The sequence below is a fragment of the Cetorhinus maximus genome, chromosome 28, assembly GCF_964194155.1.
Source record: "Cetorhinus maximus chromosome 28, sCetMax3.hap1.1, whole genome shotgun sequence".
Classification (NCBI taxonomy): domain Eukaryota; kingdom Metazoa; phylum Chordata; class Chondrichthyes; order Lamniformes; family Cetorhinidae; genus Cetorhinus; species Cetorhinus maximus.
In genome coordinates, this window is record NC_135906.1 from 19,770,674 (window position 1) to 19,905,542 (window position 134,869).

Here is a 134,869-nt window from a genome sequence, read left to right on the forward strand (position 1 = left end):
TGGCCCTGATTTTAGTTGTTCCACCATTGGCGGTTGTATCTTCAGATGCCCTAAATTCTGGAATTTCCTTCTTAAACCTCTCCACCTCTCTCCTTCCCTCTTTACAGTTGGTCGCACTCTCACCTCTCTGAGTCACAAGGTTCTGTGTTCAAGTCCCCTTCCAGGACTTGAACTCAAAAATCTAGGCTGACACCCCCATGCACAACTGAGGGAGTGCTGCACTGTCGGAGGGTCAGTACTGAGGGGGCGCTGCACTGTTGGAGGGTCAGTACTGAGGGAGCGCTGCACTGTTGGAGGGTCAGTACTGAGGGAGCGCTGCACTGTCGGAGGGTCAGTACTGAGGGAGCGCTGCACTGTTGGAGGGTCAGTACTGAGGGAGTGCTGCACTGTCAGATGTGTCGTCTTTTGGATGAACGATTAAACCGATGCTCCATTTGCCAGTTTGGGTGGATATAAAACATCACGTGGCACTTTCTCGAAGAAGATCAGGGGAGTTAACCTAGGTGCCCTGGCCAATATTCATTCCTCCATCAACATCACAAAAAGCAGATTTTCTGGCCTTAATCATACTGTTGTTTGTGGGATCTTGCTGTGCGCAATGCCCCATTTCCTAGTGACTGCACTTGAAAAAATACTTCATTGGCTGGAAACCAATTTGAGAAGTCTGGTGGTCATGAAAAGTGCTATATAAATGCAAATCTTTCTTTTTTTCTCTTTGCTTTAAGACACTCCTTAAAACTCTTTCATCTAGTTTTTCGGTCACCTGTCCTAATATTGCCTCGTGTGACTTGGTTTCAAATCTTGTTCAATTACTTGTTCCTCTGAAACGCTTTGGGACGTTTTGAGGTTCCATTTAAATTGCTGTGCGGAGATGATTGGGTGGGTTCAGGTGTGATGCCTATCATGGTGCAATAGCCTACCAATTCGGGTGAGGTACTATCTGTATTTCAGTGAGGCAGCGGAGATTGTCAGTTGTGGGAGGTAGGGTATCGTGTGCAGAAGGAATTATTAGGGAGTGGAAGAATAAAACAATGGCTCTGCCCACTTTGCATAGTGCTGGTCCTCACCCCCACCCCTCCACCCCGCCCCCATCTTCCCCCCTTTCCTTCTGCTCCAAGTCCAGTGGGTATAAGTGGTGAGGCCTTTCATTGTGATAATTGGGACAATTGCCATTGTCACTTGTCCCAGTCTTTATCTCACCTATTGTCTATTCAACCTTTGCCCCTGCTGTCTGTGGCGTACAAGTCCCATCCAGTATTCCCTTTACCCTTGTCCTTTCTTATCTCATCCTGAATCGCAGGCTCAATCTGCTCATCTTGAGTGGAAAACACCAGAAGCCATTAACATTTTAATGAATGTTTGTTGTCCTTGGGCTGACGGCAGTGTCTCTGGGAATGTAGTTTCCTCATAATTCCCCTCATTTGGAACAAAAAATATTTATGAGCTAAAGTCATATTTCTCATGAAAAATTCAGCATTGCACTTATAGATCTGAGCAACATTGCACAACTCTTAAACGTGCTATAGTTAAATTCTTGGTTGATTAATGCTTCTGGTTAGTGCCTGGGCCCTAAGTTCTGGAATTGCCTCTCTAAATGTCTCCACATCTCTCTCTCTCTGAAGAAGAGTCTTACAGACTCGAAACGTTAACTCTGTTTTCTACCTCCACAGATGCTGTTAGACCTGCTGAGTTTTTCCAGCATTTTCTGTTTTTGTTTCTGATATCTCCTCCGTTGCTCACTATCAAATTTTGTTTGACAGTCACTCCCACGAAGCACCTTGGGGTGTTTTACTACATTAAAGGTGCTATATAAATGCAAGTTGTTGTTTTTTGAGGTTGGTTAAAGTTCAGTTTGATAACAAGCATGTTATGGTCATAGCATTCTTTTCCAATCTTTTCCAGGCTTCAGTCCTTTTTACTTGTCCTTTAGCTACCCTGAGTATCGTCTGTGTCTCGGTGGGTAGCATTCTTGCTCCTGAGGCCAGAAGGTTGTGGGTTCAAGCCCCACTCCAGAGATTTGAGCACATAATCTAGGCTGAGAGTCCATTGCAGGGCTGAGGGAGTGTTGCACTGTCAGAGGTGGCGTCTTTCAGGAGAGACTTTAAACCCAGACCCCACCCACCCTCTGAGCTGGAGTGAACGATCGCATGGCGATGTTGCTTGAAGAAGAGCAGGGGAGTTCTCCCCAGTACCCTGGCCAATATTTATTCTTCAGCCAACCATTAAAAAATGGGTTATCTGGCTGTAGTGGGAACATGCTGTGAACAAATTGGCTGCCCCCCCTTTTCCTACTTTACTACAATTCAAGATGAAGTATTTCATCGGCTGTGAAGTGTTTCAGGATGCTCGGAGGTTATAAGAGGTGCTGTACAAACCTTTCTCAGTGTTCAGCTCTGTTCCCAGCTTCATCCTGATAGAGGCTGACTGAGTTGGTAATAAAGAATGAACTGCCTGAAGCAAAATAGCCCCCACCCCAAAACGTTCTGATGGGATTTCTACCTTGATTCCACCTGAAAATAGGATTTCATTTTAGGACAAGACAAAGAATGAGCCCGCAATCAAATCTCGGTGACCCCTATGCTCTTCGAATCGGGGAGTGGGTGGGGGTGGGATCAGTGATCTGTTATAAACGGCCACCCTCTCCTGATTTGAGATGGGTTAGCTTTGTTGGTGTAATCCAGCTCACAAGAATACAGGGATATCGGATTTATCCGGAGGGATAGCTGCCAACAACTGGAGATCGGAAGTACCTCAGGATCTGAGTGTCCAGCGAGAGTGCAAGAGGTCTCCTGAGAATTGTATAATCAGCTTCCTTTTTAAATGTTGACACGCGCATGTATATATTTTTTCTAATATGTAAATATTATATACAAGCATTAACACACTCAGCCCTCTCTCTGGAATAGTTAATACAAATCCAGGTGGTAAACAGCAATTTAAGATGTTTTGAAAGAAAAACATTTGCATTTATAAAAACCCTTCCATGATCACAGGGTGTCCTGAAGCGATTTACAGCCAATGCAGTGCTTTATAAAAGTGTTACTGCTATTGCAATGTAAGAAACATGGCAAGCTAATTTGTGCACAGCAAGCTCCCACAACAATACCATAATAATGACCAGATGATCTGTTTCTGTGATGAAGGTTGGGGGTAAGGTTAATGCGAGGGTAGATGGAAGGTGTGGGAAGTGTGAGATGGTTAATAGGGACTGTGAGATGTGCAGTATTAATGGAGGGGGAGGGAAGAGGTGAATGATGGCTGTACGTGGTGAATATTGTGGGACATGTAGGGGTTAATGGATACAGTGGTACACAGGTTGGTTATTGCGGAATCTGGCCTGTGTAGGGTTAACAGAGGCCTGAGAGTGAATGCTCGGGCTGGAGTGGAACTGAACCCTCAGCTGATATCAGGAACAAAGCTCAGATGCTTTGTGTCTGACTCTTGGACCACGAGATTGGATCAATGGCTTCGGGCAGCATGTAAATGAGCTGTGGAGATTTGAGCAGTTTTCACACTGTGCAGGACAAGTGCAGGTCCCACCGGCCCCTCTAGCGGGTGGGGGTGGGAGTGGGGGGTGGGGTAGCAGTGGGAAGGTTGTTGTGTTGCCAGCTGCTCAATAAGCTGGGCTCTCAGTAACACTGACCCTGGGCTCTGGTCTGGGACAAGGCAGCAGCCCCCCCTCACAGACACAGAGTTTGATTCGTGGCCCGAGCTCACTGAGTTAATCTCGCCTGGGGAAGTGATTGGGCTGCAACTCTCATCTCCTTCATCTGCCTGGGCCCTGAACTCTGGAGCTCCTTCTCTAAACCTGTCTCCCTGTGTCTCTCTCTCTCTCTCTCTCTCTCCTCATTTAAGATGGTCCCTAAAACCTACCTCTTTGACCAAAGCTTTTGGTCACTTTACCCTAATCTCTCCTTATATAGTAAATGTTTGGTTTGATAATGCTCCTGTGAAGCACCTGGGGATGTTTTATCCAGTGAAGGGTACTATATAAATCTAATAGGTTGGTATTATCACTCTAAGCAGTCGAGGCAGAGGAAATTATTAACAACAACTTCCATTTAGACCCTATAGTTATCTGCTCAGTGATACTCAGAAAATAATCATTTTGGAAACTATTGCATAGACAGCATCTTATTATCAGGGAACCTTCCCGTGTAAACAGTTCCTCTTGGGGAGAGAGCCAGCAAAACAAGAGGAGAAATCTCAGTGTGGGGGAATGGTTAACACATCATATGCTTCAGTCCTCTCTGAGGGACCCACGTGTCTTATCGGAAGGTTAGGGTTGCTGATAGGTTAAGATAGGTTATGTGTAGCAGGGGGAGAACCTCACTGACTCAATCTGCTTCATCCCAAAAGAATAAGACCAGGATGAGGCCATTCAGCCACTCGATTCTGTTCTCCCATTCAATGAGAACATGATTGACCTGCATGACCTGCATCTCAACTCCAATGACCTGCCCTGGTTTCATAACCCTAAATCCCCTGACCCAACAACAATATGTCAATCTCAGAATCACAGAATCACACAGTGCAGAAGAGGCCCTTCGGCCCATCGAGTCTGCACCGACATGTGAGAAACACCTGACCTGCCTACCTAATCCCATTTACCAGCACTTGGCCCATAGCCTTGAATGTTATGATGTGCCAAGTGCTCATCCAGGTACTTTTTAAAGGATGTGAGGCAACCCGCCTCCACCACCCTCCCAGGCAGCGCATTCCAGACCATCACCACCCTCTAGGTAAAAAAGTTTTTCCTCACATCCCCCCTAAACCTCCTGCCCCTCACCTTGAACTTGTGTCCCCTCGTGACTGACCCTTCAACTAAGGGGAACAGCTGCTCCCTATCCACCCTGTCCATGCCCCTCATAATCTTGTACACCTCGATCAGGTCGCCCCTCAGTCTTCTCTGCTCCAACGAAAACAACCCAAGTCTATCCAACCTCTCTTCATAACTTAAATGTTTCATCCCAGGCAACATCCTGGTGAAACAAAAATAAAAATACCTGGAAAAACTCAGCAGGTCTGGCAGCATCTGCGGAGAGGAACACAGTTAACGTTTCGAGTCCGTATGACTCTTCAACAGAACTAAGGAAAAATAGAAAAGAGGTGAAATATAAGCTGGTTTAAGGGGGGGTGGGACAGGTAGAGCTGGATAGAGGGTCAGTGATAGGTGGAGATAGCCAAAAGATGTCATAGACAAAAGGCCAAAGAGGTGTTGAAGGTGGTGATATTATTTAAGGAATGTGCTAATTAAGGGTAGAAAGCCGGTCAAGCAAGGTACAGATAGCCCTAGTGGGGGTGGGGTGGGGTGAAGGGAAGGGATCGAAATAGGCTAAAAGGTACAGATAAAACAATGGATGGAAATACATTAAAAAATAATGGAAATAGGTGGGAAAAGAAAAATCTATATAAATGCTTGCGGACATCCTGGTGAATGTCCTCTGCACCCCCTCCAGTGTAATCACATCCTTCCTATAATGTGGCGACCAGAACTGCACACAGTACTCCAGCTGTGGCCTCACCAAGGTTCTATACAACTCCAACATGACCTCCCTACTTTTGTAATCTATGCCTTGTTGATAAAGACAAGTGTCCCATATGCCTTTTTCACCACTCCACTAACATGCCCCTCCGCCTTCAGAGATCTATGGACACACACGCCAAGGTCCCTTTGTTCCTCAGAACTTCCTAGTGCCATGCCGTTCATTGAATACTTCCTTGTCAAATTACTCCTCCCAAAGTGTATCACCTCACACTTTTCAGGGTTAAATTCCATCTGCCACTTATCTGCCCATTTGACCATCCCGTCTATATCTTCCTGTAGCCCAAGACACTCAACCTCACTGTTAACCACCCGGCCAATCTTTGTGTCATCCGCAAACTTACTAATCCTACCCCCCCCACATAGTCATCTATGTTCTTTATATAAACGACATAGTTTAATATTTTCAATTGTCTCAAAAGCCTCAACAGCTTTTTGGGAGAGAGAGAGTTCCAGACTTCCGCTCCCCCTTGTGTGAAGAAATGCTTCCTCACATCACCCCCGAATGGCCTAGTTCTAATTTTAAGTTTCTGCCCCCTTGTTCTGAGCATCCCCACCCCCCCCCGCCAGGGGATGTAGTTTCCCCTCTATCTCCTCCTCCTCCAGGTACCATGCCCTAAGAGGGCGTTGGCGACCATGGACGTCCATTGGATTGGTCCATGATTCTGCTGGGTAAAGTACTGCAGTGGTTTGCCATTGCCTTCCACAGTCTGACTGACCAGGAAACTCTCCCACTCTTACTGCCTGCCATCAGGCGAATTGGAAAGATTTACAGGTGGATAATCAACCTGTTTGGCCGCGTTATGAATGCAACTTCCTTGGCCATCAAGTCCCGAAGTGGGACTTGAACCTGGAGCTTCTGGCCCAGAGATCAGGACGTTACCCACTGCGCCACAAGACCTTCCCCCTGTCCTCTGTTACCCTACTGAATTCTTTAATTATCTCAAACATAGAAACCTAAAAAATTCTGGTGTCCAGAAAAAGGGAAAAGGAAACCACAAAATGTTAACACGACCGCCAATGAGAAATCAGCATTCCGTTCCTCTCTGGAGGGAGAGTGCTCAACAACCAGGCAGCTACTAAACATGGTGGCTCGTGTCATCAAAGTGAAGTTCTCCACTGCAGCTTATGTTTAGCAATCTTCTCCTTTACAACAGTGACTACCCTTTCAAAATATTTCATTGGCTGGAAAGCGCTTTGGGACACACTGAGGTCATGAAAGGTGTTGTAGGAAAGCCAGTCTTTTCTTTACGCCTCGGGTAGGATATTGAAAACAGGTGTTGAAGCGATGGTTGAGAAACTAGTTCCGACTCACATACAAAACTGCACTGTCCTCAATAAAGGGACAGAGCTACACTGTGACTGAGAGTTAGTGAATGTGCTTGAAGCTAAATATGTTAAGAGTCCGGCCCTTTAACAGGTGGAAGCTCAGCTCAAAAGGCAAAGACTTGCATTCATAAAGTGTGTTTCTTGACCTCAGGACATCCCAAAGTGCTTTACAGCAACTTTTGGAGGTGCAGTTAGTCTCTGTTATAATGTAGGGAAGGCAGCAGCCAATTTCGGCACAGCAAGCTCCCACAAACAGCTGTCTGATAACAACCAGATAACCTGTTTGAGCGATGTTGGTTGAGGAATCTTGACGAGGGCACTGGGAAGAACTCCTCTGCTCAAAATTGTGCCATGGGGTCTTTCGTTATCCACTCAAACGTACAGGAGCCTCAATTCAATGTCACTTCAAAAAAAGCGACAGTCCAACACCCCCTCAGCAGGGCACCCAGGAGCACCAGTCCCGATTACAGCCTCAAAGACTCTTGGAAAGAGACTGGAACCCACAAACTCCTGACTCAGAGGTGAGAGTGCTAAACAGCCAAGCTCCGGGTGAGTCTGACTAGTTGGTCAGGGAAGAGCTTCTGCAGAGAGCTGGATGTGATGTGTAGAACAGCTGCTTTCAAATGACTGAGAAGGAATCGGTGGGAAACAGCAGATGGGGTGGTATGTGTGTGAGTGTCGGGGGAGGGGAAGATATTCCTGCCTGTTTGGATCCAATCCCATTGGCCAACTCTAATCCAGAGTATTGTCCACATCAAAAGGATTACCTCATTGGTTACGATTTGAGGCACAATCTGATTGGCCGTTGTGGCAGTAGGTTTTGTGAGGCTGCTGATTTGTTTAGTGCTGCTCGCATATTATAACCCTGTCTACCAGAAGCTGTGCTTGGTATTCTGGTGTGTGTGTGGTGTTTTTTTTTTATATGTTGTGTTCCCTCCCCTTTCTGTGCTGCTGTTTTTGAGCAGGCAGCCTTGCTTTTGTCACACAGGGGCAGAGGTAGGTAAGTTTGCTCCTGTTTGCCTTGGTGTGGTGTTAAAACTGCTTTTATCATTCCAGGGATTGATAATTTTGAAGGGGGGGGTGGTGGTGGGTAAGCAGCAGTAGTGAATGAGTAATCTTTGAGTGGGAGTGATTCTGACTAGGAGCCTCTGCAAAGTGTACAGGCACTGAATTGTAAAATAGGATTTCATTTCTAGTTTTTAAAGCCGTGCAGTTATGTATTTAAGTGCACCTTAGAAATTGGAGTGTTTTTTTTTCAGTGCAGTGAAAACATTCCAAGTGTTATATGTGTGTTTTTATAAAGGGCCTCATTAAACTGCAGTACCTTTTTTCTTTCTTTAGTGCATGACTTGGGGAGGTGCTAAAAGGTTTCTGTGCTCGCCTGTAGACAAACCCATTTTGTAACTGTTACTCAGCTTCTATCACTCCTTTTACCGAAAAGGTTTGTATGCACCCAATCTAGATATACCAGGATTGTGGGATTGGATGCTTGTTGTCTCCAGTTGTATTATAATGGAGGGCTTTTAATATTTGGAGTATTTTTTTTTTAATTTGGACGTTCTGGGGAATCTGCAATAGAACAGAAAATGCTGGAAAAACTCTAGGTTTGGAGTGAGAGAGAGAGGGAAACAACTAACCTGTATAACTCTTCAGAGGGAACCTGATTTGCCTTTTAAGCCTTTATGTAAAAATACTAGGAGTTTCAGTTAAGCAGTTGTAACTCTCTTTGTAATTTAAACAACTTCCCAACGGTGTTGGGGAAAGCTCTTAATTTCTTGTGACTTATAGAGAACTCCTTGCATTTCTCGCCGCACACCCCTGCCTCCCAAAAAACCCTGATCCACTTGTTAAATTGAACCTCCCTTTCAGTGAGAGGTAGGGAGCCCAGTGTAGGGTGAGAGCCTTTCAGTTCCATGATCTGGCACTGCAGTGAGTAGAATGTGTGGTTAAATAACCTGCTGTTGAATTTTTTCCTTGCTGCTTTGATTCAGTGACCAGTGAATACTTGGACCTCGAACAGTTAAACCTGGAGGTTGTCTCAGCTGGAATGACGGTGTCTGGTCTGTGGAATTAGATGTCTTTTTTTTTCTTATTGATTTCTAATCGGCGGTGAATAGAAGCTTTCTAAGAGGCTGTACCTTCAGTGTCTGGTTGCTGAGTTAACAATAGAAACTGTCTGGTGCTGAGAAGGGGGGCAGAGTTTAGGAGTTTGTGCTGAGTTCAGTATTGATACCATTAGGTGTGTTTCTAGTCTCTTTCCTCTGGTGGGAAATGTTTTGTGCAATCTTGCCAGACAAACAATGCTGATGTTTGAAGGCAAGGAGGTGAGGGTCACTAGGGGGGAAACTGGGGGAAAAGAATTGCTGCTGCTTGTCTTGAAACTGAGCTGATTCTCCAAATGAAGGTGTAGGATGTTTATAGGGTTCCCAGCTCTAGTTGGCTATGGTCCTGGAATTGCATCACCTGACTTTGCACAGCCTCCCCCAGTCAAACAGCCTTACCCTGCCCCGCCCTGAATCTTTTAGCTGATATTTAAGGAAATTGAACAGAGGAAAATGAGACTTTTTATTGCCCCTACGATTTTACTCTTGCAAATGCCCTGACTGATGCCTTTTCTTAACAACTGATCAGTAAATCTCTTCATGCTGATGAAGATCTTGTCTTCAAAGTGGAAGCAGTGATTTCTTTCCCCTGCCTCTGACTTCACTAATTATATTTCATCCTCTCCTCTCCTTGAACTGACTGAATCTATTAGCCCCTCCCCAGAGTACAATAGCTGCCTCCTGGGAACAGCCTTGTCTCAGTTCTGAGTTAATGTTATCAAGTGTGGACTTAATGGTTTTTCTCCCCCCCTCCCCCTCCAGGCCTGCAGAAGGAATTCTGCACAAATGGGAAGATGTGACCCTCTGCTGTAACCCCTCATCATACGGGGTTAAGTTCATGCTTAAAATGTTCAAAGGAAAGGGTTAATGATCGAACTGGGTCTACACCCTAGTTAAAAGAATTCCTGCTCTATTAGTCTGATCCAGGTGAGATCCCCTTGTGATGCTGAAACTAATATCAGCAATTTAATTGTCCTAGTTAAAGCCTGGGACTTTGTGCTCCTTTACTATTTTATTCTCGTTTTTGCTGGGGTTTATAAACTTCAATATAATGAAGATAACTGGAATGGAAAAAAGACTTCATCTTAACACCTTTGTCCCAAAGTGTTTTGCGGCCGGAGTACTTTTTTGAAGTGGGGGAGGTGGGGGAAGGGGTTGGGTGGAGAACAGAAATGCTGGAAATCCTCAAGCCTGGCAATATCGGCAGAGAAAGAGACGCTCTTGTTTCAGAAACAGAGCAAGGTGACAGAAAATACTCCACCAATCGGGCAGCATCTGTGGAGAAAATTAGCTTCAGATAAACAGCAACGTGATGACCGAATCTATTATTTTTTTTAAGTGATGTTGGTTGAGAGAGAAATTTTCCTCCCAGATGCTGAAGATAAAATGTCCTCATATTTTTAAAAACAAAATCCCACGGCATTATTTCAATCCACCTGGGAGGGAAAGAGGGAATGGGAAAGACAGAGGGAATAGTCAAATAGAATTGTGCGAGTCCCAAGCAAATCAGGAACAACATCCTTCAGATATAAAGCATTAACAAAGCAACAACCCATGTGTTTAAACTCCTGGTGTAGGTGCTAAAAATTTCCCATGCATTATTCCTTCATGTCCTCTCCTCCTGCCATCGGAGGGTTTTGGGATTTCAACTCTTGGATTGACGTTTACAGCTAAACAAATGACTCCACGCAAATCATTTTATTTTGGCTGAATTGAATTATTGGTTAAAAGCAAAAAACTGCGGATGCTGGAAATCCAAAACAAAAACACCTGGAAAAACTCAGCAGGTCTGGCAGCATCTGCGGAGAGGAACACAGTTAACGTTTCGAGTCCGTATGACTCTTCAACAGAACTAAGGAAAAATAGAAGAGAGGTGAAATATAAGCTGGTTTGAGGGGGGAGGCGGTGGGACAGGTAGAGCTGAATAGAGGGCCAGTTATTGGTTATTTTCTTCAGTTTTTAATCATGGTTTTGATATTCTACCAGCTGAGATCCTTTGTTGGGCAATGCAGCTTAGTTCCAATTTCCCCCCTCTAGCCTAATGAAAGGAGAAGCCTTGGTCATTGTCCTCTTTCCAAAATTGCCACTAACATCAGTTAATGGTCAGACAACACTTCACTAAAAATTCTCCTCATGGTTTCCAAATTCTCTGGCCTTTTACTTCCATCTTCATGGGATGTGGGCACCCCCGATCACTCTTGTACTGGGTGGCTGACTAAGACATTTCAGAGGGAAGTTCAGGGTCACAGAATCGTTACAGTGCGGAAGGAGGCCGTTCAGCCCATCGGATGTCCACCTGCTCTCAGAAAGAACGTTCTACCTAATCCTACTCCCCTGCCTTATCCCCGTAACCTTGCACGTTCTTTCTTTTTAGGTAGCAATCCAATTCCCTTTGGAATACGTCAATCAAACCTGCCCCCACCACCCTTTCAGAAAGCATATTCCAGAACCCAGCCACCCTCTGGGTGAAAATATTCTCGCGTCGCTTTGGCCCCTTTTGCCAATTATTTTGAACCTGTGCCCTCTAGTTCTTGATGTTCTGAGTGGGAACAGTTTGTCACTATTTATCCTGTCCATACCCCATCAGGATCTTGAATAACTGTCAAGTCTCCTCTCAGCTGCCTTTTCTCCAAGGAAAACCGACCCAACCTCTCCGATCTATCCTCATAGCTCCAGTTCTTTGTCCCTCAAATCATTCTTGTGAATATCTTCTGTACTGTCTCCAATGTTGCATCCTTCCTCAACTATGCTGCCCAGAACTGGACACGTACTCCAGATGAGGCCTAGCTAGTGTCTTATACAAGGTCAACATGACCTCCTCACTCCTGTACCCAATGCCCCTAATAATAAGGGCTGTTTTATTAACTGCTATCTCAATACGCCCTGCCATCTTCAATGACTTATGTACATATAATACAGAGGTCCCTCTGTTCCTGCACTTCCTTTAAAGTCTCTCCTTTATTTTATACTGTCTCGCCATATTCTTCCTGCCAAACTGAATCACCTTTCACTTCTCCACATTGAACTTCATCTGCCACTTGTCTGCCCAATCCACCACCATGTTTGTCCTTTTGAAGTTCAAGACTATCCTTGTCACAGTTGACAACATTTCCAGTCTTCGTATTATCTGCAAACTTTGAAATCATGCCCTGCAGTCTAGGCCATTATTATATATCAAGAAGAGCAAGGGTCCCAACACTGACCCCTGGCGACCTCCACTGCAAACCTTCCTCCAACCACATTGTTGTGGGTCTGGAGTCACATGCAGGCCAGACCAGACAATGATGGCAGATTTCCTTCCCTAAAGGACATTAGTGAACCAGATGGGTTTTTACAACAGTTGATAGTTTTGTGAACACCATACTGAGACTATTCCCAAATTTTTTCTTTTGACATTAAATCCCACCACAGCAGCTGGTTTGAACCCATGTCCCAAGAGCATTCGCCTGGCCCTCTGGATTACTAGTCCAGTGATATTACCATCTCCCCACAGGCCTTACCCTTTCTATTGCTGTATCCCTACAACCCTCCGAGGTGTCCCCATTCCAATTCCAGTCTCTTGTGCTTCTCTACTTTCACCAGCTCTACCATGGCCGTGCCTGCAGGTACCCAGGCCACAAGCTCTGCAGTTCCTCCTTTGCCTTTTTAAGTTACCCCTTTGAAATTTGATTCTTGACTGAGCTTTTGGTCACCTGTCCTGAATATTGCTGGCTTGGTGTCCAGTTTCATTAACATGTCCAAAGTGCCTTAAGACACTTGCTGTGTTAAATGGGCTGTGTAAATGAGCCCGAGGGGTTACCAGGGCCTCACTCGCACCCTAATTCATTGATCAGAATGGCCGCAGGCTGTATTCTGGCTGCCCCTTTTAGCTTTGGTTTGGGACTCCAGACCAGAAAATTGGTCAGAGCCAGGAGTTGACGGCCTTCACAGATCCAGTTCAGCAGAGGAGGCGGTGGCAGTGTTTGTGTGGGGCAGGAGAGAGGTTCTGCATCCATACTGAGTTTTGCTTTAGATGATGATAGGTCTGGGTGGGATACAACGGCTCCGCTGGGCTGTGTATCTAAAGTCGCTACGTCCCTTGTGCACAGCTTTAGATATAAAGAACTCGGCAACAGCTTCCTGTCTGGATCGTGGTGCATTGTGTGGTGTCAAACATGTTTGCAGCTGTATAGAGCCAGTCATTGATCCTAATAGCTATAGAATTCTGCAGCATTCAGTTATAGTGCTTTTTTTAGATGGGGGAGCTTTGGTCTCTAATTTGAATAAATTAATGAGTGTGATGGATGTTCTGAAGGAGCCCGAGTTGGCATTTAATCTCCATCTAGAGCCTGCTGTTTAATGGGGTCTCTGTTCATAATTGTCCATGCCTGGCCAACACTGACTAAATCAGATCCTGGATCCGGAAAGCACAAGGAGGTATATGTACACAGTTTTTTCCCTTGCCCCTGCCTAGTGAAGTGTTTTGGGGCTGGCTGTAGAGAAAGAGGCTGTTTTTCTGTATAAAGCTTGCAAGTTGGTGCCCCTCCTATTTGCATACTTTTTTTTCCCCTCTATTTGTGAATATCGCGTAACCAGCCCAAACCTGGGGTGGAGGGTTCCCTCCTCTCCCAAAAACAAACCCACCAAAGCTTACATTGTAAACACATGGGAATGTTTTTTTTTCCTCTGAGCTATGTAAGTCTTTAGCTAATGTAAATATTCAACTATCTTTCAAGCCTGAAGCAAGGACCAGTCTGTCCTGGCGCGCTGATGGTTTAATGACCTGGCAGAACAATCCTGGGAGTTAAAACACTTCGTTCCCATTTTGCACTGTAAATGCTCCTCGTTTTGTCTTTAAATGAATGAATAGTCTGTAGGACATGACATAATTTCATTTCTATGAATACATCTGAATAATAACATCATCCTGATTAATACCTTGTGTACAGTCTAATAACTGACCCCCAGGCTGAAGCTTCTGTTCTTTGATGCATTGAGGTTGTTTATTTTTTTTGCAGTGAGATTAAAGTTTAACTCTAATTTGACTAAAATGAATGACTCTCTATCCTGATTTTTGACTCCGTATCCTGATTTTTGGACCGTTTCCAAATTTGAGGGAGAAGGATGAAAGAGGAATGCCGGAATGTTCTTAACTTTTTTTTCTTTCCCCTGCACTTACTCCGTCAGCCGATGGTCCTGGTTGTGAAAGATCACAACTTCTCAACTGTACCCCCCACCCACCTAGGATTTGGAGTGAAAAGAGAGAATGTTGCAAATACTCAGCCGGTCAGGCAGCTCCTGTGGGCAGAGAAACGGTTTTGGGTGGATGACCTTTGGTTACCGAAAGCTGAAAGGTTAAAGTTCGTAAGCATTTTACTGCCTCTGAGGGCACCGAACAGGTGCTGGTTGATGTTTCCAGCATTTGCTTTAGTTATCGTAGCCTAAGCTCGACAGCTTCAAACCTTCAAGTATTGGCACTTCATTTAGAAACGGTTTTTCCCTCGATATGAGTGTTTCAAACTCTACTCAACCCCAAACAAAATGGAGAACACAGACCCAAGAGAGGTGACCAAATCAGATGTTCTTTGAAAGTTCAGACAGGACTTGGCTGTGATTCTGTCCTCCCAACACCTGTAGATTTCTTTTTCCTCTTTTCCCCCTCCTTCCTGCCCCTCCCTCTCTCTTACCTCCCGTTGGGCCTTTCCATGAGAATGAGACAACAATCATGGAATCATGAATTCCCTTTTTAGGGAGGGAAATCTGCCGTCCTTACCTGGCCTGGCCTACATGTGACTCCAGACCCACAGCAATGTAGTTGACTCTTAACTGCCCTCTGAACGGGCGTTGGGCAATAAATGCTGGCCTAGCCAGCAACGCCCACATCCCAGAAACAAATAATAAAAAAAAAAATCCAACCCCAGACAGGGTCAGCACCTTTGAATTAAAGAGAAATTCCTTGCAGCTTTACCAACCCTCCAGTGAATGAGATTTATTTCCAGGATATAGCTGGGATCAACCCAGAATTTAAAAAATGCATCATTTAATTTTTTGATGAATAGATATGGGATGAGGAGAGGCTGCTTGACAAACAAGGATCGTCCATCCCATCGGGTAAAATGGAGTCCATTTGCTTTCCAATTGGCCAAAAGGCCATGAGGTTGGTCACATTGAGCAACCAATGGTGAATGTGAACATGGGCAAGAGTCATGTGGTGATCCATCTAGGATTATGTCCAGCCAGAGTTGGCAACTGTTTCTTGAGTAATTGTCACTTGTGTGCAGTGCTGGTTTGACAATAATGAGAACCTGAAATTGTACAAAAAGTTGTCATTTCTTGACATTGTGTGCTTTGGATTGACGCCAGGTTGCTTCTCTGACCTAGAATGAGGGCTGGGAGCGGAGGCTGGAAGTGACTGTGCCCATTTTGGGTGGCAGGAGCTTAATTTGAGAGATTCAAACGAACAGCACACTGGGTCTTGAAAGAATGGGGAAATCAGTTAATGTTTAAATGTAGAAGTTTGTGGGTTTGCTACATACTTGAGTGTTAGTGCATGTGCTGTTGAGCTAGGAATATAAAGAGCAGATTAGAGTGGGGGGTGTGGCGGTGGTTGTGGTGCAGTGAGATTATACTAGTTGCTTTGAACCAGCTCTGGTACTGACCTGATTTTTAGAGAAATATAAAACTCTTTAATTAACTAACTGTTAATTGGAGCCTCAGCTCGATGTATATTAGATTCTTTGCAGCTTAACTCCATTCCAATTTCTGCAGCCGTGTTCCATGTCTTGAGGTTGGAGTTCTCAAATTAGTAATCATTTCAATTAGTGGTTGTCCCAAATAATTCTGGCCTTTCAAAACCTTCCCAGGCCTGTGGTTTGTCATAAAATCAATGAATGCTGACATTAACTGTCTGACACTGAAGTCTAGTTATACTTCCAAATATCATTGAATGCCAGGAAAATTCTGCCATATGGCCAATGTGGGGGAAAGATGGTGTATTGGTATTGTCACTGAATTATTAGTCCAGTGGCCTGGGTTAACGCCTTGGGTACGGGTTCAAATCCCATCACGTAAGTTCAATTAATTTTTAAAAGATCATAACTGAATTGAAAGCTCTTCTCAGTAATGGTGTCATCGTCATAAAAATCCATCTGGTTCACTAATGCCCTTTTTTAAGGGAAGGAAATCTGCCATCCTTACCCGGTCTGGCCTACACATGACTCCAGACCCACAGCAACGTGGCTGACTCTTAGCTGCTCTCAAGGCCAATTAGGGATGGGCAACAACTGTTGATGTTTCCATTGCCCACTTTCCAGGAAAAGAAGAAAATCATCTTGCACTGATTTGTGAACTGGCATCGAATTACCTGCGAGTTCAAGAAATTGCCTCTTGTTTGTTTTTACCACCGATACTGCCCCAGTTTTCATTGGTGCCTGTGCCTTTTAACTGTCTTGGCCTGAAAAATGGAATTCTCTCCCTTGCTATGCACAACCCCTTGGTCAAGGTGGCATGACATGGGTAATATCACCAGGACTAGTAATCGGGCTAATGCTCTGGGGACATGGGTTCGAACCACGGCAGCTGGTGGAATTTAAATTGTTAACTCAAGGGTGGAATTCAAAGCTAGCCTCAGTAACGATATCATGAAACTATTATTAATCTGTCATGGAAAACCCATTTGGTTCACTTTTTTTGTTTTGAAGAGGACAATTTCACCCCTGCACCCCCCCATCACCCCCTGCCAAGCCTGGCCTAGCCTACATGTGACTGCCCTCTGGAAATGGTCTAGCAAACCACTTGGTTCAAGAGTAATTAAGATGGGCGAGGCCTTGCCAGTGACACCCACATCCGATGGAAGAACAAATTCCTCGTGGCTCGGCGCTCCGTTTTGCTAACACTCCTGAAAGCAGTATGAGCCTCACACACAGGAATTGGGAGCTGATTATAATCCCACAATTTGCTCTTGGTTTTTTTTTTAAAAAAAAGTGTTAAGTATGGCAGCAGAATTTAGTTTTGACACATCAGTAATGTACAAGATCATATTTCCGTTTGTCAAAATATAACTGGCTCCAATTCGATATGGGTTTGGTGAGCCATATTTTGAAATCCCTCCCGCTGAGATCAATCTTGCAATGATGAATATTTAAAATGGCTTGGGACTGAAATTAATCTGCTCTCTTTTGTATTACATTATATAGAACTTTAAAACACAACAGCTATTCAGTCCAACTGGTTGGAACCTTCCTACCTTGCTTCATCTAAGCCCATCAACATCCAAACCTTTCTCCCTCCCTACTTGGCTAGCTTCCCCTTAAGTACATCTGTGCTATTTTACTCTTGTGCTAGTAAGTTCCGCTTTCCTGGATAGAGGTTTTTCCTGCATTCGGGAAAATCCTTCTCTCCGTAGAGTCCTAGCATGTTGAATCATTCCTGATGATAAACAACTTGTAGCTCTACCTAAGGTCTGTTGTCTTCCTGGTTTTGTTTCTTGCCCTCTGCTTCTCCCCCACCCTCTTAAATAAATGTTGCTGCTAATTTTTGTAAGGAGTGACCCACTCTTAAGGTGGATCAAGTAAAAAGTCCCACAGCCAGAACTTGTCCAGCATCTTTCAAATAATGAAACCTCCCAAGGTGCTTTACAAGAGCATTATAAAACAAGGTATGAGAGGGCTACATAAGGAGGGATTAGGGCAGGTGACCCAAAAGCTCGGTCAAGAGGTAGGTTTTAAGATATGACTTGGGAGGAAAGTGAGGTGGAGAAGTGTAGGTAGGGAATTCCAGTGCCTGGGGCCTTGGCAACTTGAGACACACTACTAATGGTAGTGATCAGGAATGCTCAGTGTAGAATTGGGAGCGAAGACAAGGTTTGTGGTGCCGGGGGTGATTGGAGACTGGGAAGGGTGAGGCCATGAAGGGACTTAGCGACCAGGATGAGAATTTTGAAATCTGTGTCCTGCTTGACTAGGAGCCAATTGGCCAGTGAGCCTGGGGGATGGGCTTGCTGCCTCTGTCTTAACTTGCTGCAGAGTTTTGGATAACCTAAAGATAGGATATGGGAGACCAGTCAGGAGTGAATTGTAGTCAATGGAGTCTGGAAGTAATGAAGGCATGGATGAGGAACGAATGACCATGGCTGAAGAGTTCTCTCCAATGTCCTGGTCAATGTTTATGCCCCAGTCAGCATCGCACAAAGATAATCCAGTTAGAATCTCACTGGGATCCTATTGGCTACGATGTTTCTCAAACAGTGATTGCATTTCACAAAGTACTTCATTGGCTGTGAAGTGCTTTGAGACAGAGGTTTTGAAAGCTATTGTGCAAGTGCTACATCTGTCAGTCCTGCTCATGGTAATGGGGCTTGAATTAAGAGCAGGATTCCGCAGACTCCTGTGGTCTGGGTGTTGGCTGGCTTTGATGGAAGACTTTGGGTGTGCTGCCTCACTCCTTTTACAGGAATACTTGCAAGCAAGCACTTGAGCATCCTACATATCTGTCCATAACGTTTTCTCTTGTATCTGTCCAGATCCCTTGAGTTGATTGCGTTGTTCAAAATCTCCTTCCTGGAACAGAGAAGAGCAGCCCCAGCTTCTCCAGTCTATCCTTGTAACTGGGGTCCTCCATGAAGGTATTCTTATAAAACTGTTCTGCACCCTCACACTTTCATCTTTTCTACAGTGAGGGGGGTGGGTGTCTAGAATTGGACAGTCTCTCTTCCAATCAGTTTTTGAGGCTCTTCATGACTTGTTCTGGTCCTCTGCCTCTTTTATGATCATTATTACAAATCAGACTAAGGCAGCTGATGGAATTTGAATTTCATTAATAAATCTGGAATTGACAACTAGTTGGTGACCACAACTGTTTGTCAATTGTTATGAAAATCCTTACCTGGTTCGGCCTAAATGTGACTCTGGACCCCACAGCAATTGTCTGTCGTCTGCTTGTTTGTTTCATAGGCTGATTTATCAGGTTATTTTTTAACCACATCATGAATGCTCTGTGACCGACAGTCCTAGAGTGGGACTTGCCTCCAAAACGGAAGCTTGGGTTTAAGGGTGCTCTCTGCTGGGCCACGGGTTCTCCCTGGTCTGTCCTCTTGCAGTCGTATCACTATCTTCCTCCCAGTGTGCACCCAAGCTTAGGCTGTTAATCTAGATCGAGAAAAGCCATGGTCCTCGTACTGGCCCCTGGGGAACCCCATGTATACCTTCCTCCAGTCAACTGCTGCTCCCTGTCACAGTCAACTTCATATCCCTACACTTTCTTATTCCATGGGCTTCAACTTTGCTGATGAGTCTGAGTGACACTTGTATTGAACTTCCCAAAAAGCCATTCATGACATCAACCACGTTACTCTCCCTGTTTCACAGTATCGTTACAGTGCAGAAGGAGGCCATTCGGCCTATCAAGTCTGCAGTGGCTCTCTGAAAGAGCATTCCACCTAGTCCCACTCCCCTTGCCTTATCCCCTTGCACATTGTCTTTTCAGGTAACAATCCAATTCCCTTCTGAATACCTTGATTGAACCTGCCTCCACCACCCTTTCAGGAAGTTTGTTCCAGACTCCAACCACCCTCTGGGTGAAAATTTTTCCCCCTCATCACATTTACTCCTTTGGCCAATTATTTTGAATCCGTGCCCTCTAATCCTTGACGTTCTCCTGAGTGGGAACAGTTTCACACTATTTACCCTGCCCTTACCCCTTACTTTGTTACTTCGTACGTGACTGATTTTAGTTTTTGACTCTTGCCCTTGGGCTGCCTTACCCTTTAGAACTTGGATCATTTTCTAAGAGCTTTCCCACCACTGAGGTTAGACTGTAGTTGCTGGGCTTATCCTTGCGCCTCTCCATCCTCTGGCACCAGTCCTGTATCTGAGGAGGATTGGCAGATTACAGCCAGTGCATCTGCAATTTCCACCCTTGCTTCCCCTTATCCTTGGATATGTCTCATCTGGTCCTGGATGAGTACAGCCAGCCTTTCTCGTGCCTCCTTTATCATGGCCTTTGTCATAAAGGACTCTAGCCAACCTTTATTTTGGGTGATTGCTTTGAACACCTCGTCTACAAGCACAGCACTGCATTCCACTCAATTGACACTTTAACCTCCCCTGACCTCTGCCCCCTACATTGTCCTCCTGAAACTTGGAACAGCACCTCTTTCAGTCGGGCAGTTCACAACCTTCTAGGTTCAACAGACTTAAACAATTTCAGATCACAACCACTGTTCCCATTTTCCAGGCAGCGGGTGCTGCTAATGCATTTGGTTCATTTGATACTCCTGCCTATCTCGGGCCTTTCCTTCTTCTTTCCTCCCTGCCTCTGGATCTCCTTAACCATGCATCTCCCAATCTCCTCCAGTCCTGATGAAGTGTTGAGTTTCTCTCTGGATGCTGCCTGACCTGAGTGTGTATGATTCTAGAAATGATCAGAATCGTTACAGCACAGAAGGCGGCCATTCAGCCCATCCTGTCCATGCTGGCTCTCCTAGGGAGCAATTCACGTCCTGCCACTCCACTGCCATCTCCCCATATCCCTGCCTATCCCTCTTTTCAGGTATTTAGAACCTTCAGCAAATGTGGAAACACTTGCAACACAGAAGGAGGCCACTCTGCCCATGTCTGCGCTGGTCAAAAAATGAGCCACCCAGCCTATTCCAGCACTTGGTCTGGTCTGTAGTCCTGGAGGGCTTCAATCAGCCTGCCATATGGGACCTTGTCAAAAGCCTTGCTAAATCCACATAGGCCACATCTGCTAACCTCATCAATCATTATTGTTACCGCCACATGTTCAATCAAATTAGTCAGACACGATCTTCCCCTAAATCCATTCTGACTATCCTTGATTATTCTCTTTCTTTCTAAGTGACCAGTTTATTCTGTCTCTTGGAATTGATTCCAAAAATTTGCCCGTTACCGAGGTTCTAGCGCACTACTATTTCACTTTTGATGGCAGTGCAGGTTTGAGTGGATATTCCAGTTCGGCCATCTCTACCAGAGGACAACATTTGCTGGCTGTACTTGTTGCATCCAAGGGTATTGAGGGAAGGCAATTGACCATGAGATACACCATGATCTTCTAGTCATCCTACTTCAGGGAGGAACCCATTCATGTCTCTTGACTATGAAATGTTGCAAGTGATTTGTGGAATTGTTAATTCATTTGTGAAATGATGACTCCTACAAAAGTGCAGCTGGACTGAGTTGCACTGGTACAGTGGAGCTTTACTCTTGTCCTGTTTCTAACCAGATGGTAGCAATCTTGGATATGATTTAGGAAGTTGTGGGTTCAAACCCAACGTGAGCCCATCATCTGTGATTCCAAGCCACTTCTTCAGTCACCAGGTGAGATATCATTAGTCTATTGGGTTGAGATGGCCTATACATTTACCAGAACGGTTTGGGAATCCTGACCCTTGCAAGTACCATCAAAAACCGAGGGGGGATAAAGAAAGCAAATATGGATTACATAAACTAGGCTTTGTGGGGGTTGGGTGGATCAATTTGAAGTGCTTTTAAGATACTTTATCTCCTCCAATCCAGAACAAGGGGGTTTATCAAACCCTTATTCACACACAAGGGTAGTGGAAATAGCTCCAAATGAATAATTAAATTTGTGGTTCTGTGAATTATAACCAAAAATGAGATGACGGTAGAGTGAAGAGATGCCTTTTTAAGAGATCTAATTGAATGGCAGAACAGGCTTGAGGGGCTGAATGGCCTCCTGTTCCTAGACTCGTGATGGATTTGTAGTCTTCAAGTTTGGAAAAATAACATCCTGTTCAGAGTCCCAAAGGTTTTCTGCCTAAACACTCTTATCCATGAATCCTAAAGATTCGCTGATATATTTTGAAGATTAATGTTCTGACTAATATGACACAAATATTCACTCGGTTTGTGGGGCTTTGTTTTACCAAGTTATGTCACTGAATTTTACCCCATTCCAAAGTTGTTTTTTTTCCCCCCCTGAATTACTGTGTGATCGGGAATGTGTTTTGAGGTACTAAACTGATCTATCCGAGCACCTGATCAAGATGCACTCTGAGCATGCCATTCCAGGCTCCGCAGTTTAAAACATTAGCGGATAGAAACCAAAACGAAGGACTCTCTATTTGGATTTAAAACTGTTATGATGCCACTTATTTGGACTCCATCTGTGACCCATTTTGCTAGAGGCTTATCTGTCCTCAATAGGCTTGTTCTGAAGGGCAGATTGAGCTAAGAGTGGGATCTGGACCATTGCCACCTGGCGGAATGCCAGTTGAAGGTTTCTCTTCACCCCCTCGCCAACGCAGCACATTGTAGGATTTTACCGTTGTAATATGGGGGCGGGGAGGAATAAAGAGGAGGCTGGTGTACAATATCTCTTGCCCCTGCCCCCCCACGTGCTCTCTCCATTCCCTCGCGCCCTGTCTGTACCAGGTTTGACACGGAGTGCTGACCAGTGCTGTGCTGTATTTCATGAAATGACTTTGTCCATTTTTTTTTAAAATTGCTGCTCTTTACACAAGCCAGGAATTTGCCTGTTAGTGGAAATATCCAGTGGTCTCTTTCCAAATGCTATATTTCTGCAGTTAATGTGGTTACAGGGTAGTTACAATGTCATTAGAACATTTGAAACAATGTTTTTGGCGAATGAAATATCTGGTTTCCCCCCCCCACCGCCCCCTGCAAAAAAAAAAACCAGTTCTAACACCCAGTAGCTCAGTTAGTATTACACAGCTTCAAAGCTGTCTGGAAGGAAACTCTGGAGGCGAAATACTGGTGATTGCAGGTCTGATGCTGTAAGAATCTGACTGAATTATGTGCGTGTTGTGCTTTCGTTCAATTGTACGTAAGCACGGGGTTTGAGTGCCAGTGAATTTCTACTGTTGCAGCAAAAAAAAAAAGATTCTCAACGCTTACACTTCAGGAACGGGTTATTCCCAGGATCTCTCCGTCTGAACTTTTCTCCAGAGGTAACATCGTTCCCAATGTTTTAAATATTGCGTGTAGCAGGTGGCTGTTTTTTTTAAAAAAAATCTAAACCTTGCCTTGATCTTGATGGTCAGTAAGTGGGTAGAAACAGATGGATGATGGGGTGGTGTTAGCAGCAGGTTGTGCCAGTGTGGGGTAGGATTCCTCCTAATACTGTCTCAAACCACTTGCCCCATCCTCACACTTGGTCCTTGATGCTGGGTCTGAGCATTCTGCTCCTGCGCTGCAGTGTTCCACCTGTCTGCTCTTATGGTACCTGTTGTCTTGTCAGGCTCAAGAACCCTGTAGTCATTATGGTTTTATTTAGTGTGTAATGTACATTGAAGAATAATACTTGTTAGGGAAGATCTCATTATCTGTTGTAACCAATAGGAGAGTAGCACAGGCTACCTCAGTGGTCAGTGTAGAGATAGAGTTGGAGTTGGAAGCACACGTGTAATTGCTGCTGAGAATGTTGAGTAAACTTCGCTTCCACCCAAGGTGTCTGCAGATCAACTCTGATCGACGATAGTAGTAACTCGGTCACCCTTACTTCCTGAACAAATCTTTATTACAGCTTCCAATTATATGGCACCTTTTTAACACTGACTGACTGACCGGGTTCGAGGAGCATCTTTAAAGGAGTGACTGAGGGAGGTTTAGGGATAGAATTCAAAGCTGGTCAGTTGAAGGTACAGCCATCTCTGGAGTGATTTGAAAATCCAAAGGCTGAAGTGAGAATGAGAATTAGAGGAGGGAGATGGGGAGGTGTTGAAGCCATACAGGGATTTGAAAACTAGGCTGAGCGTTTTTTTTTTAAAAAGGTGTCATTGGCTGGCTCCTGGTTAAACAATGTAGGTCAGCAAGCACAAGAAGTGATTGGACTTGATGAGTTAGGACACGGGTGGCATTCTCAATGACACTGTAGGATTGTTTAGCTTCAGGTATTGAGGCGTTGTGTGGAAGATGAATCCACTTGGCTCTAACCTGGATTGAATTTAAAATGCTTTCCACCTCCAAACAACCTTCCAGTGTACAAACAATCTGTTCAAAAGCCTCGTTTGAGACATGGGGTTATTTTACGTGCGTTTTTAGGAAGTGGCTATCCATGGCACTGCATTGACACAGAATACATAGAATGTACAGCAACAGGCCATTCAGCCCAACTAATACTAGTGCTCCACCCATATCTCTAACTGCATCTTGGATCCAGTGAAATTGGAATGTTAGTTGCTGTTGCTGCAGAGCCCAGGAGTTTGACTTTGTCGAATGTAATTTCTTTTTAGAACTAGGATCTCCCCTAACCATCTCCAACTTTCCTTTTTTAAGGAGGAAGACATGGTAATAAAGCAATCCTGGAGATTCACTAGGAAGAGAGCAGATGCAATTTGTCTTGCTGATCACTCTGAGGTTAAACAAGACTCTGACTTCAGTGCTCTGTGGCCTTGAGCTGTGCTTGTGGCCTTACTGAGACCACTTACTTCCATCCCCCTAATCTCTGCCTCTACCCCCTGCTTTAGACCATCTGATTTCCATGCCTTTAGTACCTGCAGACTCTATTCCAATGCTCTTTTGGTTGGCATTGCATCTCCCACCCTCTACACATGAGCTCATCTGGTTATGCTCCCCTGACCCCCTCCCTCCCCAATGTGCAGGACACAGTGCAAAAGCGTTACTGCCTTGCTTCAATTAATAGGCTAAGCATTATGGCTGATGGGGCAATGAATGAATTCACAAGATCTCACAATTATAACAGCACAGAAGGAGACCATTCAGCCCATTGTGTCTGCACCAGCTCTCCAAATGAGCATTATGACCCAGTGCCATTGCCCTGCCTTTTCCCTGTCCCCCTGCACATTGTTTCTATTCAGATAATCATCTAATGTCCTCTTGAATGCCTCGATTGAACCCACCTCCACCACACTTTCAGGCAGTGCATTCCACTTTTATGTGAAAATGATTTTTCTTGTGTCACATTTGCTGCTTTTGCAAATCACTTTAAATCTGTGCCCCCTCGTTCTCGATCCTTTTACGAGTGGGAACAGCTTCTCCCTATCTACTCTGTCCAGCCCCCTCATCATTTTGAACATCTCTATCAAATCTCCTCTTGGCCTTCTCTCCAAGGAGAACAGTCCCAACCTCTCCAACCTACCCTCATAGCTGAAATTTCTCATCCCTGGAACCATTCTTGTAAACCTCTTCTGCACCCTCTCCAATGTGTTCACATCCTTCCTAGAGTGTGGCACTCAGAACTGTGTACACTACTCCAGCTGAGGTATAACTGTCTTATGTAAATTCAGCATAAACTCCCTGCTCTTGTATTCTATGTCCCTATTAATAAAGCCCAGGATATTATAAGCTGCTTTAACTGCTCTCTCCACCTGTCTTGCCACCTTCAATGATCTATGCACATATACACACAGGTCCCTCTGCTCCTGCACCCCCTTCACCCCTTATTTTATATTGTCTGTCCATATTCTTCCTACCAAAATGCTTCACCTCCCACATCTCCGCATTGAACTTCATCTGCCACCTATCTGCCCACTCCACCATATCCTCTTGAAGTTCCACACTGTCCTCCTCACAGTTCACAACACTCCAAGCTTTGTCTCATCTGCAAACTTTGAAATTGTCCCCTGCACATCAAGGTCTAGATCATCAATATATATATATCAGGAAAAGCAAGGGTCCCAATATGGACCCATGGGGAGCTCCACGGACTTGATGTCTGGGGGCAGCACTTTGAATGGTGACCACCAGGGGGAGGTAGTGGTAACCTGGTTATGAATGAAGGAGCAGACTGGCACGTGAAAATGTGTTTACACTGCAGAAGATGTTATCACGGAATTGATTTGGCATCAATTATGTAATTGTTTCAATCAAATTCCTTAATCGTGCACTGTGTGGTGGGGGCTGAATAAAAGAATGAACTTTGTTGTGATTTGAAATCCCTACAAGTTTTGTAGATTTCCACCTTTTTTTGTTGTGGGTACAATGGCTCCAGTATAATTGTAATTGAAGGTGTCAGTATCTTAGTGCCAGCTGCTGCGAGGGACCTCTGAACTGGGGCATTGCGGGTATGAACCTACCTGGGGTGTGGTATTGTATAACCCTCACTGGGCTTTTCGTCTCTGACCGTGAGTTTGGGACAGAGCAGAGTGCACAGTTCTGCAAGCTCCTTCATCGTTACACCCTCACCTGTATCACATGCCCTCCTGACTAATTCTTTTACCTGGGAACTTTTTTCACCCCACAAGCTTTTGGAAGTGTTTTCAGCTGCCTTTGTTTAATTATTGGAGATCCTTCTTCAGCTTTTCTTTAGCACCAGCTCCAGTTCATCTACTATCTACTAACTCTTGCACCATGATTTAACACACGCCCAAATTCTTCGTCTGGCCCTCCTTATTGTCCATCTGTTTAAATTGCTCTCTTTCTTTCTCCAAGATGTGGATGTTTCTGGCTAGACCTGCATTTGTTGCCCTTTCCTAATTTACCCTTGAAGGTTGAGTTGCTGCAGTCCATGTGGTGTAGGTACACCCACAGTGCTGTTAGGGAGGGAGTTCCAAGATTTTGACCCAGCGACAGTGAAGGAACGGCCAATATATTTCCAAGCCAGGATGGTGAGTGGCTTGGAGGGGAACTTACAGGTGGTGGTGTTCCCATCTATCTGCTGCCCTTGTCCTTCTAGATGGTAGTGGTCGTGGGTTTGGAAGGTGCTGTCTAAGGAGACTTGGTGAATTCCTGCAGTGCATCTTGTAGATGGTACACGCTACTGTGGTGGTGGAGGGAATAAACGGCACCCCATCCACAAACAATCAAGCAGGGGCTGCTTTGTCCTGGATGGTGTCAAACTTATGATGTGGGAGCTGCACACATCCAGGCAAGTGGGGAGTATTCCATCACATTCCTGATTTGTGCCTTGTAGATGGTGGACAGGCTTTGGGGAGTCAGGAGGTGGGTTACTCACCACAGGATTCCTACCCTCTTGACCTGCTCTTATACAGCTAGTTCAGTTTCTGGTCAATGGCAACCCCCAGGATGTTACTGGGGGGATTTAGCAATGGTAATGCCATTGAATGTCAAGGGGGTAATGGTTTGGTGTTCTCATTGAAGATGGTCATTGCCTGGCACATGTGTGGCACAAGCCACTTGCCATTTGTCAGCCCAAGCCTGTATATTGTCCAGGTCTTGCTGCATTTGGACATGGACTGCTTCAATATCTGAGTTGTGAATGGTGCTGAACATTGTGCAATCATCAGCGAACATCCCCACTTCTGCTCTTATGAAGGAAGGTCACTGATGAAGCAGCTGAAGATGGTTGGGCTGAGGACACTACCCTGAGGAACTCCTGCAGTGATGTCCTGGAGCTGAGATGACTGACCTTCAACAACTGTAACTATCTTCCTTTGTGCTCGATATGATACCAACCAGCAGAGACTCCAGTTTTGCTGGGGTTCCTTGATGCCACACTTGGTCAAATGCAGCCTTGATGTCAAGGGCAGTCACTCTCTCCTCACTTCTGGAGTTCATGGCTTAAAAAATCCCACAAGCCCTAATTCTTGCATCAAAATGCCAAGATCTAAAATGGCTTTTAGTCAGACTATTGAAAAGCCAGTATGATTTGTGAGCAAAGTGTTGCTGTCTCTATGCCCAAGGGCAAATGGAAGACTTTGTTTTTGAAAACTGGACCATAAGACTGCGCTAACTGGTGCCTGCATTGTGGGCAGTTCTCCTCTACAGTGCTTTTAATGTGCAAGTAGAATTTAGAGTTTAAGGCAGCGCCTGTCCTGGGAATTGGTGTGTGTCAGGTGCAGCATCGAGAATCAAGGCTGTTTTGATGTGTAGCAATAAGGAAATGGGAGCAGGTGTCTAGAGCAGAATCTGTACTTTCTGTTGGGAATGGGTGGATTGAACCTAACATCAGCTTTTTTTTTTGCAACTTTTAAATCCTCCCGATTTTACAGCCACTCTGAAATTGGATTTACAACTTGGATTTGACGCTTTCCCTCCCTTCACGGGAGAGTGTGTGAAAATTTTGATTGTTACTAGCCTTCAGCTTAATTTTCAACTCCTAGTGACTGTCTGGTTTGAACAAGGTAAAATCTGTACAGACTACCACTTCATTTCCTGGCTCTGAGCTGAACACCTACCTGGTGAGCAATATTACAACCTGTGCAGCTCCTGATCAGAACCAGGTAGACTGAACGGAAATAAAATCCGAAAATGCTTGAAATGCTCTGCAGGCCGGGTAGCGTCTGTGGAGGGAAATGGAGTCGGCCTATCCTGCTTAATTTAACATTTTGATACCTCCTGGGTATCACTATCTTGAAGGGCATTTTACAGGGTGGCTGGTATTGGGTGGAGTTGTGGTGTGAGGTCCTCTCTCGCTATTGGTTTTACAGGTTGAGTTGGTTCTCCTCCCTGACCAGGTGGTAGATCTAATCCTGAGGGTGATGTTGGGTGCAGATGTTCCTGAGAGATGGGGTTGGAGGATTTTAATGTACCATGTCATTTGCATTACTTTATCTCTTTTGGGATTATCTAGCAATAAGAAACTTTTCTCTTTCCGACCGGAAGAACATGTTTGTTGGTCATCAGGACTGAGAGGGTGACACTGACTGAGTGACCTGGACACTGCTGTGAGCGGCCTGGGAGAGGAAAAAACAATTTGTTTTTTACCTTAACTCCTGGTTTATAAGATTTATTGAAACTCTTTCGAGTTATCAACAGTCACAGATTGCAACTCTTTCGAGTACAATCACAGTTCTTGGTTTCCGGGAGTGGGACATGAACCCACAACCCTCTGATTCAAAGGCGAGGGTGCTATGAACTGAGCCACAGCTGACACCTCAATAAGATTTATTGAAGGAGAGCAGAAAATGATTTAAGGGATCATCCAATTGGGTAATTGAAGCCTTTCCCAATTAGCTTGAGAATTTAAGACACTGATGATTGCATCAGGTAACCAATGGCAGAGTTGGAGGCAGTCATGTGATAACCTCCAGGAATGTATCCAACCAGAGTTGGCAGCCCCTCGAGTGTAACCCAGGAAACCTGGCCTGTGAGATTTGGTGACAATGTAAACAGCCAATTCATCGCTTCATCTGACAAACGTAGAATTTGTTTATTCCTCTACTGCCTGGAAGGTTTCAACCAAGGAACTAGATTCGTTGCAAAGGTGTAGGAGTCCAAAGCTAAACTGAATTGATGTATAACTATTTCAGTAAATTATCAGAAAGAATTGCTTCTGATTTTTTAAAGTGGTCACACCAACCCTCTGATCAGAATTCAACCTCTAGTTCAGTGATTCCCAAGAGTTTTCCTGCGATCCCAGAGAGAGAGAGAATTTGGGAGGCACAAAAGAGTTGAGCAGGGGAGGCCTTCAACTGCTGAGTGGGGTAGGTAGGGGGAGTGAGGTGGTGTAGTGGGAAGTGTTTCACTTGCAGGAATTTAAAGCTTTGCAGCAAGAATCTGGTCTCCAAGATTTGTCTGTTAGGCCATGCCTGCCATTAGAGGATGAAAAGGGGCCTTGCTGCTCAATGGTAACCATTGCTGCCTCTGCTCACAAGCCCCAAAATCTGGCCTCGTGACCCACAGTTGGGCCCTGCTCTATATATAAAGGAAACTGTAATGGCTTTTGAATATCATTTTTTTTTTTTTTGCCCCTGAAGGCTGCCTTGCTGTTCAATTGTGGTGTTCTTTCTTAAACAGAATTGCTTTCCGGTCCTGAAGTCCATCTGATAGCAACGTTGCCCCTGCTCTCAACCTGCTGGACGCCATGGACACCGAAGGGTTGGGACTGCCAGCAGTCGCCAACAAGATGGCGAAGGAGGGTCCTGCAGCAGCTGTTAAAGGGTCAATGAGCAAACAAAAGAATGACGGGTCTGCCAAGGCCAAAGCGAGCCTGAAACCCACCACTGGAAATCAGGCTAAGGTGGGGATCATGGGTAGCAGGCAACCAATTTCCAATCGAGCAGCCCCTGCACTGCAAAGCAGAGTGGCCGCTGGTGGTAAAAAGAAAAATGAGCAAGAGCAAAAAGCCTCGACATCCAAAACTATACCAGGATCCGGTGTATCGTCTCACGCCAAGATAATGGAGAAGAAGATGGCTGCCAGGGATAAGGCTGCTAAGAAAAATGCGAGTGGGACACGTGGTGTAAGCGAAAATGGTAACTTGGTCACACCAGAGAAGAGTGGAGGACCAGGCAAAGTGCTGCCCACCAGCAAAACTGTTCCTAAAGGGAAAACTCCACCTCTGCTCAGGCCCAACTCCACAGGTATGTCTACTGCAACTTTTTGTTTGAACTTTGTGCTATTGAATGGGGTGCTAGTAAGCTCCTTGTGTCTCACTGATCATGTTTTCTCCAAGGTCCAGTATCTCCAGCTGGGGGATCTCTGAATATTGACCTGAAATATTATCGGTCTAAAGATGCAGTCTACATCTTTCTATTTATCTAGCTGAGGAGATTTTGGAGTTATACAACAAAATATTCTTTACACACCTTAACCCATTAACTCAATCCCCTCAAATTGAAATGGAATTAATCAATTTTCCAATGGACTGGAACGCAGCCTTGTTTTCACACTGGCATGTCTTCCAGAGGTCTCATCTTTGACGAGCGCAATGCAACCATATTCTAGTCGAACCTGGAGCAATGCCAATTTGAAAGAGTTTTGACCTTATTAGACTCTGTCTGTATTGTGATTTGTGTTGAGTATCTGTTTAGTCTCCTCTCTCCAGCTGAATTTGAAATGATGCCATGGTAAAAGACGAGGGCTATGTGCTTCTGTCACTTTTACCTGATTTAGTGCTGTTTCTTGAGCAGTCTGCTGAGGGAGTTTGCAAAACAGGAAAGGGTTAATTTGTAATCTCTTCCTTTTTTATTGGCTTGAATTGTGGAAATGTTTTTTTAGCTATTCAGGTCAGTGGGTTTCTTCACTTTTTTTTACCATTCTCACTCTTGAGAACAAATTAATTTGCTGAACATACTTGCCAGCCACTGATCATACCCCACCTTCCTATAATGTCTTGTATTCCTGCAGGAATATATTTATGCCTGTAAGTTTTATACAAGGTGTGACAGAGAAGCTTGGACAGATTCCACCTTGACAAGCTCATCACAGTTTGGAGTGGAGGAGGCACAGAACTTTGGGAGATGGACAGAGTTGTCTGTTTATCTTTGCTCTCCAACAGTTTTCTTCTATCACAATTTGTTGCACTTCTCCAGCTTTGCCAATTCATGAGTTCACGAATTCATGCCTTTTGCCTTGTATCCACTTCAACCTTAATATCTCAACACGCTTCAGTTAAATCAAACCCAGCTTCTTAAGACTCTTGGGTTAATTTTAACCATGCTCAGTGACTATAGGGAAGGTTTAAGATTGAGCCATTGTCCTCATCACTGGGTCTGACCCTTAGTGCGGCCCATAGATAATTTAACATGTGGCTTTGGGAGGAGTACAAGGTGACTTGTATGAGGGGTCCTTGTTTAATATATAACTTGCAAATGAACTGTTCAGTTGCCTTCTGTCTGAAATCCTGTTTCAGCCAGCCTGTTGTTACTGATGCTGCTCTGGGCAATTTGAATAATTCCAGGCATGAGTTAGACAGAATCGAGGGTTGTGTGGAAGCAGGCAGGTAAGCGGAGTTAGGGCCGTGATCAGATAAACCATGATCTTATTGAACGATGGAATGGGTACAAGGGTCAAGTGACTTGTACAAAGTGACTACCACTTCTATTTCTTGTTCTTGTGTGTTAAACTGGCCAGGGCCTCACTCCAACGCACTCAACGCTCATGCTCCTGAATAGCAGGATTCCAGGTAGAACCCTCCTTGTGTTTTTTTTTTGTAAAAATATACTTTATTCATAAAAAATCTTCAATCACATTCAAAACCATTTCAAAAACAACATTACAAGGGTACAATCCAGGTTAAACTTTTACAAAATGTATCAGCAGGTGCATCAGTACAAACAATATTACAATCATTTACAGCCTTTCATTTTGATCTGTACAGCCCGAGGGGCTCTAAACAGTTCCCAGTCTCTCGGTGCGCTGTGGTAGAAAGGTCTTAGACAGCGACCCTTCCCCATTGCGCCTTGGCGGCAGCTGCCCCAAGCTTTAGTGCGTCCCTCAGCACGTAGTCCTGGACTTTGGATTGTGCCAGTCCGCAACAATCGGTCGGGGACAACTCTTTGTGCTGGAAGACCAACAAGTTTCGGGCAGACCAAAGCGCGTCTTTCACCGAGTTGATGATCCTCCAGCTGCAGTCGATGTTTGTCTCGGTGTGTGTCCCTGGGAACAGCCCGTAGAGCACAGAGTCCTGTGTCACAGAACTGCTCGGGATGAACCTCGACAGCAACCACTGCATCTCTCTCCAGACTTTCTTTGCAAAGGCACAATCCACAAGGAGGTGAACAACGGTCTCTTCCCCACCACAGCCACCTCGAGGGCAACGTGCAGAGGGGGTGAGACTCCTGGCGTGTAGGAAGGATCTGACGGGGAGGGCCTTTCTCACCACCAGCCAAGCTACGTCTTGGTGCTTGTTGGAAAGTTCTGGCGATGAGGCATTCTGCCAAATGACTTTGACAGTCTGCTCGGGGAACCATCCCACAGGGTCCACCCTCTCCTTTTCCCTCAGGGCCTCTAGGACGTTACGTGCTGACCACTGCCTGATGGACTTGTGGTCAAAGGTGTTTTTCTGCATAAATTTTTCCACCAGGGACAGGTGGTACGGCACGGTCCAACTACTTGGAGCGTTCCGCGGCAGCGTGGCCAGACCCATCCTTCGCAACACCGGGGACAGGTAGAACCTCAGCACGTAGTGACACTTGGTGTTTGCGTACTGAGGGTCTACGCACCGCTTGATGCAGCCACACACAAAGGTGGCCATCAGTATGAGGGCGATGTTGGGCACGTTTTTTCCCCCTTTATCTAGAGGCTTGTACATCGCGTCCCTGCAGACACGATCCATTTTCGACCTCCAGATAAAGCGGAAGATGGCTCGAGTGATCGCCATCGCGCAGGAGTGTGGAATGGGCCAGACCTGCGCCACGTACAGCAACAGCGAGAGTACCTCACACCTGATGACCAGGTTCTTACCCGCAATGGAGAGGGAGCGTCGCTCCCACATGCCCAGTTTCCTTTTCACCATAGCCACTCGCTCCTTCCAGTTTCTAACGCATGCCCCGGTCCCTCCGAACCATATCCCCAGCACCTTCAGGCCGTCAGCCCTGACAGTGAAGGGGACAAAGGATCAGAACCCTCCTTGTGTTTTTTTTTTTGTAAAAATATACTTTATTCATAAAAAATCTTCAATCACATTCAAAACCATTTCAAAAACAACATTACAAGGGTACAATCCAGGTTAAACTTTTACAAAATGTATCACCAGGTGCATCAGTACAAACAATATTACAATCATTTACAGCCTTTCATTTTGATCTGTACAGCCCGAGGGGCTCTAAACAGTTCCCAGTCTCTCGGTGCGCTGTGGTAGAAAGGTCTTAGACAGCGACCCTTCCCCATTGCGCCTTTGCGGCAGCTGCCCCAAGCTTTAGTGCGTCCCTCAGCACGTAGTCCTGGACTTTGGATTGTGCCAGTCCGCAACAATCGGTCGGGGACAACTCTTTGTGCTGGAAGACCAACAAGTTTCGGGCAGACCAAAGCGCGTCTTTCACCGAGTTGATGATCCTCCAGCTGCAGTCGATGTTTGTCTCGGTGTGTGTCCCTGGGAACAGCCCGTAGAGCACAGAGTCCTGTGTCACAGAACTGCTCGGGATGAACCTCGACAGCAACCACTGCATCTCTCTCCAGACTTTCTTTGCAAAGGCACAATCCACAAGGAGGTGAACAACGGTCTCTTCCCCACCACAGCCACCTCGAGGGCATCGTGCAGAGGGGGTGAGACTCCTGGCGTGTAGGAAGGATCTGACGGGGAGGGCCTTTCTCACCACCAGCCAAGCTACGTCTTGGTGCTTGTTGGTAAGTTCTGGCGATGAGGCATTCTGCCAAATGACTTTGACAGTCTGCTCGGGGAACCATCCCACAGGGTCCACCCTCTCCTTATCCCTCAGGGCCTCTAGGACGTTACGTGCTGACCACTGCCTGATGGACTTGTGGTCAAAGGTGTTTTTCTGCATAAATTTTTCCACCAGGGACAAGTGGTACGGCACGGTCCAACTACTTGGAGCGTTCCGCGGCAGCGTGGCCAGACCCATCCTTCGCAACACCGGGGACAGGTAGAACCTCAGCACGTAGTGACACTTGGTGTTTGCAGGGTCTACGCACCGCTTGATGCAGCCACACACAAAGGTGGCCATCAGTAAGAACCCTCCTTGTGTTTTTTTTTTTGCAAAAATATACTTTATTCATAAAAAATCTTCAATCACATTCAAAACCATTTCAAAAACAACATTACAAGGGTACAATCCAGGTTAAACTTTTACAAAATGTATCACCAGGTGCATCAGTACAAACAATATTACAATCATTTACAGCCTTTCATTTTGATCTGTACAGCCCGAGGGGCTCTAAACAGTTCCCAGTCTCTCGGTGCGCTGTGGTAGAAAGGTCTTAGACAGCGACCCTTCCCCATTGCGCCTTTGCGGCAGCTGCCCCGAGCTTTAGTGCGTCCCTCAGCACGTAGTCCTGGACTTTGGATTGTGCCAGTCCGCAACAATCGGTCGGGGACAACTCTTTGTGCTGGAAGACCAACAAGTTTCGGGCAGACCAAAGCGCGTCTTTCACCGAGTTGATGATCCTCCAGCTGCAGTCGATGTTTGTCTCGGTGTGTGTCCCCTCCTTGTGTTGGTATTCTTTCGAGTTATCAACAGTCACAGATTGCAACTCTTTTGAGTACAATCACAGTTCTTGGTTTCCAGGAGTGGGACGTGAACCCACAACCCTCTGATTCAAAGGCGAGGGTGCTATGAACTGAGCCACAGCTGACACCACCCCCCAGAGAACATTGAGGAGCTCAAGAGGGATTACAAAGGTTGGAGAACCGTGAAACCCCTCTTTGAGTCCCTGACACACTGGTGGGAAGTGATCAAGGGAAGCATCAAGAGGTTTTTCATCCGCAAAGGCACCCAGAAAGCTAGAAAGGAACAGAGGGAAATGTCCCGACTCCAGGAAAAGATGCAGAATCTGCTCCGGCTGCAGTCGATGGGGGTCGATGTCAAGGAGGAGCTGTGTCCCCTCCTTGTGTTTTTTTTTGTAAAAATATACTTTATTCATAAAAATCTTCAATCACATTCAAAACCATTTCAAAAACAACATTACAAGGGTACAATCCAGGTTAAACTTTTACAAAATGTATCACCAGGTGCATCAGTACAAACAATATTACAGTCATTTACAGCCTTTCATTTTGATCTGTACAGCCCGAGGGGCTCTAAACAGTTCCCAGTCTCTCGGTGCGCTGTGGTAGAGAGGTCTTAGACAGCGACCCTTCCCCATTGCGCCTTTGCGGCAGCTGCCCCAAGCTTTAGTGCGTCCCTCAGCACGTAGTCCTGGACTTTGGATTGTGCCAGTCCGCAACAATCGGTCGGGGACAACTCTTTGTGCTGGAAGACCAACAAGTTTCGGGCAGACCAAAGCGCGTCTTTCACCGAGTTGATGATCCTCCAGCTGCAGTCGATGTTTGTCTCGGTGTGTGTCCCTGGGAACAGCCCGTAGAGCACAGAGTCCTGTGTCACAGAACTGCTCGGGATGAACCTCGACAGCAACCACTGCATCTCTCTCCAGACTTTCTTTGCAAAGGCACAATCCACAAGGAGGTGAACAACGGTCTCTTCCCCACCACAGCCACCTCGAGGGCATCGTGCAGAGGGGGTGAGACTCCTGGCGTGTAGGAAGGATCTGACGGGGAGGGCCTTTCTCACCACCAGCCAAGCTACGTCTTGGTGCTTGTTGGAAAGTTCTGGCGATGAGGCATTCTGCCAAATGACTTTGACAGTCTGCTCGGGGAACCATCCCACAGGGTCCACCCTCTCCTTATCCCTCAGGGCCTCTAGGACGTTACGTGCTGACCACTGCCTGATGGACTTGTGGTCAAAGGTGTTTTTCTGCATAAATTTTTCCACCAGGGACAGGTGGTACGGCGCGGTCCAACTACTTGGAGCGTTCCGCGGCAGCGTGGCCAGACCCATCCTTCGCAACACCGGGGACAGGTAGAACCTCAGCACGTAGTGACACTTGGTGTTTGCGTACTGAGGGTCTACGCACCGCTTGATGCAGCCGCACACAAAGGTGGCCATCAGTATGAGGGCGATGTTGGGCACGTTTTTTCCCCCTTTATCTAGAGGCTTGTACATCGCGTCCCTGCAGACACGATCCATTTTCGACCTCCAGATAAAGCGGAAGATGGCTCGAGTGATCGCCATCGCGCAGGAGTGTGGAATGGGCCAGACCTGCGCCACGTACAGCAACAGCGAGAGTACCTCACACCTGATGACCAGGTTCTTACCCGCAATGGAGAGGGAGCGTCGCTCCCACATGCCCAGTTTCCTTTTCACCATAGCCACTCGCTCCTTCCAGTTTCTAACGCATGCCCCGGTCCCTCCGAACCATATCCCCAGCACCTTCAGGCCGTCAGCCCTGACAGTGAAGGGGACAAAGGATCGGTCAGCCCAGTTCCCAAAGAACATGGCCTCGCTCTTCCCACGATTTACCTTGGCTCCCGAGGCCAGTTCGAACTGGTCGCAGACGTGCATCAGTCTGCGCACCGACAGCGGATCCGAGCAGAAGACGGCAACGTCGTCCATGTACAGGGAGGCTTTTACCTGAGTGCCTCCACTGCCTGGGATCGTCACTCCTCTTATGCCCGGATCCTTCCTGATGGACTCGGCAAAGGGTTCTATGCAGCACACGAAAAGGACAGGCGAGAGAGGGCAGCCCTGCCTGACTCCAGATTTAATCGGAAAGCTATCTGTTTCCCACCCATTGATTGAGACTGCGCTACTGATGTTAGTGTAGAGCAGTTGGATCCAATTTCGAATTCCCTCCCCAAAGCCCATTTTGGAGAGCACATCCCCCATGTAGGTGTGCGATATTCTGTCAAAGGCCTTCTCCTGATCCAAGCTGATGAGGCAGGTATCCACACCCCTGTCCTGTACATAGGCAATCGTATCCCTGAGCAGCGCCAGGCTGTCAGAGATCTTCCTGCCTGGCACAGAGCAGGTCTGGTCAGGGTGAATCACCAATTCCAGAGCGGATTTGACCCGGTTGGCGATGACCTTGGACAGAATCTTATAGTCCATATTCAACAGTGAAATGGGTCGCCAATTTCTAATTTCCTCCCTTTCCCCCTTCTGCTTGTAGATGAGGGTGATGATGCCTTTCCTCATGGATTCTGACATGCTGCCGGCCAGGAGCATACTCTCGTACACTTCTAGCAGGTCTGGGCCGATCAAGTCCCACAGAGCCGAATACAACTCCGCCGGCAGGCCGTCGCTTCCGGGGGTTTTACTCTTCTCGAAGGACTCGAGGGCCTTAGTCAGTTCGTCAGGAGTTAGCGGTTTGTCTAGGCTCTCCCGCGTACTGTGGTCTAGGACCTCCGTGATAGAGGACAGGAAGGACTGGGAGGCCGTGCTGTCCGTGGGCTTCACGTCATACAGTCCGGCATAAAAGGATTTGCTGATCCTCAGAATGTCGGACCGTGATGACTTTACTGAGCCGTCTTCTTCCTTCAGGCTGCTGATCACAGAGCGCTCTCTGTGTACCTTTTGGAAGAAGAAACGTGAGCACGTCTCATCCTGCTCCACGGAGCGGACTCTGGAACGGAAGATGATCTTGGAGGCCTCCGAGGCAAAGTGCGAGGCTTGCTGGCCCTTCACCTCTTGGAGCTCCTCCTTGACATCGACCCCCATCGACTGCAGCCGGAGCAGATTCTGCATCTTTTCCTGGAGTCGGGACATTTCCCTCTGTTCCTTTCTAGCTTTCTGGGTGCCTTTGAGGATGAAAAACCTCTTGATGCTTCCCTTGATCACTTCCCACCAGTGTGTCAGGGACTCAAAGAGGGGTTTCACGGTTCTCCAACCTTTGTAATCCCTCTTGAGCTCCTCAATGTTCTCTGGGGTCAGCAGTTGCACATTTAGCTTCCATGCCCCCCTGCCCACCCTCAGGTCTTCCTCCAAGTGGCAGTCCGCCAGTAGGAGGCAGTGGTCAGAGAAGAACACCGGCTTGACGTCGGTGGATCTGACTGTGAATGCACGGGACACAAACAGGAAGTCTATCCTGGAACGAATGGACCCGTCTGGCCGCGACCAGGTGTATCTACGCTGCGCTCCGTCTGCAGGGTTGCTGAAGACGTCGTGCAGCTTGGCATCCTTAACTGTTTCCATCAGGGATCTGGACGTAGCGTCCAATCTGCTTCCGGCCCTGCCGGATCGTCCAGCCGCATCGATGATGCAGTTGAAGTCCCCGCCCAGAATGACCGGCCTGGAGGTCGCCAGCAGCAGTGGGAGCTGCTGAAAAACCTCCAGCCGCTCAGCCCCTTGTGCCGGGCCGTACACGTTAATTAACCGGAGTGGAGCGTTCTTGTACATTACGTCTGCTACCAGGAGTCGCCCGCCCACCACCTCCTTGACCTCGGAGACGGTGAAGTTGCCTCCCCGCAGCAGAATACCCAGGCCGGAGGAACGAGAGTCGTTTCCGCCCGACCAGATCGATGGCCCGTGGGACCACCATCGTGACCATTGCCTGTAGGAGCTGAGGTGCGGTATCGCACACTCCTGCAGAAACAACAGGTCAGCTTTGACCTTGGCTAGGTAGTCCAAGGTCGCAACACATCGCGTAGTAGATTTAATGCTACGCACATTTATGGATACAATCTTTAAACCCATTTTAAAGCATTTATTCTCCTACCAAACCCACTGTCTCTGAGAGTCCCAGACCTTTAGTCTGCTCCTTCATACCCGTAGTGAGCTCAAATTCCTTCACTTTGGATGGGCTGAGGTAGATCTCCTTGGCCGTGTTCTGCTCCAGTGGCATCTGGAGGTTCACGTAGTGAGCGGATTTTGAGATGACCTTTGCTGGAGAAGCTTCTCCAAAACTCACCCCCTCTGGGGGGTTGCTGTTCCCGGCTTCCTGGAGCTGGGGTGCGATGATTGCCTCACTGCTCCCAGATTCCAGGGGCTGTGGTGCACTGGCCTCCTCAGGTTGCAGGCCAAGTTGGGGTGCGCTGGTCTCCTTGTTGTCTCCAATTTTCTGGAGCTCGGGTGTCTCGTCCTCCAACGCCCTGGAGCTTTGCCGCCTCTTCTGTCGGTGCCGCTCTGGCACTTCCTCATCCGAAGAGCTGCTGCCCTTGTCATCCGTGTCGGATGGGAGACGCCTCTTGCCGCTTCTCTGGGAAACGCCTTTGCTTCTTCTTCGCTCCCTCTTACTTTTCTTGTTCTTCACCGTCCGCCACTCCCCCTGCTGCTTTTCCACTGCTGCCTCCTCCTCCATTGATTTGCTGTCCTGAGGACTGGAAGGTTCAGGGGGTAGTGCTGTTGATTGGCTCTCTGTTGCCTCAATCTCTTTCTCCACCTTGTCTCTCTCTGTGTCCTCCTTTGTCCCGTTGAGCTCCCTGGGGGCCTTGGTGGTTGGAGTGACACGGAACATTTCTTCTGCTTCCCCGTGGTCGGCTTTGGCTGCCTGTGCGTAAGTACGGCAGCGTTTGGGGCAGGTCCTGTAGAGGTGACTTGCCTCGCCACACAGGTTGCAGCACTTGGCCTGTTTGCAGTCTTTTGTCTGGTGCCCTTCCTGTTTGCAGATCTTGCAGAGGGAGGCGCTGCAGTTGGCCGCCACATGACCAGCCTTGCCGCATGAGCGACAATGCTTGGGTTGCCCAGCGTAGACCAGGTAGCCACGGTTTCCCCTGATAGCGAAACTGGAAGGAGGGTGGAAAATGGCTCCCTTACCATCGGTCTTTAGCGTGACCTTAAACAGGCGTTTGCCTGTCCAGATCCCCAAGTCGTCTCGAATCTCAGTGCCGCTCCCCACCTTATCGAAGTACCTGGTGAGGAAGGTGACCACGTCGGCGACAGGGACGAAGGGGTTGTACACATGCACCATCACCTCACGTTCCCGTTGCAACGGCAGAGAAAAGTGCGGCTCCGCCGTCAGGATCTTCATCTCCGGCAGGTCTCTCTTCTCCTCGAACACCCTCAGGAGCCGGACGCAGTCTGCCACTTGCTTGAACGTCACGTCGAAATAACCACCTTTGCGGGAGTCATGCAGGGTGAAGATCTCCGTAGCTTGGAAGCCGCACGCCTTCAACAGGATCCTCCTGGTGAAGAAGCCCCGATCCATAGGTGATCCTCCTTCGTCGCTGTGGTTCACCGTGACTCGGACGGTGATAGGTAACCCACGGTATGAATTCGGATTGCGATTGGTTTTCGCCCTTCCATCCCGACCTTGCCATGGCAGGACCATGGTGTCGCTCCTGCAACACTTGATCTTAGCCAAGAGGCCGAGAAGTGTTTTTTTTTTTTTTTTTTGTAAAAATATACTTTATTCATAAAAATCTTCAATCACATTCAAAACCATTTCAAAAACAACATTACAAGGGTACAATCCAGGTTAAACTTTTACAAAATGTATCACCAGGTGCATCAGTACAAACAATATTACAATCATTTACAGCCTTTCATTTTGATCTGTACAGCCCGAGGGGCTCTAAACAGTTCCCAGTCTCTCGGTGCGCTGTGGTAGAAAGGTCTTAGACAGCGACCCTTCCCCATTGCGCCTTTGCGGCAGCTGCCCCAAGCTTTAGTGCGTCCCTCAGCACGTAGTCCTGGACTTTGGATTGTGCCAGTCCGCAACAATCGGTCGGGGACAACTCTTTGTGCTGGAAGACCAACAAGTTTCGGGCAGACCAAAGCGCCTCTTTCACCGAGTTGATGATCCTCCAGCTGCAGTTGATGTTTGTCTCGGTGTGTGTCCCTGGGAACAGCCCGTAGAGCACAGAGTCCTGTGTCACAGAACTGCTCGGGATGAACCTCGACAGCAACCACTGCATCTCTCTCCAGACTTTCTTTGCAAAGGCACAATCCACAAGGAGGTGAACAACGGTCTCTTCCCCACCACAGCCACCTCGAGGGCATCGTGCAGAGGGGGTGAGACTCCTGGCGTGTAGGAAGGATCTGACGGGGAGGGCCTTTCTCACCACCAGCCAAGCTACGTCTTGGTGCTTGTTGGAAAGTTCTGGCGATGAGGCATTCTGCCAAATGACTTTGACAGTCTGCTCGGGGAACCATCCCACAGGGTCCACCCTCTCCTTATCCCTCAGGGCCTCTAGGACGTTACGTGCTGACCACTGCCTGATGGACTTGTGGTCAAAGGTGTTTTTCTGCATAAATTTTTCCACCAGGGACAGGTGGTACGGCATGGTCCAACTACTTGGAGCGTTCCGCGGCAGCGTGGCCAGACCCATCCTTCGCAACACCGGGGACAGGAGAGGCCGAGAAGTGTTTTTTTTTATTGTAAAAATATACTTTATTCATAAAAAATCTTCAATCACATTCAAAACCATTTCAAAAACAACATTACAAGGGTACAATCCAGGTTAAACTTTTACAAAATGTATCACCAGGTGCATCAGTACAAACAATATTACAATCATTTACAGCCTTTCATTTTGATCTGTACAGCCCGAGGGGCTCTAAACAGTTCCCAGTCTCTCGGTGCGCTGTGGTAGAAAGGTCTTAGACAGCGACCCTTCCCCATTGCGCCTTTGCGGCAGCTGCCCCAAGCTTTAGTGCGTCCCTCAGCACGTAGTCCTGGACTTTGGATTGTGCCAGTCCGCAACAATCGGTCGGGGACAACTCTTTGTGCTGGAAGACCAACAAGTTTCGGGCAGACCAAAGCGCGTCTTTCACCGAGTTGATGATCCTCCAGCTGCAGTTGATGTTTGTCTCGGTGTGTGTCCCTGGGAACAGCCCGTAGAGCACAGAGTCCTGTGTCACAGAACTGCTCGGGATGAACCTCGACAGCAACCACTGCATCTCTCTCCAGACTTTCTTTGCAAAGGCACAATCCACAAGGAGGTGAACAACGGTCTCTTCCCCACCACAGCCACCTCGAGGGCATCGTGCAGAGGGGGTGAGACTCCTGGCGTGTAGGAAGGATCTGACGGGGAGGGCTTTTCTCACCACCAGCCAAGCTACGTCTTGGTGCTTGTTGGAAAGTTCTGGCGATGAGGCATTCTGCCAAATGACTTTGACAGTCTGCTCGGGGAACCATCCCACAGGGTCCACCCTCTCCTTATCCCTCAGGGCCTCTAGGACGTTACGTGCTGACCACTGCCTGATGGACTTGTGGTCAAAGGTGTTTTTCTGCATAAATTTTTCCACCAGGGACAGGTGGTACGGCACGGTCCAACTACTTGGAGCGTTCCGCGGCAGCGTGGCCAGACCCATCCTTCGCAACACCGGGGACAGGTAGAACCTCAGCACGTAGTGACACTTGGTGTTTGCGTACTGAGGGTCTACGCACCGCTTGATGCAGCCGCACACAAAGGTGGCCATCAGTATGAGGGCGATGTTGGGCACGTTTTTTCCCCCTTTATCTAGAGGCTTATACATCGCGTCCCTGCAGACACGATCCATTTTCGACCTCCAGATAAAGCGGAAGATGGCTCGAGTGATCGCCATCGCGCAGGAGTGTGGAATGGGCCAGACCTGCGCCACGTACAGCAACAGCGAGAGTACCTCACACCTGATGACCAGGTTCTTACCCGCAATGGAGAGGGAGCGTCGCTCCCACATGCCCAGTTTCCTTTTCACCATAGCCACTCGCTCCTTCCAGTTTCTAACGCATGCCCCGGTCCCTCCGAACCATATCCCCAGCACCTTCAGGCCATCAGCCCTGACAGTGAAGGGGACAAAGGATCGGTCAGCCCACTTCCCAAAGAACATGGCCTCGCTCTTCCCACGATTTACCTTGGCTCCCGAGGCCAGTTCGAACTGGTCGCAGACGTGCATCAGTCTGCGCACCGACAGCGGATCCGAGCAGAAGACGGCGACGTCGTCCATGTACAGGGAGGCTTTTACCTGAGTGCCTCCACTGCCTGGGATCGTCACTCCTCTTATGCCCGGATCCTTCCTGATGGACTCGGCAAAGGGTTCTATGCAGCACACAAAAAGGACAGGCGAGAGAGGGCAGCCCTGCCTGACTCCAGATTTAATTGGAAAGCTATCTGTTTCCCACCCATTGATTGAGACTGCGCTACTGATGTTAGTGTAGAGCAGTTGGATCCAATTTCGAAATCCCTCCCCAAAGCCCATTTTGGAGAGCACATCCCCCATGTAGGTGTGCGATATTCTGTCAAAGGCCTTCTCCTGATCCAAGCTGATGAGGCAGGTATCCACACCCCTGTCCTGTACATAGGCAATCGTATCCCTGAGCAGCGCCAGGCTGTCAGAGATCTTCCTGCCTGGCACAGAGCAGGTCTGGTCAGGGTGAATCACCAATTCCAGAGCGGATTTGACCCGGTTGGCGATGACCTTGGACAGAATCTTATAGTCCATATTCAACAGTGAAATGGGTCGCCAATTTCTAATTTCCTCCCTTTCCCCCTTCTGCTTGTAGATGAGGGTGATGATGCCTTTCCTCATGGATTCTGACATGCTGCCGGCCAGGAGCATACTCTCGTACACTTCTAGCAGGTCTGGGCCGATCAAGTCCCACAGAGCCGAATACAACTCCGCCGGCAGGCCGTCGCTTCCGGGGGTTTTACTCTTCTCGAAGGACTCGAGGGCCTTAGTCAGTTCGTCAGGAGTTAGCGGTTTGTCTAGGCTCTCCCGCGTACTGTGGTCTAGGACCTCCGTGATAGAGGACAGGAAGGACTGGGAGGCCGTGCTGTCCGTGGGCTTCACGTCATACAGTCCGGCATAAAAGGATTTGCTGATCCTCAGAATGTCGGACCGTGATGACTTTACTGAGCCGTCTTCTTCCTTCAGGCTGCTGATCACAGAGCGCTCTCTGTGTACCTTTTGGAAGAAGAAACGTGAGCACGTCTCATCCTGCTCCACGGAGCGGACTCTGGAACGGAAGATGATCTTGGAGGCCTCCGAGGCAAAGTGCGAGGCTTGCTGGCCCTTCACCTCTTGGAGCTCCTCCTTGACATCGACCCCCATCGACTGCAGCCGGAGCAGATTCTGCATCTTTTCCTGGAGTCGGGACATTTCCCTCTGTTCCTTTCTAGCTTTCTGGGTGCCTTTGAGGATGAAAAACCTCTTGATGCTTCCCTTGATCACTTCCCACCAGTGTGTCAGGGACTCGTTGGTGATACTGCACGCTTCATTTCAGATGGGACTTCTTAACCAGTGTTTTGGATTGGGACAATGTGTCTGTCAGTCCGCATCCCTCTCTTGTCCATGTGCCTAATTTGGTGAGTTTTTAAATTGGGATGAGCACATTTTCACACAAACATCCCTGAATCTTTTAACTGTCTAATTCCCCTTTCATCTGATTATGATACATAATTGTTCAGGTAAAGTTCCCATCTGAATGAGATTCTAAATGATCCAGTCCTCAAGCATCACGAATAAATTACTTTTTTTCTAACCCAAACCTTGGCGAACATTAGTTTTCTGAGATAAGCCTTTTGTGATGCTGGTTGATTTATGATCCCTTTTCAAAGGGGCATTTACCTTTTTAGCCGCTCTATGAAATGTTGGTTGAATTCTTTTTAAACAGAGATGCCACTTGTGATTTTGTGTCTAGAGGCTGCCTCGGAGCAGCTGATGACACAGCATGTGACGGGGTGGAGGTGACATATGGCTTCACATTGAGTTCGTCGGACTGACAGCTGCAACCAATGGAATTGCTAAAGTAATGCTAATACCGGGAGCAGTGCCTAAAATTAAACTGTTTGTCAGAAAAATGTCCTTTACAAAATGGTGGGAGTTGTACTGTTAACGGCTGACAAGTTTATAAGCATTGACTTAAAGAATTTGAACAACCAGAACTGCCTTAGCTTTCAATTTTTAAACAAAAACTGCATATCAAAGAATTAAAGTAAGCACCATCAACAACACCAGCTTAAGCTTTCTCCCCAAGAGTTTCCCTATCTTGTGAAACCATTCTCTCTTCCTGGGGCCAACACAAGAGGTATATCACCGCACTCCGGGATTCACTGATTTCAGTGTTCCAGCTATTTGCCATGGTACAAGATTTCTTGGGGGTCCTTCCTGGAATCTCCAATTTTGTTACCAACCTCATGGCTTTGGACTCCTCCACTCCAGCACAAGCCTCCCTGTGACTCTTGCTTAGTGACTTAAAACATCTGAGGACGCCCTCGGTTTCCAATGGCCTGCTGCAACTGAGCTGATCACTTCCAGAACTCCTTGTCTTCTATTGAGGATTAAGCTTCTTCCTTCAACCTTTCAATCATTTTTCCCCTTTCCAACTTGTCTTGTACTGAATACCAATCGCAGGCATGAGCAATGGATCTAGCATTTACCCCTGGTGTAGGTCTGGCTTTATCTCTTGACTTCCAAGGAGCTACCAGCTCCATAGACCCAAAGCTAACAGTCTCTTAGCTGCTTCTTTCAACCAGCTTGGCCTCTGGTTATGCCCGAGCTTACTTCAGAACCTCATAACGGAATCTCTGAGCTCTACCAATTTCCATGGCAACGGGGACATTGCTTGTTCTCGGGTAGAAATGCAAATTAGCTACCTTTTTATAATTCTAAAGTTACCTTAATTCTGGGAAACCACATGAATAACTGCAAACATCAAGTTATTCCAGCAAAGAACATCTCCAGTTAGCTAAACATGCCCACATGCTGTATATGATCTTGCCTTCCCAGCTTCCAATGTGGCTCCAGTGTTTTTAAGTGTAATAGACTCCAAGCTTGTTTGAATTGCGTTTACTTGTTGCTTTTAACCCGTTTTTAAACTACACACCTGCATTTTCTACAGTTAAACTTCAATTCCTAAAACTAAAAATTATATTCTAAAACATTGGAGGACGTTTTTATGTAACCTTGACCTAAAATTTGGTAAACATTGTCTGAGCAAGGTAGACATCAAGCAGTGCTGTTTTCAACATCCCCCGGGTATGTTTGTAGAACCAGCATTTCCAGTCCCTTTCACAATCTTGACATCCCAAAGCACTTTATGGAAAATGAGTATGGTAGCCACAGTGATTTAAGAGACAGTGGCCAATTTGCACACAGCAGACTCTCGGGGTGGGTTTGGGGGCTTCAGTTTAAACGGAAACTCTGACAATGCAGCACCACCCCCCCGCCTCAGTGCTGTTCTGGTATTGGTCAGATTTGGGCTCCAGCCTCAAGTCCCACTTGAACAAGCTTTTGGGGTGGGAGTGCTACGTATCTGAATCACAGCTGAAACCAGCAATCAACCACTTCCAATCCATGACTCAGCTCCCCTCAAATGTCAAATTACCTTATCTCTGAACTGTATTCTAACATAATTACCGGTTTTACACACTAGAGCATGGGACATTGGCTCAAACTTCAAGTGCTATTTAAATGTCCAGCACTAAACTATCCATACTTACCCTTTCATTATCCCCACTCCATTAAGTATAGATTGTATTCCCTTGTGTTCCTTTCTCTCATGCTAATATAGGGTGTTGATGGAGTATCAGGTTACAGGATATTAGCTTGATCTTAACATGTACAAATGGTGTAGAGGTAGATGATCAGCCATAATTGGTTTGAATGGTGGAGCAGGTGTAATGGGCTGAATGGCCTCCTGCTCCTATGTTCCTAAACCTAAGCAATGACTTTAGGATGGGCTAGAGTTTGAAGAATGCCCTTTTATTTTAAACCCAGGGCTCACTGATATTATCTACTGATGATGAAATAAGGGCTAAAACCTGGGGATGATCTCATGACTATTGCTACTTTCATCACTGGTGGTACGGACTTGCTGATTAACCTTGGGAATAGCTGATTGAATCCAGCAGCTTCAGATTTGAATGATACCCATTGATGTACTTCAACTTGCATCTCCATTTGAATGGTCTTCACCAACTTGGCTCGCTGATTTAGAGGAATATTTCCCAAGAAGGAATGGGGACAAATGTGTCAAATGGAGGTAGCTCGTGTTATGGCTGAAGTTCTTTTCTGGGAGATGGTGAAAGAAATTTCTTATTATTTCATGGGATGTGGGTGTCACTCACCAGGCCAACATTTTTATTGCCCTTGAAGGTGGTGGTGAGCTGCTGCCTTACCTCTACAGTCCGTGATGTAGGCACACCCACAGTGAGTAGTGATTTGATATAACTCGGGGCCTAGGGGAGGATAATTCTCAGGATTAAGCTCCCTGATGTACCTTCTGAATTTTGCTTCTATTTTATTTTTAAATTGCAAATGCTGGCAATTACAGAAAGGCAACTCTATTTTTAAAAGAATCTGCCACATAACTCTGTGATAACATCTATTTTCCATTCTCCACACTATCCAGCTGCTATTAGTGGAACTTGTAGCTACTCAGCTTCCTATGTGAGCTTTTCACATTCGATTCACTTCACTTCCACAGCATTGTGGATTGTTAGGCTTTTAACCATTCGTTCTCTGGATGTGGCCATCACTGACAGGGCCCTAGTAACTGGTCAAAGCACCATGTCAGAAAGTGGCTTTCCCTCGATGGATACGATGTGCACTGCAAATGCAGTGAGGGGGATCTCCAATAAGAGAACTAAGTGTGTTTAAAAGGATCTGGAGTGGAAAATTTCTACTGTTGTGTGGAAACCTGAAGTTGGATTTCGAATGGTTATGTCTGATCATTTGGAGTCCTTTCAGAATTCTGGAGGTATGTAGAATGGATGAGTGACGTTCTGATCTGATTTCGTTTACAAAACTACTCCTGTGGGGAAGGGGAGAGGGTTGCTGTTCAAGTAGTCCATAAGCCTTTGTGACTGGACAACAGCAGCAGAGACTGCAGCACAATTAGATTAGCAAGAGCTGACCATACCTGCTGTGAGTGTCAGGTAATGGATCAGCGGTTAGGTTTGTGTCATTTACTTTCTTGCATTGTGCAAGGTGGGCTTTCTAAAATATAATTGGTATTTTCCCGGTTTTCCTCCTGTACTTGAGAAGCTAGCTTCTAATGAGCAAAATACTGCAGATGCTGAAAATCTAAAATAAAAACAAATGCTAGATAAACTCTGGTCTGGCAGCGTCTGTAGAGCGAAAACCTAGTTTCGGGTCCATGTGACTCTTCGGAGCTAAAGAGAAGTAAAAAGTGATGGAATTTATACTGTGTAATTGGGCTGGAGCTGGTAAAGCAGGATAGAAGGTCAGTGATAGGTAGGGGCTAAGGAGAGATTGTCCATGACATCTTTATCAAAGTTAATGGTGATGGAGAGGGTTGAAGGTGCTGATAGTGGCATAAAGGTAAGAAAGCAGTGTGTGAATAGTAGAACGAGGGTCAGCACTCTGTGAAGGAACAAGTAGCAGATGGGGGGTGGGGTGGGGAACCAATGGTGGTTGGCAGGGGGAAAGGATAGAAAAATGGATTTAAAGGGGGATAAAACAATGAATAAAAATAAGTAAATGAAAAATAAAATTTTTAAAGGGGTGAAGATGGAGAGAGTTCATGGTCTGAAGTTGAACGCTATGGTAAAACCGGAAGGCTGTAAAGTGCCTCATCAGAAGATGAGGTGCTGTTCCTCCAGTTTGCGTTGAGCTTCACTGGAACAATGCAGCAAGCCAAGGACGGACATGTGGGCATGAGAGCAGGGTGGAGTGTTGAAATGGCAAGCGACAGGGAGGTCTGGGTCATGCTTGTGGTCAGACCGAAGGTGTTCCGCAAAGTGGTCACCCAGTCTGCGTTTGGTCTCTCCAATGTAGAGGAAACCGCATTGGGAGCAGTGAATGCAGTAGACTAAATTGAGGGAAGTGCAAGTGAAATGCTGCTTCACTTGAAAGGAGTGTTTGGGCCCTTGGACGGTGAGGAGGGGGGAAGTAAAGGGGCAGGTGTTGCACCTTCTGCGGTTGCATGGGAAGGTGCCATGGGAGGAGGTTGAGGTGTAGGGGGTGATGGAAGAGTGGACCAGGGTGTCCCAGAGGGAACGATCCCTGCGGAATGCCGCCAGGGGTGGGGGGGAAGGGAAGATGTGTTTGGTGGTGGCATCATGCTGGAGTTGGTGGAAATGGTGGAGGATGATCCTTTGAATACGGAGGCTGGTGGAGTGATAAGTGAGGACAAGGGGGACCCTATCCTGGTTCTGGGAGGGAGAAGAAAATGAGGGCAGAGGCATGGGAAATGGGCTGGACACAGTTGAGGACCCTGTCAACCAGGTTGGGTTGGGGGGGGGGGTGCGGGGGGGGGAGCCTCTCAAAGGAAGATGTCAGAAGTGTAGTTTTGGAAGGTGACATCATCGGAACAGATGTGATGGAGGCAGAAACTGGGAGAATGGGATGGAGTCCTTACAGGAAGCAGGGTATGAGGAGCTGTAGTCTAGGTAGCTGTGGGAGTTGGTGGGTTTGTAATGAATGTTGGTAGACAGTATCACCAGAAATGGAGACGGGTCAGGGAAGGGAAGTGTTGGAGATGGACCATGTGAAGGTGATGGAGGGGTGGAAATTGGAAGCAGAATTGATTGTTTTGGTGCCGCTTCATGCTCTCGTCTAGACCTGGAAAAATCAGTCATCGATGTACCGGAGAAAGTTGTGGGAGGGGGCTTGAGTAGGACTGGAACAAGGAATGTTCCACATGACCCCATAGAGGCAGGCATAACTGGGGCCCATGCAGGTACCCATAGCCACACCTTTTATTTGGAGGAAGCGAGACAAGTTTAAGGAGAAATTGTTCAGTGAGAGAACAAGTTCAGCCAGATGGAGGAGAGTGGTGATGGATGGGGATTGTTCAGATCCCTGTTCAAGGAAGAAGCGGAGAGCCCTCAGACCATCCTGATGGAGGAGTAGAAGGATTGGATGTCTGTGGTGAAGAAGTAGCAGTTAGGGCCAGGGAACTGGAAATTGTTGATAATTGATATGGCATAGGGTATCAGAGGATTCGTGGATGTAGGTGGGATAATATAAATTCCAGGGGATTAGTGGGACAGTATAAATTCCATCACTTTCTACTTCTCTTTAGTTCAGTGAAATGGACTCAACAGCTCTGTTTCTCTCTCTACAGATGAGATTTTCGAGCATTTTCCGTTTTTAAGCCAATGATTAAATCCTTGCTCCAGACAAACGGACTGTACCCCCCAGACACTAGCTCTGGATTAAGGGTTACCAATTCAAGTTGGACATGTTCCTGGAAACTCATCTCATGGCCTCCTGCCTCCAACCGCCCTGCCCCCACACCCCTCCTATTGGCAGTGACAATGTTTGTCAGTAAGCCAATCAAGTGAATACTTCCTAATTGAATAATTCTTGACTGGCCAAATAAGCCTTTCCATGTCCAATATTTTTATGACCTAGTGTCAAGAATTCATAACTTTGATTACCCTGTGATTTATTTTTCTCTCTCCAAGGTGTTGCTCATGGCAGTGACCCTGGTGGTGAATCTTCAATCCCCAGAGACTCCAGTGTAATCCGGGGATATACTTGTACAACTCTTAACGATCAAACTTTAATCAAACAAAACAGAAAATGCTGAAAAACTCAGCAGGTCTCCTCAGCATCTGTGGAGAGAGAGAGAGAGTTAACGTTTTGAGTCTGTACAACTCTTCAGGTTCTACTTTAATCTGGCTCAAAGGGATGCCATAGAGCAAGGTGGTGGGTTAAACACAATGCGTTGCTCATTTTCTTGAATATTGACCTAATGGAGGACTGGCGATACCTTGTGTTCTGTTCTGAGAGTTCGTTCTCGCGCGCACATCAATTGATTTAAGGATTCACTCCCAAGTTTGCCGCCATTCCTCTGTGGTGACGAGGTGAAAGTACTGTCGAGGCAATGTTGCCAAGAGCTGTGGGGGCCGGTGTGGAGAGTGACTCTAGAATCTGAGTTTATTCTGGAGCTACCAACATTAAAGCCACACTGCAGGGGTGGGATAGATGGTGGGCATTATTTTCTATTTGTATGGGTTTTAGAATCTCTAGGCTGCCCTCTATGTTTTATGGTTGTAAATTTGGGGTTCTAGAATCTGTTTTGGACACAACCTTTTAAGTTCTTAACCTGGGGAATCACTGGTGTCAGTTGGAAAGAAAGTTGACCATGAAGCTGTCTAAAGTTTCCCTCAAAAGGGGGCAGCCTACATTTTATGAAAGAGATTGGAGACACCAAAGGCTGATCCCTCAGTCTTTCCCCAAATGTGATTGCCCACAACACCCGAAAGTTCCATCAAACGTCTTGATTAAATTAACAATCCTGGTGTGGATTTTGGAACCAGGAAGGGGTATTTTATTCACAACAAAATACAATGCCCATTTTTTCACCTCAATAATTCACCTTTTAGCTTTATCTTTTTCTGTGGCATATGTTCAGTATTATATTTAAACCCCGGCAGTGCAGCTCAGCTCACTCATCAATACCTGGAACCTTTTGCTACTCTGTACTGTCCTTTATATTTTTAAAAAGTCAAATACAATCCACTGTTTTTCCCTTACACTCTGTAATGTAACAGCTTTGTTAACTGTAACCGCGGAAAAGTGGTTTTACTTTCCAACATTTTTAGCCAGACTGCGTTTGGCCAGACTCAGCAGCAAATGACGTCACTGCTTTTCTCTGCGTGGGTGTCGATCGCTGCCTTGCATTGGCAGGAGATGGTGTAATTTTCAAGAGGTCCTTCTTTGACCAGGCAAAGAAGTTAATAACATTGTGGTCCTTTTGAAGTCCCTTCCTGTTCCCTCAGAAGTAAAAGGGTTGTTTTTTTTTTAAAGAAGATTCAATGGACATTCCTGAGAAATCTTTGCATTTTTAATGACTCTTTGTAGCCACCTCTAGAGATACAATTCTGATGAGGTTTGAATAACCACAAAGGTGCCATGTTGAAAGAAGGCTTTTAAACCATATGACATAGGAGCAGAAATTAGGCCATTCGCCCCATCGTGTCTGCTCCGCCATTCAATCATGGCTGATAAGTTTCTCAACCCCATTCTCCCGCCTTTTTCCCCGTAACCTTTGATCCCCTTACCAATCAAGAACCTATTTATCTCGGTCTTAAATACACTCAATGACCTGGCCTCCACAGCCTGCTGTGGCAATGAATTCCGTAGATTCACCACTCTCTGGCTGAAGAAGTTTCTCCTCATCTCTGTTCTAAAAGGTCTTCCCTTTACTCTGAGGCTGTGCCCTCGGGTCCTAGTCTCTCCTACTAATGGAAACATCTTCCCCATGTCCACTCTATCCAGGCCTTTCAGTATTCTGTAAGTTTTTATGTTAAACCCTTATGTAAAGGTTTGAAAACAAATGTACCTTTTAAAACCGTTATCCTTGATCTGTAATATCTTAATTTTGTGACACCATAAGTGACCTTAGTAATTTAACAATTTAATCACACATACTTGGCACCAGACATGGCCGTAGACAAGTTCCAGTTTGTATGCATGTCCAAATTTTGTCTCGGCTTAACCACTTTATCCCTCAAGCTGCTGATTCCACCTTTGCCATTTTAGAACAATATAAATCAGTATGTCGGGGCTATCACTGGTACAAATGGCACCAACCTTCATATAATTCACATCACTTTTATTTCCAGGTCACCACCTGAATCTTGCAATAATGGAGTTTGTGGTGACTTTTCCTTCATACTTGGTGATTAGAGTTGAAATTTACTGCTAGTTAGTTGTTTGTTTGGTTAGTCCCCTTTCCAATTTGGTATTGAATACTGTCCGATTATCTAACAGTAAATGCTTTACAGAAACTGGAAACCAACAATGAGCTCATATTGAATCATTACTGACCCGTGCATAGCTAAGCTTCTCCACACCAATTATTTAATTATCCAAATGATATAACCATATCCTGGAATGAAGATTGAGGAATAATATGCTTCAGTGGGAAGATTTTTCATTCTACATGAACCTTCCTCTGATTTGAGATTGATATTGGTTTGTTAAAATCTGTGACCATTCCCACCTGAATGTTCTGTTTTAATTTGGTTGCTCAATACTTGCTATTGATTTAATGTATTTTCCATCTGATTTAACCTTGAAGGGAATAAGATTGTGAATATTGGTTTTTACTTTCGCGAACACAGATTTGGTTATGTTAGTTATCCCTTTTCGTAACTTGGCTTTCCCCCCTCCCAAAATTTATTTTATGCATCTAAATTGGGTAAATCCCTTTCTTTTGCATGTGTTTAGTTTTGTTGGAACATCCAATCCAAATGTTTCATTTCTAGTGTAAATTTACAAGGTAAGCAACACATTGACTTTGTAGTGAGTAAATCGTGGCTGACCGATTGAAAATTAGTGCAGATCTTAATTCTCGGCACCAGTAATTGTTTGTCTGGGGATGAATTTGTCGTCTACTGTTTTTTGAGAATCTATAGAGTGGTTATCTTTTTTTTTCTGTCTGACTAAATTTTGGAACAGCAGTAGCTCTAATAAAAGATAATCTTTCAATGAGTTGGTTAATGCACCATTTTAATTCTCTCTGCAGTTTCCAAGACGCCAGCTGCTGCAATGACTAAGTTGCCCCCTGCAAGACCAGAGAAGATCCTGCAGAGCAAATCGAGCAGGTAACGAATACTCTTAATGTGCCCTGGATATAACCACGAGCATTTGCCACTTCAAATAGGTGTCTTTTCTCTCTCTCTCTCTCTCTCTGTCTCTCTCCAGTCAACTCATCTTGCAATGTTGAGAATATAGGAATTGGAGCTTGTTCTGTACGTTTCTATGAAAGTAAATCTGTACCTTTTGGCTCTGTTCTACCTTCTCTGTCACTACCCAACTACAGCATTATCCTTTTTTTCCCCCCCTCTGACACTGCTCCCTCCTGGATAATGAACATTCAATCCTTGAGATACTGGGCAAATGTGCTTTTAAACAGTCCCGAACATGGAGTGAGTACCTGAGCCACAAATCTCTTTTCCCTCATCTCGCTAGGAGGGTATCTTGGTCTGTAGTTCCTCGGATACTGAAATTTCAATTTGTGATGCTCTGACCTGGGTACAACTTGAGACTTAATTTTAGCAGGCGTTGCCTTCAATTAAGGAGCTAATTGTTTAACGTTTGAGTAATAGTCAGGAAGAAGTTCAGTGGTGTGTTACAACCCACAAACTTTTCCCTTTGAACAGTGTGCATTGATGTGTTGCACCCCAGCTTCCAGTCACACTCCATTGCGAATGGGTGAATAATTGACTCTGGGGAACAGTCTGCGTTCAATCTGTTGATTTGGTAATAGGCAAAATCCACCAAAAATGGCACACTTGAGTTTGGCTATAGCCAGTGTTATTAATTGTGGTGTCCTGTAATATTGGACATTTGCAGACCTCCAGAACTCAACATTAACAGTGCCTTGGAGTAGGGTTGGCCAAATCTGGACACATTCTGGTGGTTGGGGGTGGATCAGTGACATCAACCAACCTGCTATTGGTCGTCTAAACAGCTGTTCTCTCAGCCAATTGGAAGGCGAGCTGCCCCTTTCGAGGCTTAGAAGAATGAGAGGTGATCTTATTGAAACATAAGATTCTGAGGGGGCTTGACGGGGTGGATGCTGTGAGGGGGGAGGGGGAGGGGAAATCTAGAACCAGGGTGCACAGTTTAAAAATGAGGTGTCTCCCACTTCAGATAGAGGTGTGAGGATTTTCTTTGAGGATTGTTAATCTTGGGAATTCCCTTCCTCAAAGAGCAGCGGAGGCTGGGTCATTGAATATATTCAAGGCTGAGTTAGATTTTTGATAGACGAGGGAGTTGAGGGGTCAGGGTGCAGGCAGATGATTGAGTCACCATCAGATCAACCACTATCTCATTGGTAGGGGAGGGGGCCTCTTTTTATGACGGTGAAGAAACAGGTTTTCTCCCCTTGCCCAATGTTTTTATAAATGAAACCCAAGTGTTGAAGAGAATTTAAAAAAAATTCTAGGTTTTTTTTTCCCTTTGGACTGCTCAGGATGAGTTTCCTCGAGGCATTATTCTACGAAGCAGAAAAAAATGCCTGTTTTACAAATGAACGTTTTTTTCCCTGGGGTCGGTACAGAAATTTTGAATAACCATTGGTTGCCAGCCTAGCATTCCAGTAATTGTGCTATCTGACAAGTTCAATAACTCAAATCTAATAACTGAGCGAGCCAAAGACAATGGGCGATGATCCATGGCCATCTATTGGATGTTGATGGTTGAGTGGCCCTTTTGTTTAGCGTTCTTATTTTTGTTGCAGGTCAAAAACGTAGCTAGAAATCGGAAAATGGACAGATTGGTCTCTTCCGAAAGAGAAGACCAGTTTAAATGTTTGGGTGGGACTCCCAACCGATTCTCCTTTACTGTTTTGGGTGCTTCAAGTTGAGGTAACGGGTGTAAGGAGGGATCGGCCCCTCATATTCTAAACCAGGCTCTTTAAACGTTCTTCAGTCTGTGACCTAATATACTGAGGAACAAAGGGCAGTGTGGGCTGCTGTTTGCTACATGCATGGCTTGTGTGAGACCTGCATACTTTAATTGAAGTAACAGTAAATGATTGTTCTTCTACCCCCACCCCGGGGATGTTGGACAGTCTGGTGACTGGAATCTGAGCACGTAACACTTGGAATTCTCCCATGTGTACTAAATAAATAACTAATCAGCTGTGTATGCACAGTGCTCACTCTGCTGTCCTCCTGGGCTGTCTTGTTCCTTCTCGCTGTCAATTGCTCTGACAACATTTTGAATCAACCCATCCTGTTGGCTGTGCAAATCCCCCAACAATTCATCCTGTCTGTAGATTGAGATTTCTTTTTTTCTAAGTTGATGTGATGTGCGTGGTAACCCAGCACTCCTGTTGACTGCACACTTCATTAAAGCAACAAGGCTAGCAGTCCGCCTACCTCCCCCTCCCCTGAGGTGTCAGCTGTGGCTCAGTTCATAGCACCCTCACCTTTGAATCAGAAGGTTGTGGGTTCATGTCCCACTTCCGGAAACCAAGAACTGTGAATGTACTCGAAAGAGTTACATAAGATCTGTTGATAACTCGAAAGAGTTACCTCCCCCTCCCCATGATGTTGGGAGGTGCAGCAAGGTGATGGCATAGTGGACCAGTAATCCAGAGACCCAGGATAATCCTCTGGGGACCCGGGTTCGAATCCCGCCACAGCAGATGGTAAAATTTGAATTCAATTTAAAAAAAAAAAAAAAATCTGGAATTAAAAGTCTAATGACCACAAAACCATTACCGATTTGTCATTAAAAACCCAACTGGTTCACTCTCGACCCTTTTTTTTTTTAGGGAAGGAAATCTGTCCTTACCTGGTCTGGCCTACATGTGACTCCAGACTCCCAGCAATGTGGCTGAGTCTTAACTGCCTGCTGAACGAGGGCAATTAGGGATGGGCAATAAATGCTGGCCTAGCCACTGATGCCCACATCCCATGAATGTAATTTTTTTAAAAAAAAAACTCCACACTCTCCTCTGCGCTGTCTCCATGTGCCACCTGTTCCCACGTCACAGCAGTGTTCTCACCATGGACCACGCCGGTCTACTGCAGTTGTGGGTATTCGCTCCCTGTGCCAACCATGGAGGGGAGGGAATGTTAACCCTTTAGAGTTGTGGGAAATGCCAAGACATTTCAAATGCCCTCTTGAATTGGGCATACTGGCTTTTTTTTTATATCCGGTTGGATCGGATACTTGGGATCCAAATGTAAATCTGCAGCTTGTTAATGTACAGGGACCCTCTGCACACGATTCTTGCTCCAGTGCTTATCGGGGTGGGGGGTGGTGGGGACAGCTGTTCTAGTTTCCTGTTAAATTTTAACACCAGCCGAATGCCTGGGCAGTGGTGCCAATGGCTTGGACTGGGCCTTTGACATTCTACTTGGGGATGAATTTCTTAAATTGAGTTAATGCATTGCCTGGAAGCATGGTGCAAGATGATTGTACCCTTTCCAAAACAATTGGATCTACTTCGGGGGGGGACAAATGGCAGACGTAGGTGATCAGCCATGTCTGATAGAATGATGGGAGTGGGCTGAATGGCCTCCTCCTACATTCTTTTAAGGAAGACACAATTGCCAGGCTGAGGAAAGAGGAGGAGTGGGGCTCTGGAAGAGCTATCCGATGGACTGAATAGCCTCATCGCATCGAATGCTCGGCACAGAAAGAAGCCTTGAGAAATGTGCCAGTGCATCATGGTGCCAGCGCTCCCATCCTGACGGTGTAACAGAGGTGAGTCATGTTGCTGGAGCACTTAAACACCCAGTCTTAGCTATCAGTATTGTGTTTTGGTGAGGGGAAGTGGGAATAGAGCTGCATCTTCAAGTCCAGCAGTTTTAACTGAAGGCCAGACACAGCCTTGGCTAACAAGACCTTCCATTGATGCAACTGCAGGGAGGAATATTTGGAATTGAAGTAAATGCCCCTCGAGGTTGAGTACTGAGTTGAGGTAGAGATGAGGAATTCCTCCTGAAGGCTGTGAACCTTTGGGATTCTCTTCCGCAAAGAACGGCAGAGGCTGGATCAGGACTGAAGACCAGATTTTTGGTCAAGAAGGGAGTGGAGGGTTATGGGGGGCAGACAGGAAAATGGAGTTGAGGTCACAGTCAGATCAGCTGTGATTTTATTGAATGGTGTAGCAGGTTTGAGGGGCTGAATGGCCTACTCTATGTTCTTACTGGGGCAGGTTTGTATTCTGTAGATTTCATCAGTCACCTGGCTCCAACAACCTCTCCAGTTAAACTGCCTTTTTAATAATTCCAATATTTTGTGATCAAAGAAAATACTTGAATCCTGAAGATTTTTTCCCTTGGTTTTACACCCAGAAGTGTCTTTAATTCCTGGAGTTGGTGATCCTCATTTGGAGGAGGTTGGCTGAAATGCTCCAGCTGTTTGGAACACTGGAACTATATTTTCATGTTGAGTGCAAGAGGTCAGGAACTTCAACTCCACAGGGCCTCTGAACTTTTTGTACTTGCAGAGACCGGGAGTGTGCTGCACATGCACAGATTGGCGTTTTTACTTTCTTTGGGTCCAGTGCACTGGTGCCTAAGAAAACCATGCAAAGGGAGGGGAGTGCCATGGTGAAGCAGTGTCTTAGGCTTAGGGGGGCAGGGAGAGGTCCCAAAAGAGGAGGGGGACTGGAAAGGGTCCCAGGTTGTTAGACAGGGGCAGAGAAACGGGCTCCAAATAAGAAAAGGGCTGCAGGGAGCAGACTTTGAGTGACGAGGGCTTGTGGGAGGCCCTGGTAATCGGAGGGGGGGTCAGAAGGTTCCCTGTAGATCCGAGAACGCAGCCAAAGGTTGGTGACTCACATGCTGGGCAAAGCTGCTACTCTGGGGCAGCAGCGTTCTGCCCCCCACAGCTGAAGAGCTGGTGGATCGGTGCCCGAGTGTCACTTGGGGGATGGAATCTCGGATGAGGTTGAAACCCTGCGAGGTGGGGGCCATCGTTGATGCCGTCTTGAGTTGGGGGCAACTTGGAGAATTCTCGAATTAGATGTTCGAAGGTGAAGAATGAAATCCTCGAGTTTGCGAGATCTGGCTGACCGATGTTTGGTCTGGGTGGGTTGCTGAGAAATCTTGAGGCTGTCTTGGTCACACCTGCCATTTATTGTGTAGCATGGTGGGTTTGACTAGTTAGCTTGTTAACTCGCACACCTCCTTAACCTGAATGTTAGGATATAAGACACAGATATTGTAAATTTTTGTCTTTCTGACCCTGTGTAGTAAACTTTTTTGTTCCAAACCCACGGAATCTTGTGGCTTTCTTCACCTGAGCAAGTGTCTTAATATTACCAACAACTTGAGGATCTGGCCAAGGATCATAATGACAGTTTTCTGCTCCAGGACAGATCAGCGTGAAAGTGTAGCCCCTCGATTCTGTATTATGGGTTTCTTAACTATATGATTGTAGGTGTGACTGTGAGCTGAGCGGGGAAATGGCACCATCTGCAGGCCTGATGTGAAATGACAGCAGGAAATCCTACTCTGGTTTAAAGCTGTGTACATGGGACATGAGGTGTAGTTGGCCAGCTCCCCTCTGGCTCTGTAAATGCTGTTGAGAATGAGACACTTGGGGAAAACGCAGGCTTTCTGATTTGGTTTCCCTGAGGGTGGGGGGGGGAAGGCGAAGGCAACTTGAGAAACTCCAGGAAGGTTTCAAACTCTTATTTAGGCTGAGTCTCTCTTCTAAAGAAAGGTGGGTTGTGATGCTGTGGACTGACAAATGACTGCGATGGGTGTTTTTTTTTGAGTTCACCAAAAGATTAGAGGAATTTGGCTGAGATTTCCACAAGTCATTCAATGAATCAGCATCCCAGGGTAGTTGGTGCATTAGAGTTGACCATTAGCCTGGGAAACCAATAATCAATAGTTAAGCCAGTTCGCATGTTACCCATAGTGTTACCTGCCAAGCAAGATTTACCTAATGACAGTTCAGTTGTACTAAGTACCACCTGAGACATCCTGCATTTGTTTAGCTCCCCATTTTATTCATAGTGAGTCATAGCAACACTTGCTCCTGGGATTTGAGTCTCAACTCTTGGTTTAGTCTTTAGTGGATCACAATGGACAACCAGGTTATGTTGGACGTTTAACCTTCCCTCAAGTGTCACCTTTGAACTGTTGATTAGGGGATAGGTTGCGTCATATGCTGTTTGATTCATTTGCATGTGGGCCAACAGTCTCCATTTCTTTCCTCTTGGCTGTCAGATTAACCTGTAATATCCACTGAAATTGGTAACTAGGTTAGCTATCGCTCTTGAATGGCCTTCGCGTTGCTAGAACTACAACAGGTACTAATGTTCACTTTAGTATTTTGCCGTTTGGTAGTACGGAACTTTGAATATTGCTGAAAGACGTTTTGGCAAAGCTTTGTCTTGCACGCATCAGGACAATCACAAGAATACCAATGTCGGCGGGGAGTTAACTGAAACAGGTGTGGTATGTGTACATGTTCGTTCTGTCTGCAAAGGACTGGGCCCTGTGTATTCATGTAGCTTCCAGTACACATGTTCCACCACTTGTTTTGTCCTGGTTAAATACTTTTTTGGAACCTGGCTTCCTCTGCAAAGTAAAACTATTGAAGGGTGCATGAGATTTCTAGCATTGTCTTTAGCAACTTCCCCACCCCCATGACTTATTTTTTAATATATCTTTTTCAGACCAGATACTGCTGCTTCTTCATCAAGCCAACTGACTCAGAGCACAGGAGCGGTGAGGAAATGGTCGGCACCTAGAGTTACTAATGAGCGACAAACTCCGGCTCAGCTTGGCACACTTCCAACAGGAGCCCGACCAGGGAAACAGTCTGCAGCCTCCACCAAGAAAGGTGGGGAAGGTGGTCTACTTTTTGTAGCATCACAGCTATGCTTTTTTGAAGGATTTTTGTTTGCATTGTGGGCTCTCGAGTTGAAGTCTTTATGCCTTTGTTCAACCTCTGGGCCAGTTCACACTCCATTGGTAGATATGTGGGAAAAGGTGGTTTTGACTTAGCCTTTTTGAAGTTTGGTCGGACTCCTACCTCCGACTCTCATAGCCATGATTAGATAGAGCCTTTCTTTCTGGGAGACAGGTCAGAAATTGAGAGTGGAGTTCCCCTACACCCCTGTCATCCCTTCAGCTATGTGACAGGAGCAGAAATGTTTTTTTAATCCACCTCGCCTATGGTGTTTTTATTTAAGATGTAAGTTTTTTTTTCCTGTCATACATGCACACCTGCATGTAACATTTTAGTGGTCAGAATATATTGGGAATATCCTGAGACTGGAACTGTTTCTACCAACCTTGTCGCTCTGGATGCAGCAACTGTTTGTGTACAGACTTGAGGAGGTGCAGTGCAGGTTCCCTGGAATGATACTGGGATTAAATGAGGATGGGATTCATAGACTAAGCTTTAATGTAGAAAAATTTTAAGGGATCGTATGTCCTTGTGAAAGTTCACCAGTTTGGTTGGCGATGGTTTAAACTAAAGTATCAGGGGGTGATGAGCGCCAGCACCAGAAGTAAAGAGGAATAAGATGCATAGTGAGATTAGGCAGGTGCTCAAAGGAAGTGGTTTCATATTGGAGCAGACCCAAGGTTTCAAAGTACAATGCATATATGTAAACAGTGTGATGAATAATGTTGAGCTAAAAGCACAAATAGCAGTGTGGGAATAACATGGTAGCAATAATGGAAATGTGGCTTAAAAGTCTCAAGGAATGGGCACTTAATATTCTGTTCAAGAATATAGTGTTCAGAAAAGACGGATGAGGGAGATAAAAGGGAGGTGGGGTGGCAGTATTGATTAGGAAAGACTTTGTAGTGTTGGATGTCCTTGAGGGAAGGTATTTAGAGTTGAGAAGGAAAAAGGTAAGATCACACTACTTTGGGTATTTTATAGGTCTCCAAGTCTGCGAGAATCACAGATGGGCAAGAACTGGAGGGGTGATACTGGGGAACTTCTATACCCAAAATCAATATTTGGGTATAATAATGTTAAAGGGCAAGGAAGGGGAGGGGGGGGAAGAAATTAAGTGTACAAGAGAACTACTTTAACCAGCCAACTAGAAAGGCTGGTGCTGGGAAATTGGGTGGGTCAAGGGTTTGTAGGGGAACATTTGGGGAAGGACGATAAGGTTTACATTAGATTGTTCCTTGCTCTTTTTCATTACTAATAAAAACTTCTAGATTGGAAGAGGACTAATTTCAATATAAGGGATCTAGCTAGGGTAAACTGGAACCAAGGATTGATGGGAAGGACTGTAAAGGTCATCTCTTTTTTCATTAAGGAAAAGGTGCTTCTGGTACACGCTATCTCATTTCAACAAGGGAGTGAAGGGAGTCCAAAAAATGGGGCTCTTTGGATGATGATGATGATGATGATGGGGATGAAACAAAAAATGGGTGTATGATGCAGGTCAGTGAATTGAAGTGAGAACCAGAACAAATACAATAGGCTGAGGGGTAGTGAAGAGGAGAATAAGACTGGTGAGTGGCAGTTAACATGAAAGGAACACAATCTTCTGACGTGTGAATAGTGAGTGGGTTGCAAGGTGGAATGGGTTCTATTGGGAACAAAGGGGGTGATATCTGCCATCCTTACCTGGGTCAGGCTGACAGGTGACTCCAGGTGTGGAGCAGATGTGGTTGACTCCAGCTGCCCTCTGAAGTGGTCTAGTAAGGCACTTGAGGGCAATTCAGGATGGGTAACAAATGCTGGCCTTGCCAGTGACACCCACATCCCATGAAATGCTTTTGAGGTGCAGGGCAAGGTTAGTGTCTACTGAGGAAGTGGAGATGGTGAAGGCAAAGAATGGCGTGAAAATTTTAAGAAGCAGAAGGTACTGGAAAGGCTGGCTATGCTGAAGGGAGATGTCAGCTGGTCCAGATGGCCTGCATCCCAGGTTGCTATGGGAAGGGATGTGGAAATAATGGAAGGGCTTGTCTCAAATCTCTCAATCCTCACTGGACTTGAAGTACCAGAGGATTGGAGAGTGGGGGGTGCGAGGACAGTCCTAGCAACTACAGGCCGGTCAGTTTGATATCAATGGTGGGTGAGGCTTTGGAATCCATAATTTGTGGGGGTTAGAAACCAACAGGTATGGAGAGGTTGTAATTTTAAGGGGAGCCAGCACCGATTTGTTAATGGCAGAACAAAAATACCTGGAAAAACTCAGCAGCTCTGACAGCATCGGTAGAGAAAAATCTGAGTTAATGTTTGAGTACATATGACTCTTCAGAGCTAAAGAGAAGTAAAAATGTGAAATGAATACTGTTTGGGGGGAGGGGGGTTGAACAGGTGAAGATGGATAGAAGGCCAGCGATAGGTGGGGGCAAAGGAAACCTTGTTCTTTTAGTTCATGACATCTTTGTCAAAGGGGGTGTTAATGGTAGTGGTAAGGACTAAAGGAGGTGCTGATGGTGGCATTAAGGTAAAGAATGTGGTAATAGGACAAGGGTAAGCACTCTGGAAAGAACAACATGAACAAGTGACAGATGGCCCTTGTGGGGGTGGGGGGAGGGGACAGTGGTGGGGGAGAAAAGATCAAAAATAGGATAAAAGGTGGGGATTAAATGAATAAATATGAAAATTTAAGGAGTGGATAAAACATTTAAAATGAATATTGAGAAAAGGGGTAAAAAAAGGAGTGGGGATGGAGGAGAGAGTTCATGATCTAAAATTGTTGAACTCAATATTCAGTCCGGAAGGCTGTAAAGTGCCTAGTCGGAAGATGAGGTGCTGTTCCTCCAGTTTGCGTTGAGCTTCACTGGAACATTGCAGCAGGCCAAGGACGGACATGTGGGCATGAGAGCAGGGTGGGGTGTTGAAATGGCAAGCGACAGGGAGGTTTGGGTCATGCTTGCGGACAGACCGAAGATATTCCGCAAATCGGTCACCCAGCCGGTGTTTGGTGTTGCCAATTCGGAGGAGTCTGCATTGGGAGCAGCCAATGCAGTAGACCAAATTGAAGGAGGTGCAAGTGAAACATTGCTTCACCTACAAGGAGTGTTTGGGGTCCTTGGAAGGTGAGGAGGTAAAGGAGCAGGTGGTTGCGCCTTCTGTGATTGCATGGGCAGGTGCTGTGGGTGGAGGATGAGATGTTGGGGTGGTGATGGAGTGGACCAGGGTGTCCTGGAGGGAACTGTCCCTATAGAATGCTGACGGGGAAGGGGGGTGACGATTATGTTTGGCATCATGCTGGAGTTTGCATTTCTGCCATAGAATGGGCAGATGGAATTTAATAGAGAAAGTGAGGTGATGCATTTTGGCAGAGGGGACAGGGAGAGGCAATATAGATTTAATAGAACAATTCTAGTGTGTGCAGGGTCTGAGGGACCCTTGGGTGCATTTACATTGACCTTTTTGAAGGTGGTAGGACATAAGCTTGGCTAACTACACTCGATGGGATCCAGGCCTTGATAAATGGAGGCATTGAGTACAAAAGCAGAGAAGTTAGCTGAACCTTTGTTTATGAAGCTGCGGTTAGACCCCCAACTAGAGTTCTGCATCCAGTTCGGGTGGTTACACTTTAAGAAAGGTGAGGGTGCAGAGGAGATGTACCAGAATGGCTCTAGGATTAAGGCTTTTAATTAACAAGGTTTGGAAAGGCTGGGGGTTGGTTTTCTTGGAGCGAAGGAGATTGAGGAGAAGTTTGGTTGAGGTGTACAAGGTTGACTGGCTTAGATGAGGTTGAGGAAAAGCTCTTCCCATGAGCTGATGGTAGAACAACTAGGAGATGGATTTAAGATTTTGGGTAAGAAATGCAGGGGGAATGAGGGGGAGGAAGCAGACAGCAGTAATGGCCTGGAGCTTGCTGCTTAGGAGGATGATGGACAATCTGTGATTTTTCAAAAGGAAATTGGACAGGCACTTGAAGGAAGTAAAATTTGCTAGGCTACAGGGATAGTGGGGGAATGGGACTGACTGGATTGCTCTGGGGAGCTGCCATGGGCTTGATAGGCTGAATAGCCACTTCCTGTGCTGTTAATGACTCACTCTGGTTAAAGGCATCGATTTTGGTTTCTCAAGTCCAGAACAAGAGGGCATAATGTTAAAATTGGTGAGGCTGTTCAGGAATGGCATTTCTTCTTACAAGGGGTTGTGGAAATCTGGAATTCTTTCCATCATTTCTAACTGCACAATGTTCTAAGGACAGCTATTTGCTCTGACTATATTCTGGATAAGAATCGAAGGAGTGGTGTTGATTTTTGGCTTATTGTTGTCCATCTTTTTCAGACTTAACTTCACAACCAAAGCATTCTAGTTCTGAACTGAACAGGGCCACCAATGCTGTGAGGTCAACTAAACCAAAGCCAGTGAAAGCTTCTGAAGCTCCTGTAGAGCAGAAGAATTTCAATGCAAGGCTAAAGGGGAAAACAGCCAAAGTGGCAGTCAAATCCATACCAAGGGCACAGCCAGGTACTTCTGCTTCTAAGGCTTCAGTCAGCAGCCTTCCCCAACAATCAACTAAAGCTCCAAAAAGCAACACTGAGAAGCGGAGGTTGTCATCATCTTCTTCTAGGAAATCTCCTCTTGTGGAAAATGATATTGGGAAAACTAGTGCTGCAAGACAGACTGGGCTTAAAGCTTCTCCAGTGAAGCCTGCTGAAGCACAGGGCCTGGTGGTAAAAGAGGAAACTCCAACTTTGACTACAGCATCATCCAATGAAGATGAGGTGGCCACGAATCTCCAGGGTTATCTAACGATGGAAAAAGTTCCATCTCCTCCCCAGGGAGTGCAAACCACCCTTTACCAAGGCAACACGACGATTTCTGCTTCAGTTGACGAGGAAAAGGTGGAGGATGAAAGGGTTGAAGTGAGCTCCTGCATGGGAGAACTTGAAGCAGCTGAAAGTGAAGCAAAGGTGGGTTCTGATGAATCACCTCTTCAATTAGATGAAGAAAATAAGGGAGAGCTGGGTGATGGCCAAATGATAGAAGCTGATTTGTGTTCAAATGAAGTGCAAAAAGACGCAAGAGTTGTTAATGGAAATGAACCTTGTGGAGCAGAGGTAATTGAAGTGGATTTAAGCAAAATGAAAGCTGAACAGATTAATGTGGATGAAAAGGTTGCTAGTATTATTGAAAAGATGGACTTGAACAATGACAATCTGGAAACAAAAGACTTGCAGGGACAACAGCTACTCCCTGAATCTAGCTCACCAAGCTCGGGAGAGAGAGGGTCTCAGAGTTGTGCCATGGATGTTTCACCCATGGAAAATGTACCTGCAATCAAAGATGGCAGTGTTGGCACAGGGGCAATGTTGGAGGATCTGGTAGATCTGAAAGAGCCTGCGTTGGGAAGCTCTCTTGAGAGCTCCCCTGAGACAGATTGTAACGTGCCTAATGTAGAGAAAGTTAAGCTCACAATGTATGAGTATTCTGAAGAAGCAGATACTGAAGACTCTCCTAACGAGCTTTGCCCAGAAACACTTCAAAGTCAAGAAGACCAAGACCTTATCTCTGAACCTGAGAACATACTGGGGACCATGCAGATGTCCTGCAAGATGGAGGGTCCTGTCAGAAACTGGGGCTCTGAGGAGAAGCTTGGCATTTCACCTGAGGATTCGCATGAAGATCAGGGTGTTTCCAAGTCCAGTACACTAAGTGGTCCTGACTTGGCAGGGAAAAGCAGCAGTACCACTAGTACTCCTGAAGAACTAAAGGACTATGATAGTAGCTCAGGAGTAGAGTCAAAGTCTGATGAGAAACTAGAATCTGCAGATCTTTTTATTCCTCAGACTGAACTGAGCCCTCTGGATGATCTCATGGATCAGGATTTGGGGATTCACTTGGAAAGGGCTGATGAAGAACCAGAGACACTTGCAGCAGATGATCTACATGGTGATCCTCCAACAGAACCCATGCTGTCTTCAGAGGATGAAGATCACTCTGAGGATGATGGTGAAAGAGTGACAGGAGAGCCCATCCAATGTGGACTGGAAGGGATTGACAACCCAGTATTTGAGGACAAAACCTCAACTGACTTGAGTTCAGAAGTGCTGTCCCTTGCTGCTGCTCCCCATTTCAAACCCGTAACACTGCATGCCTTGGACGAGAGTGAAGAACTTGCAACAGCTGCAACTCCTCACTCCCTTGCACATGGCTACACTACTTTGGATTCCCTTGCTCCTCAAAACTGCATGCTGGCGGGTGCTGGATCTTTAGAGGATCCCACTTGTGACCGGATTCCTGCTGTGATTGGCCTTCAGTCCTGTGGACCTGAAGGAAGCCTACCCATTCAGAACCACTGCCTTCCTCGAAATGAATGCTTGCAAGATGATGTTCCTGAAGTGACGCTCGCCCTACACCATGAGGGTGACCTGGCAGAAGATGAAACTGAATCCGATCAATCAAAGTCTTGCATTGTAGAGGAATCTGTTGCAGAAAATCCAATAGACTGCCTTGATGGGGACTTGACTAATGTCCAGAAACTGAATGATCCTACCACTGATGCAAATGGAGGTCACAAGTACGACTCTGCTTGTAAAAAGAATGATAGCGTGTTGACAGGTAATGTATAGAAACTTGGCTGAATGCTAATTGTTTAAAAGGTAAGCCCACCAAGTCATGAGGGTGAAGTCGTGCAATAGATGTTAATATTGGATATGAACCTATGGCTTGGACTGTGTAGTAAAACTACTCTGCACTGACTTGGATTGCATGACTGAATTTTTTTTACCCAGTTCAATGTTTTTTTTTGGAATTGTACCACAAGGACCCTTAGTAATGAACTTGCAAAAAATAAAAAAATCAACTAGAAAATGTAAACCTTTTTTCTTTTTGACATTTGACTAATAAAGCTTTTTGTGTAACATTTTGGAACTGGCCATTTTCATGCAAGGTTTTCTTTAGATCACTAATAATACCTTGTAGTGGGGTGCTGGATAGGTGCAATTTAGTGTCTTTAGCCCCTTTTTTATTTTTCACCTTCCACCTCCCCCAAATCAACCCCCATGTACTTGTAATGAAACTGAAACAAGTGGCTGAAATGTCAGTTAGAATGTCTTTCTAAATGTGTAACATTAGCCACTGAAATGAACGGTCACGTAATAAATTTTGGCTTTGAACTGAAGACTTGCAATCGGGCCATTTCTTCTTTTTGTGAATGCAGTGTCAGTGAATGCAGCCTTTCATAAAGTAGCAGACGATACATTTGAAACATTACCCTTTAATAAATATTGCTCCTTTTTTATCCCCCCCCTGAAAATATGGCCACATGATTCCTCCAAGGAAGCCACTGTTTCAGCATGCTTAATATCGCTTTCAAATTTTTAAAGGGATACTAGATAGGATTTGACGCTCTTAATCCTGACTTCCCCTTTTTTTAAAATAAAAAATTGCACATAGTTGATCTGGTACATGGGATTGCAATCGGAGCACAGCAATGCTGTCTGGGAATACTCCCTGGGGGGTACTGAGGAGTGGTCGTGTGTGACTTGTACTTGTCTACATGCTGAGTTTCCAATTTGGAACCATGTCGTGCAACAGTTAAGTGTTCTCCTTCAACACTGGAGTTACTATGTTGTACCATTGACCAGCCGAGGACTTGGAGACATTTAGTCTCTGTGGTTAATGGGACAGTAGTGCACTTGTGTAAAACTGCAGAAAAGTAGTGGTTGAATGGAATAAGCACTTGTGCTGTAATGTCTGCAAATTTCTATTGTACAGTGGTGGTCCTGTTTCCATGTTTAACGTTTCCTCTGGGATAGATCTGTCTAAATGTCACATCACGCTGTAATGACCTGAATTTTTTTTCAAATAAATCATTTGTTCTCAATGTGTTGGAGCAGTGACCTTCAGCTGCTGAACATCACGATGCTGCTAGATTGGAAACTGCTAGTGAGCAAAGCCACTGTCACCGGGCTTAAAGAGTTATGAGGTTAACGTGCAGGGGATGTCCAAATATCAGCTCTGGCTATTCAAACCAGGCAGCTCTGTTCTATTTGCACTTGTATTTGTAGCTTGTCCCATTTCAATGTTGTCTGCCTGGGACTATAATCACTTGTCTTGTTGGCTGCATACGTACTAAACAAAGATAATATGTATGTGAATTAATGGGACCATTGAAGCTTTAAATGTGGCCTGCAAAGAATTTGCACATGACTGACCTGTGAAGACATGTGGATACTTTGGTCTTCCTATTTTAATTATGTTTGCTGTTTGTCTGCCAATTTAACAATTGCACGGGAAGAGAGACTGGATAAAACTCTTCTCTATAGCTTCAATCACTGCCCCTTCGTCCTTGTATAATTTGGGAGTATTCACATTGGGATCAATTAATCAGTCAATAGTCTGTTATGCAGGAAATGCAAATCATCTAGTTTGTTGGAGATTGAGCACGAGCAGGTCTCTATGTTCACTTTTTTACTCTGTGCAAACAATTCCATCTCTTGTCTTTAAGTTGTAGATTTGCATGCAAAAAAAAGGTTTTGCTGCTTAAACTTTTTTTTCCAAATCTTCAAGTGCTGTCAACTGTTGCAGGCCTCCTGAGTGAGGGTGATAAAATACTACAGACACATGCTTGTGTGCCATGGATGACTCCACTGCTACCTCCTATCCTTTCAACCATCTATGAAGTTGAAACAGCAGAGGAGACTAGGTTGGAAGATGTTGAAAAAGAGGAGCTTCACAAATGTCTTGAACTCGTTGAAGATCCAAGCGAGAAGGTCTTGACACTGCAGATTGAGCCAGTGGAAGTTGTACAGCAGTTGATCAACCAGACGTTGCTGCTCTCTGGAGATGGAGTCAAATTACAAAGCAAGGTCATGGTTGACAAAGCAGAGCTGAGCAAATGGACAGATCTTATATCGCCACTCGATGACTCCACGGCCAGTGTCACATCCGTAACCAGCTTTTCTCCTGAAGATATCTCTTCTTCCCCAGGGGAGTGGACAGTGGTGGAGTTAGAGACTCACCATTAATGCACGCATGTGCATGCACACACTCTCTCTCTCTCTCTCTCTCTCTCCCTGGCTTGTGCACTCTTGCCTCAAAGGACACCAGCTGGCCAATTTTAATATTGAAGTCCCAGATGTGATTGCATACTTCCTGGTGGGTTTGTTGCACAGACCTGCAAACTGGTCAATGAGCCTTCAAAGACTGAGCTGTGAAGATCCCCTGTTCCCCTCCCATATGTTGTCCTAACTTCACCTTCCAGAGCCCAAGATGACTAGATAGACAGCAAATCTGTCATTATTCTGGTAGGAGCTGGAGCTAGCCTTAATGCAGTATTGCATTTAAAGTCTGATTTTAATCAGTTTGTATTCAATACATTCGAGTAGCTTGGCTTTTAATCTGACAAGAACTCTGTATATTCCCTGAAATTTGAAATGATCTACACTTGTACCAGTCTAGCTGGCCAGAGGTCACCTAGGAACAGATTTTTTAAGGGGGTCCTCCTATAACTTCAATGTCCCCAACTCTGAGCTGTTGGTTCTACATTGAGTAGGGGGTGTGAATCATTTTGAATGCCAATTAATGTTTTGACAGAGAACTTTGGACAGGTGATTTGAACAAGGTTTAAGTTGACCAATGGGCATCAAATCCTATGTACATACTTGGTTTTCAATATTTAGGATCATCTATCTAGCTATTGTCTTGGGCTTTTGGCTGTACAACTTAGCTTGCCCAGGTTGCTTGAATATAAATGTATCCTATTCTCAGTGGAATTGTTACTAACTGAAAACTAGGTGGTGTTTTAAAGGGGAGTAGTGATGGAATTGTATCTACTTTAGCTACAAGCTTCAAAGTCTTAGTCTTTTACACTGGAACATTTTGGAAGACATGACAGACTCTAAATGAGGCTTCCTCAAATGAAGGATATTTGTCTAGAGGTATAAGAAGTCAGTGTACACTTTTTTTTTGAGGATACCACTGGAGGTACAAGTTAAGCTGAAGTGTCCTTTTTGTAGTGAGTTATATGAATATATGCAGGGAACGCTTTTTTCAAAGCAGCCTTTTATTTGCAAGTAAATGAATATTTCAGGGTAATTCCTTTTTTCTAGACTGTTCAAATTGCTGCTATCCTTTGATTTAATCTCCAGCTGCTTAGTTATAGGATCATCTGGATACAGTAAACTGCAGCAGAATGTGTCTTACCTGCATTTGGCAACCAATACAATTTAAAGCTGAAGACTGCAAAGTGTCGGATGGTCCATATTGAACAGGCAACTCTAGACTGGACATGGACTCAAATGCATCATGCAAGTCCATTGGTGACTAATACTGTATTCAAACTAAACCCAAGCTGGGACTCTGATCTAACTGATCTGAATGCCAGATCAGTATTAGTCTACTTTTAACACTCTATTTGGAGCGCAGAGTGCATTCTGTAAACAAGTTTTTATCAGCAGATGGACATTTTTTTTTTAAACTTGAGTTATGTAGTGCACATTCCCAACTTAACTAAATTTCGAGGTGGTCCATTGCTTCACTATTGAAGGTAACTAGGGATGGGCAATTGAATGTTAGCCCATACCAGTGTCCATATCCGGAGAATGAGTTGCCAAATGCTTTTACATTGTTTACTGGTAAAACATGCTCATGAAGTGGAATGCTTTGTAATATGGCAGTGGATTTCAGTATTCACTTAGGTAATCTCAATTTTCACAGAGCACTCCATACTGGACTGGTGTACACTGGTTACATAATTTTATGGTTGCCTGAAAGATGGCACACTGTTCTTGACCAAGTATCGCTGTGACATCTTAAACTGCACAGATCTTTTTTTGGTGTATGTTTCAATGTTCCATGAAGTAGTGTAAAAGATCACATCTGAAATGTTCAAGGTAAACTTCACCAGACGTGTAGAAAGGTTGTACAGAAATCTTTGGATTTTGCTGTATAGCACATAAAGATTAAGGCTGTAATAAAAATACCTGGAAAAACTCAGCAGGTCCGACAGCATCTGCGGAGAGGAACACAGTTAGTGTTTCGAGTCCGTATGACCCTTCAACAGAACTAAGGAAAAATAGGAAAGAGGTGAAATATAAGCTGGTTTAAGGTGGGGTGGGACAGGTAGAGCTGGATAGAGGGCCAGTGATAGGTGGAGATAGACAAAAGGCCAAAGAGGTGTTGAAGGTGGTGATATTATCTAAGGGATGTGCTAATAGGTGACATTAAGGGTAGAAAGCAGGATGAGCAAGGTACAGATAGCCCTAGTGGGGGTGGGGGGGGGGCGGGGGAGGGATTGAAATAGGCTAAAAGGCAGAGATAAAACAATGGATGGAAATACATTTAAAAATAATGGAAATAGGTGGGAAAAGAAAAATCTATATAAATTATTGAAAGAAAGGGAGATCGGAAAGGGGGTGGGAATGGAGGAGAGAGTTCATGATCTAAAATTGTTGAACTCAATATTCAGTCCAGAAGGCTGTAAAGTGCCTAGTTTACAGCCTTCGGACTGAATATTGAGTTCAACAATTTTAGATCATGAACTCTCTCCTCCATCCCCACCCCCTTTCCGATCTCCCTTTCTTTCAATAATTTATATAGATTTTTCTTTTCCCACCTATTTCCATTATTTTTAAATGTATTTCCATCCATTGTTTTATCTCTGCCTTTTAGCCTATTTCGATTCCTTCCCCCCACCCCACCCCCACTAGGGCTATCTGTACCTTGCTTGTCCTGCTTTCTACCCTTAATTAGCACATTCCTTTAGATAATATCACCACTTTCAACATCTTTGTCCTTTTGTCTATGACATCTTTTGGTTATCTCCACCTATCACTGGCCCTCTATCCAGCTCTACCTGTCCCACCTCCCCTCCCCCACCCCCCTTAAACCAGCTTATATTTCATCTCTTTTCTATTTTTCCTTTGTTCTGTTGAAGAGTCATACGGACTCGAGACGTTGACTGTGTTCCTCTCCGCAGATGCTGTCGGACCTGCTGAGTTTTTCCAGGTATTTTTATTCTGGATTTCCAGCATCCGCAGTTTTTTTTTGATTTTATCTTAAGATTAAGGCTGTGTTCAAATGCTTAAACTTTTTAACTTGATTCTGGGAATGGATTTGTTTACAGTAGAAACAGCTGGTTGGTTAGTTCTGAATTTAACTTGCTCTTACTGCTGAATTTTTTTCTTTTTCATTTTTGAACAATTTCAAACGCTTTTATTTTTAAAAACACCTAGAGTCCAGTTGCCTATTTGAGAACCGAAGTAGCTAGATGCATCTAATGCAATTGTTGCAAGCTACGACATTGTTGCCAAGCAGACTTTGGGGTCATTGAGAATGTCAAACTCGATGTGCCAGCTTATCAAGTTAAATCTGAAATAATGTGTTTGCATGAGTGATTTAGAAGACATTTTCAGATATTTTTGCAAATGAATGCTGGATTTCATAGCCTTTTTTCACCCTTTAGGCTAGGCTGGCTGCTAGTGCACTATATCAAACTCTTGGATAACATAGAATCCAAACTTGTTTTTTAGTATGCTTCCATAATAATCAGGTGGGTGAGAATTGAAGTGATAATTGCATTTGTTTCTGTATGTTTGATATTCTGTGCCTTGCCTGTCAAACACAGGAGAGCTTGGGTATTGCATGCTTAAATAAGAGGGTTATAATTCTCTCCATGGAGAAAAGCTGTTAACCGAGTCCTGGACACCTGCCCTTTAACACATATATTTTTCCTGTAGCAGGTACCGATAATGGCTGAAATCAAATGCCAAGATTCCCTTTTTTTTTTCATATCTGTTCAACCATTAAATATTGCTGAAAAGATGTTGCTGAAGCTTTTTGTCTTGCACTCGAGGACAAACACACGGATTTCAAATAATTCCTACTACAGAAGAAAGGGGTGCTGATTGACAAGTTGACTCTACCATGGGAAGAACAATGCCTCCACCGATTGTAGTGATGGTTTGAAATTTGGCATTCTTGTATTTGTCCCATAGTGCAAGACAGCTTTTTTATTCATCGTGGCAAGTAGGCAGTAATTGATGCCCAAATCTCTAAATTGGCCTTTGCTTTTTTTTAAAAAAAATCCAAGTTTTGCACTATAAAGTGCCTGTCTGTGTTTACCATTAAACTTGCACCAGTCCATAACCTGCAACCCAGTCCAACCTCCTGCTTTCCTCTTCTCCCTCACTCCCCTCACCCTGCATTAACAAATTTGTAAGAATGCCCTTGCCACATCTCCTGCTGAGAGTCCAGAAAGTGCATCTCTGCCTTGAAAGCTCCTCCCATATTCTGGGGATTAATTGACCACCAAGATTGGGAGCCCCTTCTACAATCTAGGTTAATGTCTCGGAACTGAACAACCTAGAGACGGCCAGTGTTTTTGTTTCTCTACTCGAGGAGTTGTCATAGTGAGATACTAATCTTCACTACAAGTTGGTAGATGAGCCAGTTACTTTTGTCATTCCTTTTTTTTTAAGCATGTTGGCGCTAGGAGTGTAATGCTATTTTTTTTTTCTAACCAGCCTACCTTTTTTCAGCATTGTGGAAAGTGTTTTGAGTAGAGACAAAAGTGTGATTTTTAAAATCCAGAATCCATATGTACACTTGTCAAAAGGTTGAATAGGATGAAATACATTGAAAGATAGTGGGTTAGCTGTTAAAGCTGAAGCCTAGAAAGCGAGTAGGTTTTGAAAAGAAATTTTAAGCTGTTTAGTTGTAACAACCTGATTGACTTGTACAGTCACACTGTTCATGTTTTTATCCTCCTCTACAAATGACCACGGGCATTCCTTTGCATGATTTTTGTGAAGGTGTACTGAAAATAAAATGTCAAAGAGAACGTGTTGAGTCAAATTATTCCCTTGGCATGTGAATTTACACTTTTTATATTTTCAAAACAGGAGGTAAAGATCAACCACTGAATAGGTGTAGCATCCATTTCTCTATGGAAATTTGCTAACTTTTGACGTATATGCAAGTGTGTCTTTTATACTATGGCCTGGGCTACTTCCATGAACAAACCAGGACCTGGGAAGAGTCTGTTAAATTAAGTACTTAACATTTTTGAAAAATTGTCAAAGGATAAACTAACATTGGAGAATATTATGCCTCAACAAACTGAAGACTTGCCACAGCCGAAAGCATTATGCTGCAGCAGCGTGTCTAATAAATTGAGTTTTTGGGATTCTTCACTATTACTACAATACACACATCACTAGCAATACTCTTTGCTCAGTCAGTCATTAGCTTCTGAAAGAGCTACTATGCCCTGGACCATAATAGGCAACATGTTTAAAAGCCCAATACATGCCCCTCCCTCCCAAGTAGAATAAATTTCTCTACATTATAAACTAGTCAGAATAATTTTAATTCTTGTGACAAAAGTGTAACAGTTCAACTTTCTGCTCCATCTTGGGAAGCTGGTAGAAGAGTGCATCAAGCTGAAAGGGTGTTCTGCATTTTTTCTTCCCCAAATGAGTTGATGGCTGGTGCTAAGAAAATTAGGTTTACAAGAACGGGTCAAGTTGTAAAGGCCTCTGAATTAAAGCCCAGCTGAAACCACCTGGCAGGATGACGCTGGGAGGTCTGGGTGACTCTGGACGTCCAGGTAAGAGAATGGTTTTGATTTGGACTGGAACGTCCCTGAGAGGTCAGCTGATCTCTGACGCAGGAGAATGTCCACCAGGAGATCTGTAGCAGCGATCTGTGAGGGCTCCTCGAACCCAATGGTGATGAGGAGCTCATAATCACCACGAGGCTGCTTGTATAGAAACCTAAAACACACATAAATGGGTGATGTAGAGAACATGCAGGGGTTCTGTCAGAAACCATTTCCTGTGAACTATACCATGTTTTTTACAGTTACTGCACCAGAGCCAGTTTTTAATTTCTTAAAATAAAAAGAAACCAATAAACCTGTTCAGAGACCATTTGTGTTTTTTTTTCTAAATTAAAATTGTTTTCTGTATCTGGCATACATGCTCCAGTCCCCTTCGTTGCCTACTGGTCATGGAAAGTCTCAGCAGCCACTACATGCACCCTCTCCAGGACTACCTGGGTACCGGTGAGAATCAGGAGAAAGAGGGTGTTCAGAACAGATGTTCAGGTCCAGGAGCAGACCCACGAGGTCTTCCGACCTGCCCTTCCCCACACCTCTTGGGCAGCCAGCGTGGGACCGTAGTGCAGTCGGAAGTTGAACAGTTCCCGTTTTGTGTGATTAGTGAATTAAGTCACCGTTTGTAATTCTGAGCAATGCTTGCATGCCACTGCTCCTGTTCTGAATTCTCTCTCTACCTCCTCACACCCTCAGCACAAACAGCAGCCCTAAAAGACAATCCAGTTCACATTAAATACCTGGCTGGGCTTAACTTTTTTTTTTGAGAGAGCAGGGCTGTGGATGTCCTGTGCTAAACTGCAGTGGTGTGGTGCAACACTTCACTGTGTGATTCTGAAACAAAGTTTATTATTTCCTTCACTTGCGCTATTATATCTCTTTCGTTCTGCTGATTTATCTCGTGCGTTAGTGCCACTCCGGTGGAATAAAAGCCATGCAGTGTCTGCAGAAATGATTTATGGTTTTAATGATGGGAAGGTGCACACAGCTGAGATTATATGGGTTTGTTTTGGAGTTGTCTCCAGGCCCTGTACTTCTCTCTCATCCTCATCCAATAGGGATCCATTACCCCGCAGAGTACGATCATATTTCCATTGGTATGACAGCATAGGCAAAGTGCCTTATCCTCCCACTGGGAGCTGATATCCTATCCCCAGAAACCATTGAAGAATTTTTCTTTTGCAGAAAGACCGAGAGCAAAGCTGAAGAAGGGGACTGGACATGACGGTTATAAATATTTTGTTGTGGTTGGAACTCTTATTATTTCACCAGCCTAATTGATGGTTGATTACAAGTGCAGCACAATCCAACATGTTCTGGTTGTAGCTCTACTATGTTGTGGCTTTAGACACAAAGAGTGTAGAGAAAAATCTCTTCCTGCCCTGAAGCACTGATAATATAATAATAGCCACCTTTGACGTGGTTAAGTGTCCCAATCACAGCAGTGATTATATACCCAAAAGCTCAAGCTCCCAGGTAAGGTTGCCAGGTTAAAAGCAAGTGCAGTTAGGCTAGAATCAGGAATTCTGCAGCTGATCTAAGTAAGGGAGATGAAAAGGCTGATATTCCTATTCCTGATCGCTGTCCACCGCGGCCCTGCTGAAAAGAGCTATTTCACAAGGGAGGAGAAAGGGTACATTGATTGGCTGAGATGAAGTAGAGTGGGAGGAGATGGGTGGAGCATAAACACTGGCATGGATCAGCTGAGCCAAACGGCCTGTGTCTGTGCTGAACATTCTATCTAATTCTATAGAGGATAGAGCTCGAAGGCAGCAGTTACCAGCAAAGAAGATCTGGCTCCCCTGGAGATGGTTCTACTTGAATCCAGCGACCGATTGACCAGAGGCGTCTGCTTTTGGCAGCGGAAGGTGTACTTTTGGGGCCAGGCTGGCTGTTGTCCATTACTTGATTCGCCTCCTTGAAGCACAGGAAGTAACTGCATGATAACATAACAGGACAGTGAAAAAGCAAGTCTGAGTGATAGAGGAATTCATGTAGAAAATGCAACTGACATTGGCAATACACCTGATATAAGTCAACCAGCAATACTCAGAGCAGGTAAACTACATAAATCTATACATCATCATATAAAATAACATGGTTATAATCTTATAGCACGGGGAGGTTTTTTGGCTACCATAGAATAGATTCACAGAAGCGGATCATTCAGCCCATTGTGTCTCTGCTGCCTCTCTGCTAAACCAACTCAGCTAATCCCACTCCCCTGCGCTTTCCCCATAATTATACAATGGTTACAGCACAGAAGGGGACCATTCAGCCCATTGTGTCCATGCCCCTGTAAGATCGGTTCAATGCTGCAATTTTTTTCTCTTCAGGTGTTTATCCACTTCCTTTTTGAAAGCCATGGTTGAATCCCTGTCCCCACCGCACCCAGGCAGTGCATTCCAGATCCTGACCATTCATAAGGACATAAATAGGAGCAGGAGTAGGCCATTCAGCCCTCCGAACCCACTCAGCCATTCAATGAGATCATGGCTGATCTACTTCAACACTACTATCCCTTGATGTTTTTAATATGGAGAAATCTACAAATCTCTGGCTTGAACATACTCAACGACTGAACATTCTCAATGACTGAACATCCACAGTCCTCTGGGGCAGAGAATTCCAAAGATTCATCACCCTCTGAGTGAAGAAATTCCTCCTCATCTCAGTCCTAAATGGTCTGCCCCTTATTCTGTGTCCCCTGATTCTAGAACCCCTTCCCACCACCACCACCCCCCCACCCCCCAAGCCAAGGGAAACATTTTCCTGCATCTACCCTGTTGAGCCCTGTCAGAATTTTGTATGTTTGATTGAGGTCGCCTCTCACTCTTCCAAACTGGAGAATAAAGGCCCAGTCTATTTAATCATAGGACAATCCCTCCATCCCAGGGATTAATTTAGTGAACCTTCTCTGTGTTTAAAAAACAAGATTTTCCTCATGCTGCCCTTGGTTCTTTTGCCAATCTGTGTCCCTTTCACCAATGGGAACACTTTCTCTATCTACCCTGTGTAGACCCCTCATTAGTTTTGAACTCTTGCAAATCTCCTCATTAGTTTTGAACTTCTAGCAAATCTCCTTTCAGTCTTCCCTAAAGAGAAAAATCCCAGCTTCTCCAATCCATCCACGTTAACTGAAGTCCTTCACCCCTGGAACCATTCTCGTATTGCCGTTTTACCCTGTATATCTATACTTACTATTCTGTACATGGCTCTGTTGCATCCCCAAACGATGTTCCTTCACTGATATCCACATTCCACCGGATTTTCTTGAATAGCAGGGCTGGCTCCTTTGCTGCCGTGTAAGGCACAGGCATACAGTACCGGAAGGTGGAAACGCGGAACCAGTGTCCGAGGCGGAATTCTCCTCTGTAGAAGTAGCAGATACTGGAACGCCCGAGTTTTTTGTTTAAAAAAAGGAGAAAGATAGGAGTACGGGGTGGTTGGGGGGAAATGATTAGAACCTTTTGATTTACATCTCTCCCTCCTCCCCTCCAGAAAGAAACTACAGCTCATATAGTCCCTACCCAATCCATATTGTCAAAGGTTGTGTCCAATTCTCGATCCTACACATCAGGAAGGGTGTCAAAGCCTTGGTGGGGGGGCGGTTGCAGTGGGGGATTGGTTGGAATGGTAGCAGGGACAAGGAACTTCAGTTACTGGGAGAGACTGCAGAGGTTGAGGTGGTTCTACTCAGAGCAGAGAAGCTCAAAAGAGAAATTTAGTCAAGGTATTCCAAAATCACAAAGGGGTTTGATCGGGTAACTAAGGAGAAACTGTTCCAGTGACAGGAGAAATTGCTAACTGCACGACATAGGTTTAAGGTAAATTGGCAAAATGACCAGAGGGGAGATGAGGATTTTTTTAATGCGGTGACTTGTTTTGGTCTGGAATGAGCTGCCTGAAAGGGGAGTGGAAGTGGATTCAATTGTAAAGCTCGAAAGGGACTTGGATAAATACTTCCTTGGACATCCAGGCAGCTGCTGTGCGGCCTGGTTCAAATGGTTTTGCTGTGTCTTTGAGTTGAGGCAACAGGTTGCTCCAGGGGCCCGATCATTACCCTCGTTAGATATTTATTTCCCATAGAATTTGATTGTTTTCTCTTTGCAGCCTTAGGAAGTACTGAAGCCAAAACACATGGCTTCCCCAGCTGTGATCAACCAGCTCCACACAGGCTAAGAGCCTGGGACCATCTCAATATGTGTGGCTCACTACCAGACTAGGCAGTCCAGATCAGTAGGGGAGACTAGATCAGGATCAAACCGGACAATCTGGTCTCCTTGAGATAGTCGGCAGTTTGGAATGATTGATTTTACACGGCCGGATATTTTGCTGGATTGTGATTTTGTGTCCCAGTAAGACAGTGATGGCGATGGGCCAGGGTCCCCATTACCTGCAGGGGTCTGTCTCCTCCAGGGAGATGAAACCGAAGGATGCGTACATGAGGACCAGCTGTTCCAGATTCGAGGCCAGATGCTGGGAGAACTGCAAAAGCTGGGAAATAATAGTACAGATCAGGTGGACAGAGAGAAAACAAAAACAACAATACATATAGCGGGGGGACAGCCGACAGCACAAAAAGCACCAGAAATAAACCTACATCAGGATTCGTCTTTGCCTGGTTTGTGTCAAAGCCTATGTCAACCTGCTTGATGAGCAGAAATACTGACAATAAAATAGGGCGTAGGTCAGTGAAGGAATGGCTTCCCGAGCAACCTCACAGGTAAAAGCGCAAACAGAGAAGGGGAACGTGTCACGGAATCATCCATAGGTCCCCATCAGTCGGCCAACCCCCCTGATGCAGGACTTCAACAGGTTTTCATTTTACCTGAACTTTGTTTTTAAAAATACTTATTTTAAAATTCTCGTTTTGTGAATTCCCACCCCATGGACTCACCACTCCTTATCTCTGTAACCTCCTCTGGCCCCATAACCCTCCGAGAAATCTGCGCTCCTCCAATTCTTGAAGGCCTCTTGAACATCCCCAATCTTCATTACTCCATTATTAGTGGCTGTGCCTTCAGCTGCCTGGATCCTCCGCTCTGGAATTCCTCCCCCCCACCGACTAAAACCTCTCCACCTCTCTCTCCTCCTTTAAGACACTTCTTAAAACCTATCTCTTTGACCAAGCTTTTGGCTATCTGCCCTAATCTTTGGCCTGATGTCAAACTTTGTTTAATAATGTTCCTGTGAAATGCCTGACATTTTAACACATTACAACAGCTATATAAATACAATTGTTCTCTTCACCCAACATGAGCACACACAAACAGGCTTCTGGCAGGAGCCACTGTACAGTAATGAGGATCTCTCTAGTTTGCAGGTACAATATAGCACCTTATTGCTGCCCCAGAGAGTAGACTGAATCTTAGAAGTACCAAGAGAAAGACCATGCATTTATATAACATCTTTCATGACCTCAGGACTTTCCAAAGTGCTGTACAGCCAGTGAAGTACTTTTAAAGTACTGTCTGTTACTGTTGTACTGCAGGAAATGCAGCAGCCAATTTGCGCACAGCAAGCTCCCACAAGCAGCAATATGATAGTGACCAGGTAATCTGATGTTGGTTGAGGGATAAATATTGACCAGGACACTGTGAAGAACTTCCCTGCTATTCTTCAAAATAGTGCCATGGGAACCTTTATGCCAATCTAAGAGGGCATAACGGTTCAACGATTCATCCGAGAGATGGCACCTCCGGCAGTACAGCACTCCCTCAGCACTGGCACTGGGAGTGTTGGCCTGGATTCGGTTGTGCTGTTCAAACTTCCCCAAGTGGGCAGGACCAGCGCTGGAACCTTTGTCAAACGTGTTTCAATCTTATTCCTAAAGCATTACCCGTTTCTGGATATACTCAGGGAGAGGTTTCCTGTCAGAATGGATGCTGCGCGCCGTGGATTCCAGGTAGGCAAAGTATGGCTGGCACGTTTTCACAAAGATCGGCACGGCCCTGGCAAACTCTTCATTGTGGATTCGGTCTCTACTGCAGGGAAGGAAGCAGACTGAAGACTGTCAAGTAGCAGACACCAAAGAATTTGCTTATTGCCATTACAATCATTTTGCTGGAGAGGGGCATCTCACCGTGTGCCCTATTAGTTAACCTTTAAGCCTGGCTCTTCACTATCAAACCCATTGGCTCTGAACAATTGGCCCCAAGAGTCTATTGCCTTAACCTATGAGATTTAAGGAGAGAGCAAGATAGAGGGGAATGAGAGAGGAGAAAATCGGGTCAATTAGACATGAATCAGGTACAGAGAGAGAAATAAAGAGACGGAAAGGGGGATTGATTGAGAGGGAAGGGGAAAACAGACAGAAGGAAATGTAAGAAAGTATTTTAAAAATCTCTAACAACAATTTACCACATCTAAGAATGAAGCTTCACATTTTAAACTGTTCCTTTTCTGGGCAGGAGAGGTTGAATGGCATATCTTTCTAGAAAGTTACTTAGGCTGTTAAGTTCCTGCCCTAACTTCCTCAGTTGAGTTTTAATGGGTAATTAATGTGCAAATGCAGCAACTTTGGGAAGCTCATGGGGAGGTTGAGGGCGAGCTGTCATTTTTGCAAGGGTAATGGCGGACTGACGCAAATCGTCCAGCAATGTGTGGTGATTCGCAATTCAGCCGTTACCTCTCTCCCTCAACCAAAGGTTGCTGCATGGTTTACTCATTAATAACTATGAACACCTCCAAAATGGCCATGATTTTGGCGTGAAATTTAGGCCATCATGGTTCCGGCCATGAACTACACCTGCCTCCACAGCCATGTCAATCTTCAAGAGGCAAAACAAAAATACATTGGTCAAGGCCTCAGGTTCAGAAAGATAAAGCCAGCTAGCTGAAGAATTGGACAAAACAAGACGACAAGGAAAAAAGAATAGAATGAAACTTCATCTCCGTGAGAAAGAGTGAGAATAGAAGTGAGCTGTGCCAATACCTGTAGACCAGGTGTGTCTGGAACTCCTCTGCTTTCTTCAGCAGGTATTGAAGCTGCTGTTCTATTGGTTGAAGCTTCTCTTCCATTAGTGTGACATCATACTGAGGCACCTCGTCCTCGGGCCTATGTGGCTGTTCCTCCTTCCCGTGATGCAGTGGCAGGAATGTGTTATTGTTTGGGACTTGTGCAGCAGAGGCCTGTGAAGCCTGCATTGTTGAAGAGCTGGGATAGGCCGAGGCAGGGATGAAGACCTGGCTGTCCGTCCTCTGTTTTTCTTGAGTGGGCTGCCCCATTAACTGGTGCAGTTCAGTCTCCGTCCAGTGGGACCCTTTAGGTTCCGTGCTGACCACCTCCATTGAGCAGGAGCATTTTGGCTTATCTCTCCTCTTATATATCACGACATCATGTCCATTGGTAACATTTTCCTCCATTCTGTAAGTAATGAAGAAACGATTAACGCCAATGATTCCTTGGTTGGCCTGTGTTCCTGTGCAACAAGTCCTACTCAGGTTTGCCTAGTGTTGTCAGCCCAGCTGCCTTACCACACATTCGAGCAGACAAATAGAGTATAGAACTGGAAACTGGTTCTCCTGCTTACTCCCTCTGCTCCGGAATTCTATAAAGGCATCAGGAAGGGGGGGTGGTGGGAACAAGCTGACAATAATAAAGGTTATAAATACGAAGTTTGGAAGTATCTCCCAACCATTATATTTCCCTTTACTTTTACAAAGGCACATACAGAGATTCTCAGTGTCTGCAGTCCTCAAATACTTTACCTTAGTGACTATTTCTAACATGGAGTTAGAGAGTGAATGTGAGCAGGGTATTTGAGTATTGGGTCAAAAGATAATTGGCAAAAGAACCAGAAGGGAGTTTTTTTTTTTACCCAGGGGATTGTGTGATCCGGAATGTTGTGATGCGACTGAAAGGATGGTTGTCAAGTTCAAAACTAAATTGGATAAAGACTGGAAAGTGAAAAATTTGCAGTGTTATGGGGAAAGAGCAGGAGGAGTGGGACTAATTGGATAGCTCTTTCAAGGACCCAACACAGGCACAATTGGCCGAATTGCTTCTTTCTGTGATGTACAATTCAGTGGGCTATTCGGGACATCATTCTGGGTTCAAACACGCTTAAACAACCAGTCACTCAATACAACTCAGCACAGGGAAAGCTGACCGATGTTATCTTTCCCTAGCCTACAGAACCAATGTCAATTTTTAAAAATTCATTAATGGGATGTGGGCTTCGCTGGCTGGGCCAGCATTTGTTGCTGATCTCTAATTGCCCTTGAGAAGGTGGTGGTGAGCTGCCTTCTTGAATCACTGCAGTCCATGCGGTGTAGGTACACCCACAGTGCTGTTAGGGAGGGAGTTCCAGGATTTTGACCCAGCGACAGTGAAGGAACGGCCGATATATTTCCAAATCAGAATGGTGAGTGGCTTGGAGAGGAACTTCCAGGTGGTGGTGTTCCCATCTATCTGCTGCCCTTGTCCTTCTAGATGGTAGTGGTCGTGGGTTTGGAAGGTGCTGTCCAAGGAGCCTTGGTGAATTCCTGCAGTGCATCTTGTAGATAGTACACACTGCTGCTACTGTGTGTCGGTGGTGGAGGGAGTGAATGTTTGTGGATGTGGTGCCAATCAAGCGGGCTGCTTTGTCCTGGATGGTGTCAAGCTTCTTGAGTGTTGTGGGAGCTGCACTCATCCAGGTAAGTGGAGAGTATTCCATCACACTCCTGACTTGTGCCTTGTAGATGGTGGACAGGCTTTGGGGAGTCAGGAGGTGGGTTACTCGTCACACAATTCCTAGCCTCTGACCTGCTCTTGTAGCCACAGTATTTATATGGCTAGTCCAGTTCAGTTTCTGGTCAATGGTAACCCCCAGGGTGTTGATAGTGGGGGATTCAGTGATGGGAATGCCATTGAACATCAAGGGGTGCTGTCTTGTTGGAGATGGTTATTGCCTGGCACCTGTGTGGTGCGAATGTTACTTGCCACTTGTCAGCCTAAGCCTGGATATTGTCCAGATCTTGCTGCATTTGGACATGGACTGCTTCAGTATCTGAGGAGTCGTGAATGGTGCTGAACATCGTGCAATCATCAGCAAACACCCCCACGTCTGACCTTATGATGGAAGGAAGGCCATTTATGAAGCAGCTGAAAATGGTTGGGCCTAGGACACTACCCTGAGGAACTCCTGCGGTGATGTCCTGGAGCTGAGATGACTGACCTCCAACAACCATAACCATCTTCCTTTGTGCTAGGTAGGACTCCAACCAGTGGAGAGTTTTCCCCAATTCCCATTGACTCCAGTTTTGCTAGGGCTCCTTGATGCCACACTTGGTCAAATGCGGCCTTGATGTCAAGGGCAGTCACTCTCATCTCACCTTGGGAGCTCAGCTCTGTCTATGTTTGAACCAGGGCTGTAATGAGGTCAGGAGCTGAGTGGCCCTGGCAGAACCCAAACCATTGTAGACCTTTAACAGAGATTGGCTAACTCAAAGCAGACTGGAATTTGATCTCTATGGCTTTGTACAAGAACACGGGGGAAAAATACTCAGCACTTAAAATCAGCTCCAATATGTTCAAAGTTAATTACCCAGTGCGGGCTAAAGGGAAGAAGGAGCAAGAACAGTGTGTGTCTAAAATTCATGAATAAATGGACAGGGATTTAATTCACAAACTGTCAGCAATAATTCCATGTTAGGAAGACAAGCTGGAACATTCCAAGGCAAAGTAGGGGGGTGCGGGTGGGGTTTAGCATGCAACAGACTGGGGCTTGGTTAGCCTAGTTGACTACAGTGTGGTGCAGAATGATGCAAATGACAGAGGTTCAATCTCTGTGCCAGCTGTGATAGTTCATGGAGGCCTTCCTCCTCACCTTCCTCCACACTTGTGGAGTGATGCCACTCAAGCTCTGTAAAGCCAATTGTCTCTCTTTAATGGTGAGAGATGCCTATGGGTCCCTTCATTGTGGACTATAATTAATTACCTACTGACTTACACCTGTATACATCCATTTGGCCCAGTTTCCCTGTCACTCCAGCTGATTTGAAGGGATATGAAACCAAGTTATTTAGGATACAGTATTTGAATAATTTGGAGATAATGTGTTTTCAACAAATCAGCTCGAAGCAGATACCAGGTAACAGTGTCTGGCATCTTAATTCCATATGAGGCGAGGGGATCATTTAGAGAAACAAAGCACCAATTTGCTGGACAAATAGTTAAAACAAAAAGAGGAAGTAAATTTAGGAGCAGCCTAAATTTTAGGGGAAAATCTGTTCTATGAAATTAAAAAATTACTTGCAAAGTAAAAAACAGAAATGAACCAAAGGCCAAACAGAATCTGAAAGGGAAAACATAAATGGTTGTTTCAGACACAGAACCTTAAGCAGAACTCAGAACCCGTGTGAAAGATTCACCCAATTTTCCTTATCAGTTGCTGCTATTTATTTTCAACATTTTCGATGTATGTTTTTTTCTAAATTTCAAATGAGCAGATTAGCAAATTACTCTGTAATTTATCTTCTTTGCAGCAATAAGCTCTTTATTTCCATTAAAAATATCATTGAAAAAGCATCAGTACTTAGAAAACCTTACATAAGGAAACAATTAACCAAAAAAGGTAAACTTTCTATTGTGGCGTCCAGAAGTTAAAAAAGCAGAAAATATCTTAAATAGCAGCAATTTATAACAAAAACGTTTAGATGATTGTAACTTTTATTAGATAGAGGAAAGATTAATATTTTGAATTTCTGCAAAAGCAATCTTTTTCTTTAATCTTATCTAAAGTTTATTTTGCTTAGTATGGTTCTAACCTGCTGCAGTGTGGACTCCAGTCTCCTCCTTGCGGCTTCTGTTCAAATATCAACACAGGGCGCGCTCCCCGCGCAGCATGGCGGACACGCGCCTCAGAGAGGTTTCGATTCAGAAAAGGCGCGCGTTACCAGGGGAACGGTGCACGCGCTCGCTGCAGAACTGTCCCCCTGTCCCCCCCAAGAGAGGAAGAGAGCAGAGCCTGGGATTTTGTATCATTACATTAGGAATGTGCTTGGCTTTAGGATTGGGATTTTATATCAATACATTGGGAATGTGTTTGGTTTTGGGAGTGGATTTTATACCAATACATTGGGAATGAGGTTGGGATTTTATATCAATACATTGGGAATGAGATTGGGTTTAGGATTGGGATTTTATATCAATACATTGAGAATGAGATTGGGTTTAGGATTGGGATTTTATATCAATACATTGGGAATGAGATTGGGTTTGGGTTTAGGATTGGGATTTTATATCATTAAATTGGGAATGTGCTTGGGTTTAGGATTGGGATTTTATGTCAATACATTGGGAATGAGATTGGGTTTGGGTTTAGGATTGGGATTTTATATCATTAAATTGGGAATGTGCTTGGGTTTAGGATTGGGATTTTATATCAATACATTGGGAATGAGATTGGGTTTAGGATTGGGATTTTATATCAATACATTGGGAATAAGATTGGGTTTAGGATTGGGATTTCATTTTAAATTGAGAATGAGATTGGGATAATATATTAAATTGGAAATGATATTGGATTTAGGATTGAGATTTTATATTAAATTGGGAATGAGTTTGGGTTTAGGATTAGGATTTTGTATCACTAGATTGGGAACGTGATTGAGTTTAGGATCGAGATTTTATATTACATTGGAAAAGGGATTGGATTTATGATTGGGATTATATATTACATTGGGAATGAGATTGGATTTAGGATTGGGATTTGTGAATTAGGCTGAGTTGGGATTGTGTCCAAGGTTTTGATATGGGACAGTGATAGTTGGATGGGAATTTTGTTTGGAATTTTGATATTAGGTTAGGATGTAATGAGATTGGACAATTTTTATTTTTAAAATTCCTCAAAACCAGAATTTCATGGTTTAGGTGGTACACTCAAGGTGGCTTGATGAGGACACCAGCAGGCACCAGAGCATGTGTGCAAAATAGATGTAGCATGCACTGCCAGGTCAACTTTTATTTATAGAGCATCTTAATGTAATAAAACACCCCAAAACACTTCACAGGACCATTATCAAATACAATTTGGCACTGAGCCATTTAAAAAGATATTCGGACAGATGACAAAAATCTTTGTCAGTGAAGTAGCTTTTAAGGAGAATCTTAGAGGTAGAGAGGCTGAGGTGTTTAGGGAGGGAGTTGGGAATTGCAGCATTTAGTGCTTAGCCAGTTGACAGAAATATTGGAACGACGTTGGAATGTGCAAGAGGTCAGAATTGGAGGAGCGCAGAGATCTTGGAGAGTTGTGGGGCTGGGGGAGGTTAGAGAGGTAGGTAGGGGCGAGGCCATGGAGAGATTTGAACACAAAGATCAAGACCATCACTTTCAGTTGTTGAACAAGAACTGAGTAAATGGGACAACATCAAGTTTTTAACAACATTTCCAGAAATACAGAAAAGATGGAAGCAAACTCTCCCAGAGCCACACGAAGTTTAATGAAGACAGGCTGTATGTTGGATCACTGCAGGACAGAGGATGCAGAAAAATGCTGACGGTGATTAATGAAGTTGGGTGGTGTTAATTTTCCTGGCAGCAACTATTACAGAACTCTCTATATTAAGTAGGAGGGTAGTGATTTATAAAATAAATGCATAATTGTACTTATAGATGACTCCATTTTAGTATCCAGCGCAGAATTCAATTTGTCTCGTTTGTGGGATGGAGGTGCAATATGCCAAACTTGCCTCATGGATGTGCCCCTGTCCCAAATCTGGGCACTTGGGTATATTCCCACATTATGAATTGCTATTTATTGCATCCACAGGGTATTCTCTGCACTGTCTGAACATGAGTACACTCGCTTGACCCACATACAAATACCATAACAGACAGCCTTGAAGTTTGAAATAAAAGCAGAAAATGATGATATTCAGCAGGTCTGGGAGCATCTGAGGAGAAAAATACAGAATTAACTTTTCAGGTCAAAGTCCCTTCCCTCAGCCCTTGAAGTTTATTGGATTGCATAATAAAGGTGAAAAAAGGAAGTTTTAAATTCTTAAAGATTGATCTAAAGATGGTTTGAGATGAAGAGGGGTGGGAGGAGGCTCTTGTGGAATATTAATGTTGTAATATACCTTTAATGTGTAGGAGCATGGCATCACTAGAAAGGAAGTGTGTCATACAATCCAGTTTTAGTTTCACTTTTGCTCTTAAGCAGAGCGCAGCACAGACAGCTCTGCTGCTGACGTGTCTTCACACTTTATGCCTCTGTCACATTCCCAGGTGCCTAGTCTCAATAAATGAACACACAATGTGTGATTGGTGCCTTTATATCATTATAACACACATGACAATTAATACTGGTATAGACCAATCGGGCCGGTTTCTGTGTAAATTCCATGTGACCTGTCCTGTGAACACCCTTTCCCGCTTTACTGTCGAGCTAAAAACTATGGCAATCTGGGAACGTCACATACAGTTCAAAATGAAGCTGTGAATGGAATATTAAACCTTGTTCTTGTACATTGCTGTGCGAATTTAGTTTCATTAATGTCATCTAGTCTTCTTCGAAAGATCCACACTCTGAGAAATGATGTGTTGGAATATTGGTAGCACCAGGCCTGCCTTGTTCCAGCCACATTCTCACTTATAGAAACATAGAAAATGGGAGCTGGAGTAGGTCATTTGGCCCTTCAAGCCTGCTCCGCCATGCAATATGATCATGGCCGATTCTCTATCTCAATGCCACAGTCCCGCTCTCTCCCTATACTCCTTGACACCTTTAGAGCCTAGAAATCTATCTATTTCCTTCTTAAATATATTCAGTGACTTGGCCTCTACAGCCCTGTGTGGTGGAGACTTCCACAGGTTCACCACTCTGAGTGAAGAAGTTTCTCCTCATCATAAGTTTAGTTCCTTAGTCTATAGTTGTAGTTTTCCGACACTGTAAGGCAATTTTAGCAGTGACATTAAGGTAGTTCTTATTTTGATGAATGTAGCCTTTAAATTTCAAAGTGAGAGTTCTCTATTTGAGATTAGTATGAATAGAAACATAGAATTATAGGATGGTTACAGCATAGGGGAGGCCATGCAGCCCATCGGGTCCATGCTGGTTCTCTGTAAGTTATCAGTTCAGCTAGTCTCGCTCCCTTGCCTTCTCCCGCGGTAGCCCTCAGAATTCCTCTCTCTTCAGGTAGTTATCCAATTCCCTTTTGAAAGCCAGGATTGACCCTGCCTCCACCACAATTTCAGGCAGTGCATTCCAGATCCTGACCATTTGCTGCCGGTAAAAATTGTTTTTCCTCATGTCACCATTGGTTCTTTTGCCGTTCACCTTAAGTGGAGAGAGACAGAAAAAAGACTTACATTTTAATAGCACCACTCCTGCCCTCAGAACATCCCAAAGGGCTTCATGGGCAGTGAACCACTTTTGAGGTACAGTCACATGACAGTCAAAATTAGGCAGCAAGATCCCAAAAACAGCACGGAGATAAATGACCAGTTAAAAGCAAAACACTGCGGATGCTGGAAATCTGAAACAAAAACAGTAAAGGAAAAACTCAGCAGGTCTGACAGCATCTGTGGAGAGAGAAAAACAAAGTTAATGTTTTGAGTCCACATGACCCTTCTTCAGAGCCATTAACTTTGTTATTCTCTCTCCACAGATGCTGTCAGACCTGCTGAGTTTTTCCAGCATTTTCTGTTTTTGTTTTAGATGACCAGTTAATGTGTTTTGGTGGTACTAAATATTTGCCAGGACACTAGGTGCAATCCCCATGTGAAACATTCATTTTCTAAGATTGTCAAATATACTACAGTAGAAAACGATTCTGGAGTATCTTTCTAAGAGGACTTTTTTTCTAAATCAGCACGATACAAGTCTAAACCTCTACCAGATTGGTGCAGTGTTTCTTGAATAACAGGTTCCCTGTTCACGTTCTTTGCTGCTTAGTATACTCCTTACATGCCCATGCAACTTAACTTCTGATTTCAAAATCAATCCTTGGTAGTTTTTTTTCTTCCTCGGAATAAAAGGTAACCTCTCTTAAAATGCTCATAAAATATGCCTCGTGGTATACACTCCATAACCCAATGTACTGCAATTGTCTGCCTGGTTTTTTTTAGGTAACTGTTAGCATTTCAACCTGACAATAAGATTTTAGCTGTGTGTGGATGGTATGTGTACAGGAGTGTGTGAAGCATCCATTAGATTCCAGACATCGCCCAGCAAATATCACACTTCCAAGTTTCACATTGTGCTACAGAGGAAGGGAAATCTTTGAAAAAAAGGAAGTCAATTATTGACTCGAGCCTGATATTTATAAGTTTTATAAATGTCTGTAGACTAACCTCAGTAGGCACAATTATCTGAATTTGCTTATTAATAGGGATGACCCTAATGGGTCAAACTACAATGTGGCTCTATATCTCGTGTGCATTCCAGAGCGCAAACTACCTGTGGGCATAGAGTTATAGAGGTCTACAGCACAGAAAAAGGCCTCTCAGCCCATCAAGTCTACGCCAGTCAAACAAGTACCTAACTATTCTAATCCCATTTTCCAGCACTAGACCCATAGCCTTGTATGCCATGGCATCGCAAGTGCACATCCAAATACTTCTTAAATGTTATGAGGGTTTCTGCCTCTACCACCCTTTCAGGCAGTGAGTTCCAGATTCCCACCACCCTCTGGGTGAAAAAATTCTTCCTCACATCCCCTCTAAATCTCCTGCCCCTTAGCTTAAATCTATGCCCCCTGGTTATTGATCCCTCCACCAAGGGGAAAAGTTCCTTCCTGTCTACACTATTTATGCCCCTCATAATTTTATACACCTCAATCATGTCCCCTCTCAATCTCCTCTGCTCCAGGGAAAATAACCCCAGTTTATCCAATCTCCCCTCATAACTAAAACTCTCCAGCCCAGGCAACATCCTGGTAAATCTCCTCTGCATTCTCTCTAGTGCAATCACATCCTTCCTATAATGTGGATTCCAGAACTGCGCGCAATACTCTAGCTGTGGCCTAACCAGCGTTTTATACAGTTCCAGCATAACCTCCCTGCTGTTATATTCTATGTCTCGGCTAATAAAGGCAACTATTCCATATGCCTTCTTAACCACCTTATCTACCTGTCCCACTACCTTAAGGGACCGGTGGACATGCACACCAAGGTCCCTCTGATCCTCGGTACTTCCCAGGGTCCTACCATTCATCGTGTATTCCCGTGCCTTGTTTGTCCTGCCCAAGTGCATCACCTCACACTTATCTGGATTAAATTCCATTTGCCACTGATCAGCCCATCTGACCAGCCCGTCTATATCCTCCTGTAATCTAAGCCTATCCTCCTCACTATTTACCACCCCACCAATTTTCGTGTCATCTGCGAACTTACTGATCAACCCTCCTACATTCAAGTCTAAATCATTTATATATACCACAAACAGCAAGGGACCAAACACCGATCCCTGTGGAACCCCACTGGACACAGGCATCCAGTCACAAAAACACCCCTTGGCCATCACCCTCTGCTTCCTGCCACTCAGCCAATTCTGGATCCAATTTGCCAAATTGCCTTGGATCCCATGGGCTCCTACCTTCGTTATCAGTCTCCCATGCAGTATAGAGGGACACCCTATAGTCAAGTATTTAAAAATAAATAAACAAAGAGTCACTTGTAGTACAGAGTTTGAGTATTGCTGAAAAGAGAGACATGCTGTCAAAGCTTTTCGCCTTGCACTCATCAGGACAAACACAAGAATACCAAATTTCAAAGGGAGCAACAATTTATGCTACATGAGAAAAAGGTGCAGATTATGGGCTTGATGGGGATGATGAAATAAAAATACAAACTGACAATAGGAGTTGGGGGGGATGGGGGTGCGGTGGGTGCAGCTGGTGGGAGAAGCAGGTTTGAAAGGACGCTACCCAAAAGATTGTCCTTTTAGATGCTGACCATTTTGTATTTCCAGAAAGTTCTGTCTCTATATTTCATCTTATTGACAGACCTGCTGCAGTATCTCCAGCATTTCCCCATCCAACTGAAACCAGCTCTAAGTTATTGGTAATGAAATCATGCAATTGTACAGAACAGGAGGCCATTCAGCCCATAGTGTTTTCAAAGAGCCGGCACAGTAACAATCTAATTATTCCCACATCCCTACCTTTTGCTCATATCTCTGCAACTTGCTCTTTTTTAAAGTATTTATCAAATTCTCTTTTGTAAGTTACTGTTTCGGGCAGTGCATTCCAGGTCACAACAACTTGCTGTGCTAAAACATCTACTCATCTGTCCCTTAGTTCTTTTGCCAATTACCTTAAATCTTGTCCTCTGGTTACCAACCCTCCTGCCAGTGGAAACAGTTTCGCCTAATTTTGCCAATCATGATTTACTCCCTCCACCACCGACGCACAGTGGCAGCAGTGTGTACCATCTACAAGATACACTGCAGCAACTCATCAAGGCTCCTTTGACAGTAACTTCCAAACCTGCAACCTCTATCATCTACAAGGACAAAGGCAGCAGATGCATGGAAACACCATCCCCTGGAGGTTCTCCTCCAAGCCACTCACCATCCTGACTTGGAAATATATCGCCGTTCCTTCACTGTCACTGGGTTAAAATCCTGGGACTCCCTCCTTAACATCACTGTGGGTGTACCTACACCACAGGGACTGCAGTGGTTCGAGAAGGCAGCTCACCACCACCTTCTTAAGGGCAATTCGGGATGGGCAATAAATGCTGGCCTAGCCAGTGACACCCACATCCCATGAATGAATATATATAAACAAACGGATTTACTCCAGCAAATTCCTCGATAATTTTGAAATTGCTCCTCTTCAGATGACTGCCTGACCAAGGTCGCCACCAACGGATTCAGGTACCATGCAGACGAGGGGGTCACTGGGCCCCACTGCCGGCCCTCCTCCCTGGCTATGTCCGTGCTCATATGTCCCTGCATGGAGAGGGAGCATGGAGTATCCACTGGTAAAGCCCTGTTGCCTTGTATGACTAGTGGGTACCGCAGCAACCGAAGTGCATGAAGGACACCAGCAACAATGTTTCGTCCTTAGGAACAGGAAGAGGCCATTCAGCCCGTTGAGCCTGTTCTGCATTCAATGAGATCATGGCTGATCTGCGACCTAACTCTACACACCCACCTTTGCCCCATATTCCTTAATATATTTGGTTAACAAAAATCTACCCATTTCAGATTTAAAATTAACAATTGATATAGCATCAATTACCAACTGCGGAATTGAGTTCCAAACTTTCTAGCATCTCATCAGCACCTCATCTTCCGACTAGGCACTTTACAGCCTTCCGGACTGAATATTGAATTCAACAATTTTAGATCGTGAACTCTCTCCTCCATCCCCACCCCCTTTCCGATTCCCCCCCCTTTTTTTCCAATAATTTATATAGATTTTTCTTTTCCCACCTACTTCCATTATTTTTAAATGCATTTCCATCCATTGTTTTATCTCTACCTTTTAGCCTTTTTTGATTCCTTCACCCCACCCCCACTAGGGCTATCTGTACCTTGCTTGTCCTCCTTTCTACCCTTAATTAGCACATTCGTCAGATAATATCACCACCTTCAACACCTCTTTGTCCTTTTTGTCTGTGACATCTTTTGGTTATCTCCACCTATCACTGGCCCTCTATCCAGCTCTACTTGTGCCACCCCCCCCCCCTTAAACCAGTTTATATTTCACCTCTCTTCTATTTTTACTTAGTTCTGTTGAAGGGTCCTTCGGACTCGAAACGTTCACTGTGTTCCTCTCCGCGGATGCTGCCGGACCTGCTGAGTTTTTCCCAGCTATTTTTGCTTTTGTTCCAAACTTTCTACCATGCTTTGTTAATTAAGTTCTGTCGAAGGGTCACGAGGACTCGAAACATCAACTCTTATCTTCTCCGCCGATGCTGCCAGACCTGCTGTGTTTTTCCAGGTAATTCTGTTTCTGTTTTGTTAATTAACTATTCATTTAAAAAGGTCAGCCTTTCATCGTTTAAAAAAAAAACTATGCCCTCTGGACTTTTCACCCAGTTCGGAACAGTTTATACCCTATCCCATTGCTCTTAATGTCATGAAAGCTTTGATCACACCACCCCCCACCCCCTACCCCCCCCCAACCCCCAGCCCCCAGCCCTTCTAAATTCCAGGGAATACCACCCTAGCTTGTGTGATCCCTCTGTGTAATTTAACGCTTTGGAGTGCAGGTATTATTCAGGTAAATCTGCACTCCAGCAATGACTGCAGTGCAAAAAAGGAATGCATAGGCTGCAAAAGCACTTGGATAAATCCTATACATGCCAGCCTGTCTCCTTCCTTTATGTCAGTCCCTCGGCAAACCCATAGACCCTATAATCCCAGGGTATGGTGCCCCATAGACCCTATAATCCCAGGGTATGGTGCCCCATAGACCCTATAATCCCAGGGTATGGTGCCCCATAGACCCTATAATCCCAGGGTAAGGTGCCCCATAGACCCTATAACCCCAGGGTGTGGTGCCCCATAGACCCTATAACCCCAGGGTGTGGTGCCCAGGACCTGCTGACAGACCTCGAGCTGTGTGACCTGAGCAGGGCTGCTCCACTGGCTGTGGCTTCACCTTCGGAAGCCTCCCCGCCGCTGCTGCTGCTGCTGCTCCTGCCCCGGTTCCTCATTTCAGACACTCCACCCTCCCTCCCCTGGAGCTCCGCGAGGCTGGAGCTGGATGCGTTGCTAGGTGACTGGGATGTGACATTGAGTCCCGCCCCCTCCGAGGGGAGGGGGGAGGGGCTGGGGGTGGGGTTTGGCGAGAAGGGGAAGTGACGAGGGATGGAATGTTCCTGAAAGTTCGAGCAATTTGTTGAAAGTGTTGCGGAGAGACGGTGAGGGCAGTGGGCCTGGTGAGTGATCGTCCAGCCGCTCCTGGTCAGAGAGAGTGTGTGGGGGGGGGGATAATACAGTGTATCCTGGGGGGGGGGGGGGGGAATAATACAGTGTATCCTGGGGGGGGGGGGGGGGGGGGATAATACAGTGTATCCTGGGGGGGGGGGGGGGGGGGATAATACAGTGTATCCTGGGGGGGGGGATAATACAGTGTATCCTGGGGGGGGGATAATACAGTGTATCCTGGGGGGGGGGGGGATAATACAGTGTATCCTGGGGGGGGGGGGATAATACAGTGTATCCTGGGGGGGGGGGATAATACAGTGTATCCTGGGGGGGGGGGGGATAATACAGTGTATCCTGGGGGGGGGGGGGGATAATACAGTGTATCCTGGGGGGGGGGGGGGGGGGGATAATACAGTGTATCCTGGGGGGGGGGGATAATACAGTGTATCCTGGGGGGGGGGATAATACAGTGTATCCTGGGGGGGGGGGGATAATACAGTGTATCCTGGGGGGGGGGGGGATAATACAGTGTATCCTGGGGGGGGGGGGGGGGGATAATACAGTGTATCCTGGGGGGGGGGGGGATAATACAGTGTATCCTTGGGGGGGGGATAATACAGTGTATCCTGGGGGGGGGGGGGATAATACAGTGTATTCTGGGGGGGGGGTAATATAGTGTATCCTGGGGGGGGGGATAATAATAGTGTATCCTGGGGGGGGGGGGATAATACAGTGTATCCTGGGGGGGGGGGGGGATAATACAGTGTATCCTGGGGAAAGGGGGGGGGGTATACAGTGTATCCTGTGGAAAGGGGGGGGGGGTATACAGTGTATCCTGGGGGGGGGGGGATAATACAGTGTATCCTGGGGAAAGGGGGGGGGGTATACAGTGTATCCTGTGGAAAGGGGGGGGGGTATACAGTGTATCCTGTGGAAAGGGGGGGGGGTATACAGTGTATCCTGGGGGGGGGGGGGATAATACAGTGTATCCTGGGGGGGGGGGGATAATACAGTGTATCCTGGGGAAAGGGGGGGGGGTATACAGTGTATCCTGTGGAAAGGGGGGGGGGTATACAGTGTATCCTGTGGAAAGGGGGGGGGTATACAGTGTATCCTGGGGGGGGGGGGGGATAATACAGTGTATCCTGGGGAAAGGGGGGGGGTATACAGTGTATCCTGTGGAAAGGGGGGGGGGTATACAGTGTATCCTGGGGGAAGGGGGGGGTTATACAGTGTATCCTGGGGGAAGGGGGGGTGGGTATACAGTGTATCCTGGGGAAAGGGGGGTGGGTATACAGTGTATCCTGGGGGGGGGGGGGGGGAGATAATACAGTGTATCCTGGGGGGGGGGATAATACAGTGTATCCTGGGGGGGGGGATAATACAGTGTATCCTGGGGGGGGGGGATAATACAGTGTATCCTGGGGGGGGGGGGGGGGATAATACAGTGTATCCTGGGGGGGGGGGGATAATACAGTGTATCCTGGGGGGGGGGGATAATACAGTGTATCCTGGGGGAAGGGGAGGGGGGTATACAGTGTATCCTGGGGGAAGGGGGGGGGGTATACAGTGTATCCTGGGGGAAGCGGGGGGGGGTATACAGTGTATCCTTGGGGGGGGGGGGTGCTATACAGTGTATCCTGGGGAAAGGGGGGGGTGGTATACAGTGTATCCTGGGGAAAGGGGGGGGGGGTATACAGTGTATCCTGGGGAAAGGGGGGGGGGGTATACAGTGTATCCTGGGGAAAGGGGGGGGCGGTATACAGTGTATCCTGGGGAAAGGGGGGGGGGGTATACAGTGTATCCTGGGGAAAGGGGGGGGGGGTATACAGTGTATCCTGGGGAAAGGGGGGGGGGGTATACAGTGTATCCTGGGGAAAGGGGGGGGCGGTATACAGTGTATCCTGGGGAAAGGGGGGGGGGTATACAGTGTATCCTGGGGAAAGGGGGGGGTGGTATACAGTGTATCCTGGGGAAAGGGGGGGGGGGTATACAGTGTATCCTGGGGGAAGGAGGGGGATTCCCAATCGATACATTGGCGAGTTATTGTATACTTTCTCTCAGCGATGGTCTGGATACATTGTTTTTCTTGGTGTTGCAGTGATGGGATTTTCAAGGTTTTTTTTATTGTTTGGAGGTGGAGGTGAGTCTCTCCTGCCTGCCAGGCTGTTGTTTAACCAATGCTGAGAAATTGCCCCCCTGTCCCTCTGTGACAGGCAGCGGAGCACTGGGAGGGAGGGGTTATCTTCTCGATGTAATACTTTATTTTGAAAAGGGTGGAGGGAGATTAGGAAGGAGAAGGTGAGCCCCAAGGCACTTTTACCATAACCAGTACAGATTGAGAACAAAAATCAATCAGCTTTTCTGCACGAGCACCCCCCCCTCTCCTCAAATCCTGGCAGCAAATTTTGGAAATGTTCAGTTAAAGGATTTTCAACATGGAAACAGACACTCCTCCCTCCCTACTGCCCTCCAGATCATGGAGAAACCTGACACTGACTGATCAGCTGTCAGACTCGTCGTCCAAAATAAAAGGTAGAAAGAAAACTGACCAGCTTGTTTTAACGTGAAACCAATTCAGGACTTGGGCAGAGGGAGATTTCTCAGTCTCCATCAGTTGCAGCTCAAGTGAGTTTCCAAGCTAATTATTTTAGTTTTTGGAGGGGGGGGGGGTGGAGGTGGGGGGGGGAATGGTGGTTAAACTGTTATGCTTTTGTGTCCCCTCTGTATTTTCACTGGATCCAGCCGATCCCACCATTGACAGAGGGCTGCAAAGGACTTCCTGCAAAGTACAGTGATCCTGTCTCTCCACTCCCTTTTGTAGCTGCATGTTTGGAGTATTAGTTACCAGCAAAAAAAGTTTGATGACTCCTATTGCACGTTAAGGTTCCGGGGACTCGCTTGACTCCTTGTGAAAGGAGAGATGGAAGGATTGAGCAGCGTGAGGCCTTCTGTCTAGTCAGGGTCAGTGGTGGTGTGTGAATGGTCAAGGGAAGGATCAGGAAGGCCAACGATAGCATTGGTGTCAGTGCTGTGACAGGTCTGAATCGAAGATTCTGTGAACCGATGGTGAGAGAGGGACACGGAAAGAAAGTCGCGCATTCATATAGCAACTTTCATAACCTCAGGATGCCCCAAAGCCCTTTACAACCAAAGAAGTACTTTTGAAGTGTAACCACTGTTGTAATGGAGGAAACATGAAAGCCAATATGTGCACAGCAAGCTCCCACAAACAAATGTGATAATGACCAGATAATTTATGATTAAGTGATGTTTTTGTAGAATCATTGACAGGTTACAGCACAAGTTGGTTGGGGGACGGATATTGGCCAGGACACTGGGGAAGAACTCCCTCTGCTTTTTAGTCGAAACAGTGACATCCATCTTTTACATCCCCATGGTCTCATTTGAAAGACAGCTGGGAAGTGACATGTTGAACCAGATGATCTATATAAATTCAGAAGAAAATCTCTACACATCAATGAATAAATTCCTGGAATAGTTCGCTTGATTGGGCAATCAAGGTAATGGCATTTGCAGTGCTACAAATATAGGTAGATGCTGCAATGAAAAAGTTGGGATAGTAGCTGAAAGTTAATGGGCTGAAAAGTCCTCTTCTCATTCTGACTTTCCTTCCAATCTTGTCTAATCAGAAGGCTGAGAGTGCAGTTGAACTGTTCCTGTGTGTGCATTCTTCTCTATCAGGCACTAACCCCATTTCCTTACTGAACTGAAAATGTTTATTTTTCCTTCCTCTGATGTTTCAACAACAACTTGTGTTTAAATAGCACCTTTAACGTATTAACAAGTCCCAAGGTGTTCCACAGGGAACATCATCAGACAGTATTTGACATTGAGCCACATGAGGATATGTTAGGATGGGTGACCAAATGCTTGGTCAGAGAGGTGGGTTTTTAAAGAGTGTCTGAAAAGGAGGAGAGAGAGGTTTGGCGAGGGAATTTCAGAGCGTAGAGCCCGGGCAGCTGAAGACATGGCTGCTAATTCAGGAGCAAAGAAATTGAGGGTGTGCAGGAGCCTGGAACTTCAGGTCTGTATAAATTAATTACTCACTGGTGTAGCCAGGCATTTGTTTTTTTTTGTTGTTCATTCACAAGCTGTCAAAAGCAGTATTTGTTACCCTTTCCTAATTGCCCTTGAGAAGGCGGTGGTGAGCTGCCTTCTTGAACCGCTGCAGTCCATGTGGTGTAAGTACATCCACAGCGCTGTTAGGAAAGGAATTCCAGGTTTTTGACCCAGCGTCACTGAAAGAGCTGCCAATGTAGTTTCAAGTCAGGTGGCTTGGAGGTGAACTTGGTGGTGTTCCCATGCACCTGCTGCCCTTGTCCTTCTGGTCAGTAGAGGGTGTGGGTTTGACAGGAACTGTCAAAGGAGCCTTGGTGAGTTGCTGCCGTGCATCATGTGGTGGAGGGAGTGAATGTTTAAGGTGGTGGATAGGGTGCCACTCAAAGCAGGCTGCTTTGCCCTGGATGCTGTAGAGCTTCTGGAGTGGTGTGATCAATTAATGGCTGTTCGTTTGAAATTTTTTTTTACGCAATGAAATGTTGTCAAACTTTCATAAAATTCTTGTTTGGAGGTTAGGGTGTGTAATCTGCATGTTGAAGCAGGTAAACTTGTAGTGAATTAATGCCTCTTTCTGTGATGCATGATTCATTTCACAGGGACCTCTTTTGCAGTGTGAAATAAGCAATGACCTTGTGTATAATGGAACCAGTACAAACAGAGCTGCCTTATTTTGAAGAGAGGGGGTAGTTAAATGCTGCAGTTAAGCCTATATACAACTGATGGAGTGAAATATGGAATTACACAATATTGATTATTTAACATTCTGACTCTGGCTTTGGAGGAACATTAAATTGGTGAATAATTGCGAGGTCCCTGTACTTAGCCTGCTACGGTGAGTTTTACCTTTTGCTCTGATGGATGCGTTATATTTGGCAATAGTTTCCAAATATTCTGTGTGGATGTTTCCTGCAAATATTGGCACACTCCATCTTAATCTCTGGAAGGCTACCAAAAAAACTACAGAAAGGAAGAAAGTGCTATAGTTGCTGAAACTTAGTTAACGGCACTTTAAAAATTCATCAGATCTCCAGTGTTACCAAGAAATTGTTGAGATCCCTCATGAACTCGAGGGGTTTGTGAAGCTTTTTGATTTCAGGTTACCTGATGCGGCTCTAACATGTGCGGATAAGAATCGCAGAATTGTTATGGTGCAGGAGGAGGCCATTTGGCCCATCGCGTCTGCACCGGCCCGGCTTGCTGAAGGACTAACTCACCTGGTTCCATTCTCCCGCCTTCTCCTCATATCCCTGCACCTTCTTCCTTTTCGGATAACAGTCCAATTCCCTTTTGAATATCTCGATTGAACCTGCCTCCACCACGCTCTCCCTCAGGCCAGAATGTTCCGGCCCCGTGGTGGCGGGACCCTCTGCGGTAGATCCGCTGGCCCAGCCAAAAGTCCACTGGCTTCCAGCGGGACTGGGCGATCCTGGCAGTGGGCGGGGTTTGAAAATCCCGCCCTCAGGCAGAGCATTCCAGACCCTAACCACTCGCTGCGTGTAAAGGTTTTCACTATTGCTTCTTTTACTAATTACTTTAAAATCAGATTTTTCGTCCCCGCCATTTTTAAAGTGAGATTCATTAGGTTTTGGGGGGGATCCAAGAGGAAATATTGATTGCTGAACTCCTTAGACAGGCCCAAGTTCAGCTTACGTGCTGATCCACAAGTCAAGATCAGATAGTAAATTGTCTTGAACACCGGATGGTTAAATATCCTTTGGACTACAAACCCAGAGACTGCTTTTATCTGACTTTACACAAATATATTTTAGTTAGCCTGTGCAAAACTAAACTTTGACCCCCAAATGGTTCGAGATATATATAATTTACAACACAGGAGCAGACCATTTGGCCCAACCAGACCACATTGGCCTTATCTGCTCCAGAAACACACAGCTCCTAATGACATTTACCCACCAGCTCCTGATGACATTTACCCACCAGCTCCTGATGACATTTACCCACCAGCTCCTAATGACATTTACTCACCAGCTCCACATCCCTTTAACCTCTTTTCCTCCATTCACCTACCTAACCCAATCCTGGTGAATCATTTAACTAGGGTTTAGATAAGGCTTAAAACTAATTAGTTGCGGGGGGAGGGTTCAATTGAAGGGAAGTTTAAAAAATCAAAAAAGAAATGAGCCAGCAGAAGTGTGGGGTAGTGAAGAGGTGAATGTTAATCAAAGTATGACAGGTAGGGGCAGAAAATATAAGCAGAAGAGTGCAGCAGAAATTAGAACCAGAATGAGCAATAATGGTAAAAAGCCAAAGCTTAAGGCTCTTTATCTGAATGCACGCAGCATTCGCAATAAGATAGATGAGTTGATGGCACAAATAGAAATAAATGAATATGACTTGATAGCTATTACAGACACGTGGTTGCAGGGTGACCAAGATTGGGAACTCAATGTTCATGAGTATTAGACGTTCTGGAAAATAGGCAAAAAGGAAAAGGAGGTGGGGTAGCTTTGTTAATAAAGGAAGATATCAGTGCGGTGATGAGTAGTGATATAGGTGCAATAGATCGTGATGTGGAAATAAGGAATAGCAAGGGAAAGAATTCATGAGTGGGACTCATCTATAGGCCCCCGTAGAGCTGCCTCACTGTAGGACAAAGTATAAATCGGGAAATAATGGAGGTGTATAAGAAGGACACTACAATTGTCATGGGTGATTTTAATCTGCATAATGACTGGACAGATCAGATTGGCAGGGGTAACATGGAAGATGAATTTATAGAGTGCATCAGGGATTGTTTCTTAGAGCAATACATTGCAGAATCTACCCAGGAACAGGCTAGTTTAGATCTAGTAATGTGTAATGAGGTGGGATTAATAAAAGATATCGTAGTTAAAGATCCTCTAAGATGTAACGATCATAACATGGTAGAATTTCAAATTCAGTTTGAGAGCAAGCAACTTGAGTCTCAAACCAGTGTCTTCAACTTAAATAAGGTTTGGGGGGGTTGGAGTTTAAAAATAGGGCAGTCTTGTTACAAGGGTGTTGATGAGGCTGCTAATGTTCAAGAGGGGAGGGAGTCAAAAGCAGGAAACTCTAGGCCAGTCAGCCTAACATCTGTCATTGAGAAAATGCTAGAGTCCATTATTAAGGAAGAAATAGCAGGACATTTAGAAAAGCTTAACGCAATCAAACAGAGTCAACATGGTTTTGTGAAGGGAAAATTATGTTTGACAAATTTGCTAGAGTTCTTTGAGGATATAACAAGCAGAGATAATAAAGGGTAACCAGGAGATGTAGTGCATTTCCAGAAGGCATTCGCTAAGGTGCCACATAAAAGGTTATTGCACAAGATAGGAGCTCATGGTTTTGGGGGTAATGTATTAACATGGATTGAGGATTGGTTAACACACAGAAGACAGAGTTGGGTCTTTTTCAGTCTGGAAAGATGTAACTAGTGGAATGCCACAAGGATCAGTCCTAGGGCCTCAATTATTTATTATCTATATTAATGACTTGGAGGAGAGGGCAGAGTGTAATGTATCCAAATTTGCTGCTGATACAAAAATAGGTGGCAGGGCATATTGTGATGAGGGCATAAAGAATCTGCAAGGGGATATAGACAGGTTGAATGAGTGGGCAAAAACTTGGCAGAGTTTAATGTGGGAAATTGAGAGGTAATGCATTTCGGTTGGGAGAATCAAAAGGTAGACTATTATTTAAATGGAGAGAGACTCCAAAAAGGTGCAGCACAGAGGGATCTGGGTGTTCTTGTGCATGAAACACAAAAGGTTAGTGTGCAGGTGCAGCAAGTAATTAAGAAGGCAAATGGAATTTTGGCCTGTATTGCTAGGGGTTGGAGTTTAAAAACAGGGAAGTCTTGTACAGGGTGTTGGTGAGGCTGTACCTGGAGTACTGTGTACAGTTTTGGTCCCCATATTTAAGAAAGGACATACTGGCATTGGAGGCAGTTCAAAAGAGATTCACTAGGCTGATTCCTGGGATGAAGGGGTTGACTTATCAAAAATGGCTAAACAGGTTAGGCCTTTATTCATTAGAGTTTATAGGAATGAGGGGTGATCTTATTGAAATGTACAAAATTCCGAGGGGGCTTGACAGGGTAGATGTTGAGAAGATGTTTCTACTAGTGGGGGAGTCTCGAACTAGAGGTCATAGTTACAGAATAAGGGGACACTCATTTAAAACTGAGATGTGAAGGAATTTCTTCTCTGAGGGTAGTGAGTGTCTGGAATTCTCTACCCCAGAGAGTGGTGGAGGCTAGATCACTGAAAGTATTTAAAGACGAGGTAGATTTTTGAAATATCCCGGTGTTGAGGTCTATGAGGAGCTAGCACGAAAGAGGCCGATCAGCCATGATCTTATTGAATGGTGGGGCAGGCTTGAGGGGCCGAATGGCCTACTCCTCCCATTTCTTATGTTCTTATGAACATGGGTTTGCCTGAATAACATTTACAGACACTCTGGTTTCAAATATCCTGTGCTAACTAACCTCCCATCCCCTGAAGGTAACACTTGCTCTTCAATTCTTATATGTAATAATGTTGAAGGAGATTGACTCAAATCTATATTTGATGAAAATATCTTAACGTCTGGCTGCATTTCCTGTCCATACTACTTGACTTCCTGTTTAATTCTTACCACTGTTTGTGTTAATGTTTTGCCTTATTCTGGAGTCCTCTGTCCGCATTTATAATTTTAAAAATATTTTTTCATGGGATACGGGTGTCTCTGGAAAAGCCCATCCCCCATAAACTGTGGAACCTGGCTGCTACTCAGATTTTGAATTTTTCCATTTTAATTTTCCATTGGAATTTTAAGGCCCAAAATAAGTGATTTTTTTTTTAAAAAAAAATCTAAATTATATATTTATAAATAGTGATTAAAAAGTGATTTAAAAAAAAAATCAACGTATTAACCAAATGGAAGCTTTCAGTTTCTCCCAACGCAGCCTGGATTTCAAGTTGTTGATTTGTCTTCTGAGCTGGGGATTATGCAGTCTGAGCATAAACATTGCAATTTGTAACGAGATGTGTCGGTCTGGGTCAGCTACATGAGGCAATATTTAAGCTTGGGCGATAATGCTTTCTGACCAGGAGCTTTCTTTCAGATAATTTTGAAGAAGAAGCGGGCCAAGGTTGTAGGAGTGGAAGTGTCTAGTTGTGACACTACAGGCATCAGCAGCATGGGACAGGCTTGATCGGCTAACTGGTCTATTCCTGCCCTTTGTTTTCGGATGTGTATAAATTTCAAAAGGCTATCTGAGGTAGAATTCATATTGTCTTCCTCTTCAAAAGAGAGGTGTGAGTGTATGAGAGAGAAAAACATTGGCAGACAGTGTCTTTCCTCATTCTAATTTGATTTTATTAAGTTTAACTTTGAAAGCAAATAGTTATAAATATTAGAGAAGATGGAGACAACAGGCCAAACTGGTGGGAATAACAGGGAAACTGGTTTAAAATGAGAATTAGTGGCCTTTAAAGCACCTACAGTTGGAAAGGCCTAGAAAGTGGGCAGCTGATTTAAGATTAAGATGACACAGCTGACAAGTGGATCTTAGTATTGCTCAGAAGGAAAAATTTAAAAGAAAAATTGAGGATTCTACAAAAACTGATTTTATTGTAAGAAGGGTCGCCTATTTTTCACAGAGCAATCATTGAGGTTTCTGCTTTCTCTGAAGTTCAACTGTATGCCTTTCTTTTACGTTTTACTCTGATACCAAAGCTACTCTGACACAATCTAACGAGTATGTTCCCTTGCTGAAAGGCAGCAAAAGCTCTGTCTGGACTTGCTGGGGAACTCCCTGCCACTAGCTGTTGCCACAAACACACACAAGTAAATGTGCGATGGAATTAAGGTGAAAAGTCACCATTCCACAAATAAGATATAGAATGAATAGACTGAGACAGCCCAATTTCCTGCTTCATAAAACTCATAAATAGTATGTAAACGATTGAAACTTTAGTAAACTCAACCTGACAACCTATGATCTATGGACTTTAATATAGAGAACAATAGCTCTTTTATGTCTATTTTTAGATTGAGGAGACCTGCATTTTGCAACATATTGTAAATATTTGTATACTGAAATGATCATAATGCAATCATTTTGTCTTATGGACAATTAAAATAAAATGTAATTATAACTATATCATGAATTAGGATTATTTTATAATTTAATTTTAATTGTCTATAACTCAAATTCTGATTACTTGTTTTATTTGTATCATCATTACAATTTGGCGCCAGCTGACATGATAATTATAATTCTTCAATAAACCAGTTATCTATTTACTTATCTCTACTAAATTTACTGGAAGCAAAGTCAAAGGGAGTCTACTGTTTGCAGAAGGTGTTCCTCATGCTTCTCTCTCTTCCTAAAGAAAATTCCAACAGTCTGTACTGTGAAAGATTGTTTCTGTGATCTGTTCTTAGAGTCACGGGAGGCTTGCATTTCAGATTTCTTAAACTTGATGTGGGATGCTATTAGGCTAACGAGGAATAAAACCCTTGTACTTTCCCTATGTGTTGCTCTAATCATAAAATCCTGAGTCTATTTCTTCAGCAAAGATCATCAGAGAGTGATAAGTATTCACTCTGTGGCATGGTGGAAGTCTCTGAATAAGGAGATTATACCTGGGCTGTTTTAGACCTGAAGTGGACAACATTAGAATGAAGTATTGGAATTGATAAAGTGCCTTGTATGGCCTCAGAAAAGGACCACAGTCTTAAATTGCAGCCAGTATTTTGTAGGCTAATGCAGATGCTAGTCTGAGCACAGTAATGTCCCACAAACAGCAAAGGGACCAGTGTCCGAGTTAATCTGAATTTTGTTTCGATGGGAGAGAGGGATTTCTTTAGAATCTTTACATTTAGAATCTTTACATTTGCCTGGACAAGTAGATGGGCCTTTGGTTCAGTATAAGAATATGAGAAATAGGAGCAGGAGTTGGCCATTTGACCCCTCGAGCCTGCTCCGCCATTCAATAAAATCATGGCTGATCTGTTTGTGCTTTGAGTTCTACATTCCCATCTACCCCGATAACCTTTGATTCCCTTGTTTAACGAGAATCTATCTACCTCCGCCTTAAAAATATTCAGTGACCCCACCTCCACCACCTTCTGAGGCAGAGAGTTCCAAAGTCGCACAGCCCTCGGAGAGAAAAATGTTCTTCTCTTCTCTGTCCTAAAAGGGTGAACCCTAATTTTAAAACAGTGTTCCCTAGTTCTGGACTCTCACTCACATGAGGAAACATCCTTTCAACGTCCACCTTGTCGAGGCTGTTCAGGACCTTGCACACTTCAATCAAATCACCCCTCACTCTTCTAAACTCCGGTGGAAACAAGCCCAGTCTGTCCAACCTTTCCTCATAAGACAACCCACTCGTTCCAGATATCAGTTTAGTAAAACTCCTCTGAACCACCTGCAACGCATTTACATCCTTCCTGAAATAAAGAGACCAAAACTGCACACAGCGTTCGAGATGCAGTCTCACCTGTATAACTGAACCCAAGAGGAACATCTCTGATAATGTACTGAATTGGCACCTGAACTGACAACTTTCAGTCCGAAGAGGCAAGGGTGTTTACTGAGCCAGGTTATCGAACAGGACAAGTGATTATTGATTACTTCTATGAACTAGCAGCTAGGCAACAATCAATTTGAGAGAGCTGCTTAAAAAAACCCCACAAACAGATCAGCAGCTTGTCTGTTTTTAATTAAGAGCCGCACTAGAGGGGAGAGAGATGAAGGTGTAGTTATCACTGTATTTGAACATTGTTTATATTGCTGTGTGTGTGGACATCAAATGAAACTCTAAGTGCTGCTGTACCTGTGACAAAAGCAGTGTTTTTTTTTCTCTGTAGGTTTTCAGAGTGAAAATAAAGTCAAGGTTAAAGTGATTTACCCTGTCCAACAGGAACAGTTTGAAATTTCTAGAATTATTAAAGGGAGCAAGATTAGTGTCCAATCTGTATGCCTTTTGTGCTTTCAATTTACCCTGAACTCAGTGTTTTGAAGGATGGTGAGGAGTGGGCGTGGGGTGGTGGTGGTGTAGAAACTGTGGTAATCAGCTCAAGGGGAACTGAGAAAAACTGCTAGAAAGATTTACAAGAATGTTATCAAAACTGAGCCGTTGGGCTATTTGAAATGATTGAACAAGCTGGGGGGCTACATTGGCAAAAGCTGAGGGATGACTTAAACTCCTTCATCATTCTAAAGACCTCTGGAGATATGGTAGGAATAGAGAGATTTTCATTTGTGGAGGAGTCCAAAACTAGGATCATAAATATAAGATAGTCACTAATAAATCCAACAGGGAATTCAGGAGAAACCTCTTCACCCAGAGAGTGGTGAGAATGTGGAACTGACTACGACGGAATAGTTGGAGAATAATGTAGACACATTTAAGGGGAAAGCTGGTCAAGGAGCTAGTGCTCAAAGATGGAATATGGTGAGCTGAGGCTTGAGTGAAACATAAACACAGGAATGGACCTTCGCAATAGCTTGGTGAGTAATTATATCACTAGGGCTGGTACTGAGACAGGCAGACTGGAAGCTCACAGGTTTGATTCCTGAACTGTGCTGCACTGGCTGATCTTAACCAGGGATAGGAACTGTGCCTCATTGGCTGATTTTGACCAGGGACAGGAACTGTGCCTCATTGGCTGATCTTGACCAGGGACAGGAACTGTGCCTCATTGGCTGATCTTGACCAGGGACAGGAACTGTGCCTCATTGGCTGATCTTGACCAGGGACAGGAACTGTGCCTCATTGGCTGATCTTGACCAGGGACAGGAACTGTGCCTCATTGGCTGATCTTGACCAGGGACAGGAACTGTGCCTCATTGGCTGATCTTGACCAGGGACAGGAACTGTGCCTCATTGGCTGATCTTGACCAGGGACAGGAACTGTGCCTCATTGGCTGATCTTGACCAGGGACAGGAACTGTGCCTCATTGGCTGATCTTGACCAGGGACAGCAGCAAGGGACTACCGTTCACCTCGGAAAGCAGGGGCTGGGGAGCAGAATGATCAGACAAGTTTCTTCTATTGTGACTGTGATTGAGAAACCCCATTTCAAAAGTATGTATGCATGGACACAAGGCAAGAGGAGAATTGGGGCACTGATCGTGTTTGGGTCCCTCGCTGAGATTGCAGTTCATCACATTGGAGAGTCTTACATTTCTGCGGTACTTTTCATGATCTCACGATGCCCCACACCTGTTTTCAGTAAATGACGTAGTTTCGAAGTGTAGTCACTGTTGTAATATAGGAAACATGGTCATTTGCACAAGCAGCAGTGAGATAATGAGCAGGTAATCTGTTTTGGTGATGTTGGTTAGGGAATAAATATTGGCCAGAACAGAGAATAGAACCCCCTGCTCTTCTTTTGAAATAATGTTCTGGGATCTTTTACTTTTATTTGCGAGGGCAGGCAGGGTCTTAGTTGAACGTGTCTATTGAAAGACGGCATCCCCATCAGCACGTTGGTACCGCACTGGAGCACCAGCCTAGATATGTACTCGGGTCTCCAGCGTGAGACTTGAACCCACGACCTACTGACTCAGGTTGGAGTGCTACCAAGCCACAGTTGAGACCTGCCTAACAACACTCGCGATTAAGACTTGCAAGTGAAGAAAATGCCACTTTGATCAGGTGCAAGTGGGTGATTGGAACTGTATCCTATTGTGTTTGGCTGCCTAGGTGGAGGAGTGAAGCAAATGGTGAGTGGCTGGGATATTCCTGTACTGCTGAGTTTTGATTGATGGACTAACTACCTCTTTCTACCTTTTTTTTAGGCAGAAAATGGGGAAGGATTATTATAAAATCCTGGGCATTAATAAAGGAACAGCAGAAGAAGATATCAAGAAGGCATATAGGAAGCTAGCCCTTAAGTACCATCCCGATAAGAACAAATCTCCAGATGCAGAGGATAAGTTCAAGGAAATCGCTGAGGCTTATGATGTACTGAGTGACCCCAAGAAACGGGAAATCTATGACCAATTTGGAGAGGAAGGTAGGCAAGAATTTAATTGCACCCTGAAAGTTCCTGTTTGTTATGGTGCTGTCTGACTCACCTGCTCTTTGGATTCAGATTCCTCATCACCAGCCTCAGCTGGTAGTTTCTGTTATTTAACTGCTGTCTGAACCTTTGAACTCGAGTTACATCACAACAGTTAAATAACAGAAATGACCACATTTTAATATCAGCTGGTGATCAGGAATCCAGTAAATTTCAAGCTGCAAAGATCCAATGTAGATCAGATGATTTCCCTTCAATTGGAAAATTGAGAGTTGAATCTACAACATTCTTCAGATTTGATAATGAGTTGTTCTCCTTCATACCAAGTGGCCAACGTTTGGAATGAATAGAGTATTGGAGCTGTAAAACCAGAAATCGATTAGATGGTGCAACAAGGGGTCGGGGGTTAAGACTGTTGGGTATTTTGGAATGAATGAAATAAGATGGGCCGAATGGCCTTTCTCATTCACAGTTATCTTGTGGCTTCCAGTATAGCTGAAGTCCCTCCTTTCTCTCCTGATTTTAGGGAGGGTTTGTACTGTCCCCGTTCTAGATTTAAGCCAGACATTTCCTGGGATATTGTGAGGAAGCCAGCATGGAAACTATATGCAATAATCACACTGTCTTAGCAACAAGACCAGGTTGTTAGATATTCCTATCTTGAACTTCTGCTACGGCTTTCAAAATACTGAATGTGTCCATTTTTATTAAGTTTACTACTGCTGAAAATTTGCATCCATACTCTTTGTAACCAAAATAGTGAAAAGCCTGTATTTGTCACCTTTAATTGCTACTTTGAGTTTCAGACATTTGCACGTTGACAGAACTGGCTGAAGAAATTAATGTGATGAATCACTATGCAAACTAGGTGGCAAATACACAGAAATCCTCTAGATCAGTGAGCAGACAACTTTCTTCTCATGACTGCATTCAACAACAAAGCATTTACTCTGTTAAAAGCAGTTCACTAAGAGTAAAAATATTCTAATAAAGGAACAGGGTTTAAATCTTCTCACCATGAATAATTGGAGTGACTGTTTCTCATTGTATCCTGATTCGCACAAAGTCCTGTTCTCCCATCACCCCTGTGCTTGCTGACCTATATTGGCTCCTGGTCCAACAACGCATCAGTTTTTAAAATTCTCATTGTGTTCTAATCCCTCTGTGGCCTCATCCTTCCCTACCTCTGTAACCTCCTCCAGCCCTACAATCCTCTGAGATCTCCGTGTTCCTCAAAATTTTGGCCACTTGCGCACCCCCAGTTTTCATTGCTCCACCAATGGCAGCTGTGCTTTCAGCTACAATGCAAGAGTATTTCATTGGCTGTAAAGCACCTTAGGATGTCCTGAGGGTGCGACAGGCTCTATTTAAATGCAATTTCTTTCTTTGACCCTTTTCCCAGCACCAGAATGTCATAACCAATAGAAGAGCTCTTAATGTCACACTGGCTGAGATCAGCTAACTCGGCATTGACCTGAAATCAAATGTTCAACGTTCCCGCTCTCTGCCTTTCCAGCATCACAAGTGTTGCACCTAGCCACTCAGCTATCAGGAGAGTTATCCATGGGCTTTGTCCCAATGAGCCTCTCTCTGAATGGGCATCCTTTTTTTATCGCTGAATGCTAATAAATCAATTTGTCCTGTGCTGGTCAGCACTTGGAAACAAAAAGAAACTGGTTTCCTTGTTGCAGGGAAGGTTCTGGCCCATAGCAGCTGAATAATTTCCCCCTCACTGTGCCCCTCACACCGCCCTCTGCCCCTGCCCCACCCCCACCCAGCCCAGCCCACAGCAATATTGTTATCGTAACTCATCTGCCTGGATATTATGTTCAATGTGTACTGCCTGACATGATACAGTCATGTGGTGCTAACTGCAACTGCTAAAGAAGCTAGGAGAAAGGCCAGTTAGCCCCTCGAGTTTGTTCTACCATTTGGTTCGATCGTGATTGGTCTGTACCTTGACTCCATTTATCTGCCTTGGTTTCATATCCCTAACAAAAATCTATTACTCAGTTATGAAGTTTTTTTTTCAGTTGCCCTTCCCTCCCCCTCAACCCCCCTCCAAGATTTTCAATACCTTTTGTGTGGAGAAGTCCTGACATTACCCCCGAACAGCCTAGCTTTAATATTAAGGATACGTCCTGTATACACATTGGAAAGTGCACCTGGACATTAAGTGTCAGTCTCCCTTCGTCGAATAGCTTGCCAACATTGGCTAGGCTAACCATGAAGAATGAGCAGCAGGTTATTGTTGCCCCTGGAGCCAAGTTCCAGCAAGACTCCGCACCTGAAGTAGAGGACAGCAAAATACCACAGATACATTATGAAATCCTTCAACACATCTTAAACTGAAGGACAAGAATTGGGCCTACAATTGGATCTTTACCACTTGAAATGTATCGGATTCCTGACTAGCAACTGGTGTTAAACATGTTCATTTCTTTTAGTTAACTGTTGTGATGCAACTTGAGTCCAAAGGTTCAGTCGGCACCATCTAAACAAGAGGTCCTTCGAGGCTTGGCAACACTCTCCTATTCATTCTAACACCTCTCTCACTCGTTTCCCTATTTGAACTTTGTGTCTGGAGTTTTAGAAAGGGCTTTTCTTAATGCTGTTAACTCAGTGATGGACAAGTGCGAAATCAGAATGCTGAGTTCTGGTGGGTTCAGTAACTACAGATGACTGGGAATTATTGGAAAGTATTAAACCTTTAGCTTGGCCCTGGGACTTAAGGGTACACACATGAGCCATGATGATCAAAGCTGCATATCTAGTCTAGTGTGTACGACATGCCACAGGTTGCCTATATTCATTTTATTAAATTTTAGTAATTGCAGGGATAAAATACTGAAAGTATTTTCTGTTCCCCAGCCATCAACTCCATCCCTCTCTCTGGTCGTTGAGTCTGAATCAGACTGTTCGCAAACTTGGTATCCTGTTTGACCCCAAGATGAGCTCCCAACCCCATATTCCCTCTATCACCAACATTGTCCATCTCCGCCCCTGCCTTAGTTCATCTGCTGCTGAGACCCTCATCCATGCCTTTGTTACTTCCCAGACTCAACTATTCAAATGCTCTCCCAACTGGTCTTCCACCCTTCATAAAGCTGATCTCAATCCAGAACTGTCACTAAGTTCTGTTCACCCCTCACCCCAGTGCTTGCTGAACTATATTGGCTCACCGGTCCAGCAACGTTTTTCGTTTCAAAGTCTTGCCCTCGTGTTCAAATCCCTTCATGGCCACACCTTCCCTTATCTCTGCATACTCCTCCAGCCCTCCAATCTTCCAAAAACTGTGTTCCTCCAATTCTGCATGTTTCTGACTTTCTTTCGCTCTATAATTGGTGCCTCCAGTTGTCTAGGCCCTAAGTTGTGAAATTTGCTCTCTAAACCTCTCCGCCACAAGATGCACTGCAGGAACTCACCAAGGCTCCTTCGACAGCACCTTCCAACCCATGACCACTACCATCTAGAAGGACAAAGGCAGCAGATAGATGGGAACACCACCACCGAGAAGCTCCCCTCCAAGTCAATCCCCATCCTGACTTGGAAATATATCGCCGTTCCTTCACTGTCACTGGGTCAAAATCCTGGAACTCCCTCCCTAACAGCACTTTGGGTGTACCTACACCACATGAACTGCAGTGGTTCAAGAAGACAGCTCACCACCACCTTCTTAAGGCAACTAGGGATGGACAATAAATGCTGGCCCAGCCAGCGGAGCCCACATCCCATTAATTAATTTTTAAAAACTGTTCAGGCGTGCTTTTAAACCTATGTATCAAACCAAGCTTTTAGTCACCCATATCTCCTTTGGGTCAGTGTCAGTATTTGCTTCCTCAGGTATACAAGTAGTCATTTGATAGTACAGAATTCAAGCATTGCTGAAAGAGAGACCTATCGAAGCTTTTCGTCATGCACTCATCAGGACACTTTGCAAGAATACCAACGTAAGGAGAAAACAACCATTTATACTGTATGAGATTAGAGTGCTGTTTGGTTGGCAAGTGAACTCTGACTCAGAGTCCAGTTGCCAACCAATCGGCACTCTCTCCCCATACGGTATAAGTTGTTGCTTTCCACTTATCAGGACACTTTGTAAGAATACTATGAGTGCAAGACAAAAAGCTTCACTCTGACTCTTTTTTTCAGCAATATTTGCTTCCTGTGAAGTATCTTGGGACATTTTCCTTCATTAAAGGTTCTAAGTAAGTAAAGCTGTTTCTGTGGAGAGTAATTGCTGAACTTCACATTTTCCAATCGCCCCCCCACCCACCACCACCACCGATCGTGCTCTTACTCTTGGATGCCCAGTTGTCCTGTGTTGAAACTTAATCTCTCCTGTGCTCTTGTTGATTTTGCCAGGTTCAGTGAGTTCAGTATCTTGATGGCTTGAAAATATCACTGTTGTGCTGATTCTGGTTGTTTTCTAAAACTAATCGTCGCCTTTCTCCTTCTGCTTTAGGGTTAAAGGGTGGTGGATCTGCAGGTCCCAATGGCACCAACTTCCAGTACACATTCCACGGGGACCCCCACGCTGTGTTTGCCGAATTTTTTGGGGGGAGGAACCCATTCGACATATTCTTTGGACAAAGAAATGGCGAGGAAGACATGGAGATTGACGATGATCCCCTGAGCTCTTTCAGTGGATTCAGCATGGGAGGCATGGGCAATATGGGCGGCATGGGTGGCATGTCTGGGTTTCACCGGACACGGGGGTCTGCCAAAAAGCAGGACCCGCCCGTCACCCACGATCTGAAAGTTTCCCTGGAAGAGATTTTTACCGGCTGCACCAAGAAGATGAAAATCCGGCGGAAGCGGCTGAACCCTGACCGGCATACGTCGAGGCAGGAGGACACCATCCTCACCATCGAAATCAAGAAGGGTTGGAAGGAAGGGACAAAGATCACCTTTCCCAAGGAAGGGGATGAAACGGCCAACAACATTCCTGCGGATATCATCTTCGTGCTGAAGGACAAGCCACATCCAGTCTTTAAACGGAACGGATCCGATATCATCTATCAGGCAAAGATCAGCCTCCGGGAGGTAAGTGCTCCTTTTGGTTTGGTTGTGCGGCCTAGATGTCGAGATCATGGAGAGGGTCTGTAGGAGATTTACTAGAATGGTTCCCATGTATGTGAGATTCCAGTTATGTGGAGAGACTGGGACTGTTCTGCTTACAGCAGAGACGGTTAAGGGGAGATTTAGTAGAAGTGTTCAAAGTGATGAAGAGCTTTGATAGGGGAAGCAAAGGAGAAACTGTTTCCACTGGTGAGTGTCGGTAACTAGAGGAACACGTTTAAAATAAACATAGGCAGGTTTTAATTTTTGTTTAATGCAGTGAGTTATGATCAGGAACACACTGCTTGATAGGAGAGTGGAAGCAGATTCAATAATTCCTTTCAAAAAGGAACTGGATAAATACCTTTAAGGAGAAAATTTGTTGGGCCACGGGGAATGAGCGGTGGCTCTGGGACTAATTAGTCAGCTTTTTCAAAGACCAGGCACAGGCACGATGGGGCTGAATCACCCGTCCTTCTGTGCTGAATCATTCTATGGTCTTTGTTTTAAAACAAATCGTTTTTAAAGTTCTTAGCCTTGCATGGCCTTTCCCCACCACCTCCAGCCCTACAACTCTCTCCGATCACTGGATTCTTCCAATTCTGGCCTTTTGAGCATCACTGACTTCCATTGCTGACCTAATTGGTGGCCGTGCCTTCAGCTGCCTACACCCTAAGCTCTGGAATTCCCTCCCTAAACCTCTCAGCCTTGCCAGCCCCCTCTCTCCTTTTTAAGATGTTCCTTAAAACCCACCTCTTTGACCTTTTGGGTCACCTGTCCTAATATCACCTTGGGTAACTCAGACTGTCAGATTTTTGTCTCGACAGTGCTCCTGTGAAGCAGGCTGGGTCGTCTTACCAAGTTGGCGGTGTTATCTAAATGCAGGTTGTTGAGAGGCTGCTCCTGCCATACCTCCTGTGATGGAAGATCGGTAGCTAGTGTCACTTCACTAACCTATCTATTCCTTCTGTTGCCTAGGCCCTATGCGGTTGCACATTATCTATACCGACACTGGATAAGAAAACCCATATGATGGCATTCAAGGATGTCATTCAGCCAGGCTCGCAGAGAAGGATACAATCGGAAGGGTTGCCACTGCCAAAGCAACCAGACCGGCGTGGCGACCTGGTGATCGAGTTTCACGTGCGTTTTCCCGAATCTCTCTCAAACGCAACGAAGGATAAACTCAAGGAACTCCTGCCACTGTAACTGCTGCAGAGATCTTGGGAGTCCAGTGATTTGTGGGATGGGGGAAAAGGAAAGAAAGAAGTTGTATTTTAGTGGACTGTAACTGCTAGGCTGTGGTCCTAAAGTAGTCATCCCAACTTGGACATTTACTATTGAGCAAGTTGCTTAATGGGCTTTTTAAAATAAAAAAATCTATATTCCAGTCTTTACACAATTCCAAACTGTTGGTGCGCAGACTGTACCTTCAGAACATTAGCACCAACTGTCCAATCCTGTATGTTTTGTTGTTCAGTGTAAATAATGCATTCATTTGTAACCAAAAGTAATATGCGACATAAATAGTATTGGCCATTCTATTCAAATATTGTCTATCTGTAACTCATTACCTCTTTGTTAAAACAATAAATCATTTTCCTTCATTTTCTCGAACTATTACATCGATTCTCAGTCCTGTTCCAAAGTTTTAACCAAAAAAAAAAAACGGGTTTACCTTTTGAAAAGGAAATTAGACGTTCTTCATTTTCTAGTTTGCCCTTGAGGCGGTGGTTGTGAACTCCTTTGGTGAACCGCTACGTTTCATGGGGTGAGTGTACTCCCACAGTGCTGTTAGGGAGGGAGTTCCAGCACTTTGACCCAGTGACCAGGAAAGAACAGCCATTCACATCCAAGTCAGGATGGTGTGGTGACCAAATGGAGGTGGTGGATTTTCCCATGCACCCTACTGCCTTTGTCCTTTTAAGAGCAGGGGTGGAGAAACCTCTTCCTTATCAAGGGCCACTCACTCCCAGGCAAAATCAGTCATGGGCCCCACACACACACACACACACACACAAAAACCAACTTTATTTTTTTAAAGGAGAAAAGTTCAATGTGCCCACTGCTTTAATGCAGTGGCTGAGTTCGCTTTTCCTTCGTGAACCTTGTTACTTCTGGTGCTGATGATGTTGCTACTTGCAACTGGCTTTCCAAATTCACATCTGTTAATCTGACACGCCAGACGGTTCTGCGTGAGAAAAAGTTTTGAAAAAAAACTGCTCACAGCAGTGTGGAGTTCCAAACAGCGGTGCAATTTTCAGCGCATCTCCTCCAGTTCAGAAATTCATCGGTTGCCTACGTGAGGCCTGTAGAATTTCAGCAGAGGCACATTATTGTGTTTAGCCTTGTGATACTAGATTTGATATCAATCACACTCTTATCAAATGCCTTCTATTTAAGAAATGTCCGTTTCCGATCACTGGCTGACAAGGTGGTACGTGCCTCTGGGTAGTAAACAGCAGTTAAAAAGCAGAGCTGTACACAATTTCTAACACCAACACAAAAACAAAAATAGCTGGAAAAACTCAGCAGGTCTGACAGCATCTGCGGAGAGGAAGACAGTTAGCATTTTGAGTCCGTGTGACTCTTCAACAGACTCTTCTTCTGTTTCTGCATCCAAATCACCAGGACGACCATTGTGTGTCAGGCCTGGCATTTCATGGGATGCGAGAAGGTTACATTTCAGTTCTGTTCTTTTGAGAAGTGCACCAGTGCTGCACGTTTATATCATTAATTCATTTCACGCTTTCCACCCACCACCACCACCCCCCCACCCCTGCCAATAATGGACGAGATGGTACTGGAGCACGATGGTAGAATTAAACCAGTGATCACCAAAGTAATCCGTCTCAAAATCAGTCGCAATACACACACGTGGGCATATTGAATAGAGCAGAACATTCATCGATTTGGCAGCGGGGGGTTCTTTTCACTCCTGTGCAGAGTCACTTTCCTGTTGACCTTTGCAGTTTTACGCATGACTTCAGAGCGCTTGATGATGACACGAGGTGTCAGAGCGGAAAAAAAAAACCCTTCTCAAAGAATCAGAGACCCGAGCAAGCGAAGAGTAACTTGAGGGCAGCAGAGGAACAGCTAGTTTGATGTGGAGCGTATTAGTTTGCAGATCAATTGGAGTTGGATAATTGACTTTCCGAATTCTCAGGGAATAAAGGTGAGGGACTGAAGCTTGGTATCATGCTTCAGGAGAGTTGCGCCACTTAGGATGGAGCATTAAGAGGGGTGAGGGGGTGGGGGGGTAATGCGCCTGCTGCAGACAGTGACCTTGACCAACGGTTCTAAGGTGCCGGTGAGTAGATTTCCAATGGGGGCACTGTCAGGTTCCGTGGTCACCCCATCTGAATAGGAGAAAATTGTATAATGAAATAAAAGCAAAATACTGCGGATGCTGGAAATCTGAAACAAAAAACAAAAATAGCTGGAAAAACTCGGCAGGTCTGGCAGCATCTGCGGAGAGGAACACAGTTAACGTTTCGAGCCCGTATGACTCTTCAACAGAGCTAAGGAAAAATAGAAAAGAGGTGGAATATAACCTGGTTGAGGGGGAGGTGGGGGGGGGGGGGGGGGTGGAGGCGGGACAGGTGAAGCTGGATAGAGGGCCAGTGATAGGTGGAGGCAAAGAAGAGACTGCCAAAGATGTCATAGACAAAAGGACAAAGGGGTGTTGACGGTGGTGATATTAGCTAAGGAATGTGCCAATGGTGACGTTAAGGGTAGAAAGCAGGACGAGCAAAATGAGAAAATTGTGCCTGAGCTCAAACATGGAAAGTGTCAATTCCACAACGACCAGGCAAATCGACCCTGCCCTTCGAACGCCGTTGCCAGGCCAAACGCCTCCTTCATATCAGGAAGAGGCAAGATTGGAGAAATGGAAATAAAACCATTATGCGTAACTCTGTGCATCGTGCCCGATTTAAGCGGCTGTTGTTATCTGTGTCCCAAGGTCGTGAAGCGGATTAAGTGTGTTCCGTCGGGAAACCTGGGATCGACAATCAAGGATTGATACTTCATTCCGGTGGGCCGGATTGCCCCCCCCCACCCCCACTGAGCCGGGGATTCCCCAGTTCTGTTCTAGAGGCTGGAGGCTGTGGGTTTGAAAGGTGCTCTCAAAGGAGCATCGGCAAGTTGCTGCAGTGCATCTCGTCTATGGTACACACTGCAGGCACAATGTGCCAGTGATGGAGGGAGTAGGAACTTTCTGAGTGTTGTTGCAACTGCACCCATCCAGGCAAGCGGAGAGTATTCCTCACACTCCTGACTTTGGAGGTGGTGGACAGGCTTTGGAAGGTCAGGAGGTTAGTTACTCTCTACAGAACGCCTGGCTTCTGACCACTTTCAAGATAAAAGCTACATTAAAGGCACCTTACAAATGTGAGATGTTTTTGTCTTTTTACAGTGCAAAGAGTGCTGCGATTTCATTTTTTTCTCAAAGGGAAGAACTTGTATTCTGTAATGCAGAGACATAGCTGTCAATTTACAGGCAGCAAGATCTCAAAAACAAACATGAGGCAAGCAGGCAGATAATCTGTTTTAAGGGGTTGTGGCAAAAGTATTTTGAGAGAGATTTGTTGACCAGGTCAACTGCTCCGCTGGAACCGTGTAATCTTCCTTTATTCTTTCATGGTATGTGGGCATCGCTGGCAAGGCCAGCATTTGTTGCCCATCCCTAATTGCCCTTGAACTGAGGGCAGTGATTAGTGAACCACATGGCTGTGGGTCTGGAGTCACATGTAGGCCAGACCAGGTAAGGATGGCAGATTTCCTTCTCTAAAGGACATTAGCGAACCAGATGGGTTTTTACAACAATCGATGATAGTTTCATGGTCACCATTACTGAGACTAGATTTCAATTCCAGATTTATTACTTGAATTTAAAAATCTACCTGCTGCCATGATGGGATTTGAACCACCTTCCCTAGAGCATTAGCCTGCGCCTCTACATTACTAGTCCAGTGACATCACCACTATCTTTCCCCCATACTCACAATCCATTGTTGGATCTTAATAAGAGTAACCAAGAAAGCTTGGTGGGGGGGTGCGTGAGGGGAGGGGTGTGGGGGAGGGGAGCGTGAGGGTGGTGTCACCTCTGGGCAACCATGGTGGACAATAAATACAGTGTCGCTGGAAATAACTATTTTAAAAGCTGTTTGCCCAACCTGCAATGTTCGTCCAAGTAGGAGTTTACTAAATGTTTTTCTGCACAAGTTCACATCTGGCAGTAGCGGGCTTGAGAAGTGCTTCATATACCAGTACAATTCTGTGTACTTCCTAGGAACCAGGGGTCTCTTGCGTATATCAGTTTACACACTGAACAATAGTGTTAACTTGTTCCAATGTGGAAGAGAGAAACTGCGCATTCTTCCATTCCCTAGCACTTGTACTAATCTAATCCTTCTAGTTCCTTCCTTCTGATCTATTGCAATTTATAAATTTAAGGGTAAACTGGGGTTTTAATCACCTAAATTACAGCCACTTTATTCTGTGTTGTCTTCTGACTGACTGGTCTAATGTTGTTCAATCAATAGTGGATTATCCAGGATTAGCACAATACTTGAACTGATGTTAAAGTTTGTTGGATGACACTGCAGTGATGCTCAGTGTTACATGAACCTCCTTGAAATAAACTATCATGTTTGGTTCCAGGACTCAAGTCTGTCTGTATATTCAGTCTTGTCTGTGGACACTTTCCTTGTTCATAGTGGGAGCAAGTTGGAGAAAGGTGGTTTATACGAAATGAACCCCTGTGTAGTGGGGACTTTAATGCAACATTACAGGGAGAATTCAGCTGGTACAAGTGTAATTTTGCAAGCTCGCCCTTAAATGTTTTAAGTAGTTTTTTCTTTTGCCAAAAAAGCTTTTAATTCTTTCTGCAAGGCAGTCAAGGAAATAGTCACCAACACAAAGGTAACAAAAATAAAAAAATGCTGGCAAAGCTCAGCAGGGGCCTGACAACATCTGTGGAGAGAAAGACAGAGTTAACGTTTCGAGTCCGTATGAAGTTAACTCTGTCTTTCTCTCCACAGATGCTGTCAGACCTGCTGAGTTTTGCCAGCATTTTTGTTTTTGTTTCAGATTTCCAGCATCCGCAGTATTTTGCTTTTAACACAAAGGGAAGCCAATATGTATTCCTCTCCGCAGATGCTGTCAGACCTGAGTTTTTCCAGCTGTTTTTGTTTTTGATACAGCCTAACGATTGTCCCAGTGAAACTTCAATTCTTGGAGGTGTCAGCTGTGGCTCAGTTCATAGCACCCTCGCCTTTGAATCAGAGGGTTGTGGGTTCATGTCCCACTCCGGGAAACCAATAACTGTGATTGTACTCGAAAGAGTTGCAATCTGTGACTGTTGATAACTCGAAAGAGTTGAAACTTCAATTCTGTCTCTGTATCATTGGTCTCTCCAAGGCTCCCCCTACTGTGTGATGAACAGGATTACAGTCAGATAATGAGTAGAGTCTCTGAATGATGGGGCAATGAAGAAATTACTTTTAAAGCAGGGTCATTAGGTATTGGAATACTTTCCCACTTGTGGATATTGAGCAAAGAGTTAGAATGGAATTGCATAAAACTTTATAATCAGCGATCATGATCTATTTCAAAGTTTGTTAACTCCCTGTACCACTGGAGCTGAGCTGAAACTCTTATGTTTCTGTTTTTCTTCAATCCTGATGAAAGGTTATCTCGACCTGAAACATTAGCTCTTGATTCTCTCTCCACAGATGCAGTCTGACCTGCTGAGTATTTCCAGCATTTTTTGTTTTCATCACAGACAAAAACTAGCTGGGGAGAGGGCAAGAGGAATGTCGTTATAAAGCCAAAAGAAAGGTAAATTGCACCTTTTGAGAGAGTGAATCATAACGCAAAGCGCAGAAGGAGGCCATTCAGCCCACTGTGACTGTGCCACCTCCAACCGGTTCCACATAGCTCTGCAAATGTTTCCTTTTCAAGTATTTATCCAATTCCCTTTTGAAAAGTACTATTGAATCTGCTTCCACTGCCCTTTCAGAGATTTCAAGGGCAATTTTCATTACAGGATTGTGGTGATGACACATATTTTGTTCGATTGGCTGCATTCCCCAGTTTAAATTGGCAGATATTTAGGGAACCAACGCCTTCCTCTCTTACAATGCACCGCCTAGCGCAGCCTGCCTGTTCAAACAAGGTAAACACATGGAACTAATAATTTATATCGGCATTACATAGAATTCGCAACACACTAACAGGCCATTCAGCCCAACTGGTTAATGCTGGTGTTCCACATGAGCCTCCTCCCACTCTACTTAATCTCACCCTATCCGCATATCCTTCCAAACCTTTCTCCCTCATGTGTTTATCCATCTTCCCCTTAAATGCACCTACACTATTCTCTTCAACGACACTTTGCTGGAACATGCCCCATGTTCTTACCACTCTCTTGTTGAAGAATTTTCTCCTGAAGTCCTGAGTAAATTTATTAGTGACCATCTTACATTGATATCCGCTAGTTTTGGATGACCGGGAGCTCAGCAGTGCTGTTTAGAGGAACCCCTCTGCTTGAATATTTAAAAGAAGCTACCTCCACACAGTCACTTTCTCAAAGTGCTTTTAAAATTACTTGACATTGCAATAATCTCTCGCTGATTCACAGAAGTAAAGAGTTTGAAATAGGGATGGCAGAGAATAAAATATGCATTCCTGTGGTAATTAAGTAGTTTCTAGTCAGCAATAAAGTGAAAGGCATATTACAAAAAGTAATGACTGAACTCACAGCAGAAATTATTTATGCTGATGGTGTGTTACAGTTCATTCAGGGAGTCTGGGTTGCTGTGGTTAGAGGTTTCTGGCTGACCAGCAACCTCTCCTGCTCTTACTACCTGCCATTGGCATGTGTTGGAAGCAATTGCAGGTTGATACTCACAACCTGTTTGGCTGTGCTATTTTAAAAATATATATACTTTATTCATAAAATATCTGGAAGAACATTACAAAACATTTCAAAATCGCCATCACAAAAAGTGCAATCAGATTCAACTTTTACACGTGGATCACGAGGTGCATCGATACAATCAACGAATATTACAGTCATTTCAATATGGTCAGTACAGACAAAGGTATTGGAGTTATCAACATACATCATGTTGCACTCTGAGGTGCTTCAGTACGATTATAACACAATTAGTATTCAATGCGGACATTCATTGTGAGCCGCACAGCCCGAGGGGCTCTCAACAGTTCCCAGCCCCTTGGTGCCCCGGTGGCTGCAAGGTCTTAGACAGCGACCTTTCCCCATTGCTGCTTGGCTGCGTTATGAATGCACCTTCCTTGGCCATCAGGTCCTGGGGTGGGACTCAAAACCCAGAGCCTCTGGCTCAGAGGCAGGGGTGCTACCCACTGCACCTCAGTTGGAGACTTCAGTTTATGCTGATAAGTCACTATAAAGAAAGTTAGACTTATGAGAATACTCAATCTTCCAATTCCATACACCTGAATGATTGTGTGTAATGGAATCTATAGAATGGAATTTGCTGGAAAGTGACCATGATTCAGGTGTTGCTTCTGTTGGTTACAATGGATCAGGTCCATTACCCCTGGCTTTTACTTTGGAATAAATATTATATATTAATATTCATATATTGTACATGAATATTCATATAATCTGCATACCTTGTTTTGATTGGTTAATGGAGCCTATTGGGCGTTTACTATTGGTGGAAATGGTCATTAATTATTAAACAGGGCCCCTCGGTGCTGATTGCCGATTGGCTGCCGATGCCGTCAATCACGTCCCGAGAGGAGGGGGGCGGGTGTTTCCCTGACAGGAGACCCCTGGAGACCGGGGCTGTTGAGCCGCCGACGCTGCTGTTGCTACCAGCGCCGAGCCGGGGCGATGCCGCTGGGCCGCTGGAAGAAGGCCGCTCCCTTAGTGGACAATGACGAGGGCTGGCCGGAGCCCGAGGCGGCCCGGGTACCGGAGGAGGCGGACGGGGAGCCGGCCTCAGGATCGGGCGACCCTTCCCGACCCCCGCTCCGGCCGCGCCTGGTCTTCCACACGCAGCTCGCGCACGGCAGCGCCACCGGCCGCGTGGAGGGTTTCACCAATGTCCGCGAGCTCTACACCAAACTCGGGGAGGCGTTCGGAATAGAGCCGGCAGAGGTGAGGGGGAGGGAGGTGAGGTGCAGAGGGGGAGGGAGGTGAGGTGCAGAGGGGGAGGGAGGTGAGGTGCAGAGGGGGAGGGGGTGAGGTGCAGAGGGGGAGGGGGTGAGGTGCAGAGGGGGAGGGAGGTGAGGTGCAGAGGGGGAGGGGGTGAGGTGCAGAGGGGGAGGGAGGTGAGGTGCAGAGGGGGAGGGAGGTGAGGTGCAGAGGGGGAGGGAGGTGAGGTGCAGAGGGGGAGGGAGGTGAGGTGCAGAGGGGGAGGGAGGTGAGGTGCAGAGGGGGAGGGAGGTGAGGTGCAGAGGGGGAGGGAGGTGAGGTGCAGAGGGGGAGGGAGGTGAGGTGCAGAGGGGGAGGGAGGTGAGGTGCAGAGGGGGTGAGGTGCGGGGGGGGTAGGTGAGGGGTAGGGAGGGGGGTAGGTGAGGGGTGGGGAGGGGGGTAGGTGAGGGGTGGGGAGGGGGGTAGGTGAGGGGTGGGGAGGGGGGTAGGTGAGGGGTGGGGAGGGGGGTAGGTGAGGGGTGGGGAGGGGGGTAGGTGAGGGGTGGGGAGGGGGGTAGGTGAGGGGTGGGGAGGGGGGTAGGTGAGGGGTGGGGAGGGGGGTAGGTGAGGGGTGGGGAGGGGGGTAGGTGAGGGGTGGGGAGGGGGGTAGGTGAGGGGTGGGGAGGGGGGTAGGTGAGGGGTGGGGAGGGGGGTAGGTGAGGGGTGGGGAGGGGGGTAGGTGAGGGGTGGGGAGGGGGGTAGGTGAGGGGTGGGGAGGGGGGTAGGTGAGGGGTGGGGAGGGGGGTAGGTGAGGGGTGGGGAGGGGGGTAGGTGAGGGGTGGGGAGGGGGGTAGGTGAGGGGTGGGGAGGGGGGTAGGTGAGGGGTGGGGAGGGGGGTAGGTGAGGGGTGGGGAGGGGGGTAGGTGAGGGGGGTAGGGGAGGGGGGAGGGGAGAGTGGGGAGGGGGGAGGGGAGAGTGGGGACAGGGGGAGGGGAGAGTGGGGACAGGGGGGACAGGAAGAGGGGGAGAGTGGGGACGGGAGGGGTGAACCGGGGGGAACTGAGAGGGGAACCTGAGGGGGGAACTAGGGGTGGGGGGCAACTTGAGGGGGGAGGGGGGCAACTTGAGGGGGGAACTAGGGGCGGGGGAACCTGAAAGGGGAGGGGGAAACTGGGGTTGGGGGGTGGGGGGGCGGAAACATGAGGGGGAGAGGGGAAACTGGTGGGGGAAGGGGGGGAAATTGGATGTGGGGGTTGGGAGCCTGAGGGGGGAGCGGAGAATGCTGGGGGAGGAGAAATGGTGGGGGAAGGGGGGGAAATTGGATGTGGGGGTTGGGAGTCTGAGGGGGGAGCGGAGAATGCTGGGGGAGGAGAAATGGTGGGGTAAGGGGGGGAAATTGGATGTGGGGGTTGGGAGTCTGAGGGGGGAGCGGAGAATGCTGGGGGAGGAGAAATGGTGGGGGAAGGGGGGGAAATTGGATGTGGGTGTTGGGAGCCTGAGGGGGGAGCGGAGAATGCTGGGGGAGGAGAAATGGTGGGGGAAGGGGGGGAAATTGGATGTGGGGGTTGGGAGTCTGAGGGGGGAGCGGAGAATGCTGGGGGAGGAGAAATGGTGGGGGAAACTGAGGGGGAACTGAAGGCGGAGGGGGGAAACTGGGGGGGGGCGGACGCGGAGGAGGTGGGAAACTGAGGGGTGGGGGAGGTGAAAGTGAAATGGGGCTTTGTCTCACAACTTCAAACTCCATATGGTATTGTAAATGAGTCTTTATTTCCAGCCAGTGAGAATGGAAAAGGAAGAGTTTCTGAGACAGTATGGCTGATCATCTGCTTTAACCCTTGTTTCCTCTAGTGTAAAGAAATATTATTTAATCTCAATCTTAAATATGCTTAATGACTGAGTATCCTCAGCTCTCTGGGGTAGAGGATTCCATTGATTCACAACGGTCTGAGTGAAGAAATTGCCCCTCGACTCAGCCCTAACTGGCTGGCTCTTTATCCTGGGGTTATGCTCAGGCCTGACTCTCCAGACAGATGGAATAGCCTCTCAACATCTGCCTTGGAAGGAAAGGGGTTTACCCAGAGCAGTGTTGTCAAAGCAGCATCAATGAAAACGAAATGCTTGCTGCTTGGGCATTAGGCATTGCTGTGGAATGCAGCTACAAACCAGCCTGCCAAGGGAACCTTTTCAAACGGCACATTCGTCCTGGAATGTTGGCTTGAATATCCTGGTCCTGTAGGTGTGGAACCATGCTCACTCTTCACAACAAATGTAACACTCATCCGAAAGGGCGAAGAAAATGAAAAAATTCTTCTACCCTCCCCAGATTCTCTGGGACTACAACCATGTCCCAGAATGGAGAACGCGCCTAGTACACGTTGAAGAGTGCCGCAGGTGCAGGCGAGCTAAGTTGATCATCTTTGCAGCAAGTGGGAAAGCAAACCTTTAGATTTAACTATCCCCAGAGAACAGACAATCAACAACAGCATCTCCCAAACAACATTTCACCAGCCTCAGGTACAAAGTGGGGTGCCACCCTGCTGTGCCAGTCTTCCAGTAGATTCGATGCTGGTTTGAATTGGTTGGGTTTTTGCCTGTTGGGGCACATGGCTGTAATCTAAACATTACAAATAGATTCATTATTCGGATTAGTCTCGCCAGGTCTTGTAACTTTCTGCAGTGTAGCATATAGTACTCCATCTTACCACCTTTATGACAACATCTCACATTTATACAGTGCCTTTAATGTAGTCAAACACCCTGGGATGCTTTACAGGAGTACTTATAGGAACATAGGAGCAGGAGCAGGCCCTTCAGTCCATTGAGTCTGCTCCGCCATTCTGACAGATCGTGGCTGGTCATCTACTTCTATTCCGTTTCCCCCCACTATCAAACAGCACTGAGCCATATAAGGAGATTATTAGGACAGCTTGTTCAAAGAAGTAGGTTTTATGGAGCTTATTAAAGGAGGAAAGAGAAGTTTAGGGAGGGAAATCCAGAGCTCGGGGCCTTAGAAACTGAAGATGGGGCTGCCAGTGATGGAGTGGTGAAAATCAGGGAAGTGCAAGGATTAGAGGACTGCAGAGATCTCGGGCGGTGATTGTTATGGTCTGTATGTCATCCAGCTATGAAATTTTCTTACAAAAATATTGAAGGATGAACAGGATTTTGCAGTTTATTACGTCTGACCTGACTTACCGATCTAGTTTCCACACAGATTTTCCATTGTGTGCCTTGCTAGTATTGGACATTGACTGTTTTTACAAGTTTATTATTTTGAGATAGCACAGTGTGTTTATTCAGCAGGGCAGTTCACAAGGCAGCTGCACGTTCTGGTGTGCAGCTGCTGTACTGTGGCGCTGAGTGTCTGAGTGATGCAGTAGAGGAGCTTGAAATCCTAAGGGAAAGGTGGTTAAAAAGCACAAACAGCAGTGGAGTTAGTCCCTCGGTTAGAGACCAATGAAGAGAGCAATTGCTAGTGTCCTTGTTCTTCCTGGGGTAGTGAATTTCAGCAGCAACATTACTGGGGTGCTACAGTAGCCTCATGGGAGGGAAAAAATGGTGCAGCCCAGTGATCCCGTGCTGAATATCGGGCGGGTATCAGGTGAGGATACGTGAGCGTGGCTTTATCCCTTGAGTATCAAAGGCTGTAGGGTGATCAAATCGAGGTGTTTAACATGAGAAATGGATATTTGAGCGGAGGGAAATCGAGGGAAACTCTGGTGGGAGGAATCCAGAACAAGGGGGCATAACCTTCTAGTTAGAGACAGGCTGTTCAGGAAGGGAATCAGGAAGCACTTCTTCACTCTCAGGGTGGTGGAAGTCTTGAACACTCTGCTAAAGTCCTGTGGATACCCTGATCAACTAGAATTTCAGTAAAAGCCTGTCGATTGCGGTCTGGATAAAGTAGGGGAAAGTAAGTTGTCCAGAGGAGGTAGAGAGTCTGCAAAGGGATATGGAAAGGTTAAGTGACAAAGATTTGACAGATGGAGTTCCATGTGGGGGAAAATATGAACTTGTCCACCTTGGCAGGAAGAATGGAAAATCAGTATACTATTGAAATGGAGAGAGATTGTAGAACTAGGTGGCACAGAGGGATCTGGGTGTCCTGGTACATGGAATCACAAAAAGTTAGTATGCAGGTACAGCAAATGATTAGGAAGGCCGATGGAATGTTGGTGTTTATTGCAAGGGGAATGGAATATAAAAGTAGGGAAGTTTTACTGCAGCTGCACAGGGCATTGGTGAGACCACATCTGGAGTGCTGTACAGTTTTGATCTCATTTGAAAAAATATATATAGTTGCATTTGAAGCAATTTAGGGAAAGTTCACTTGACTCATTCCTGGGATGAGGGGCTTATCCCATGAAGAAAGGTTGGACAGGTTGGGCCCATACCCAATGGAGTTTAGAACAATGAGAGGTGATTTTATTGAAATATATAAGATCTTGAGGGGACTTGACAGGATGGATGCTGAAAGGATGGCTACCCTTGTGGGAGAAACTAGAACCAGGGGACACAGTGTAAGAAGTCTACCATTTAAGGTGGAGATGAGAATTTTCTTGTTCCTGAGGGCCGTTAGTCTCTTCCCCAGAGAGCAGTGGAGGCTTGGTCATTGAATATATTCAAGGCTGAATTAGACAGATTTTTGGTTGATAAGGGAGTCAAGGGTTACAAGGGGCAGATGGTAAAGTGGAGTTGCGATCAGCCACGATCTTATTGAATGGCAGAGCAGGCTCAAAGGGCTTGAGATGAGATGTTAAACCAAAGCTCTTTCTGTGCTCCCGGAGCAGGACAGTTCTCTGTGCGTGCTGGCCAATGTATCCCTCAGCCGATATCAATAGCTATGCACAGAGATGGATGTTGTATTTGCCTAGGCTACAGTGAATAGATTTCCAATAAAGGTCACTGGCTGTGAAAGGCTTTGAACCACTTTGGTCTTTCTTTCCCTTTCAACCCAGGATGACCTCAATCTGGTGTTAGAGGCCCACATGGGAGCTTTATCCTTTCACTGTACTAAACTTCTGAAATGTCATTTTTTAAATGAGGTGTTGGGGATCTGGAATGACAGGTGAAATTAGTGCTTTATTAAAGGCCTGTACTAAAACTGAGCTAGTCAGCTTAAGTACTTTTTTCAAATTAATAAAGGGTTCGATAAGGCGGGTGTAGAGATGTTTCCACTTGTCAGGGAGTCAGTGTAAAGATTGTTACTAATAAACCCAGTAAGGAATTCAGGAGAAGCTTCCTTATCCCGAGAGTGGTTAGAATATATAACTCACTACCACGGAAAGTGGTTGAGGTGAATAGTATAGATGTATTTAAGGGGAAGCTGGATAAACACACAAGGGAGAAATGAATAGGAGGATACACTGATGGGGTGAGATGAAGTAAGGTGGGAAGAGGTTCATGTGGAGCATAAAGGCAAACGTAGACCAATTGAGCCAAATGCCTGTCACCGGACTGTAATTTCTGTGGGATTCTATGCAGTTCAGTGTAACCAAAACCTCAACCAGTTTGATGTAATCCCAGGTTAGGAGGAGTCCTTCCCTAGTCTGTAGGGCCTATTATTAATTGCTTTTATTTTGGACGAACCAACCTCCCCTATCTGTGGACGTGTGACACACTCCCCCGCACCCCCCCCCCCTGCCGCCACACACACACACACAAGACAATACCCTGCATTTATAAAAACAAAAAACTGCGGATGCTGGAAATCCAAAACAAAAACAGAAATACCTGGAAAAACTCAACAGGTCTGGCAGCATCGGCGGAGAAGAACAAAGTTGACATTTCGAGTCCTCGTGACCCTTCAACAGAACTAAGTAAAAATAGGAGAGGGGTGAAATAAAGCTGGTTTAAGGTGGGGGGTGGGGGTGGGGGTGGGGGGGAGGGTGGTTGTAGGGACAAGCAAGCAGTGATAGGAGCAGATAATCAAAAGATGTCACAGACAAAAGAACAAAGAGGTGTTGAAGGAGGTGATATTATCTAAAAGAATGTGCTAGTTAAGAATGATTGACAGGACACGCAAGGTACAGATAGCTCTAGTGGGGGTGGGGTGAAATAAGACTAAAAGGGCATAAAAGGTATAGATTTAAAAATAATGGGTCCTTTTGTTTTTTCCAATAATTTATATAGATTTTTCTTTTCCCACCTATTTCCATTATTTTTAAATCTATACCTTTTATGCCCTTTTGGTCTTATTTCCACCCCACCCCCACTAGAGCTATCTGTACCTTGCGTGTCCTGCCATCTATTCTTAACTAGCACATTCTTTTAGATAATATCACCACCTTCAACACCTCTTTGTTCTTTTGTCTGTGACATCTTTTGATTATCTGCTCCTATCACTGCTTGCTTGTCCCTACAACCACCACCCCCCCCAACTTCTCTCCCCCCCCCACCGCCAACCTTAAACCAGCTTATATTTCACCCCTCTCCTATTTTTACTTAGTCCTGTTGAAGGGTCATGAGGACTCGAAATGTCAACTTTGTTCTTCTCCGCCGATGCTGCCAGACCTGCTGAGTTTTTCCAGGTATTTCTGTTTTTGTTTTGAATACCTTGCATTTGGTCGATATGAACCAGCCTAACCACGCATGTCTTGCTGTGTTACTCCACAGATCATTTTCTGCACTCTGAACACCCACAAAGTGGACATGGATAAACTGCTGGGTGGGCAGATTGGCCTCGAAGATTTCATCTATGCTCACATCAAAGGGCAGAAGAAAGAAGTGGAAATCTACAAGTCGGAAGACGCATTGGGATTGACCATCACTGACAATGGTGCAGGCTACGCATTTATCAAGGTAGCTCTTGGAGTCATCTTTGAGTGAAGTTGTGGGGTTAGTGCACTGTCCTCTCATCTTGCATTCCTGAGTAATTAAGTGAATTATACATATGAAGCCCACGAGCTATGAATTTGGACATTTGACTTCTATTATTTGTAAATGTCCTCATTGTACAACATTAGCTAGGATGGATAACTAGCCTATGCCTAACAGTGGGTCTCCTCCAAGCAAGTTATTGACACACTCCCTTTGTAACACACACTTGTATTCTGCTGCTGAGGTACAGCAGTGTTTGTTTTCTCACCCAAAAGGTGGCACCTTTGACAGTGCGGCACTCCCTCAGTACAGTGCTGGGAGTGTCAGCCTCGATTTTGTGCTCGATCTCTGAACGTAAGAGATGGGAACAGGGTTGGACTATTTGACCCATTGAGCCTACTCCGCCTTAAATGTATTCAATGACGGAACATCCACAACCCTCTGGGGTAGAGGATTCACAACCCTATGAGTGAAGTAATTTCTCCTCATTTCGGTCCCAAATGATCGGTCCCTTGCCCTGAGACTGTGCCCCCCCCGCCCTGTGTTCTAGATCCCCCAGCCAGGGGAAACAACCTCTCTCTATCTGTCCTGTCGAGCCTCTTCATAATCTTGATTGTTTCAATGAGATTGCATCTCATTCTTTGAAACTCCAGAGAATATAGACCTTATTTACTCAGGTTCTCATCGTAGGGCAAGCCTCTGAGGTGGGGCTTGATCCTGCAACAGGTGAGCGTGCCACCTAATGAGTCAAAGCTGACAACAGTAGTGAATTCCCCAGCACGAACATTGATTTGGGGATCCACCCAGACTTAGAGGGAGTAGTCATGCAGGTTTCGCAGGTCTAACTGGCACTGATTCTTCAGGGATGGATAGGGTTAGGAAAGGTGAAAGACCTTTTAAATAAAAAAAAAGAGACAGACAGAAAGTTGTAACTATTCTGCCAGTTTTGAGGGGTCGCTAGTGTGACCGAAGAGGATTCACCACCCACCCCACCCCATCCCAAGAAAAGCCATGGAAAGATTCTTTCTTGTAATTCAGTCAGATTAAGAGGGCGCAGGTTTAAGATTATTGACAAAAAAGCTAAAATGCAGTTAATTGCTATGATCTGGAACGTGCTCCTGAAAGGGTGATGGAAGCAAGTTCAGTTGTAACTTTCAAGAAGTAACTGAACATATACTGGAAAAGAAAACAATCAGCAGGGCTATGAGAAAAAGCAGGAGGAGCAAAACTAATTGGATAGATCTTTCAAAGACCTGGCACTGGCACGATGGGCAGAATGGCCGGCCTCCTTTATTTGTTATATGATTTGCAAATTGGTCACATTACCAGACTAACTCGATACTGCCGTAACTAGGACTAGTCCCTAAGACTGTGTTGCCTTGAGGGAGGAGGCAAACCGCATAATTCAAACAAAAATGTGCCATGTGATTTGCTCTGGCATGCGAGTGACTCCTTAGCTGCTTCTGACTTGAGATGGCATTTAATCAAATCCATAAACCCCAACAGCCGGCCCCCTCCCCCAGCCGGTTCGCTGTTTCGGAGAAGTGTAGAATTTTATTCAGCTCCTGCATTAAGAAAGAATAATCACACAATTTAAATATTAATGGAATATGTAGTCTTAGTTGTTGGGACTATAAGGAGTTCTGATTCTCTGCTCAGGGCACTAGGACTGTCTTAGGGAGGCACAGAGTAGGTTGAGTAGCTGCAGAATGCTTTTCTATTTGTTACCTTGGGAAACACTTAAGGTTATAAGGGAGCTAAGGATCACTGAGTTTAGTCTAAGAGATGCCAGCAAAGACCGATTTAGAATAAAAAGGTTACATTGACTTCTCCCAAACTTCAGCCATTGCTGATTTGAATGTAGGAATAGGCCATTCAGCCCCCTGAGCTTGTTCCGCTATTCGGTTAAGTAATGGCTGACCTGTGTCTTAACCCATTTATCTGCTTTTGTGCTGTATCCTTTCGATGCTCTTCTTGACAAAAGAAAACTTATTAATCTCGGTCTTGAAAATTTCAATTGACCCTCAGCATTCACAGCCTTTTGGGGCAGTGAGTTTGAAGCTGTCTCAGAATATTTGTCCCAGTGCGCTGTTCTACCTCCCTGCATCCTCTGGGTATTAGGGGCTCATTTCACTGTCCCCTCTGCACCACAAAACTTGAAAACCGTTTACCTTCCTCAGTCTCATTCCCCCAGGTACAGCCTAAAGGCTTTTTAAAACCCATTGCCAGATCACCTGATTTAACTCCTGTCCTCTCCTTCCTGTGATGCAGTGATTCTCGGCTCCGTCACTCAGTTTTCTGAGTTGTATGAGAGCGACTCTGGAGTGACTATCTCTGATGCACCCTGCTTTCTCACCTGGCCTCGGCTCACTTTCTCCCATAGTGGAATGGCTGAGGCAGTCACGGTCGTGTTGTGCTGTGGGGAGGGCGTTGGTAAGAGTATGTAGCAGGGGTTGGAGACAACAGGGGTAAGACGTTGATCAGCCAAACAAAGTTATAAAGAACTTTTTAAGCTTTGATTGGGTCATTGAAAGGGATGCATTATTTTTGCTGGGAGTTAAAAATGATGCGTCCCAGATTTTTTGGAGAGTTGGGGAAGATGAGGAAGACATCAGTGTTCCTGAGAACACTGATGGGAAATCGCTGCATAGTCTAGAGTTGGACAGGGTGGCACAAAACTCATCTGCTTCTGACTGGTTGCAAATTATGTAGTTGATGCTGCACTTTGTCACTAGATGGAGATGCTGTATGTGAAACAAGGTGGGGTTCTTGCAAGGGATCCTACCACCATCAGTGTTGGATCTGCAAGGCACCCATACATCACCACAGTGTTAGAGGATGGCAGGCCTGTCCCCACCAGCACTGTACCCCAGTGGTACACAGCGACAGACCCATCCCCACCAGCACTGTACCCCAGTGTTATACAGGGACAGACCCATCCCCACCAGCAGTGTATCCCAGTGTTATACAGCAACAGACCCATCCCCACCAGCACAGTACCCCAGTGTTATACAGTGACAGACCCGTCCCCACCAGCACTGTACCCCAGTGTTATACAGTGACAGACCCGTCCCCACCAGCACTGTACCCCAGTGTTATACAGTGACAGACCCATCCCCACCAGCACTGTACCCCAGTGTTATACAGCGACAGACCCATCCCCACCAGCAGTGTATCCCAGTGTTATACAGGGCCAGACCCATCCCCACCAGCACTGTACCCCAGTGTTATACAGTGACAGACCCATCCCCACCAGCACTGTACCCCAGTGTTATACAGTGACAGACCCGTCCCCACCAGCAATGTACCCCGGTGTTATACTGGGACAGACCCATCCCCACCAGCACTGTACCCCAGTGTTATACTGGGACAGACCTGTCCCCACCAGTACGGATCCCCAGTGTTATAGAGTGACAGACCTGTCTCCACAATACTGTATACCAGTGTTATACTGGGACAGACCTGTCCCAACCAGTACTATACCCCAGTGTTATACAGTGACAGACCTGTCCCCACCAGTACGGTACCCATGTTATACAGTGACAAACCTGTCCCCACCAGTACTGTACCCCAGTGATGTACAGTGACAGACCTGTATCCCAGTGTTATACAATGACAGACCTGTCCCCACCCATACTGTATCCCAGTTATACAGTGACAGACAGACCTGTCCCCACCCATATTGTATCCAGTGATGCATGGTGACAGACCCGTCCCCACCAGCACTGTACCCCAGTGTTATACAGGGACAGACCCGTCCCCACCAGTACGGTATCCCAGTGTTATACAGTGACAGACATGTCCCCACCGGTACTGTACCCCAGTGTTATACATTGACAGACCTGTCTCCACAATACTGTACCCCAGTGTTATATTGGGACAGACCTGTCCCCACCAATACGGTACCCCAGTGTTATACAGTGACAGACCTATCCCCACAGTATTGAACCCCACTCTTATAGTGACAAACCTGTCCCCACCAGTACTGTACCCCAGAGTTATACAGTGACAGACCTGCCCCCACCAGTATAGTATCCCAGTGTTATACAGTGACATTCCTGTTCCCACCAGTACTGTACCCAGTGTTATAGAGTGACAAATCTTTCCTTTGACTTCCCATCATACCTATAGTGGGTTTGTGTCTATCACCAGTTCCCCTGTCAAAGGGGGGCAAAAGCCTGTCTATTTTACCTGATCTCCTTTCCCTTACCACTTTGCTGCTTGTAAAATGTTTCATTCTTCACAAAAGGGAGGCAGGAAAAGCCCCCAACCTAAAACACTGTGATTTAATTGCCAGAGAATTAAAGAAGGCAGCCTCATTGACCGAATGCAGGTGATCAAAGTTGGGGATCTGATTGAGTCAATCAATGGCCAGAGTGTCATCGGTTATCGCCACTTTGAGGTTGCCAAGCTGCTGAAAGGGTTGGTGAAGGGACAGCTGTTCACACTGCGCCTCGTGGAGCCGCTGAAGGCTTTTGGTGAGTGAGTGAGTGACCCTCTTGTGTAATTCGAATGTTGCTGGGTTAGTGGCATGCTCCTCTCTCCTCCTGTTAAGCCCAGAAACCTTTCTGAACTGACAAATCCCAGGGGCTTCCTCTCTCTCTCCTCTTCAAGATGTACTTGTTATAATCCTGAGTCACACAAGCCTTCATCTGAAGTGAATTTGATTAAAAACATCAGTATTTTAGTGACAGGGAAAGACTCTTTGGCCCAACAATCCTCCTTTTCAACCCCAATCTGCCCACATTACCATGAAAACAATGTTGAAGTGGACAATATAATTGGGCTTAATATTATTCAATATAATTTCTAAAGAGAGAAAGGGATGAGGGAGTGAACGTACATAATACGAACCAGGAGTAAGCCATTCAGCCCCTCGAGCCTGCCGTTTAATAAGAACATGGCTGATCTGATAACTTGAAATCTGCATCCCACCTACCCCCAAGAGCAGGCTCGAGGGGCTGAATGACCTACTCCTGCCCCTTGTTCGTATGTTTGCATTATGTATGTTCACTCATAATATTAAACCCAATTATACTGCCCACTTCAGCATTGTTTTCATGGTAATTAATTCCACAGCTTTG

At 45.5% G+C, this 134,869-nt stretch overlaps 4 protein-coding genes across 8 annotated transcripts in view; 3 read left to right on the plus strand and 1 right to left on the minus strand.

Annotated features, from left to right (window-relative positions):
- Positions 1-7,717: 7,717 nt before the first annotated feature.
- LOC144668894 (uncharacterized) lies at positions 7,718-69,427 on the plus strand. Of its 2 annotated transcripts, XM_078531352.1 has the most exons (7): positions 7,718-7,870; positions 18,476-18,577; positions 29,613-30,178; positions 53,418-53,496; positions 60,048-60,214; positions 64,604-66,880; positions 68,852-69,427. In XM_078531352.1, exons 3-7 carry the CDS (start codon positions 29,680-29,682, stop codon positions 69,289-69,291), a joined length of 3,462 nt encoding a protein of 1,153 aa, XP_078387478.1. In that variant the 5' UTR covers positions 7,718-7,870; positions 18,476-18,577; positions 29,613-29,679; the 3' UTR covers positions 69,292-69,427. The 2 variants fall into 2 exon arrangements, with proteins under 2 accessions (XP_078387478.1, XP_078387479.1); XM_078531353.1 differs by lacking the exon at positions 68,852-69,427 and having other exon boundaries at positions 7,758-7,874; positions 64,604-68,139.
- A 5,232-nt stretch (positions 69,428-74,659) lies between these two features.
- Positions 74,660-82,297, minus strand: c28h19orf67 (chromosome 28 C19orf67 homolog). Its single transcript, XM_078531553.1, has 6 exons — positions 81,817-82,297; positions 80,722-80,866; positions 79,276-79,376; positions 78,081-78,269; positions 76,660-76,815; positions 74,660-75,039 (listed from the first exon to the last, which is right to left on the minus strand). Exons 1-6 carry the CDS (start codon positions 82,245-82,247, stop codon positions 74,808-74,810), a joined length of 1,254 nt encoding a protein of 417 aa, XP_078387679.1. The 5' UTR covers positions 82,248-82,297; the 3' UTR covers positions 74,660-74,807.
- Positions 82,298-94,590: 12,293 nt separating this feature from the next.
- Positions 94,591-115,446, plus strand: LOC144668895 (dnaJ homolog subfamily B member 1-like). Of its 4 annotated transcripts, XM_078531358.1 has the most exons (5): positions 94,614-94,704; positions 97,976-98,217; positions 108,555-108,772; positions 113,244-113,824; positions 114,818-115,446. In XM_078531358.1, exons 3-5 carry the CDS (start codon positions 108,562-108,564, stop codon positions 115,046-115,048), a joined length of 1,023 nt encoding a protein of 340 aa, XP_078387484.1. In that variant the 5' UTR covers positions 94,614-94,704; positions 97,976-98,217; positions 108,555-108,561; the 3' UTR covers positions 115,049-115,446. The 4 variants fall into 4 exon arrangements, with proteins under 4 accessions (XP_078387483.1, XP_078387484.1, XP_078387481.1 ...); XM_078531357.1 differs by lacking the exon at positions 97,976-98,217 and having other exon boundaries at positions 94,591-94,704; XM_078531355.1 differs by lacking the exons at positions 94,614-94,704; positions 97,976-98,217 and adding an exon at positions 96,758-96,836.
- Positions 115,447-122,649: 7,203 nt separating this feature from the next.
- Positions 122,650-134,869, plus strand: part of LOC144668896 (PDZ domain-containing protein GIPC1-like) — a 28,542-nt gene continuing 16,322 nt past the window's right edge. Inside the window, exons 1-3 of the mRNA XM_078531359.1 lie at positions 122,650-122,990; positions 129,582-129,767; positions 134,083-134,263. Of these exons, the coding sequence (XP_078387485.1) occupies positions 122,724-122,990; positions 129,582-129,767; positions 134,083-134,263 (634 nt within the window). The 5' untranslated portion in view covers positions 122,650-122,723. The remainder of the gene's footprint in view (positions 122,991-129,581; positions 129,768-134,082; positions 134,264-134,869) is intronic.

Excerpts from the sequence above, each read along its gene's own strand:
- LOC144668894 (XM_078531352.1), top strand. The coding sequence starts at position 29,680 with ATGGACACCGAAGGGTTGGGACTGCCAGCAGTCGCCAACAAGATGGCG. Across the intron at positions 30,179-53,417 it reads GCTCAGGCCCAACTCCACAG|TTTCCAAGACGCCAGCTGCT; the intron begins GTATGTCTACTG and ends TTCTCTCTGCAG. Across the intron at positions 53,497-60,047 it reads CTGCAGAGCAAATCGAGCAG|ACCAGATACTGCTGCTTCTT; the intron begins GTAACGAATACT and ends TATCTTTTTCAG.
- c28h19orf67 (XM_078531553.1), bottom strand. The coding sequence starts at position 82,247 with ATGGAGGAAAATGTTACCAATGGACATGATGTCGTGATATATAAGAGG. Across the intron at positions 78,270-79,275 it reads GAGGAGACAGACCCCTGCAG|TATCTGCTACTTCTACAGAG; the intron begins GTAATGGGGACC and ends CGGGCGTTCCAG. Across the intron at positions 76,816-78,080 it reads ACAGAGCCATGTACAGAATA|TTACTTCCTGTGCTTCAAGG; the intron begins GTAAGTATAGAT and ends GTTATCATGCAG.
- LOC144668895 (XM_078531355.1), top strand. The coding sequence starts at position 96,760 with ATGGTCTGGATACATTGTTTTTCTTGGTGTTGCAGTGATGGGATTTTC. Across the intron at positions 96,837-108,554 it reads TTTATTGTTTGGAGGTGGAG|GCAGAAAATGGGGAAGGATT; the intron begins GTGAGTCTCTCC and ends CCTTTTTTTTAG. Across the intron at positions 113,825-114,817 it reads CAAAGATCAGCCTCCGGGAG|GCCCTATGCGGTTGCACATT; the intron begins GTAAGTGCTCCT and ends TCTGTTGCCTAG.